This window comes from Mustela erminea, chromosome 10 (genome assembly GCF_009829155.1).
Source record: "Mustela erminea isolate mMusErm1 chromosome 10, mMusErm1.Pri, whole genome shotgun sequence".
Taxonomy (NCBI): domain Eukaryota; kingdom Metazoa; phylum Chordata; class Mammalia; order Carnivora; family Mustelidae; genus Mustela; species Mustela erminea.
In genome coordinates, this window is record NC_045623.1 from 22,385,935 (window position 1) to 22,530,113 (window position 144,179).

The 144,179-nt window shown below is 35.3% G+C and overlaps 1 non-coding gene and 1 pseudogene across 1 annotated transcript; one reads left to right on the forward strand and one right to left on the reverse strand.

The window, feature by feature from the left end:
• Positions 1–44,408: 44,408 nt before the first annotated feature.
• On the reverse strand, positions 44,409–113,211 carry LOC116567471 (annotated as a pseudogene).
• Positions 101,543–101,647, forward strand: LOC116568331. The gene has a single exon (XR_004276555.1). It is a non-coding gene; the product is annotated as a U6 spliceosomal RNA (small nuclear RNA).
• Positions 113,212–144,179: the final 30,968 nt, after the last annotated feature.

Here is a 144,179-nt window from a genome sequence, read left to right on the forward strand (position 1 = left end):
TGGAGAAAGGGGAACCCTCTTATACTGTTGGTAGCAATGCAAGTTGATACAGGAACTTTGGAAAACAGTGTGGAGATTCCTTAAGAAATTAAAAATAGAGATACCCTATGACCCTGCAATTGCTCTACTGGGTATTTACCCCAAAGATACAGATGTAGTGAAAAGAAGGGCCATCTGTACCCCAATGTTCATAGCAGCAATGGCCACATTTGCCAAACTGTAAAAAGAAACAAGATGCCTTTCAATGGACGAATGGATAAAGAAGATATGGTCCATATATCAATGGACTACTATGTCTTCATCAGAAAGGATGAATACCCAACTTTTGTATCAACATGGATGGGACTGGAAGAGATTATGCTGAGTGAAATGAGTCAAGCAGAGAGAGTCACTTATCACATGGTTTCACTTAGTTGTGGAGCATAAAGAATAACACAGAAGACATTGGGAGATGGAGAGGAGAAGTGAGCTGGGGGAAATCAGATGGGAAAACAAACAATGAGAGACTGTGGACTCTGAGACACAAATCAGATGGGAAAACAAACCATGAGAGACTGTGGACTCTGAGAAACAAATTGAGGGTTTGGAGGGGAGGGGTGGGGGTGAGGTGACCCTGGTGGTGGGTATTATGGAGGGCATGTATTGCATGGAGCACTGGGTGTGGTGCATAAACAATGAATTTTGGAACACTGAAAATAAAACAAAATTTGAAAAAATAAACTAATACTGTAAAACTTTTAGAAGAAAACACAGCAGTAAATCTTTGTGACCTTTGGTTTGATAATAATTTCTTACATAGGGAAAAAAAAAATCACAAAATCTGGGGCCCCTGGGTGCCTTAGTTGGTTAAGTGTCTGCCTTTAGCTCAGGCCATGATCCCTGGGTCCTGGGATGCAACACTGAGTTGGGTTCCCAACTAAGCAGGGAGTCTGCCTCTCTCTCTGTCTCTGCCCCTCCACCTTGCTAGTGTGTGCATGTGCATGTGTGTTCTTTCTCTCTCAAAATGGATGAATAAACTCTTTAAAAAAATTTAAAAACCACAAAATCTAAAACTTTTGGCTTCAAAAGACACCATCAAGAAAGTAAGAAGACAACCAGCAGAAAGGAAGGAAATATTTGCAAATTATTTCCTGATAAGGGACTTTCATTTGGAATGTGTGAAGAACTCATACACTCAACAACAAAAGACAACCCAATTAAACAATGGGAAAAGAAAGTAAATAGACATTTTTCCAAAGAAAAAAGTACAAATGGTTAATAAGCACATGACAAGAGTTGGTTAACATCAGATCATATCAATAGGGAGGGATCACTTCACACCCAGGAAGATGGCTATGATGAAGAAGATAACAAGGGTTGGTGGGAACTTGGAGAATCTGTAACCCTCATTCATTACTGGTGGAAATGTAAGATGGTGAGACCACTTTGGAAAAGTCTGGCAGTTTCTCTAAAAGTTAAGCACACAGTTACTACTGATCCAGCAATTCCACTCCTAGGAATACACACAAAATGAAAAAGAGGTCCACACTAAAAATTTACACACAAATGTTTATAGCACCACCATTCATCAGAGCCAAAAAATAGAAACAACCCATGTGGCATGGTCCTACTACGGAATATTACTTAGTTATAAAAAAGAACGAAGAATGGACACATTCTACAACATGGATGAACACACTGTGCAAAGTTAAAGAAGCCAGGCATGGAAGACCACACATTGTAGGATTCCATTTATGTGAAACATCCAGAACAGGCAAATCCCAAGGAAGATTAAGTAGACTAGTCATTGCTGGGGACATGGGGAGGGGGGATGGGGTGAGAGTGGGAAGGAAGGAATGTGACTGGTAATGGGTACGAGGTTTGTTTCTGGAATTAGACAGTTGTGGTGATTGCACAACTCTGATCTGTAGGAGTGCTTGGGTGGCTCGGTCCTTATGTGTCTGCCTTGGCTCAGGTTATGATCCCAGGGTCCTGGGATTGAGCCCCACATTGGGCTCTCTGCTTGGCGGAAAGCCTGTTTCTCCCTCTCCCACTTCCCCCACTTGTGTTCCCTCTCTCGCTGTCTGTCAAATAAATAAACAAAATATTTTTAAAATAATTTAAAAAGTAAAAATAAAATAAAAATAATTAATTAAAAAAAACTCTTCAAAGGTTTATAAAAATACCAAAAGTTGGCAGTCACTTAGAAACAATTTATTAACTAGATTAATCTGTTAAGAAAATGCACTGAATATACTCAAGGTTAAAATGAAAGGGAGACACAGGTACGAAGTCTTGACAAATCAACAGTCCTTGGTAAAACTCCCAATACCGAAGAGAAATTTAAAAACAAATGCCCTTCGAATTCCAGTTTTCTGCCTGTAAATAGGTCTCAGCTGATCCTCAGATGGTAAGGCTAACAATGACATCACTGTAACTGGCGGGGGAGGGGGTGTTGAAATAGCCCTGTAATTACAAAGGCATGGGAAGTAATCCCTTAACAGTACCAAAAATATGTATTCTTACAATAAAATAAGCACTGATTTGAAAAAAAAAAAAAATTCTTACTATTTTGCAATTACATCTCACCAATAGGTGTCCCTATTGGTGAGTTTAGTACAAATTCAAATTACTTGCTATTTAATCATACAAAATAATATTAAGAAATGGTATCAAGAAGCCAGGCATGGAAGAAATAGATAATTTTTCAAGAAATAAAATAAAAATCATTGCAGAGTATATCTTTTTAACTAGGAATCATTAGGTAATCACAAATAAAGAAGTATAAGCATGAATATTATGGTTGTTGTGGTACAATATACCCACAGAGTGCTTAATGGAATTTAATTTTACCCTTAATATCAGTGAAATAAGGAAAAAATGGGCTTTCTTATCATCTGTAATCATTGTCTTCTGGAATAAACATACCATGGAGTGAAATGCAGGGTTCATACTCCTACATTTAAAATGATCAATCAATATTTAGAATGATCAATTAGTAATGTACATGCACATGTGCACACGTAGGTCGTGTGTTTGTGTTTGTGTGCGTGTGTGTAAGAGAGAGAGAGAGAGATTTATTGCATTATTTCTCAGAATCTTCCCTAACTACTAATTGTCTTTAAGAATAATTGACTTTTTTTTTCTTTTGATGGCTCGTACACCAAAACTAGGGTATTCTGCAGATCTACACCTTTGCTTCTATCAATAGTGCAGATGTTTCCTAAAGTCTCATCAAAAACCACAAATCATTTTTAAAGGAAGCCATCTTGCCCAGCTTCCCTTGAGTGTGATTTCTGGCCTTTAGGCCAGCCACATCTGCCTATCTCTATCCAGCACCAGCCATCCCCTTCAAGAAAGGCAGAAACATCAAAGAGCCCAAATGCCCCAAGATAAGCAGAAGAAAGGTGATTATTAAATCTCTGAATAGCACTAACTCACTTCCCTAACAAAACTCCACTATTAACTTCCGTAGAGTCTTACTTAACTTGAAAATTATACCTACTTGAGGAAGAAAAAAGAATGATTGCTCAGTTTACTAGAGTCATCTTCTTTTTACCTAAGAATACTTTATAATATTTTTTCTTGAATGTGAAAGGACGATCTAGAATAAAAGCAAACAGAAACAACTCCAATATTCTGCTTAGTCTTCTTGTTCAGATAGTAGAAAACCTGTTGCATGAGGCTGGAAAATGATGGTTGGCTAACTTGGAAGGCTGCAGTATATTTTTATTAATTTATGTTTATAATTAACTATTCCCCACCAACTGGAAGTTATTATATAATTATACTTTTATCAAATTATGTTCTAATTTTTTGCTTTTATTGAGACTGTGCTTCCCAACATACATTTTTCTTTCAGGTATTCAACTGTTGTTACATTCCAGAAGTCTGAAAGAAATTCCTGACCATTTTATGGTTCTGTATAATACACAGAATTTACCCTTAAATGGTTGGTGATGTGCATGTAACATAATAAAATTTTAAACTGATCTGGATTGTTTGATGCATGTGAAAATCACTATGTAATGATGAAAATGTTTATCAATTAGACAAAGTACTTCATTACCACTCAGTGCTATTCTTCATGATACCAAATGGGAAACGTTGGGCTAACTGCCATCTCTTGATAACTGCTGTCCTCTGAATCAATTTCCTACCCCTTCCTTTCTGTCTCGGTTTCTTCCTTCAGAGGTAAGTGGTTAACAGCTTGACTCTGGAGTCTTATTAACTTGGCTTTAAAGTCAAGCATTGCCACTTTCCAGTTATGCACTCTTTGATTAATTTTTTAACTTCCCTAAGCTTCATTTTTCTCTGCTAAGTAAAGTAAGAAGAATGGCAACCTCTTCGTTGCTATGAAGGTTAAATAAGGCATTTGAGGCACGTAGCATAGCATGTGGCTTCTAATATGTGGTCAAAAAATGAACAATTATTAAATTAATCAAGGAGTGTTACATTCCCTTCCTAATTATTTCTTCACTCTGATACTTTGTCTCTCAGTCTCTCTGTATTAAAACCTAATTAGTTCAGGCTCTTACTAGCTCTCTTATATTATTCTAGTAATCTCATAACTAGTCTCCTTTTCCTTCTCTTTAAACCTTCCAAAGCATCATTCCTAAGCAAATATCTGATTTTATAACCTTTTAATTTTGTATGACTCTATACCTTCTACTACCATCTTCTTCACCGACCATCAAAATATTTACATATATTTATTTATAAACCATATACATGACCTACTATGTTGTAGGAATTACAAAATATAAACAAAAACATGAAATAAGGTGAGATAAATATAATCAGAAAGGAATACTTATCTACAGACATTCCAGTGAATTATCTTGCATAATCTCATAAGGAGGTGCATTCAAACTTCGAGCTTCCTGCTAGTGATTCAAAGCTTCTTAGCAAGCATTTATAAGTTTTTATAATATTTTCTTTGTCTTTCACCACCTTTCCCTTAAATGTTATGCTCAAGCAATATAGACAAACATCAATTGTCTGCCTGTACAAACCCTGCTGTTTTTAGTCTGGGTGACTTTCCTCTTTACTTTTTTTCTTTTTTTTAGATTTTATTTATTTATTTGACAGACAGAGATCACAAGTAGGCAGAGAGGCAGGCAGAGAAAGAGGAGGGAAGCAGGCTCCCTGCTGAGCAGAGAGTCCGATGCAGGACTCGATCCCAGTACCCTGGGATTATGACCTGAGCTGAAGGCAGAGGCTTTAACCCACTGAGCCACCCAGGTGTCCCCTGGGTGACTTTCCTATTCACACTCCTGGAATACTCTCCAGACTATGAGGAAGATCTATACTCACCTTTCATTAATTTTCTCCTACTTTTTTCTGATGCAGATGTTACTGTTCTTTTTTCAATATTCCTTTTAATACCATGCATAGTCCTCGGTTATAATTTTTCCATATTATTTTTAATTATCTGGTTACTTTTATTAAGCTTTTAGATTGGATTTCTTACAGCAAAGAACTGTTATTTTTCTTTGTATTACCTGATAATAACAATTCCATAAATATTCATGGAATTAAATTATTCAACATATATGTGTTGAACTAAGTGAACCAGTTTGTGAGATTTCTTGGACTTCTTTGCATGTTTTATACTAGACTGTGTGTTCAACTCCTATTCACTTTTTAATACTCAGAGCAAGTATTTCCTCTGTGATATCATCTTTGGGTTTGTTTGTTTGTTTGTTTTGTTTTCTTTTTTCTTTTTAATTTTTTATTTTTTATAAACATATATTTTTATCCCCTGGGGTACAGGTATTTGAATCACCAGGTTTACACACTTCACAGCACTCACCATAGCACATACCCTCCCAAATGTCCATAACCCCACCCCCTTCTCCCAACCCCCCTCCCCCCAGCAACCCTCAGTTTGTTTGTTTTCAGGGCAGAGTTGATTTTCTTTTCTTGGAATTATTCGTTTACCTGGTACTTACATATACTAGAGCTTATCTCCCAGATTGAAATTTTTGCCAAGAAAACTTGATTTTATACAGGTCAAGAATAATGTGTCTATTTCTAGCTTGTTACAATATTATTTCTTGACTGAGTCAATAAACAAATAACCAAAGGAATGAATGAGAAAGTCATCAAATGATAACTGAATAATTCAAGATTCACTGTTTTAAGTGGTCTTCTTTTTCTACTATAAATCTTAAGAGTGTTTGAAATGTTTTACAGTGTTTAATTAGAAAAAGAAAATATTTTATTTTTTCATCTGCAGTCAGTAAGACCTAAATTCTTTAAATCCTGGAATTGTAATATTTGTACCTACCAAGCTTTCAACATTTATTTTAATGACATATGAATAGAACTTAGAATTATATATTTAAGTTAAAAAATTGGGCTAAAATAAAAAAATAAAATCATGGTATTTTTTCCCCAAGTGTCCCCATATTTGCTTCAAATTAAATCATAATAATAAATATTGTCATCCTGATTATTATTCCTGATATAAATTATCATTCACTTAATCTAAATATGTTTGTTGTGAATACATCAGGCTTATTGCTCTTAACAGTTTAAAGGCATATGCAAAGATGAAATTAATTTATAATCAAATCAGAGCTATATTACAACATAATACTTTTTACTCTTTTTTTTTTCCTTTGAGTAGCTATAAAAATGGCCACTGTGGCTAAATGCCATGTTTCTTAACACGCTATTGGCCATGTCTCATATAATATTATTGTTCCTGGTGGGCCCTTTAAACTTAATTAAAACGTGCAGTTTTGCTACAACTTAGAAAATAAATCTGACATGCTATAATTCAAATGTAAGTGCCCTCCTGGTGCCTATCAATAATTGGTGAAGCAGAGAGAAAGGTTTTTTTTTTTTTTTTTTTTCTTCCAACTGTGTCTTATGAAGGGCTGTTATGTGGTAAAATCCCATGTATTACTAAATCAGCCTCTTGTGATTTTATCCGTACTGTAAAAATTTTCTTAACTGATACTCTAATAACAGAACATAAGCCAATATATCAGGTTACTATCTTAAGATACATCAAGTTTAAATCCATTTTATGAATAGCATATAATTAACCATGTAACTAATTAATTAATTATTCATTGAGTGGTTTTACAGTAGCATGATTCAGTTAATAGGTGGACAACTTTAGACAAATTATTTAACTTCTTAGTGTCTCCCTTTGCTCATCTGTAAAAGAGGATACTAGCAAAACCTGGTCTCATAGATTGTTGCAAGAAATAAATGAAAAGGACATATTTCTTATTTGCTGCATTTTGGCCACACTGCAATTCACCATGTTTGTCTTGCATTAAGTAAGTATGAGTAGGAGAACACATAATTTGGGGTTGCTTATCTCAGATAAAGTTTTAAATCGTGTTTGCCCACTAATGAACAGTCACAGAACTTGAATCCCAGGCTTGATTAATAGCTTTTGAAGACTGCAATTAACATAGACAAAATTCTGATGGATGGGCCTACATTTATTTTTTTCTGGATTCATTTCTTGTTAGATGCTTGAGGGTGCTGGCCTCCTGGGCTTTGTTATCCAGAGTGATAGGGTGGTATGTGAGATTTGAACAGAGGCCTGCTTTCTTAGGGAGGAAGATCAGAGAGACTCAAGAGGGAAGGCATCATGTTTAGGCTTTCAGCTTCTGTAGCAGGAAGGAGTAGACATTGAAACAGAAGGTAGGAAGACAGACGGGAAGAAACAACTGAATATTGGAGCAGAAAGTTTAATTTGCCATGAATTGCCATCAAACTTGGTGAATAACATGCACATTTTTCTTGAAAACCAGTAAAGAACAACAAAACAAAACACTGGATTTAGAGATGTGGATCATGAATATGGCCAGGGGTATGGTAATCTGATTACCACATAAAATATAATCACATGCCTCAGATGTCAGAGGTGGAGGCGTACAGCCCCATTTCATCTCCTAATAGGGAACAATCTTCTCTTCAAAGGAATGCTGGAGCCAAAGTAATCAGGAAGGATGTCTGGCAGGCCAAACAACAGATGCCACTCCATGATTTATCTTCCCGCTACTAAAGCAATACTATGCATACATTAGCGCCCGTTCACTTTGTCTATTATCGGTGAGGCCAATGCTATGATCTGAATGTTGGTGTATTCCCAAATATCATATGTTGCAGTCTGAACCCTTCAAGGTGATGGTATCGCTAGGGGGTGGGGTCTTTGGGAGGTGTTTAATCATGAAACCCTCATTAGAAGATAGTGTCTTATAAAAGAAGCTCTAAGGAGATGTCTGGTGCCATCCATCATGTCATGATACAAGAACTCTGCTACCCAGAAAAGCACACTCACCTGACATGCTCACTCTGATTCAGCGTCCACACTGTGAGAAATAAATTTTTTTTTTGAAAGCCATTCAGCTGTGGTATTTTGGAATAGCAGCCGAAGAGATGGACAAATTTAATATAATACTGATGAAATCTGCCATATAAGCCTTTAGGATGACATGGAAGTTCCAGTAGTCACTTTTCTAGATAGATTTGTCTTCCAATACATTTCTAAGCATCACTCTGCATGTTCTATCAACGTTTTACCTTCACACCCTAATCTGTTTCTACTACCATAAAACAAATATTTATTAATATTTTGAATTTATTGCTACTATTATCACAATTACAAATTCTAATGCAATTGAATTTTTAAATTACCCAACTTATTTTAAATATCATCATTTAGGGGTGCCTGGGTGGTTCCATGGGTTTGTCCTCTGCCTTCAGCTCGGGTCATGATCTCAGGGTCCTGGGACCGAGCCCCGCATCTTGCTCTCTGCTCAGCAGGAAGCCTGTTTCCCCCTCTATCTCTGCCTGCTGCTCTGACCTCTTTCACTGTGTCAAATAAATAAATAAAACCTTTAAAAAAATTTTAAAATATCATCATTTATTTGGTAACTATATAAACAGATTTCTTTTTTCACAAGTAAGAGAAATTTTATTTATTCTTCAATCCTAAAAACCTGGCTTAGTGCCTGTCATAGAAGAATTATTCAATAAACATTGGTTGAATGAATGAACAAGCCAATTTTAAGCAATTATACAGATAATTTTTTTTATTTCCACAGGATCAATTTTAGTTCAGATATTTCCTATATAGTTTAGTTCCGTATTTTATATATATTTTGGTTCTATATATGTATTTCATATATATCTTAGTTTCATATATATTTCATATGTATTTTTAGTTTCATAAATTTTGATATATATATATATGACTTCATATATATTTTGTTTCATACATATTTCATATATATTTTGACAATGGAAATTGCCTCATTCTGCCATCTTGCTGAGTGTAACCTACTTCCAGTTTTTACTGAAGTATTGTTTCTTATAGAAATTCTGATAAGACATCCATTAGAATATCAAATTTATTCCAGAAATGTAACTTCACTTTAGTTTTCCTAAACCATATCCCTTCCTCCCCCTTTTTATTTCAGCTATCTCTTCAAGCATCTAGCATCTATCCAAGCATCTAGTATTTGGCTATCTCTCAAGCATCTGGACTCATGTGTTGAATAAAATCCATGTTCTATCTGCTCCAATCTTGTCAAAAGTACACTTTATACTGACAAGCTTTCTTTGGAACATGACATAGTTTAAAAAATTATTTTCCAAATTAATAATTTCATTAAAAATGTTTAATTTTGCCATTTAGAAAGCTCTTGCTAGTAAAAGGGTTGATGAACAACTGCTAGCCCTGTAAAAATATGTGGTTTACATTAAAATGGAAATTTGCCTATGTACACATCATAATATTACTCACTCTGTGTCGTAATTATAAGCTCTGCTCAAAGGAACATTTATTTTCATCTCCAGATCTTCCTTTTCTATGGAGGGAACTTAATTAACATAATATGTTAGTCTCTCTCTTCCCTTTCTCTCTCTCTGCCCTAAGTTGAGTGACTTATCCAGTTGGTGAATCTCAAGAGAATAGGGGAAGAATGCCTCTGTTCCATCATCTTTTTGCTTGGGAGCAAATGGTTTCATTTATTTCAGAGAAGTGTAAATTGCAGAGAAATGAGCCTAAGCATGTGTGTCCAATTTCCCTCATGTCACTGCTGGTACCTAACCTTGTATGTGAGGACAAGATTTCAATAAATCCAACATACCACAGAGTTTGGAGGCAAAGAAACTGAAAATCTATTTGTAAATCATTTTGGATTGGTGAGACAGAAGTTAAACTTCAGAGCCAGCCATATTAGATGAACCTTAATAAATACACTGGGCTTAAAGCTGAAATCTCAGAATGATTATGAAGTCACCTGAAACGTGGTGACTATACTGTAGGAAAAAGAGCTGTGCAAATCTGAAATTGGCCAGTCCTAACATAGCCTAAAACCAAGCCTCCTCAGGAAAAGGTGATCTGCCCACATATTCCACCAGGTGCCAGCATTACCACGAAAGCTTTCAGAAGGAATGTATCATTCAGCATCTGCCTTTATTGACCCACCGTCTCTGAAACCAAACAAAATTTACAAAGGAGGCTGAAAAATGTGAATATATGACCCAAAAAAGAGAAATAATTGAAACTTGAAGTAAGAGAAAAAAGCAGAACGATTTTAAGTAGTGAGACAGTACAATCAGTAGTGCTTCTGGTGATTGTAAATGTCAAGAAAGGGGTTGACTTGGAAGCTAGATTGCAAACTTGGGAGAAAAGAGGAAGAGGAGATTGAGTTAGAAGGGGAATAAAACAATTTCAGTCACACAACGTGTGAGATATTTGTGAGGCATCACAGTAAATACATTTCAGAAGTGACAGGAGGGGATGCGTCCTTGAAGTTCGGTTCAGAGATACAGGTTAGGGTGGGATATATAGTTTTGAAATCACTGACATAAAATACTAGTGAAAATTATACAAGTGGACAAGGCTGCCAAGACACAAATTATTGAAGTTGGTGAGGGGGCCTTAGGGAGGAGCCTTGGAACACTGTGGCAAAGGCAAGAGAAAGAAGAACCAGAAAAGAGAACACAGGACATAGTGGCTGAGGGTTACATGGGAGAGAGTGAAGCCATCACAGAATCTACAGGTTTGCACAAACACTCGGGGCTTCATCAGATATATGCAACTCTATTCCAGATCAATGATTATATTATCCAATGGTAACTCATAATCCTAGATATATTCATTCACATCTCCGTGGTTTCATTTCTGAATTCATTCAGAATTTAGAAAGGATGTATTATTTTTTAAAAATTGGCCTTTCCGAAGCTTGGCTAAGAATACTTTTATCTATCCTAAATAATGCTTGGAAAAAATTTTTCAATAACCCAAAGACCTTCCCACCTAGCATGTGAAGTCTGTTATTTGAAAACAGACTCATAGGATGAGCGACCTACAGGAATAATTTCCTTAAAGTGTGAATTTTTTTTTTTCTTGTCACATAATTTTAAAATTCATTTACCATATACTAGGGAGTGTTGCAGGTATGTTGGGGACATTTTGTGTATGTAAGTTATTTAAGAGGAAGAATTTAAATGTGTCTACGTTTTGTATCTACCACAGTCAACTACTAAGCAACTCATTTGGATTTAAGAGCACAAACTCCTAAATTGAGTTTATATCATGTGGTGACCTTCATACTCTATTTGTTTCCATTTTGGGAAATGCTTCATGGAAGAGTTTTTGTGAATTATTTTCCTCTCAAAATCAAGCTATAGTAGTAACAACATTAGACTTATAGTCAAGAAGCCTGAAATCAAATTTGCACTGTGTTACTCTGACACTATCTCTATTATTGTAGGCAGGCCATTTTCAGTAGTGAGCTGTCTAGTATATGAGTGACCTATATATTTCATATACCATGCCTGTGGGGAAATGAGTATACATGTTTCAAGAACTTCAGTGATGCAAGCATGTTAGATTGTTGAAAGATGTGCTATATTGTTTAAATATGCATAGAGAGGAACACCTTCAAAAGCTATGTAATATAATGGGGAAGAAAGCTCATATATTTAGTTGGTTGATAGTTTTAGGCAGTTCAAATGGAGAATTGTGTCCATTATTCATATAATTAATGCAAAATATAGACTTGCCACAATTCTAGTGAAGTCTTTAATCCTAATTCTGCATATTGTATTATACTCTCTAAAGATAAATATATTTTGATATTTTGTTGTTATGACTTTGCCTGTTAATAAGTACATACAAAGGTACATATTGTTCACATCTTTAAATAATTTGTTTTACAAGAGTAGCCTGTTTATGAAGATTCTGGGTATGCCAGAGATCTAAGAGCATCTTGGCCATAAAATAGAACATGGGGGTATGACTGTCACTTTTACCTTGGTGTGTTATAATTATGAGAAATATCTGCTGCTAATTTGTCAGTTCTCAAGTATAGGTTTTGCACACTATACTTGTAGTTGACATACCAAACAATAAATCTCAAGTAACTCTTATATAAGCAAATTGTCTTTGTTGAACAAGAATAGACTTTGCTATTTCTCTTTGACTTTTCTAAGCATACCAGCTATCCTGATGAAATATAGGCACTAGAAACAATTTCTTGGGGTATTCAAATCATGGAAAGAGGCAAAGTATATGGAAATTAATCTGAATTATTAAAGGTACAGTAATAGGTTTTGTATTTTTCCAAGTTTACTTCTGCTTTTAGTCACAGTGACAGACTTTTAGTTATCACCCTAAACATCAATAATTATTATTTGTTTAAAACCTTAAGAATTGAACTCAGATATCTACTTTTCTAAAAGTGAGGACTTATATCAGTTTCAACATATTTTTAAATGTTCTTTGTATTCACTTAGCTCTATTCTGTGAAAATCCCATTTTGTTAGTATAATAATTTTTACACAATAAGATGGCACATAACCCAGAATAAAAATTGCCTTAACAAGAAATGGAAAACTTTACACCAAATATATCAGCACTTACCCTTGGGAAGGCAAATGGAAATTTGAGAGGAGTTTTTCACTTTACAGTTGATAGCCCTTGAATCTGGTTTCAGCAAATCAAGTTTAGTATTATAAGGTATTGTATTAATTCTAATCCACAGTGGCAAAACATCAGAGTTAATGATATAGAAATGTAGCGAAACAAATTTTTATAAACTATAGTATTTGTCAATCTCTTTTTTGTCATGAAGATACATGAAGGATGCAAAAAATATCAAACAGAAAATATCTAATGATATTCACAAATACCTAGGAAATTCATTCAACCTAAGAAGTATACTCGTTAATTCAGGTCTTGGAAACAGATATCAAAAAACCGAAACCAATACTCTTGATATATGTTGTCAAAAGGTGTGCATTGGGCATGGAACACTTTCCAGAGTGTAGGATAAAAGCTTAACGATCAGACTAGAGAAAAATGGCTCACTGACAGCTGGGAAATCATTCAGCTTGACAGTTTTTCATAGATAAAAGAGATAAAAAAACTCTTAGTGAATCTTGTTGGGTAGACAGTTCAATATCTATCAATCTATAAAAAAGAGTTACAGAAGGAAACACTATAATAAAAGTAAATCAATCAATCAATCAATCAATCAATTGCAGAGGAGGAAACATTTTCCAGTTTATACTTATAAGGCCTGTATTATCTTAATACCAATATCTGATACAGTAATAGTAAGAGAAAATTGCAGACCAATAGTCCTCATGAACATAAAACAGAGCACTTTAATGAAATATCAGCAGGTTAATTATAGACATGCGTTAAAAAAAAACACTACCTCATAACCAAGTAAAATGTATCTGAGTTATCTGGAAGTTGGTTCAATGTCCAAAAGCCAATTAAAGTAACCCACCGTATTTAAAGACTGAAAAGGGAAAAAAAAAAAGACTGAAAAGGAAATCCATATAATTATCAGAATAGAGAAAAAAAATCAACAAAAATCCATTCCAGATCAAAATTTTCACTAAACTAGAAATAAATGAAAACTTCTTCAAACTGATAAAGTGAATATTGGAAATTAGGATGTAATATTATTCTTCATGGTAAAATACAAGACTTTCCTCCTAAAATCAGAAACATTCCAAGGATGAACATGTCACTACTTCTTTTCAACTTTCACTAGAAATGTAATATGACAAAGAGAAAATACAGCAGATGGCACAGAGAATGAAAAGGAGGAAGATGCATAATTCTATAGAAAAACAAAAAGAACTAATCAGAGAAGCTGCTAAAATGAATATATAAGTTGAGCTAGGTTGCAGAGTGAAGGGTCATATATTAAAATTAAATGTATTATTATATACTAGCAATAGACAGCTAGAAATTTAAATGAAAATAGAATATCATTTCCAATGTACCAAAGACATTATATCACAAAGGCAAATCTAACAAAGCATGTGCAAGATTTGTGTGCTTCAAATTATGACATCAATGAGAGAAATTAAAGACATCCTAAGTAAATGGAGAGATAGACTGTCGCCAAAAGGATTGGAAAAAAGTATTGTTAGGATATCAAATCTCTTCAAATTGATCCATGCATATAATTAACAGTAAAAATTTCAGCAAACTTTTTTGTAGATTCAAGCTGGTTCCAAAATTTATAAGAAGAAGCAAAGGATCTAGAATAGCCAGAACAATTTTGGAAAAGAGGAGCACATTTAGAGAATTCACACTCCCTGATTTCAAGACTTATTATACAGTTAAATTAATCCCATGTGGCACTGGTATAAAAATTAACACAGAGATCAATGGAACTGAAATGGAGAGTTGAGAAGTAGAATCATCCATTGTGTGCACTGTGGTGCAATCCACGAAATGGCACATCCATACAATGAAATACTCTTCAGCAACATAAAGAGTATATGCTGTTTCCATTTATATATGGTCAATTGATACCCAACTAAGTTGTGAAAGTAGTTCTACAGTAAAAGGATAGTCTTTTTAACAAATGGTGCTGAAAAATTGGGTGTTTTTATGCAAACAGTGAAATACACTGTAACTCAGACTTGTTTCATATGCAAACATGCAAACCGTTATCTGAAAGCTCTCTTAAATGTAAAGATCTGCAACTACAAAATTTCTCTGAAACAGGAGGAAATCTGTGTGACATTGGGTTAGAGAAACATTCTTAAGACAGGACAAAAAAGCACATATCAGAAAAGGAAAAAAAAATGATCACTTGGATTTCATCATAATAAAAAAGTCTGCTCTTCAAAATATCTCTAAAGAAAATTAACAGATAAGCCACAGACTGGAGCAAAAAGTATTTACACAACATAGATTTGAGAAGGTTCTTGCAGGCAGAATATATAAAAAAAACTCCTGGAACTCCATAATAAGAAGAAAGCCAATAAAAAAAGTAGAAAAATATTTGCACAGACACTTCATCAAAAAAAGATATAAAAGGCAAATAGACATCTTTAAAAATGTTTAGTATCACTAGCCATTAAGATAATGCAAATTAAAACCATAATGGGATACAATCACAGACCTCTAGGATGGCTTAAATTAAAACAGTAACAAGCAAAAACAGGCGGCTGGAACTGCTGCTGTTGGTCAGAATGTAGAAAGGGTATAGCTATTCAGGAAAACAGTTTTGCAGTTTCTTATAAAATTAAATGTTCACTTGTACACTTGAAAATTAACTAAACTACCCTACTCCAGATATTTGCTTAAGTGAAATGGTAACATACAACTACACCAGTACTTGTTCATGTATATTTATAGAAGTTCTGTTCATAATGTTGGAACAATATTGGAAACAAACTAGATGTCTGTCAAACTGTAAGCAGATAAATAAATGGTAGTGTATCCATATGGTGGAAAACTATTCATCAATGAAAAATATTGGATTACTGATCCATGCAACAATATAAGTGAACATCAGCAGCATTGTGCTATGTGGTTGAAGAAAAGAGTAGATACTGCTTATTTCCATTTGGATCAGATTCTGGAAAAGACAATACTACTGTAAGAACAAAGCTCAGATCAGTGGATGACAAGAACCAGTAGTAGGGAAGGGTTTCACTACAAGTAGCAGGAAGAACATTGTGGAGGTGATGGAACTGTTTTTTTCTTCATTGTATCCTGGAGTCCTAATCACATCCATTTGTCAAGACTCATTGAGTTGTATATCTCAATTTACATCTAAATGTGGTGTATGTTAACTCATGTAAATTATTCCTTGACCACTTGTGACTTAGGAAGAAGAAATTATTTGTCTTAAATGTTAAAAAAAATTTTTTAAAAACTGAGCAATTCTGTATATTGATTGGGAAAATCCTGTAAGGTATGGTATAATTATTTTTACTATGCTCGTCCATTGATAACATAATCTGTTACAGAGTTCTAGTTCTAGTTATATGTTCTAGTTCTAGTTCTAGGTCATTTCCTTTCCATTTATATGCTGCTTAAGTATTTTCTTATGTCTTCTGGGAACTCATAGTCCTCTAGGATGGTGTTTGTAACGCAGAGGGGAAGGGAGGGTAGGTGGTGAACTGTAGGCTATACCGCAGTTGGGTCTTCTACATCGAGTTTAGGAGCTTATACGTTGAGGGAAACTTCCTTCTCGGATGCTGCTTTTTCCTAAGAACTATGATGCGTGTTTATAATCACCAAGTACCGAGGCTGTGGATGGAGAGCTGGGGGGGGGATCTGTTGTCACATCTGTTTATTATCTGACCCCTGTTCCAGCTGATTATTAGTGCCTCCTGCTGCTGAGGCTGAGCAGTGATGCTTCCACCCCCTCCCCGCCCCCTTTTAGTGTTTACTGGCAGGGCAACGACCCACTGATGGTAGGGCAGGAAAGAAATATGAAAGTGAATTAAAAAATTATCTTCCAAATTATACCAGTCTCCCTGTGGCATCTGCCAGATTTTATTGTGGAAGGTTACTAGCAGACATAGTATTTCACTGCTCTTAACAAGAAAAGAAAATATATAAACACTCCAATTGAAAACACACAGTGGAAATTAGGTTAAACCCTGACTGTAGAAAAGTTAGCTCTCACTATAACAAAATAGTTGAAGCATTGCATATTGATGCGACAAGGTAGATATTCTCCAATAAATTCATTTACCCCTCTTAAATATTTAAGGTTCCTTATATTCCTTTCTGTCACATCAGAATATTTCAGAAGCATTTAATGGAAGTGAACAAATTTGAAGCAAGAAGAACCAAACTATATTGCAAAGATACTATTAATAGAATTTTGTGACCGATTTGACATATACGCAGAGAAGATCAGAATTCAAGAAACAAGTCTGAGCATTTGTATTCTAAGGTCTAGAGTCTTCTTATATAAGATAGTTATTAATTAATTAATTTTAAAAGCTACTAACACCAACTTAATTTCCTCTAAACTGAGTCTCTTAGCCAAGCAAATTTTGTCATTCGCTGGACTAACTGTCTGGTATTAAAATACACTTTTGTACTAATACAGCCGCACCTTTTTTACAGAATATAAAACACCACTCTCAATAGTTTAACAAATTCCAACTAATTTTTTTTCCGTTTAAGGCTTTCATATATTAGAATAAGATTTGCTAAAATATCTTAACCTTTCCTCTCTAAGTATATTTAAATAAGCTCATGCCAACTTTCTTATAAAAGTAAAAATCTTCTCTGTCTCAATCCTGTAACACTGAAATCATACCATAAATAGCCTCAATTTTCTTTCTTCTTATTATTAATAAATGAATGCAGCATGTTGAAATACAATCTTCATTTACCAATTAAATGTTTTGAGATTTAATTTTTCAAAACTCAAGAGCATTGTTTGGAAACTGGCTTCTTTACACATTAATCATGAATATTGTTCCTTTTTTTTTCAATCTGCAATATAGGAAGTTTCTTCATATACCTATGATTGGAATCACATAACCTTTTATTTTTAGGACAAAAGGTAAGATCACATATGTCCTATAGATTCTAGACCATGATTAAATTAGTTCTGCCAGCTTAAATTATCCTGCAGATTAAAATGTGACTTTTAGAATGTGAAAATTAGGCAATGAGGAAATAGTAGTTAGAATTTTTAAGTCTCTAAAATATTAATGATTTTTATTTTTTTCAAGTTCCAACAAATTACCTGCTAACAAAGATGATGCTCTCTAATGTCATGCCTCGTGGTTAAAAACTTCATTGTCAATGGTACTATAAAAAAGTGATGAGAAGAACTGTAAAATAAGTTCAACTAAATATAATTCTAATAAAATAAATACAACAGAAAACAGTAACTACGTATTCATGGTTACTGGGATAGAGATAGGGAATTAATTTCATGTTATATTTTTGTGTTTTCCAAGGACAAGCCTCTGTTTGGGCTGGCAGGGTGCAAGAGATTTAGATCAGAGGAAACTAACCTCCTCTAGTACCAGAAAATTCCAAGGTTGAGATTCTAAGTTTGTCTTCCTGACCAGCCCTTGGCTCATCCACCCCAGGGCTACAGAAGAATCCCTTAGCTCCAACACATTGAGCCACTCTTAGAAGACTAAATTGGAGCCAACAAATTAAAACTCTGAAATGATTCGTATATTTTCTTTAACAAAAAATAAACTACTCTTATTTTAGGCTATTGTTTTAGAAATTATGTTTGAATTTTTATATAATATTGTAACTCTTAGTATTTCTTACACATAGTAGAGTTAATAAAATTTCAAGCTAAAAATTTAAATGCAATATGTAATTCATGTTTTCTAAAATTTATAATAATTCATGTAATATACGAATTAGAGGAAGGCAGTTACATGTTTTCTAATAATTAAAAAAAATTGATAGCATACAAGCAATTTGCCAAACTACACATAGATTATTAAAATCTTTCTAGATCTTACAGGCTAGTCTGAAGTTTAGAATGATATTGAGTTACACATGTATACATGTATAGATAATAAATATATATATGTGTGTATATATATATATAATATACATGTAAACTACAATTATTTAATCTTCAAAAATTCCTATTTTGTTGATGAGGCCATTTGATCCCTACAAATGTTGAATAATTTACTTATATTTCATGATTAGTTAGTGAAAGAATAAGAGTTTAAAATCAGCTCAGTCTAATTCTAAAACACTTCCTGTTAAATATTTTTAATATTGCATTCCTTTGCGTCCTAGATAATTTATACAAATGTGAGCTTAGATTTAAGATCTGGCATAGATTTTAATTCAGTAAGTACTAAAAGACAAGAATAGAGAAATCTTAGTCAAAGAGATCAAGTTTATAACAAGCTGGTAGTGGAGCCAAAACACAGACTCAAACTCCATCTTTTCCACTCAATCTTCTTACTTCGTTTACCTCAACTATGTAATGGAGATAATACCAGTATTTTCCTCATGCTAATGCTAAAACCTATGAGACAACACATGTTTATGTGTATGTATGTGTGTGTGTATACATATGTGTACATACACACATCTATATGAGTATGTGTACACTACATATACACATGTGCATGTGTGTATACGTGTAACTGTGCTGGAAACATAACCAATATTAAATAAAGGTTAATGTTGTGTTTGTAATTTTATGAGGGTCTGATTTACACATTGACTTTCTATTAAACAGCTTTGATTCACAAGTATCCCCAAAAGTGTTATTTTTTATGTTAATGTTTTGTTAGTGAAGTATGGTTTGCAATGTGTATAATAAGCCAGAGATGCGAGGCAAATGACATCTTCTGATTAGCAAACCAAGGGACACTTAGCAGCATCCACAACAGAATGAGAGCCATCCAAAGGAAAATAGAAGCATTTCCGAGCCCCTGTCCCAGGCAAACCAGGAAAGTTGGACACTCTAGCAGTGATGACTAAAAATCAATGCAGAAGATACAAACTGTTGATCAAATATAAACACTGAAAAACACTTTCTCCTAATATATAGATTACTTACTCATTTTTATGGGTGTCTTTGAAGATAGTAAGTTTTTAATAATTGATAATCATTCATCATTTTTTTAAAAGTTATGTTCAGTGTTGGTCTCAGAAATCTTTGCTAAACCAATATGACAACAATTTAACATTTTTTTTTTTAGGTGACATGTAGTTTGAGCTTTTTGTTTAAGTCTATCATCCCTTTCAAAATGACTTTTGTGCATGGGGTAAGGTAAGCTTTGAGGTTAATTTTTCTCTTATGGATATCAAGTTTTCCAGTCATTGAAGGTAACTACTATCATTTCAAATTTAAATTCTTATGCGTTGTCTAACACACATCATTTTTTTGACTGTTCAGTTTATTCCGTTGGTTTGTACATTGGTTTATATGTCTCCTTATCCATACAGTGGATACTACACTGTATGGATTATAATAACTCCAAATTAAGTCTTGAAATAACACTAAAAATTGTTTTGGCTGGTCTGTATCTCTTACATTTCCTAACGATTTTAAAATCAACTTATTAATTTCTGCCAAAAAAAAAAAAAAGCCCATGGGGGTTTCAATGAACTAATGTTGAATGTCTAAATCAAGTTAGAGAAATAATAATAATAATAACATATTATTTATTATTATTAAATAATAATAATAATAACAGAAATAATAATCCCTGTGTGAGTAGTGCCTCAATTGTTAACTTTCCAATTTCTGGGGATTTTTCCAAATACCTTATTGTTATTGATTTAAAATTAAATTCCATTTCGGTAAGAAATATATAGAATATATGATGCCAATCCTTTTAAATTCATGGAGACTTGTTTTATGGCCCACCTTCATAAATGTTCCATGTTCACTTGAAAAGAATGTATATTGTGTCATTGTTGGGTGCAGTGTTATATAAATGTCAATTAGGTTAACTTGGTTGAGTGTGATGTTCCATTCTTCTCTATCTGTATTGATTTTCTGTCTACCTGTGCTTTCAGTTTCTGAGAGAAAAAATGTTAAAATCTCAAGATGTAATTTTGAATTGTTCATTTATCTCTTTATACCTATCATTTTTTGTTTTATAGTCTACTCTGATATTAATATAGCCACCTTTCTTATCATTTGTATTTACATAATACAATTTTCTCTTTTTACTTTTAACTTATCTGTCCCTTTTTATTTAAAGATCAGATATTACAGGCAGCATTGGTTTGTGTCTTATTCTTTTATCTATTCTGACAATCTCTGCCTTTTAATTGGAGTAACCATGCATATGTAATGTAATTATTAGTATATTTGAGTTTACAACTATAAAGATGTGACATATAATAATCACTACAGATTTTTCTTTTGGCAGATGCCAATCCTTAGTTCTAGATTATCCCCATATTTAAATGATTCCCATTTCTTCATGGTACCACAATCTGTCCAATACTAGAATTATTCATATATATTTGCCAGGAAGCATCCCCAACTTCCAACTATTCACAGTGTTTTCTAACCTCTTCCTCACTATCTTTTTGCCTGGGGAATTTCTACCTAATTTGCAAGATTCAGCTCATAGGGAAATTTCCTACAAGAAGCCTATCTTGATCTGTCAGGTCTGACTTCTCTTTTACCATGTTTCTATTTGTGTGCTATATTTTCATTTCCTTCACTAGCACTTATCACATTTTTATTTTTTAATTCACTGTTGTCTGTTCAGGCATCTGTAACAGAGTACCACAGACTGGGTGACTAAATGACAGCAAATTTTTTTCTCATGTTTTGGAGATTAGAAGTTCAAGGTCAAGGTGCCAGCAGGGTTAGTTTCTGGTGAGACATTTCTTTCTAGCTTGCAGGGAGATGCCTTATAGCTGTGTCCTCATCTGGCCTTTCTTCTGTGCACATGAACTCTTGGTGTCTCTTTTTTTTATAAGGCCATCAGTGCTACTGGAATGGTGTCCCACTCTTATGACGTTCTTTAACCTGAAAGGCTTTATTGTTAAATATAGATACAGTGAGGGTTTGGGCTTCAGTGTATGAATTTGGGGAAGACATAATTCAGCTTGTAGAATTCTTACCCTGCTCCCCTTGCCAATTCATGTTCTTCTTGTGTGCAAAATACAAACACCCCATCCCAACAGCCTCAAAATTCTTAACCTTTTCCAGCATCAACTCCAAATCCAAAGTCTCATCCAAATATCATCTAAGTTAGGTATGGGTGAGACTCGAAGTATGATTCATCTTGAGGCAAAAATCCTCTCCAGCTGTAACGGATGTAAGGAAGGAAAGGGTGAAAGCTTCCAAGCAAACTCCAAACCTAGCAAGACAAATTCCATTAGATCTTATGGCTTGAAAATAATCCTCATTGGTTAGATGTTCTGCCTTCCAAATCCACATGGTAATGGCTCTGCCCTCCTTGACCATGGTGCAGCCTTGTCCTGAATTTCTCAGTGGAGGAGCCATGTCCTATTGAAAATGAAGAGGAGACCCCACTTCCTGAAAGCAAGAGGGGCCCAGCTTTGTCCCAAGGAGGTCAGGGAGGCAATGGCAGCCTTGTTTGCATCTATGGGGATCATTCTTTTTTCTTGAAGGTTAACACTTATTTGCTCTCAACAGCTCTATTGTCCTATCCAGCAAATTCCCCAAACTCCAAAAGCTTTCTGTTGTAGTCTGTCTTTTTCTCCTTTAATCCAAACTGACTGTGGTATAACCCCATCTCTAATTCTGATCACGTAGAGTGTGGCTGGCAATTGATTCATTGGGCAGCAAAGGAGACAAAGGAGTCAGATTAGTACTACTCCATTATAGCCACTGGAAATTCTCCTGAATAATCAATGGCTATAATTAAACAGTATTGGAACATTTGGCAAATAGAGTCTACAACAGTATCTAAGGCAGGAATAACAGTATGGAACTCAGATGGCAACTGTGAAAACATTAAAAGCAGAGTCTCAGTAGTTAGAAAGTAAGGCTCAGAGAACATCAGGCAGAAGAAGGGATTGGTGATATTCTTGGGACACCTCCATAATTAATGTTGCTGGGGTGTTGGGCCAGAGGGTACAGGATATTTTTCTTTTGTTCCTCTAGGTTCATTCTTCACCCTTCCCCATTGTACTCTTGATCCCAATAGCCTTATATGTACGGACACTGTTAAAAGAATCTATTGCCCACTGCTTGTTGGTTAAATCCTTAAAATGGGACACCCAGAAGAAAATATCAGGGAAGAGGAGAGGAAGTTTGAATTATTTATTTTTCTGAATCCTTCCTTCTGGTGTCTCCTTGGATGACTGCATCATTCATCCCAAGGGCATCTTTCCCTTTAGGATTCCCTTTCCACTTGAGTTCCTTTATTCTAGGTTTTGGTGACCTTGGCCCTCCATTGCCACTTCTGGCCCGAGGATAACTATGGCCAATTTTCTCCTTACTAGATTGAACTTATTGCACTATCTTTCTTGGCTTTACTATATATAACCCATACAGAAATAATACTTCTGTTAAATATTCCTCAAATTACCCATTTTGTGTATATTAATCATTTTCTGCTTCAACCCTGTTGAATACAGAAGGGGGCAACAGTGATGTTATTGTACTGGAATACCAACTCATCTCCTTTCACTGCAGGTCAAGTCAAGCTCACTGGGAAATAGAACAGCTGAGTTCCCAAGGGGGATCTTAGACTCAAAGGGGACAAATAAAATAGTCCAAATGAGAAGGACTGGGTAAATGTGATTCTCAGGAGACCTGAATTCCCCATGGCATGCGTGATAGAGGTTTCTGATCCTAGATTTGCGGACTTAATCAATGATATTTTTACTTAAAATTCTGGGGTGCCTGGCTGGTTCAGTAGGTTAAGCAGCTGTCTATGGCTCAGTTCTTGATTCCAGGGTCCTGGGGTCGAGTCCCACATCAGGGGTCCCTGCTTCACAGGGATTCTGCTTCTCCCTCAGCTTGCTGCTCTCCCTGCTGTGCACTCTCTGTCTCTGTCTCTCTCTCAAATAAATAAATAAAAACTTAAAATAAAATACTTTGACAGCTGCAACAGTATATCATGTTATGTCATCTCATTTAGAACAAGACTGGAGATTAGAAGAACTGAAATGAAGAACTTAACCTCGTTCAAAGTAATGATTGTGGTTTATTAAGTCACATCTGTTTTCTTTTGTACCTTTACATTAATTATATTTTTAAATTTCAGTGAAAGACAATGGTAACTTCAGAAATAACAGAGCCCTGGCATTTTCCTTGTTCTTAATGGTAACTTCTATTTCTCTTCCAGCAGGCAAAATTATGCTCCCCTCTTGGTACTTTTTTACTTGATTTCATAAACTCACAAAATAGAGATTTTGTAACAAATTTCTTTCAAAGAGAAGGCATATGTGTCCCTTTATCATATATGTCTCTAAAGAATGCATGGAGTCTGGGGATAGAGTATTATGCCTCCATCAGAAAGGATGAATACCCAACTTTTGTAGCAACATGGACGGGACTGGAAGAGATTATGCTGAGTGAAATAAGTCAAGCAGAGAGAGTCAATTATCATATGGTTTCACTTATTTGTGGAGCATAACAAATAGCATGGAGGACATGGGGACTTAGAGTGGAGAAGGGAGTTGGGGGAAATTGGAAGGGGAGGTGAACCATGAGAGACTATGGACTCTGAAAAACAATCTGAGGGTTTTGAAGGGACGGGGGGTGGGAGGTTGGGGTACCAGGTGGTGGGTATTATAGAGGGCACGGATTACATGGAGCACGGGGTGTGGTGCAAAAATAATGAATACTGTTATGCTGGAAATAAAAAAAAAAAATTAAAAAAAAAAAAAAAAAAAAAGAATGCATGGAGTCTATTGGTCCAGGTCTATTTTTATCTCCTAACTGATCAGGTTTCTAAAAAGCAATGCAAACTAGGAACTCCGTATCTGTGGTGAGCTTATCAAATATTATCTATTTGTTTACTTATTCATTTATTATTTACTGTTTCTTACTCATATATTTTACCATTAAATAAGAGCTACTCTTAATTGTTTCTTTCCCAACAAACAGTTTGAAATGGCTTTTCCCAAATTTTGTATTGTAGGGCATGTGCACACATTTCCAAACTGACTCTATTCTCACTGCATAAGGAAATACAAGGAAACTGCAAACACTGGGAACATAACATTATGAACGACAAATTGGTTGATAAGTTTTAGAACATACTGACTTATTACAACAAATAGATGAAATGAAAGGCATCTTACAACAACACTTATGGTTATCTGCGGCCATCTGAGAAAGATCTATTATCTATTCAAAATGATAAATGAGAAAAATGCTATGGAGATGCAGTGATCAGCAGCTATCAAGATGCTGTAGTTTGAAGGGTGCTGAGACTGACAAACTGAAGTGAATATTCTTCATAGAAATTGACATTCCCACTATTAGCTTTTTTTTTGCACTTAACATATTACTTATACAGGATACCAATATATGTAAACTGGGACAATTAATGTAATTGCCCATTAGCACTAATAAACTAGAAACTGGAGTTGAGAGTTGTGGTTGATAATCACTAAAACAACAATAACGGCAAGACCAGGCAAGAAAGAAGAAAAGTAAACTTAAAGGGGTTATCCAAGGAAATACAGGCAAATATTGCCAAATTCAGTATTATTTAATGCTGGTTTTGATAGTGCTGAGAAATTCAAGTCCCATACCATTCATTTCCAATCAAAGGCCATGCTAAGTAGGAAGAGTGTAATACCATATAATTACATTCATCTGATCATTTCAACCATATTACTTTTAAAATTGTATTATTCCCCACACCTCTTTGCCTTTGCTTTCTTGTGTTGATCCCCATAGTAATACAGAAAAAAAAAAAAAAAATTCTGTCTCCAGAATTTTAAAATGCAGTATGATAAAAATCCCTTAATTTATAGAAAACTTACTGATTTATTTTTGCAGAAGTTTTTAGATGATGTTACAATAAGTGAGGTTCTTAAAATAATGACTGACTTAGCAAGGTATATATTTCAATGTTTTTTCACTTAGCTACCACAAGTCATATGTCATCATTCAATTAAAGGCTGAAATTAAGTGTTACAGGAAAAATATAGTTGAGATCCTTGAAAAGCAATTCACTTTCATCATTTGAGAAACTTTCAGTAAGATCTTAACCTGTAAGCATCGAACTGTTGTTCATTTTGTTGCTCCTAAATGTTATCAAAGACTCACAGACTTAAGGCCAAGGTTAGCCATTCAGTTCAGAGGGCACATTTTCGTTTAGTTTTTTAGCCAATGCGCTTTTCATTTTCTCATGAAGAATGCTAAATGTGTGGGAAGAAATGGGTAGAAATAGTATCAGTCAATTATTTTAACTGAGAAAGATTAGAATTGAAAGTCGTATCTTTTATTCAAGTTCCCCCAAGAAATGTCCTATTGAAAACAAACGAGAAAGCTAATGCTAATGTTGCTGCTGCTGCTGCTGATAGTGAACATTTAAAAATACTTAATGTGCCAACAAATTTGCACATATTACTTCTTTTAATTCTCATAACAACCCCCTGAGGCATGATGTGGAAGTTAATTAGATTACCTGGGAGACAGTACTCAAATTCAGGCTGCTTTACTTCAGAGACCACTGATTGTCTTTGTTGTTTTTTGTTTATTTTTTTGTTTTGTTTTGTTTTTTAGTTCCAAGTTTTTATTTAAATTTTCGTTGGTTAACATATAGTGTAATTTTGGTTTTAGGAGTAGAATTTAGTGATTCGTCACTTATTTATAACACCAGGCTCATCACAAGTGCCCTCCTTAAAACCCCTCACCCATTGAGACCATTGTTTTATTATTTTTTTCACTTTTTTTCTTTTCAGTGTTTCAGCATTCATCGTTTATGCACTACACCCAGTGCTCCATGCAATACGTGCCCTCCATAATACCTACCACCGGGCTCACCCATTGTTTTAGTCACTAGGCTGTATTTCAGATAATGTTGTTCTTGGACGTTTCCTTAAAGAGGAAATCTTGCATCATATTTCTGAAGTAACTGACTTTTCTTCATGTAACTGTCCTTCTGGTTTTCTGTTTTTATTTTCTTTAGTCTTTAGCCTAGTAGCTAATACAACTGTATGTCTCAGAGTTTCATTTAGTATCCATTTTATGTGCTCAGAATTCTGACTCCTAGACATTCTTGTCTCTTACAGCTGCAAATCTTTCACTGCAACCTTGCATTCTCCACTCTAAACACCTTTTCAGTTGAAAATTTAGCTCACTGAATTCATCTGAAGGAGATCTTTCTCCAACCAAGTTGTAAATGTCCTTGTGCCAACGAGCAAGCTGTGTGTCAACAGTCCCCAGAGTATGGTAGTTTCTAATATTTCCATGCCAAAAGCTTCAAAAATAGATTTTATTTCTACTTTTCTCCCCACCATGCAAGATTATGGTATGCATTTATACCTACATAAATAGAAAGACTGATAAATACATATATGTACATACACATACATTTCTCAAAAATGCATACTTTTCAAGAGACAGTGTTTGAAATGTCTCCATCATATAGTGCAAAAGCAATAAACATTGTTTTTAGTGAGTGATATTTGTCATTCTAAGACTAATTATGGATTTTTTAATGATGATCAAAAATATGATAAATGAATTTCCAGAATCCTTTCAAGAAATGTGCAAAGAAAACACAAAGCCTTAGGATCATATACTGTTAAAACACAGTAGGCAACCTGCTTATTCATTGTAAAACAAACTCTTAATAAATTCTACTTCTCTTCTATATAACTTTTTATATACCTTATTTCTATCCTGATTGTTGAAGTAACAACACCCTTGTGAAAAAGAATGATAATATATATTTTTTATTATTAATATTGATTATATTTTTATGGATATTCTTGTTTAATGAATAATAATTATTCCAACGAGATTAAGATTCCAAAGGAGAGACCAAATCTGGATGAATTATTCAAAGTTTCATAAAGTGGTAGTAATCTAAGAAGTAGCTCCAGTCTACCGGTTACTTATTGTTAACACTTTCCTAAATTCACCTGTGTAAAATGATTTATGATAATTTTTTGGCCATTTTACATTGTTAGTTTGTAGCTTTGTCACCCATGCAATGTGTGATACTGGAAAAGTCTCTTAATATTTTATTCTTAGGCAGCTTCAAATATAAATAATTATTAATTGTAGTTCTTTCAATTGCAAGAAAAAAAACACACTTGCTTTATTAGTGTTCATAGACTTTAAATATTGCCATAAATTTTTCAGTGCTGTGTACTACAACATTTTTGTGTTCCATCATTAAAGACTTAACTTCTCAAGAAGTTGTCCCTGCCCCTCTTAAGATAGAGATTCCTAACCCTAGATCAATCAGTTATGCACACTTGGACAGAAAATTTGCACAGCTTGACCTCGGGGAAAATCTTATGAGCAGAAATCCATTCCAGTCTGTATGTATGGCAGATGAAGTGATATTTAAGGTAATTTTCAACTCTGATAAAACATTCTATTCACCAAAATAGGTTAAAGGATAAAAAGACTGTTATATAATTTCTGTAACTTGATAGGTCATGTGCTACCATTAATGTCTTGCCCTCTTACTTTAACTTCAGCTCTAGATTCTTTCCAGTTTAAGTCAATTACAGTGGAATAACCCATGAGACCTAAAATTCATCTGAATTTGTTATACATCCAACATTGCAAATCAGGCTATTATCTCTATTTCCAAAACGTTTTCACAACGTACTCCTGCCTCTTAACTCTTAGCTTTTCTCTTGGTCTAACACTTATTTTGTTGTCATATGATTACTTAACCATTCCTTTCAGTAAGGCATACCCAAACCTATTAAAAAGATACCTACTCTTTTTATATAAAATAAAGAAAAATGGTTTCTACTTCTACTCATCATTTCACTTCTGCAACTATCTAATCCCTTCTCCTCTTGGATATTGCTATTTCATCTGTCCTCCTTCTTTTTAATTTATATTCTTATTCTCTTCATGAACTCTAACTTCTTTCATACATCTAGTCATGCATTTTTTAACTCTGGGGATACACATAAAGAGTTTCCCCTTCTGACAGTACTCATTTTCTTGCTGGAAAATACAATTATACAATGTTCAAGTTTTTTAACCTAACACAAATAAGTAAAAGCCTTATCTTCACTGCCAACTTCTCAAAAACATGGATGATTATCTTTATTTCATACTGCAGAAAGCACTTTTTAAAATTTTCCAGTGTTTTCAAAATTCTTATGCATAAGTCAAATGGTGAAATGTGATTCTAATACTAGGTTTAAAATATTTCTTATTTTTCGAGGTCCGCTCCATGAATCCTTTCCTTAAGTCTGATAATTGATTGGGATTTTTCTTCTTTTAGTTCTTTAAAAGTTGAAAGTTTCTGGGGCACCTGGGTGGCTCGGTGGGTTAAGCCTCTGCCTTTAGCTCAGGTCATGATCTCAGGGTCCTGGAATGGAGCCCCACATTGGGCTTTCTGCTCGGCAGGGAGACTGCTTCTCCCTCTTTCTCTCTGCCTGCCTTTCTGCCTACTTGTGATCTCTGTCTGTCAAATAAATAAATAAAATCTTAAAAAAAAAAAAAGTTGAAAGTTTCTAGTTTGAAGTGCTTTTATGGTATATATATTTTTGGACCCCCAAATTTAGGTAAGACATCATAATGTGATTTTATAGCTATGACTGAATGCTATCATACAAATCATACTTTTAATATAAGAGGTTTCAAACAAATGAAACAATGATTAACAGTTTAAAAATTATCCTTTTTTTCTGTGGTTTAGCTCTCTTAAATATTTATATTTTATATAAAATTTACAAATATATATTTTTCTAAATATAAATGTGTCTTTAGAATAAACAACATCCAAGTTGCTGACATCACTATTCTGCTATTTCCTTATTTCTGATACTTACAGTGGCTTCTAAATTTTCTTCAGTGTCCAGGTTATCTCACATTACTACACTAGATATATTTTGCCTCACTAGATTTTTTTCCTATAATACCATTTAAAAAAAATACCATTTTTCAACCTATTACTTCCCCCGTAGTAAACGGTTTCTCACTGCATAAGTTAAGGTTAAATTTCTCCAGGGTTGCATTCAAAACTCTTCCCATTTACATTCACCTCAGTTCAGTTCATCATTCTAAGTATGTTTCCCACTCTTCTCTCAATGAAGAATTTCTAACACAAAATAATGGTTTTTGCATATAATATCATTTTTATGTCATTCTTATAACTACTTCTGTGTTTTATATGCTGTGGTCCTCAAATGAATCTATTTTTCCCAACTCATTCTTTGCACATCTATACTTATATAATTTCATTTTCTTTTCACAGACATATGCTTTGTATCACATACTGGATTTACTATATTTCCAATATTCATAAATTAATAAAATTACTTCTTCAAAGATCTCATAGTCTTACTAGGGAAGTCATAAACAAATAATTGCCATGTAAACAAATAATTGCAATGCAATTGATAGTTCGAATGCAAAGGGTAGTGAAAACTCAAAGAAAAGAAAGTTTAAATCTCCATCAGAATGTGGAAAAGTCAGAGAAATTTTTTGAAACTGAAGACTCTTGACACTGTCCTAAGGCATCCTAATGTCTTAGTTCTAGGATAGGCACATAAAATTCTTATAAGACACCTCAAGAAAGATTCCTGTTTTCTAAAGTTCATCCTGTAATGGGAATCGTATGAAGAGTCTACGTAGATAAGACTTGTTTTAGCAATATGTAATGACACTTTTGCAAGGAATAAGACGATAAATTATTCCTGAATGATGAATTTTATTTTAAAAAGGACTAAAAAAATAGTGTTCTTTGTGCCAGGGTGTTAGTTATTCAGAGAAATTTTTAAAGTTCTCAAAGTCTAAAGAGTGTGCTTGAAATTTTTGCTTCTCACTTTAATATGCTAGATTTAGAATGTCACTCTGTATCTTACAGAGGATCATAGCACTACATTTTAGGATGGCTTCCAAGCAGGGATAAAACTTAATGACTAACTGGCAAAACTCCAATAGATTTTAGATAAAAATCTCTAATTAAATCTCTCTAGTATAAACATAATTTATTGCAGATTTTCCTAAAATTCCCTATAGATTTTTACAGTCCTTGGAAATACTTTCTGAATTGAGAATTGATTCAGTAATTTTCAAGTCAGGTAATAACAATGTATCCATTGCTATAAATAATCAAGGCTTTCTATGTTTTATCAATTTATTGAAATTACATTTTTAATTGATGATTTATCTATTTGTTTCACTCTTTCTCCCTAACATATGTTATTTATATGTGGCAAAAAGGTATCTGGAAATATTTTGGAGAAATAACCATGATGGTACATTCATAGAAATCATTTAACTCTACTTTTTGCACTACTATCTCTACAATAGCAATCAAATGGCTAGCATTCTGTAATGAAGAAAGACAAGCAAGAATATTATTTTCAATTTCTCCATTTTTGTCAAAAACATATAATACCTTTATTTCTCTATTTAAGGAGATAGTTAAGTAATTTTGTGATAAGAATAATAACTTGGTTGTATGGATAGGGATAACTGGTATCATGTTTCAAAATATTTAAAATCTTTTACAAATATCTTACTGTAATTGTGCATCCATCTTGGCAAAATATTTTCTTTTTGTAAGATCCACTTTTTAAATTAATGATACATACATGGTTTGGGAAAATTGGACAGCCACATGCAGAAGAATGAAACTAAGCCACCTTCTTACACCATACACAAAAATAGACTCAAATTGGATGAAAGACCTAAATTCAAGACAGGAATCCATCAAAATCCTGGAGGAGAACACAGGCAGCAATCTCTTTGACCTTGGCCACATCAGCTTTCTACCAGACACGTCTCCAAAGACAGGGGAAACAAAGGCAAAAATGAACTATTGGGACTTCATCAAGATAAAAAGCTTTTGCACAGCAAAGGAAACAGTGGACAAAACCAAAAGGCAACTGACCGAATGGGAGAAGATGTTTACAAATGTCTTATCAGATAAAGGGCTAGTATCCAAAATCCATAGAACTTATCAAACTCAACACCCAAAGAACAAATAATCCAAACAATAAGTGGACAGAAGACATATGAACAGACATTCTTCCAAAGAAAACATACAAATGGCTAACACACACATGAAAAAATGCTCCACATCACTTGGCATCAGGGAAATACAAATCAAAACCACAAAGAGATACCACCTCAAACTGGTCAGATTGGCTAAAATTAAGTCAGGAAACAACAGAGGAAAGGGGCCCCCTCTTATACTGTTGGTGGGAATGCAAGCTGGTGCAGCCACTCTGGAAAACAGTATGGAGGTTCCTCAAAAAGTTGAAAATAGAGCTAACCTATGACCCAGCAATTGTATTACTAGGTATCACCCCAAAGATACAAATGTAGTGATCCAAAGGGGCTCCTGCACCCCTATGTCTATAACAGCAAAGTCCACAATAGCCAAACTATGGGAAAAGCCCAGAAGTCCATCAACAGAGGAATGGGTAAAGAAGATGTGAGACACACACACACACACACACACACACACACACACACACACAATGGAATATTATTCAGCAATCAAAAAATGAAATCTTGTCATTTGCAAGATATGGATGGAACTAAAGGGTATTATGGTAAGCAAAATAAGTCATTTGGAGAAAGGCAATTATCTTGTGATTTTACTCATATGTGGAATTTAAGAAACAAAACATGAAAATAGGGGAAGCAAAGGAAAAATGAAATGAGACAAAAATCAAGAGGGAGACAAACCATAAAAGACTCTTAGCCATAGGAAACAAACGGAGGGTTGCAGGAGGGGAGAAGGATGGGGGATGGGGTAACCGGGTGATGACCATTAGGGAGGGCATATGATGTAATGAGCACTGGTTGTTATAGAAGACTGATGAATCACTGAACTCTACCTCTGAAACTAGTAATACACTATGTGTTAATTAATTGCATTTAATTTTTTAAAAAGTAATAGAAAAAAGATACATACATGGAGTTTCAGGGTCACAAACTCAGATAAATATGATCAGTGATAGGTGAAAAAGTTCAGCTCATGGCCCATCTACTAAAAGGAAATGTGGTATCACCTGGCCTTGCTTGTATGTAGCTACAGCAATGGGGTCATCTCAATGAGAAGGTCTGTTAGAAAGTAAGGTTCCTCTTCCCTACATATGCAGAAGGACCATTACCTATGTACTGCTTAGAAATAAAGACAGCATCTAAATTAATGCATCCATGGGGTCATTCATTCCTAAATTTCAGAGTTGCCTTTTTCAAAGCTGTTCATTGATGTGCCCTCTCAGAGAGGAAAATCTGCCTTCTACATGTCTCAGGTCTCTGGCTGGGCAGAAAAATTAAACTGTCATAAGAAAGATTAACAGAAGAAAAGCATATAAATATTATTTAATATTTTTACATGCACATAGAAGTCTTCAAAAGGAAAATGAAAATCAGAAGAAGCTGATAGGTCCCAAAGCTAATATACTGTTTTCAACAAAATGGCAAGTTATGGGGGTGTGACAGGACAAGGGGGCTGGGACTAGGGGCAGTAAATTGGGGACCAGTAACTAGGAAATACATGGGTGAAACTAACAGAAGACAAGGGTTATTTTAGTAGTTTTGTTTACAGAATATAGTTGTTTACAGTTGGTTAGTAGTACGGATCCATTTTGATGTCAACATCCAATTTCTGGTGATAAGAATGTTCCACCTCTTCCTGCTAAAGAGAAACACCTTTCTCATGAGAGATTTTATGACATGCTTTTAAGGAGAAAGGCAGACTCAGAAAGCACCTTCCTGCATGTGCTATTTTTAAAGTGCCATCAGTCAAGAATAGCCAATATGCCAAAGCAGTATATTTTGCACTTGATCTTAGCCAAAAGGCCAAGAACCGATCAAAGTAGCATATTTTGGAGTAGCTTGTTCTGCACCCCTTCTCACCCCCTAGGTACATTGAATTTGCTTACTTATTACATTGTTTATTCTAATTTTTTTCATATCCTCTCTTCACTATGGAAATAAAATCAAGTTATATACATAATCATAATCCACCTCTCTTTCATTTTTTTATTTTATTGTCTCTGTGATATATATTCCTAAATAAATATCACCTTCTCATTTTTCCTCATATACACAATTGTAGTATAAAATCTTTCTTCCATAAAATGTAGAAATATTTTCATGTTCAGTGTTTCAAATACTTGGAGACTTACTAAAGTTTGATATTGTAGAAGATAGGTATTATAACTGTTCTTACTCCTAATTACCTAGAGATGAGTTTTGAGAGATAATCAGGATAGAATGTAAATCTTTGTCTGGCTTGATAGGAAGATTGAACTTCGCTTATAAATACTGGAAATCATTGAATAGTTTTAATGGAAAAAGCAGAATATGACACAATCAGATTAATAATTATCCAATTTGACCAGATATCTATGACCTAATTTGGATAAAAACAAACACTGATTTAGAGAGGACATGAGTGGAAAGAAGAAAAAAAAATGGATTCTAGCTCTTATCATTTGAGGCAATTCAATTACTTAAACTGTTTATTCTCATAACTGTAAACCCAAATTTTTAAAAAAAGCAAAAGCATTTATTTATTAACAAAATGTAATTAGCTATTGTACATTTAACTGACAATTTTACAAAGTAGGTTTGTATGGTGCTCCTAGAGTTGTGTGGATATTTCATGGTGTTGTATTTATAGATCCATGCATTTGCGTCATTCATTACTATTGTAATTATAACTCACTTCTTAAAGAACCTGGACATGGTTTTAATTTCTTTTTTTTTTTTTCAGGTTTTAATGGTATAGATAAAAATTTAATCACTTTGTACCAGCTAACCTCAAACTTATTTTTTCTTTTCAATAATAATTATTTCTCCTTGGCCAAGGTTATGCTCCTCACCATTCTCTTAGACTAGAATGAGTTTCCATCATTAACATTATTTAGTCATTCCTACCTAATAGGGCACACACAGGCTTTCCCTAGCAATTCTCAACACTTTTCCAAGTGGACAAGAGGCAGCTAGCTCTCTATCAATTATTTTTCTGCTCCTTCCGTGGAGCAGAATTATGGCTTGACCATAGCTTCCCAGTCTGTAAGTACATTTCCCATCCTCCTTTGTTTCTGGGTAGAGCCAGTGGTATATGGGCAGAAGTTATGATTATCACTTCCAAGCTTAATAAACCTTCAGATCTGTCATTCACTCACTTTATCTTTCCCATTTGTTGGCTAGATATTGATCCCAAGGGTGAGCTTAGAAACAACAGATTGAATATGGCAGAGTCTCCATTAGTCTGAGTCATGAATGGCTGCACAGACCAGAGCTCCCCATTATTCCTGTTGACTTTACCTGGATGGGAAATAAATTTCCATTTTCTTTAACTATGGAGAGCTCACTGTTGATTGGTTATAGCAGCTATGTAGTGTTACCTTAAATTAGTAATACAACAGGGAATTCTGAACCACAAGCTGTAGGTAACTTATGTCCTTTGGTGGACTCTCCTGTAAAAATATCTTCAGAGCCAGCCATTGATAAAACTCCAGTCTAACTTTGTTTGCAAATCAGGTTTCTTTAGCACCACTGGCTCCTTCAAAGGAATATGGAAAGAAAAGGAAAGTAGCATTGTTGGAAGCACACTATGCAGTTAGTTCTTAAAAGGTCACCTCACTTATTTCTCATAGAAATTCTGAACTATTCCTATGTGAATAAAATCAAATAAGTCATTTTAAAGTTAAAAAAAAAAACCCTCAAGATCAGAGAGATTAAGTGACTTGCTGAAGGTCACAGAGCTATTGTTGGAATTGGAGTTTATACCTAGAATTATATAACCCATGCATGTTCTTTAAATGACATCACACTGTTTGCCAACAGATACGGCTCTGAAGATTTCTCTCTGAAAAACTCTACTACTTCTTTTTTTTTTTTTTTAATTTATTTTATTTATTTATTTTTTTCACTTTAAATTTTTTTTTTTTTCCAGCATAACAGTATTCATTATTTTTGCACCACACCCCGTGCTCCATGCAATCCGTGCCCTCTATAATACCCACCACCTGGTACCCCAACCTCCCACCCCCCGTCCCTTCAAAACCCTCAGATTGTTTTTCAGAGTCCATAGTCTCTCATGGTTCACCTCCCCTTCCAATTTCCCCCAACTCCCTTCTCCACTCTAAGTCCCCATGTCCTCCATGCTATTTGTTATGCTCCACAAATAAGTGAAACCATATGATAATTGACTCTCTCTGCTTGACTTATTTCACTCAGCATAATCTCTTCCAGTCCCGTCCATGTTGCTACAAAAGTTGGGTATTCATCCTTTCTGATGGAGGCATAATACTCTATCCCCAGGGGTACAGGTCTGTGAATCACCAGGTTTACACACTTCACAGCACTCACCAAAGCACATACCCTCCCCAATGTCCATAATCCCACCCCCTTCTCCCAAACCCCCTCCCCCCAGCAACCCTCAGTTTGTTTTGTGAGATTAAAAGTCACTTATGGTTTGTCTCCCTCCCAATCCTGCAACATGGGGGCTTAAGTGGGTAGGAGAAGAATAAATGAAACTCTACTACTTCTTAAAGAGACAAATAAAACTAATTTTAAAAATTCATTCCTCAACAAATATAAGCTCCAAGCAAACATTTCAATATAGAAATAATGACTATGCAGGGGAACTCTAACCCGCAACAACCACCATATAAAACAGTGTCATTTATTTGAAAGATATATGTTTCTTTCTTTTTTATCGAAAGATGAAAGATGTGTGTTTCAGTAAGGTGCAGCCATGCCTGCAATTTTGTTATTATGTATATTCATTGGCTACAACTTTCAAAGGATTAGGAAAGAGCAATCCCATTTGTAATACTATCCACGCACATATCAATAAAAAGACTCCCTGAAGGTAATATAAAAGCCAGTGAAGATTGAAAAACCCTCTCAGAAATACAGATAGAGTCATATGGGGTCACCTGCATTGTCAGAGAGAATATAAATTTATTTGAATGCACTGAATCTGAGAACACTTATAAAATAAATGGTGGGAATATAAATTCAGCACCAAATAGCTGTTGTACTGATGAGATAGATAATCTAGACTTGCTTTCTGTTGTAACCCTTTTGTGGTCTTATATTAGATGAGGATAAGAAAAGCAAGCTTACTGGGTATTGGAGATAGTTAATGAAGCACATTTTCCTTCACAAGAAAAGTAGACGCAGACCCTAAAAAAATCATGTATCTGCAACTCATCGATTCAACAACCATACTTGGTGCAAGAGAAGAAAAGGATGAAGAGGATAAGGGAAAAAACTAACTAAGGCATATAATTTTTAAAATAAGTCTAAGATAGCTGCCCTCCCCCCCTCCAAAGTCACACCATTTTATCATCAAATCTCTTGTAGTTTACCAGTAGTAAACAGAATTCCTTAAGTTTATCTTCCATAAGATCACTTACAGTTTTATTTCCGGTTTCCAAATCTACAGAGAAGTATATTAGAACAGGATGAAGCTGCAATGACGATCGTGAGACATGCCAGCATGACAGCAAAGGTAAAAAAGAAAAACAAAACAAAACAAAACAAAACAAAACAAACAAACTATGAAAACAACACTTGGCATGCCCCAAATTGGAGGTTTTGGGCACCAATAAAGAAAGGCATAAGCGGATTTTATAGCCTGAGAGCATCATTATATCATGAAATACATTGTTTCCATGCATGCAACTTAGCCTTCAAGGAAAGTTAAAAATGTTTCAGTGTTTTTTTGAAGGAGATACAATTATATACCTTAATATACTTGAAAAGATCTATGTCCCTTCATTGATTCAACCAACATATATTTAGCATTTTCTATTACAGACAGTGTAATGTTGGGACTCTAATATCAAAAAGAAAGAGAGAGATAAACCAAGAAACTTAACTACAGAGAACAAACTGATGGTTCCCAGAGGGGAGCTGGGCAGGGGACATGGGCGAAATAGGTGATGGGGATTAAGGAAGGTACTGGAATCATGAGCACTGGGAGCTGTACAGATGTGTTGAATCACTATATTGTACACCTGAAACTAATATTGCATGTATGGTAACTAACTGGAATTTGAATAGAAAATTTTAAAACATAAGACATATAGATCCTGATCTCTAATGGATAATGATCTAATGGATAATGAGAGTCAGAAAATTATAATCCTGTTTTATAAATACTGCTATCATGATACACATAATACAGAGCAGGGAAATTAGTATCTCAGGACCCCTTCAGCCAAATGAGAAAAAGACCTTTCTTCTTCCTCAAACATAATGGAACCTTATGGAGCATAGCTTGGTGAGTGGATTACAGGGCGAATTTCAATCTTTCTTTACTGGGTTCCCTTGTGTGGGAATGGCCTGCCCTAACATATGTGATTACATGGTACTGGGATTGATGAGAGCATTTAATTCAGTCTGGAAGTTGTAGATGAGAGCTTGACAATTGATAACATCTGAGGGAAAGAAGAATAAAAAATGAGAATTATTATAATACAGGGAATGAAGCATTATGATCAAAGTATATACAGGGGGTATATACATCAGAAAACATCTTTCCCATATTGGGGAAACTTCACCTTGAGATATCTGTGATGAGGAATAAAATACATTCTAAATAGAAAAGACATTTCTCTTTAATGTCTTGTACTTTAAAGAGTAATATGATCATTTTTTAAAATATTACAGCTTCCCATTAGCATTGTAGTCCTTATAAATATTATAATTATTACTTACTTTGCCAAAATATACCAGAATCTATGCCAAAGACTGGATATAATCAATACAGTAATATTTAACTTTGAATGTAACTGGAAAGGGAACTAAGGAAATCTAGTTTTATATTTTGGTGGTTTGACTTATCAGTGAGACCCAAAAGAAGAAAGACTGATTCTGCCTGGCTATCTGCTTCAATGCCTGTTTTTATTTTAAAATATGTAAGAAACTCTTGCAAAAGCAAAAATTGTCTTGGGTAAAGTTAAACAAACAAGGAAGATTTTAGTCAAGGTTATTGCAATAGAGAAGAGAGACCAGAATGCATTCTAAATTCAACCCCATTGAAATTAAAGGTGTGATGGTTTTTAAGTGCTAGGGTGACCTAGTGAAAAAGTACTGGAATACAGTGTTGGGGGGGAATGATAAATGGCATGTGTGGGCCATATCTGAATTTTTGTATGTTTTTTTCTGTGGTTAAACAGTCTTTTCTGCTTGATGTGATAGAACAAACAGGGTGTGGAGGAATGGAATGAGTGGACAGTGTGATAGGACAGTTGAACAGAAAATCGGCATACAGGATTCAGCATTTGGTTAACTTCCTGATACTTGCTCAAAATCATGAGTGAGTCAAAGTTCAGGGACCTGGGAAAAAGATACCTGATTAAAGTTTGGTCATTCACATTTAGAGGATGTTTTATTCATTTGGGTTGGTGGGGACAAGCAAATGTCTAGACTTGTCATAGATAAATCAGAAGTCATCTGTGAGTCTTAGCTAAATCAAGTAGGGAAGGGTGGTGCTTTGTAATATACCTTTTCCTAGAACACAAAATTGTGGCAGGATTTTTCAACCATCAATATTTCCCAGGAACATAGGCTCAGAAAAATTTCACCATTCTCATACCAGGCATAAGGATATTACTTTATCATTTGACATTTGAATCCATAGATTTGAATTATAAATAAAAGTAATTGAACCAAAATGAATTAATCTCACTTCCATACCTTTTAAAAGCAAATAAACCAAAAAATGTAATTCTTATTCTGGGATTACAACTTCAAAGAAGTTGGAGAAATTCAAGTTAAGCCTCCTTCAGTGACCAGGTCCTGTATAGTGCACTTAAAAATGTCTGAGCCCTCATTGTAGCTTGGAATATTTGGAGGTGGAAAGCTTCACCGAGAGCCCAAGATCCAAACTTAATTTTCAAATTTTCCTCTACCGGAGCAACAGTTACTGGGGGCCAAGGGGGCCAACAAAGTGAATCATGATGCTAGTGAAGCCATTAAGAGCATCTCCAGTAATACTTATATAAAATGTTTAAATTTTGATACAACATTCTTTCTGTTCATGCCCCTTACAACATCTAGCACTCTACAGAATTCTCCTCTTTCTCTTAGCCCAGGGTAAATGGTCTTTATTAAAAATCATAGGACCGAGGAAATTCTAGCTCACTACTTACATAAGGACTGTTTATAACTTGTATTGGTGTTCTTAAATATATTTAATTGTTGGAAATTTATATCTCTTTTTTATATATTTGTATAATACTTTGTCTGTTAGACTAGAAATTCCTTGAATATAAGACTTAACTTCTGAAATCTTTTTCAAAGACCAATATAGTGATTTGTAAATGATAAACTAAGATGTCATTTATTGTCTAGACACTGAAGTTTATTTAATTCTAGTCACTTATTTTATTGGGGAGGAAAGAGAGATATATGGAAAGATTATGTTTTTTGCCTTAGTAACTAGTTGGGTGGCATGTAATAATCAATTTTGATGGCTACTTAATTTAAGTAATAATACATTTCTTCATGTATTATGACCACCCCCAATCCTTGAATGATTAGAAGTACTAAGTACTTCTTAGTACTTCTGACCTAGATGATTTCTAAGGGCTTTGACACTTCTCCCATGATTTAAGTACCATTTTGTTCTGTATACGAACTCATGCAAATGAGAAGATGAGATAACTATTTAAGTAACTCAAATTGTAATTGTTCAGATAACTCAGTTTGAAGTGTCAAAGTATCTGGAAAAATTGCATCAATTCCTTAATTTATAATTAAATCTACCTTTGATGAAGCATTGTTGAATAATAAATGCTTTTACCCAGACCAAAAGGCTTTACAATTACAAGACATGAATGATTGTTGGCAAGATTAAGTCCTTCAGGCCATAGATAACCCCCTGCAATCTCGGTCACAGGAGATGCCAGACAAATGCTTCTGCATCAGTAGGAGTCAGAAATAATTTGAGGACTCATGCAAGCAAAGAAAGGCTTATTTCCTTCCAGAAGAATGAGGAGACATAATTAGATATGCGTATGTAGCATTTAACCCTTAAGTGGGCTTTCTAGCTAGTTATTTAAAATTATTGAACTGCTATCTCATCATGGACTAAAAATAAATACAGGTGTATACAGTTCATACATTAAAGAAATCGTTCTTTGGAATAGACAGGAAGCTATTATAGAAATGCAAAATTCATGGACATGAATATGGCACAAAATTAAATGATAACTTGCAAGATTTAACATTATGTTGCCTCTATCCAGAGGCCTTCCTTGCTTATCATCATGAAATCATTTGAGAAACAAAATAAAACAAGCAAACAGCAAAATAGATCTGGTTATCTATTATCTATTGATGACAAAATGGGATAATATGAATTGATGATTTTTTAAGTGTTAGATTGTGTGTGTGGGTAAATCATACACACAATCTACATATGTATGTGGGTAAATCATACTCACACACACAAGACAATATTTTGCACACATTTTGCAGTATTCTTTATTAATTCCAATTAGGATTAAGTTAATAAGCATTGAATTGACCTGGATAAAACACTTAAATTCTCTGAGGATTAGTTCCATTTCCTATAAACGTTATGCTAGATTAAAGAAGACTAATTTAGAATGCAGGGGGAAAAAATCTACTTTCTTTTGGTGCTTTAATAATGGATTTCCTTGTGATCTTCATTCTTGAAGAAAAACATTCTAATAAGGCTTCAGTACGGGGTTAAAAGAAGATTGTTTTTAATTTCACCCTTTGAAACTGAGTCACAGTTATGACATTTTCATCTGTCTGTGAAATACAAAGTTGAAAATGTTCAGTCTTTGTCTTCAAAGAGCTTACAATTGAATGTTAGAATCAACAATGTGAATAATTATATTACTGGATAAAATGAAATTATATAAGAAATACAGGCATATGGAATCATAAAAGAAAAACTGAATTAACTCCACTAGAGAACATGAAATAATTACTAACAAATGTGGTAAGAATCTCGCTACTAAAATATATTTACAATATATAGTAGAGTGAAAAGGCTAGTTAGGGAATGGCATGGACACAGGACACAAAATTTGTAAAGAATTACTGTATGTCTGAGTACTTTAAAAAAACAAACATGTTAGACTCCAAAGCAAAATGCTCAGTATGGCTATCTCTGCACGATGTGGGGAAAAAAAAAAAAAAAATTCTGACCCTCATTAAAATGATAAAGAAACCTTTTTTCAAGACTGTTTTAATGGGCAGAAGTGTCAAGAGTATTGCGTTTGGAGAGAGATCAAGCTTGACTCTACATACAAAGAAAACAGGGGGATTTATCGCCAGGGAGCAGGTTGGGGGAGATCAGCTGGCAGAAAGTTACTAAGAGGAGATATCAGGGGAGGAGGAATTCTTGCTAAAACTGACCTAATAGGATTCTCATTGAAGGCAGGCCAGGATGACCAGATATCACCGGTAGGAAGATTTTCTCTACACTGATTTAGAGGATTCTTGATAAAATTGGGCTCTCAAAGAACATGGAAACCTCAGGTCAAGGCTTAGTCAAGAAAAGGGTCAGAGGAGTCTGACTAAAGTCTGGTCAAAGAGAGTCTTCGTCACTGTCAAGTGCTGGGGTGACAGGAAGGGTTGAGTACAAAGGAGCAGGAGGGACTGCTTGGGAGTGATAGAAATGTTCTGAATCTGGATTGTGAGAGTGCTTACACAATTTCATGTATTTGTTAATATTTGTAGAACTGCACATTAAAATGGGTATATTGTCATGTAATTTATATACCTCAATAAAAAATATAAAACCAAAAAATCAAATGTATAAAATGTAGGATAAATAAATGCATGCCCCCAAAATATCATACACACATACTACTGAGGATGGCTTTGCTGCCAAGCAGGAGGATGACATATTTATAATTCCAGATAGCAGAAATGTATAGGAAAGCCTAAAAGGAAAACAAAGGCAAGTTGTGGCTCAATTTTAAAAATGCTGATAATTAAAGTATTACTACCGAGTATAACTGGTGGTTCAATGCACTGTATCACAATTATTGTAGGAGAGGATTTGAACATACAATTGGTAATTGTACTGGATAACCTAAGTCTCTTCTACATCCAAGTTCCTATAATTCTATGATTTAAAAATCTTTCTATCAAAGTAAAGAAAAGGGTAAGTGCTGCTGGTTTGTCAAGCCCTCTCCATTAGGAATCAGAAAGGCAGCCATAGAACATAAACAGAGAACATAGAATAAAAATAAGCTTTGAGCATTCCAAAAGACCTTTCCAGTTCTATTCATTGAAAAACACTATGTGGGGTGCCTGGGTGGCTCAGTGGGTTAAGCCTCTGCCTTCAGCTCAGGTCATGATCTCAGGGTCCTGGGATCGAGCCCCATATCGGGTTCTCTGCTCAGTGGGGAGCCAGCTTCCTCCTCTCTCTCTCTGCCTACTTCTGATCTCTGTCTGTTAAATAAATAAATAAAATCTTTAAAAAAAAAAAAAAGAAAAACACTATGTAACTCGGAGGTAAAAAATGGAAAGCACGAGTTGTTTGTTTTCTGTTTTGTATTTTACTGTTTTCTTTTATGTTATCATGGACAAAGAAGCTAGGTATACATGGTAATTACATCATTCAAATGATTACAGTAACCAAGATAGATTTGACATTTTTATGCTCAATGACTTAACCCATTATCTGAGTAATAAATATTCATAAATGAATGTGGTTATAAATTATGATTTTAAAATATTTACCAGTTGACTGCAAACAAAATAATTCAGCAGACCATTATCAGAAGCTTTACTCTCATGATTCCTAAACACAAAGATGAATTATTGCTTATTATCTAATCTTTGATATTTTTTGTATATTACCAACACTCTTTAATGCAAACAGGGATTGATATGATCTTCCTTCTTAATTACTTTCCATTATTAGAGGCCTGACACAATTCCTGATGACTAAGCCTTTCTATCTGTTTTTCATGTAATCATTGGCATAGTTGGAAATTTTTCTTTCAGAAAATCTATGTTGATTTCCCCTATCTTTTCATTATGGTTCCCTGAATTGTATTCTCTGTATATTTCTCTTTTCAATTTTCAATATTACATGGATGCATAAACACACACGCATTTTAAGGAAAGAACACAGCTGAGTTCTTTATGGTCAATCAGAATGCATGTAATATATCCAGAATAACACAAAGCATAGAAGAAAATATAATTTAATAATGACATTTTGATCTTCATACTCACATACACACACATTTATGTGTTCATATATATATGAAATATATATGTGTATATATATATATATAAAAAACTATATCATAGTTCATAGAAAGAAAGTATTGTCGTCAAAGGGAACCACAGGAGCTTTTTTATTCTTAAGAAGTTAGAACCCTAATTCAATCCATATATTTATGCCCAACTTTTGGGCAGAGAAGAGAAGGCGGAAAATTCTTATATCCGTGAATTCTCAATTACATTCAGATCAAAATAAAACTCATGACAAATGACATATTAAGGGATTTGGAGGTGCTCCACAGTTATCAGAGACCCAAATCCCATCCATATATCTGCCCTGAATTTCCACTACAAGGTCATGCCATGGTCCAAGATGGCTGTCAGAGCATCAATCAGATCTGTTACAGGCTACAGGAAGAAGGGGAGGGGGCAAATGGCACATTCCAGCTAGCTATATCCCTTTAGAAGAAGCAGGACTTGAAGTTCCACCCAACAATTTCTATTCATATCTGAAAAAGAAGTTAATCGTGTGGCTATGTACACATAGATGGAAAGGACGTTGGAAAAGCAGTCCTTTACCTGGGTGTTTTTGTACTCTGCGTGAATATGAGGATCATTTACTAAAAAGGAAGGAAGATAAGCAGTTCTATTGCATCATTTCTATTTGCTCTTCCAATCTACTTCACATCATCATCTGCTCTGTTTTTTTCCACCCCAGGAGGCTAACTAACACAAATTGCCTCATCAGAACACTCTTGCCCTCTGTCTGCAAGTTAGAGTTAGCCAATAGGACAAACAGGAAAGCTGAAGGACAGGAGTAGTCAGTGTTGTGGATGTTTAGTCTCCATGCTTTGTTCCTGCCAGCCTGCAATTTTTGGGCAGCTGCACCCAACTTCTTGAGACCATAACTTCTACAAGGGAATCTTTTTCTATAGTTACAGCTGCACTTGGAACTAGAGGTGGGGATAGTTCTTTGATTTGTTAGTCTGGAAGTACTCCACCTTTCCTATCTCTGCCCGCACATTCATGAATAAATCTGTGGTTTGCTCAGGCTGCCGTAACAAGTATCAAAGACTGAATGCTTGACCAACAGAAATCTATTTCCCTCACAGTTCCAAAGGCTAGAACTGTGAGATCAAGGTGTTGGCAGGATTTCTGTATTCTGATGTCTTTCTCTTTGGTTTGTAGATGGGCGTCTTCTTCCTATATCTTCACAAGGTCTTCCCTCTCTACCCATCAATGGCCTTATTCCCTCTTCCTATAAGGACACCAGTCATATTGGACAGGGGCCCACTCTTATGACATCATGTTAACTTTATTACCTCTTTAAAGACCCAATTTCTAAATACAGACACATTCTGAGGTACTTGGGGCTTTAACATAGGAATTTCTGGGCAGACAGAGGTACATAATAACAGCCCATAACAAGTCACTTCAATAACATTTCTTCAGTTACTCCCTAAGAGTCCATTTGTCCTTGCTGGAGGCTCACAATCTCTGTCTTAGTTTCCATAGCACTTGTGGCAGTGTTTCTCAAACTTTAATGTACATGCACATTACTTGGATGTCCTGAAAAAAAGCATTTGGATTCAGCAAGGAGGAAGAGTATTGCTATCCTGCATGCTTCCAAATGATGTCACCGTAATGTACCACATCTTGAGTTGCAGAGCCCTCTCCCTCTCACAATATTTAAAAAATTTTTAAATTGAAAAATTTTTAGAGAAATTCTTTAAATTTCCCAGTTGCTGGGATTTTTTTTTTTTTTTTTTCCAAATTTCCCAGTTGCTGGCATGAATAATCATTCTACTCAGCTGGTCCTGTCTCACCTTGGACTTACTGAGGCTAAATGAAGTTCTGTTCTGTTTTCTTTTTTTCCTGGGTTCCCACTAAACATCTTGATATAAGGACTCATACATCTTCACTTAATAGAACAATGTGCTCTAACTTACTGGAAGTGTGACTTCTGGTTTTCAGTGCAGTTCAATATAACATAGATAATGTTTATTGTAACTTGTTTATAAATGTCTCCCCAGAGTAACATGTTAATGAACTTTCACTTTAATTCCTCAAAGTTGTTTGAGCTAAAATGCATTCTAAGTGACATTATAAAATAAAGATTAAACATAAAATAAAACATCATAAAATCTTTATAAATTAAATACATTGACATTTCCTGGGTTGTTCTTCTTTTACAATAGCTCATTAGCACAAAAATAAAATTATTTTAATTTGGACTTAGGAATTACTATCAGTCACTCCTCTCAGAGTTAGGCATTACTGGTTTTCTCAGGAAGTTTACATTTTTTAATCCTAAATAATAATGTGAAAAAGGGATGCTGCTGCCAGTGTTACATTATATGCATAATGGCAGGTAACCATTACCTTAAAACTAATAAATATTAACATTCTAATTGAATAAATAGATGAATAAATAAGGGACTAATTGGTGGAATAAGTGAACATGATATATTTACCAAGTATCTAAAAATAAAGGTGAAGAAGTATTGGTGAGACATCTAGTTGCATTGACAAAGGTATTAAGAGTCTTCTGGGGAGTTTATATTTGATAGTGTAGGAAATGAGTCATTAAGGTTTTTGGTTTTAGACTCATACTTTCTGATGGGGCTTCTTTCCTCAAGTCATATGAGCTTATACTGCAAATACGGACAACAAAACAGTAGAAATAGAGTAAATCTAGCTTCAGCTAGACCAGCGGGAGGCCTGGACTGCAGCCCTGCACTTCCTTGAAAGAAGCCCATGTACGCCTGCTCCTGAGAGTCAGCAGCAGAACATCTGCCGATCCCCTCCATTATTTGTTTACTTTAGACTCCCGAGAGCAACTGCTGCTACTTGTCACAAGCTTGATACGTTCCAGATCAACATCGTCCCAAATTTGTACTGTCACCATTTTGAAGTGAAGGAAGAGCACCATTACCAAACAAGTCGGAGATGCCTTAGGCTCCCAGTGAATGCAGGTGCTTAACGATGTAAGAAAAGCCAGAGGGAAAAAAGAGGAAGCAGCAGGTAAGATCACTATTCATATATACACTGCCACGTTCTTCACACCAGCCAGAGGTAAGTCACAAATTACATTACCCAAAAGGAAATGAAGCAAAATCAGCTATATTAATCAGATTATATTCAGCCATAAAACTTGCCATTTAGTCTATATAGGAATATTTCTCAGGGACCTGAAAACGACTGAGAAAAACCTACCCCTGCGAGTTTCCCTGAATATGGTACCATGGAATGTGGTGAATAGCATTTTTGTCTGTTCCATAGACCGTATTCAAGGAATAAGTATTGATTTATATAACTGATTTGCTAAAACACTTATAACATACTTGTTATAGTTCTTCAGCGTAGGCTAGATAGATATATCCAGATTTTAAATCTTTAATGATCTGACTTACCTGAAGTTTAAAATTTAGAAGATCTAGAGAAATAGATGTGTGGTATTTCTTTCAGTAAAATGTGTTTACTCTCTCTTTACAGTGGGCTGAGGATATGGTTTCACACTTGCTGAAAATCTTCCGAATCACTGGTCTTAGATGATAAGATGTATTGCAAAAACAAGGTAGTAGAGTTCTCCAATTGTGGTAAGAAAGATCCATCCCGTCAGTTTTGGATTTATTTTGTGATTACATTACTTGCACACCACTGTAATTCAGGATTCACGTACTATGAAAGAAAACATCTTAAATACTGAAGGTGAATACAAATATCAATGGGCTATAACTATAGCTCAAAATAAGGCAAAAATTTAATAGACATGATGAACAATTTGTTTGTGTAAAATCAAAAGTTTATTTCAAAATAGGTTACATGAAGTCTATAAAATTATTATATACACATTAAGAACTGTACTCACTCCTCTAAGTAGTTTATTTTCAAAGAGAGAAAGTGAGCACTGCCACTCCAGGAAATAGTTTTCTAATAATTTCAGTAACCCAAAAGGAAGCTATTCATGCAACAAATAATAGATGGTCAGTTGATCTACAGAATTAAGTTTAAACAGCCTATGAAAAACACTTGAATTCCTGCACATTTCAATAATACAATTAGGAAGAGAAACATCCTTCAATTCACTTTTACATGTAATGTCCTGATACTTGCCATATGTTCAGTTACTTTTTTTAAGAACTTAAATATTTCTATGTTCCACTAGAAAGTTCAGAGAGCCCTAGGGTATCTATGAGTGAAAACATTTGAAGTCGGAGCACTGAGATAGCTTTAAGAAGATGTAAACATTACTTACTAACGATTTCTCTCAAGAAATGTAGACCTTTAATTTATATTTACAAACTAATATTGGTTAAGAAAATGGACAATGTCTAATATGGGACACATGCTCTAAAACAATCCTACTGATGTCCATTTAATTAATTTTGGTATTCAAATGTAAAGCTGATTTCCTAACTACTTCTTATCCCTAGCGAATTATGGTGGAGGGTTTTGCTAAAGGTTAGAGCACTAAACACAAAGCTAATCCCAGTACTTACTAGAAAAGGCACTAAATCATAGTGAAACAATTATAACAGGTGGTATACAAGTAATGCATTCATAAAATAAATCCAAAGAAAAATCTGTTTACAAATGAATATGAAATTATGGAAATCAGTGACATTATGAGAAAGTTAATAAGAAAAATTAAGGCCTTTCTTTAAAAAAGGATTATATTGAAATAAAATAACTGAAATGTCATTAAGAACTCTCCATTTTAAGTGTTTGCCTTCATGGGGTGAGACTATCTTTAGTTGAATACCAGGCCCTCTCAAAAGATAATAAAAAGATAAGTATACTCCAGAGACTAGTCATACAATTTCAATGAATCAGTTACAAAGAATTTTGAAAATCAATCCTTTGTTTAAAAAAAAAAAAAAGATCAACATTTTTTATAAAAAAAACAAAAGTTGTTTCTAAGAGACATTTTTATTTCAGATTTTTTTAACTTATTCAAATTTATTTAACAGGAGTGGGACTGAAATTAAAAAAATGTAATTGAGTCCTCATCATCATGGAAATGGCTTTAAGAGAAAAATTGATCAGATGGATATTACTCTCCTTCCCATTTGGAACCAGTAAAGAGTTGGCCACTGATAAATAGCCAAAAATATTCTAGGTATGGGAGCGCCTGGGTGGCTCAGTGGGTTAAGCCTCTGCCTTCTGCTCAGGTCATGATCTCAAGGTCCTGGGATTGAGTCCCACATCAGGCTCTCTGCTCCACAGGGAGCCTGCTTCCCCCTCTCTCTCTGCCTGCCTCTCTGCCTACTTGGGATCTCTCTGTCAAATAAATAAATAAAATCTTCAAAAAAAAAAAATCCCTAGGTATGTTATATAATACAAATCTGTTCACAGGGGAAAAAAAAATAGGAATTAACTTACCTGAACAAGTTGATTTCATCATAACAGAAGCACAAAAGAACCACCCATGCCTCTGGGGACATTGATTGCACCATGCACCCTTGAAAAAAGCTTTGGCTCCTTCATCTCGAGCAATCTTCCTCCAGCAGTCAAGTGTGCCTGTGTACATGATGTCAGTTCCTTTTCTCTTGGACTGCATCATCATACTGACACAAGCAGTGTCAGATGGATAGGAAGTCAACGCAGCAAGTGCTGTGATAGATTATGCGAGCATCCACCTGATGAAGACGTGAGTATTCTTGGGATCTGGAAGTATTCCCTTTGCAGTGTCATAGATTCCAAAGCAGGCAGCTGGGTAGATGATAATATCTTACACAGACACAATAAAGCCTGGTATAGGTCCTTCACCTTTGTGGATCTTAACCAGGCAGTCACCAAGGTCTGCGAATTTCTGTTCAGCTCCAGCTCTGCCCATACCAGCTGCTAGATGGGTAAGGGCAAAATCAAGAGGATACACAAAAACACAAGAATGTGGCCCCAATGGTACCACATAGTGCCAGATTCCCTGAAAAGTAGTGCCAAAACTGGGTTCTCTTATCCACACAACCCAGGAAGGAGTTATACTTGTCCTTGAAAACACAGTTGAGAGCCTGGGTGGGGAAGTATCTGATTACACACCAGAAGGACAAGACTCCCTGCTCCTTGGGGATATGAAGCATACAGTCTATAATGCCCTCCCTACTGCTTATCCACTGTGATTTGTCTCTGGCTTGCTGCACTTGCAGCATCAGCTTGAGCCACTTGATGGGCACTACCATGGTCTTGGAGATGGCCTTGGCCACTCCACCTGCCAGGTAGTCTTACGGCAAATGAAGGATGCAGCACCATCTATCATGTTGAAAAGAACAAGAAGGTGGGAGACTGTGGGGTTGCGGGAGGAACTGGCTGGGACTTTAGGAAGTATATATATATATATATTTTTTTTTTTAAGATTTTTTATTTATTTATTTGACAGACGGAGATCACAAGTAGGCAGAGAGGCAGGCAGAGAGAGAGAGGAAAAGAAGCAGGCTCCCTGCTGAGCAGAGAGCCCGATGCGGGGCTCGATCCCAGGACCCTGCGATCATGACCTGAGCTGAAGGCAGAGGCTTTAACCCACTGAGCCACCCAGGCACCCCTAGGAAGTATATTTTAATCTTTAAGGAGTCATTGTCAATTCCTCAAAGCAAATTAATATGCTTTGTTAGCTTGCAATTTTTATAAAAAGCTTTTAAAAGCATTATTGTTAAACAAATATTGACATAAAACAAACTGCCCATATTCAAAACTCTAGAAATCTTTTTTACAATTCTTTTGATTATCTTTATAGACAGTCATATCTTTTGTTAATAATATTATAATTAATTATAAATTAATATTAATATTAATTTCACTGACTTATATGGCATTTGGGAGCATCTAATCCAGGTAAACAAATGGCTGTGCCCTGTTTCTCCCTGCCTGAGCTTCTTTTTCTCCAGATATTGAGTGAGTTCTTTTCTTTCTCACTCTAGTTCTCTCTTGAGTTAAAAAAAAAAATCTCATTTGCAATCTGTTCCACTTTTTTCTCTTGTTGTAAGGGTGACAATGCCATGCTAGGTCTCTGTATGTCTGAGCTAAACCCACAAGTCTGTGTAATGAAATTTGGTTACTAAATTTACAAATGATGTTTTTCTGAGATATCTAATTTACTGTCTGCATTCATATACTGTCCAAAGAGGTTGAAGTAATAGAGAATAATTTTTTTTTATTGTATTCCTAGACCTTAGAGAAGTGGCTAGGAAAATCCAACAAACATTTACTGAATAAATGTCTTATGAATAAATAAGATAAATATATCTTGATTTTGTTATTTAGAAAGTTATTTCTCACTTGCCTACATATCAAATTTACCTAAATAGGCAAATATATTGTTACTATTGTTGGCAGTGTATTGTTATTCCCTAACATACCATGATCAATTGCCTTCCTTTTCCATTTTGAAAAAGCACCCGTAAGTTCAACGCAATAGTGGTATAAGTGTTAAAATTATGTTATTTTCTTAACTATAACACTTGAATTACATATTTAGCCCAATTTAATTTAAAATAAATTGCATCAGCAAGCGACAGAAAATACCACAGCATTATTTTTCTACTTTGATATCCTGATCTTATTTTGGATCTGGAGTCTTATGGAGGTGGTTTGAGTACATACTCCATACACAATTTGTAATCTGAACGTCTTGCTAAAGAGCAAAAATTTGGAAATCAACAGAAAATTTGATGAGCCAGGAGAACAGTCCTTAACTATTCCTCTGTAGTTGAAAGTTAAATAGAAATAATCCTTCTCCAGCTCACATGAATGCTTCCTTCAAGATTTACTCCTGTTATTTGAAAAGTAAACTCAATTGCATTACATAATTTCTGAGGTGAATATATAAAAAATAGTAAAAAATAAGCTGGTTGGTGCAGTAAAAGTGACTAATAATAAAGTAAAATGTAAAGTCTCATATCACATTAAAACTTTCGAAGAGTTGCATTAGACCAATTATCAAATTACCCCTATTATATTTTCTATTATGTATAGTGTGTATGCCCTAGAAAAATTCAAGAAATGCACAAGAATACAAAAGACAAGTTAAAAGAGTCACTCATTAACATCAGCATAGAATAATTTCTTTTGTCTGAGTGGAAGACATTTAAACATGACCATATCAGTATACAAAAAAGATTTAGAAGATAAAATTTGAAAGGAGTGGTGAGAGAAGAGATCATTACTGGAGCAAGTGCCCCAAGACAACAAGAAGTGGTATGATATACATTTTAGGCATTGGAATTAGCCTCAGATGGGAGGGAGACCACTACTTCCTCACTAAATTAGGATTAAGAGAGGAGAAGGAAAGAAAGTTAAGGAGGGAAGATGGAAGATTGGTTAGCTATAGATGACAATCACTTTTCAGGAGATGGCAGAGAGAAAGACAGGGTCCCTACCATCCTACCGTGATTTTCCTGTGAAATAGGAGCCACAGTCATCTAAAGTCAGAAGGTGTAGAGTAATAGGAAGTTGGCCGATGAATTTGGTCTAGGAGAATAGCAAGAAGGAGAAAAAGACATAAGAAATGGTTGACTTGCCTCATGTAGGAAGGAACGTAAGCAGCACTGAAGGAGTGGTGGAAAGATTGGGAACTATCAAATTGTAATAGTTTTGTAAAAATTAAAATGTTCACTAATCAGAGTGCAAAAAATAAGAACTCAGGTTATTGGTTTGAATTGAGTGGGATTCAACTGGTTTGAGTTAGAAGGGAACCACTGGAAAGACAGTGGTAATAAAGGTAATAAAGGCAAAATAATATTCCTAAATGCAAGGCAAATGCAAAACCTGTGTTGATACTTCTAATATATGCTACAAAAATAAATAGGCTAATATTCTGGTTGCCTTTTGCTGTGTAACAAACCATCTAAAATCGAGTGGTATAAAACAATAACTTTATTATGTTTGCAAATTCTGTGAGTCAGGGATGTAGATGGGGCAGGAGAAAGTAGATATTCTTTGGCTCATGTCTGAAGCTTCTGCTGGGAAGACTGGAACATCAGGGAGGTGCACTGAACATCAGTCTCTTGTTCTGTGTAGTGTCTGGGCATCTTTACATGGGCTTTCTGTGGGACTTCTCCAGCATAGCATGCTCAGTTTCAGGGAGCTCCAAGAGTGAGTGCTCCCATAAAGAAAGCAGAGGCTGCATGGTCACTTACAACCTCATTTAGGATATCACATAGTGTCATTTCAGAAATACTCTATTGACTGAAGCAGTCACAAGCCCACCTAGATCCAAGGGGAATGGAGCTTAAGCACACCGCTCAGTGAGGGGCATCGAACAATAGTCATATTTTAAAGCTGTGCCAGCTGGACAAATATTGTTACTACTTAATAAAATACCTAGTATGTGCCAGGCCCTGTTGTGAGCATTTTTCATATATTAATTTATCTAATCCTCCCAACACCTTATGAGGCTGATATTATCATGACTTCCAAATTGCTGTATGGAGTTTAGGTAATTTATCCATAATCACTGATGGGGAAGCAGCCATTGCATGACCTGTTGCTTTTCTCTGGACTTGCTCACTCAGTTCCCTGGGTCTGGAACCTTCCCCAATAAGGAAGCCAGGTCCTGAGCTAGTGTTGGCTAGATTCTTATTATTAGGAGAAAACATTCTGTTCTTGATACTCAGTGAACTTCCTTCTATTTCTTAAGACTGTCATATGTCACCTGGCCAGTGACACCAGTGTATCTGTCCCTAGATGGAAAGGAACAGAGTCTTCCCCTGCAGCATGAGAGGGGCATGTCCATTGGGAAAGACCTAGTAGTCATGGCAGATCAGTGCACACTGACAAACACTGATCTTAATCTGTGTTGTGTCTCTTCCTTTCCCTTTCTGTGAGTAAAATGTTTCAACCAGTATTTTGTATGTTGAGTCCTCCTCAGTGCTCTGAACAAGTAGAATATGAAGTGGGCCAGTCTGCAAGCTCCTACTTGTGGTGGCTGGCAGTGTTAAGATCCTTGCTGTCTCCATGAGGTGGGAATCCTCACCTGAGATTGGTAGCTGGATATTCACGCTTGACAATCACATAATCAGCAACATCTCCAGGATTAACCTAGCCAGGCAGGCTAGTCTCAGTTTTGGGCCTGAATCATTATAATAGGTTTCCTTTAAAACAGATGGAAAAGAATAATAATAATAATTTGAAAATAAGTCCTCATACAGTCATATATCTCAATAGAACAGGTGGTCTTTTGTTGATCTAAACACCTCTTGAGGTGATTTTCTCAGGAGCCCCTGTCAATTCTCTATGAACAATTCTTGTTCACTAAGTTGCTAGACAGAAACTATAGCTCCATGATGTACATAATGTTATAGATGAATAATAAAACGATAGCATTTCTAAATGAAATAAAATGTGGTCATAAGCCAATCTGTGTATTTGTCTAGCTAAAACTTTTACATCAGTTAATACTTGAAATTAAATATGAAAGCTATGGGCCAGTAATCTGAATGACAAAGAGAGCAGACTATGAAATGTGGTTAGAAATTAGAGCACCAAGGATGCTTGGGTGGCTCAGCTGCTTAAGCATCCAACTCTTGGAGAATGGCTCAGGTCATGATCTCAGGGTCATGAGATGGAGCCCCAGGATCAAGATCGCTGCTCAGCATTGTGTTCAGCAGTGAGTCTGCTTGACATTCTCTCTCTCCCTCTCCCTCTGCTCCTCCCTCCACTCACTGTCATTCTAAATAAATAAATAAATAAATAAATACAGTCTTTAAAAAAATAAATTAGAATACCAAGAGGAAACCTGGTGAGGTCAGGGCAACAGGACATAAACTTTGGTTTATAAGAGCATAAGCAGTTCTGAGTTTGAATTCTGACTCAGATATTCAATGAACTGAGCGATTTGGAGTTAATTACTTAACACCCAAGGCCAAGTTTCCCCATCTGCAAAAGGATAGTATACATATCCAGCTGGGTATTTTGAAGGAATACTATAGAGTATATGTAAAAATACCAGCAATAAACACTTAACTTCATGGATTAGACATCAAATAATTTACAGTAACAAGACTTTCAAAGGTTGACAGGTAAATCATCCAGAAAGAAAGAGACATTATGATACATTATCAATAGAAAACATCAGATCAGTACAATGGGAAAACACACAGTGGTTCAAACTGAGTTTACAGATTACTGCAATGTCTTATTACAGTCCAAGAGAAAAAGGTCTGGGACATTATAACAGTAAAACCTTGTAAATTCTTGTGAGTGAGAGATTAGCAATTTAAACCATGACTGCATGTGTATAAATATAACTGTAGATAAACTAGAATCATATGTCGCTTTGAATATTAATTAGTAACAATAATAGTTAATATCTGTATATTACTGTGTACCCCCATGTTTTTTAAGAAATTTACTTATACTAACTCATTTAAACTCCTCTCTCCTAAATATAAATCAGTGAGGTAAAGATAAATACAATCTCTATTTTATGGACAAACAACATAAGGCACAGAACAGTGACTTGCTCAAGGTCAAATAATAATAAATGATTGAGAACACCGGGTGGCTCAGTCATTTAAGCCCCTGACTCTTGATTTTGGCTCAGGTCATGAGCTCAGGGTCATGAGATTGAACCCCTTGTCAGGCTCTGCACTCAGCAGCGAGGTTGCTTAAGATTGTTTCTCTCGGGGACCCTGGGTGGTTCAGTCCTTAAGCGTCTGCCTTCCTCTCAGGTCATGATCCCAGGGTCCTGGGATCCAGCCCCACGTCAGGCTCCCTGCTCAGTGGGAAGCCTGCTTCTCTCCCACTCTCTTTACTTGTATTCCCTCTCTCTCTTTGTCTCTCTCGGTCAAATGAATAGCTAAAATCTTAAAAAAAAAAAAAAAAAAGAAAGAAAGAAAAAGAGATTGTCCCTCTCCCTCACCCTCTGCTCCTCATTCATCCCTCTCTAAAAATAACAACAATAATAATAATAAATGATTGACCTGGTATTTGAAACCAGGGACTAAATTTTTTTGGCTTTCTTAATCACATCATTTCATTTCCTAAAAAATTTGTAGTTATGGATATTTCTAAACTTGGTTTGTATCAACTTCATTCTCATGTAATTGCAATGATTTACCATTAATAGCCAATCGCCTTCCTTAGCACTGGTAGAAACATCTTAATAAATTAATTATATTCATACTTCCTTTTTCAATCATTCTTAGCAGTGAGCAAAAATCTCTGTCATTACATCAACCATCATTGATTCTCTTTAAAATATCTACTCTTCCTAACATGCATTAGTTAAATTTTAAAAAGTAGTCTTTCTAATTATTTTTTGAGTAGCATCGTAGAATTCCACTTCAATGATACAATATAAGAAAATCCTAAAAAAGGATTAATTTTATTTATTTGTATAATTTTTAGTTTTTTAATGAGAGTGACACTTTCTATGCTCTTGTTCAAATTCAAAGACAATCCCTTTAATGATTAAGTAATTCTATTCATTAATGAATTGAATAATATTTATTTGAACTTTGACTATATGGTCCATTTTGACTTTTCTAGAACTTCTGTCTTTTATATTTATAAACTTATTTAACATTTTCATGTTTTCTTACAAAGACTCTAAACTCTTTAAGGGAAAATATTGCATTTTATCTAATTTTATCTACCACAGTGCTATTCATGAAGTTGATAACCAAAATGGTTTTTTTTTTTTAATTAATTTTTTATTTTTTATAGACATATATTTTTATCCCCAGGGGTACAGGTCTGTGAATCACCAGGTTTACACACTTCACAGCACTTACCAAAGCACATACCCTCCCCAATGTCCATAATCCCACCCCCTTCTCCCAAACCCCCTCCCCCCAGCAACCCTCAGTTTGTTTTGTGAGATTAAGAGTCACTTATGGTTTGTCTCCCTCCCAATCCCATCTTGTTTCATTTATTCTTCTCCTACCCACTTAAGCCCCCATGTTGCATCACCACTTCCTCATATCAGGGAGATCATATGATAGTTGTCTTTCTCTGCTTGACTTATTTCGCTAAGCATGATATGCTCTAGTTCCATCCATGTTGTCGCAAATGGCAAAATGGTTTTAAATAAGCAGCTAACATAGTTTGAAAATACTCAGAGTGACAAGAACAGATTCCCATATTATATTACCTGAATCCTCAACTTACTTACCTCTTTTGACATTTTCCTTAAATATTCTCACTTCGTATTCATCCTGAAATCTTCTTCCTTCCTCTGTGGTTTTGTGTTAATAGTGGGAGCAGGACAGTGAGTTCCCATTAAAACCATCCTTATGTAGAAATACTTAAGGAAAGTTGAATGCCCCCAGAGTTAAAGTATTCCTATGTAGGTGTGTGAAAATGACTGAAATTCATATTTTTTATCCACTCATGCCTTAGAGGATATACTAAAAACTAGGTTAAAAAGCAAATTCATTAATTAGAAAAGTAATACACATTTAATCATTTTCAACTTACAAATTTAATCATTTTCAACTATTAGTGTTTTATTATGAATTGGGATATGTAATTAGCAGGCCAGTAACCTAATGAGGTTTTGAAAATATAAAACAAATTAGTCATGACATTTAGCAGTGAGAAATCAGCAGGGCAAGGTGCAGAGTATCAGCTTCATTTGAAATGCAGAGGGTTCAGACTTCTGTAAGAGAATGATGGAAAACAGGGAATATGGGGTTTCTGGTTGTCTTGGATTAAAGTTTCTCTAACTGGTCCACAGTAGAACCACCTGGGAACCTTTAAACAATATAGAGATATGCCCTTCTTCCAAACAAGATATTGATTGAATCCGTCTCTTGGGCCAAACTGCCTATGTGATCACATCTTTCCCAGTAGGCTGTAATGTGTAGGCAGAGCTGGAGATCCCTTCCTTAGCTGGAGATTTGCTATAAAGGGTCATAAAATGTTTAAATAAGACACCCTTACTTTATAATTTTCATGTAGGATCTGCCCTAGATGGGGAAGCTCACTACAATCTCTTTCTCTTGAAGTGTCTTGTGATATTCTTTTTGCATCTCCTTGGCTGGGACAAAACAGTATGATATTCTCCAGTAGTTAAAACTGGTTAATTTGGTAAGTTTTATTTAGGCCAAATAATTGTTTTTTAAAACCTGTAATTCATAACTTATAGGTAGTCATTCTGCTAATAACAATAATAATAATTATTAATTTAACAATTAATAATTAATAATGTAAGAGTAAGGCATATTTCCCTAGTTTACAGTCTTTAATAAGTATTTAGACATTATGTTAGATTGGATATGGTATTGTACTCAGGCAGTTAAAGTACAATAAATGCTTTGGGAAGTATCTTTAGAAATATGTATTATCTGGGGCGCCTGGGTGGCTCAGTGGGTTAGGCCACTGCCTTTGGCTCAGGTCATGATCTCAGTGTCCTGGGATCGAGTCCCGCATCAAGCTCTCTGCTCAGCGGGGAGCCTGCTTCCCCCTCTCTCTCTGCTTGCCTTTCTGTCTACTTGTGATCTCTCTCTGTCAAATAAATAAATAAAATCTTAAAAAAAAAAAGTTCACCTTAGAAATATGTATTATCTAGAATTTTGTTTTATTATTTATTTTTTATTTTTAAGTGAGAAACCAAAATATGACAAAGATGACATATAAAAAATGCCACTTAGAGTCATCACAATGAATTAATATGACTACCATCATTCTGCCACAAGTAAACAAAAAATGCCATATGTATTATACGTCTTAAGTCTGGATATGAAAATATATGGTATATATATATGACTCGAAAATTAGAAAAGGAAATTTCCTATGTCATAAATTCTCATTACACCCACATATATAAACAGATATGGGAAAAGAGACTGGAAATAAGGAATGTGTGAAAAGTAAAGATAACAGAGGTTGCTATTCATCTGTTCCTCATAGATATTTTATTTCTTGGCATCCTTTAAAGGTAGAATATTAATGAATTCTAGAATCAGTTTATCCAGATCATTTGGACATAAAGATCACTTATTTATCTTAGAAGCTCAGTTTTCCAAATAAGTTTTGGCCTCAAGTAAACATAAGCAGTATTTCAGCACAGGGAAGAATTCCACAGCCCAGAAATGTGGCTTTATTTGAACTCCAGAAGTGATGGGCACATTTCCCCAATACACAGGGGAAATGTGTCCATCACTTTTATTTTATCACAAATAACACTATCAATAGCTCCCTTAAGCCTAATCTTAAGGTAGTTTTCACACAGTGGATGTCATTTAGAAGATAACAGAATTAATTTAATATATCTTTTACGAAATCTCCTCCATTTTTCTTTGAAACTTAACTGGCCCTAGCTATATGAATTTCAAACACTCTATCCCAGTCCTGTTCAATATAAATGTAATGTGAACCACAGGCAGACTCCTAAATTTCCTAGTAGTCAAAACAAGTAAAAAGAAACAAATAAAATTACTTTTAATATTATCTATTTTACCCATTTAACCAAGATACTATCATTTCAGTATGTAATTAATATAAAAAAATGATTCATGGCATATGTTAGGGTCTATTTTCCCATACTAAGTATAAAATCCAGTGTACATTTTATACTTATATCCTGTTACAAATCATACTAGCTAATTTCAGTGCTGAATAGCTACATGTGACTAGTAGCTTCCTTATTGTTCAGTGCTGCTCTAACGTTCTTAGTAGTCCATAATATAAACTGAACACAGACTTTCATAAAAGTGAGTTTGCAAATCTTATTACTTATATAGTAATGATTTCATCCTATTTTCTTCAGAACACTCAATTAAAAATTTTATGTGTGATCTCTTTAGATTAATATAATTTTTGCTATCTTGAAATACCTGGGCATAGATAGCTTAAACAAAAAAATAAAAATAGAGAGACATGGAAATATAGATAAATAAATTACCATTAGATATCTATCAACCAACAGATGATTTAAAATGTACATATGCAAACAACCTATAAGACTCCGTTTAATCTGATTTGTACAATGCCCAGAACAATAACGTGAGATATATGTACCCTAACGATGATGAAGATGATAATTATGGTGACTGGTTATAATTCACTGGTTAAAAACAGTAAAATAATGTGTCCTCTATGAGAGATACGGCATCGTCATAGATCACAGAGAGGATATCCTAACACTTCTCCCTCACTCTTCAGTAATATGAAAGTTTCTCCCGCTGACCTAAATGCATTGCAGAATGAATGAACTCAAATCATGGGATTAAAACTACTTCTAGGAGCTGTTACATTCTGAGTCTCTGTATTTCATAATAAGTAGTTCTGCCTAACACATGTGAGCATCTAGTCAAATACTATTGTGTATTGTAACTATTTTAAGATTTAATGGTTATACCACTAATGAGAACATTTCTCATTTTCATGTGTATTCCCTCACCCAAGGAATACTATTCACACCTAAAGGACTGGGATAATGTCTTTCACAATGCTATATCTGTAGAATATTGAACAACTAGGACCCATAGTATACCTATAATTTTTCCCTAAGGGTATTTATTTCATTATATTCCATTTCCCTCTTAGTCTGCACACAGAACCGAATCATTGACAGAATGGTGAGATCCTCTCTCAGGGGGGCAAAAATAATTTACAGTTCAGCCGTAGGCCTACAGAATAAAATCAGATATCCCAGACAAAAGCTGTAACCAAGGGCAATGCTGTAACAACAATTTAAATATGTTTTGTTCTAATACTCCCAGAGAAGCTATAAGCATATTTTGTTGAAAGCAAATTTGTTGAGATCCCAAAAGTAATATAATTTTTGAAGACATATCTGGGAAAAAATGACTAATCATTGAAAGATAATTCATTGAATCATTGAAATCATTTCACTGAATCATTGAAAGATAATTCACTCAGAGATGGGAAATTATTCTTTCACTTTGTGTGTGAACTCTTGCACTCTGAATCATTTTTATTAAAATCCCTCCATATAGATATAAAAATCCATATGTTCAGTTGTGACTTAAAGCTTTCAGAATTATAGTTCTCCTATATGTAATAGTAAAAATATTATTAAAGCACATAAACCAGAATTTTCTAATTAATATGAAAAAGTATGCTCTTATTGATAATAATTGTGACTAGCACTTTTAACTTTAAATTACAGCCCTAGTCAGGGTCATATTTGTTGAATCTGGATGCACATTGTCTCCTACTAAATGCCAAGTGGTGTGCTTGGAGTTGCAATAAAATAAATAGCAGGATAAAATTTATGCCCTCTGGAATTTAAGAGACAAATATATGCAAAGATCATTATAATAAAATTCATAAAAACAACTACCATTTTTGATCCCTTACTGTCTCATAGACACTAAGTATTGTACAGATGATATATGTTAAACTCTCTAAGAATACCATAGCCTTGGTGATTAATTAACTTAGGTCCCTTTTAGGAAATGCTGATATGAAAAATGAAAAATGAGTTGAATCTTTTTTTTTGAAAAATGAGTTGAATCTTAAGTGATGATATTTCCTGGAAGGCAGGAGGGATTGGTCACTCCAAAAATCTTTGCCTAAAGATACAGAAGCTTGTGTAGGATTGAGAATGTGTCTAATGTGACTAATGAATGTGGGGTACAAGAACACAATTTTGATGACAATAATGGATGGACCAGGACAGTAGGATAAAAAGCTATTGCTATCGTTCAGATGGGAAGAAATTACCATACATTAGACTAAGTCAGTGTTGATGGGAATAGAGAGAAAGAGAACATGTAAGAGAAGAGCAAGAATAGGTATGTGGATGATAAAAGGAGTTTACATGTGTGGTTGCTTCAAGATATCTCCATGAAGATGTACAGAGGCTATCTGGAAATAAAGGTTTGCATATTATGGGGAGATGGGATTTGCTGATTTGATTTGGGGGTCATCAGCACACTGGGCTGATGAAATGACTCAGAGATATAATGGGGAGCACTACAAGATGCCTCAATTATTATTCACAAGTTGATAACTAGGTTACGGAAAAGGTCCGTGTGTCTTGTATGCTTTGACTTCCAGAGCTGAAGGTACATTAGAAAATGAGCTATAAATAAATATATAGGATTAAGATTCAATATAAGGTAAAGGTATGATCATTACCAACTTATAAAGTAAAGTTTATGTAAATTGTAATATCTTCTGGGATATCTAAAGTAAGTTTTAAGTGACAAAATGCCCAATTGTTTCATATGCAAATTTTAAGAAATACACTTATTACATAGACAAGGCACACCCCAAATCTAAGAAATATGTCTTTATAAAGTATATAATCTTCCAATTATTGCTACAGAAAACAAAACAATAACAATGCGGTCTTCCAGATACTTTTTCTGTAACGACAGAAATGTAGGCCTCTCCCAACCTGCTTTCCTAGTAGTAAATTATAATTGGGTATTTTCTGAAAACACACTTGTGCAATACAGCCTTAATGTTTGCCATAAGTCTAATAATATACTGTAGGGGAGGGAAGAAGGAAAATTTTTTCTTTCTTGCCTTCTATGTTCTTTGGCTGGTCTATTAATTAAACTGACATAAGACATTAACAGGAGAAAAACAAATTTAATTTCCTATGTACAGGAGCCCATAAAAATATGAGACTGGAAAAAATGACCAAAGCAGCCAGCTTTTATATCTTTTGGACAAAGAAACAATAAATTTGTGAAGGATTAACAAGATAAAGAAGTGTGGGTTTGGGGCAGTAAATTAGTGAGAAAGTAACAAGCTTTGTTTATACAATCTTCCAGGCCCTAAATTCCCTCTCTCTGAGGGTAAGTATGCCTTCTAGCTTTCTGGTACAGGGAGGTTACCTTTCCCATGAGAGATTGGTTTCCTGTGTTCAGAGGGACATACTGGGGGTCAGAGTGTTCTCCTTGCACTGGCAGTTTCTTAAGAAACTTTAATTCAAAATAATCAATATGTCAAAGTGGTATATTTTGCTCCCCTTCAATACATAATCCCAGCAGGTGCTAATTTCTATAGAGTTATAAAGTTATATTTGCTTATCTTTTGTTTTGTTTTGTTTTGTTTTCTCTAAGGTAAACTCTTCATTTTGGAACTTAGAACATGGTTTATCATAAAGTCAGGAGAAAGTTTAAAATTAATTATTGTATCTACTCACCTCCCAACCAATTGTAAATAAAGGCATTTTACTAAAGGTCTATTGCTGCTTTCTTTTGACTTGATGGAAATATGATTTACAATCCAGAATACCGAGCTTATTTATAAGAAAAAGGTGTGGTATTGTGATTTATAATGAGAAATATATACAGTCTTCCATTCTTTCTGGCACAAAGCTCCTAAAACCCTTGGAATTTTCTATGGTAAGAGCTGAGAGTCCTTTTTGTGTTAATGAGGGATTTTTGGGAAGCCCCTAGGTACCTAATAATGGGGGCTGGTTGCCCTTGAAATCAATCCCGTGATTAGAGGCTTGGAAATTTCAGTACTCCCTTAATCTCCTGGTAGGGGAGAAGGGCTGGAGGTTGACTCAGTCATCAGTGGTCAATAATTTAATCAGTCACGCGTATGAATTGACGTTTCCATAAAACCCCAAAAGGACAAGGTTTGGAGAGCCTCCAGGCTGGTGAACACATATAGATCCAGGTAGATCAGTGTTCCTGGAGAGGGGATGGGTGCTCTGCACCTTTTCCCCATGCCTTACCCTACATATCTCTAACATCTTGCTTCCCCTGAGTTATATCCTTTTATAATAAACCGGCAATCTAGTAAGTAAAACATTTCTCTAAGTTCTGTGAACTGCTCTAGCAAATTAGTGGAACCGGAAGAGGGGGTCCTGAGAACCTTTGATTCACAGCCAGTTTGTCAGAAGTGCAGGAAAAAAACCTGGATTGTGACCACTGTCTGAAGTTGGGCTAGAGGTGGTGGGGGATTTGTAGGACAACCCATTTAACCTGTGGAATCTGATGCTTTCTCAGGATAGATAGTGTCAGAATTTGAGTTAAATCAGACCCCACTGGGGTCTGAAAACTGCTTGTCAGTGTGGGAAACCACCTTCTCCCCACCACATACTGGAATTGGTAACAAGACCTATTTAAAAGGCCCTCTGCATTTAATTTCTTTTGAAGAATTGTTCAATTTTCTTTTGAAAATTGTTAATTTTCTTTTGAAGAATTGTTCTTAACTGTAATTATACCTGTAATTATTATGCAACTGAATATGTATCTAATGGAAACTGGGAAATCAGAAATCACAACTTCATAAACCACATATACATAGAAAATTTAAAGCAGTCTAAAGATATGAGAAGGTTTGGGTGAAAAAAACATACTTACAATGAACAGTTCTATGTTTTACTTCTTTTGTACTTACTTAGACTTTTGCCCATTACAATTGACATTCTAAACATTGTAGTACATGTGGAAATTCTGATGTTCATCAGAAATTTTTCCCAGATTTTTCTTATTACACATTTTATATCTGGAAAAAATGTAAAAACTAAATCTGCATAAGTAATAGAAATATGCTAAAGAAAATATTTCCTATTATACTTTCAACATGAAGAAATAGATACTTCAATCTTGAAAATATTACTTAAAAACAAATTTTGATATTAACTTTATGCTAAAATAAATATGACAAACATTATTGAATGTTTTCTATATGGAAGTTAAAATCAAATGATAAATATTAATTTTCTTGTTGAAAATCACAGTAAATATAATAGAAAATTAAGAATAGCAAGCTATACTTTTAGATACTTATTTCTTACAACTTGTGTCGTGACTTTATTTTTGGCACAACCAGCATGATTTAATGCAAATTGCCTTATTATTTTAGAGAAACGCAGAAACACATCATAAAATGTGGGAAATTTTCCACTATATAAAAGATAAAATATGCTTTGCTTTATTTTTTTTCTCTCTGTTTTTTTTTGCCTTGGCTTTCTCCTCCGGGGGATCTTGGAGCCTGGAGAAGACTCAGAGACGTCTACATATTTGAGCCCTTTACCAGGGTTTGAACATGTTAAAAAACAACCCCAAAACTCAAAAACAAAACAAAACAAAAATAAAGAAAAGTTTCCTATTGTATCTTTTTTTAAAATTTATTTTTTATTTATTTTCAGCATAACAGTATTCATTATTTTTGCACCACACCCAGTTGTCCATGCAATCCGTGCTCTCTATAATACCCACCACCTGGTACCCCAACCTCCCACGCACCCCCCCGCCACTTCAAACCCCTGATTGTTTTTCAGAGTCCATAGTCTTTCATGGTTCAATTCCCCTTCCACTTTCCCCCCAACTCCCTTCTCCTCTCTAACTCCCCATGTCCTCCATGCTATTTGTTATGCTCCACAAATAAATGAAACCATTACTGGCATAAAAACAGACATATAGACCAGTGGAATAGAGTAGAGAGCCCAGATATGGACCCTCAACTATATGGGCAAATAATCTTTGACAAAACAGGAAAAAATATACAGTGGAAAAAGGACAGTCTCTTCAATAAATGGTGCTGGGAAAACTGGGCAGCTATATGTAGAAGAATGAAACTCAACCATTCTCTTACACCATACACAAAGATAAACTCAAAATGGATAAAAGACCTCAACGTGAGACAGGAATCCATCAGAATCCTATAGGAGAACATAGGCAGTAATCTCTTTGATATCAGCCACAGCAACTTCTTTCAAGATATGTCTCCAAAGGCAAAGGAAACAAAAGTGAAAATAAACCTTTGGGACTTCATCAAAATCAAAAGCTTCTGCACAGCAAAGGAAACAGTCAAGAAAACAAAGAGGCAACCCACGGAATGGGAGAAGATATTTGCAAATGATAGTACAGACAAAAGGTTGATATCCAGGATCTATAAAGAACTTCTCAAACTCAACACACACAAAACAGACAATCATATCAAAAAATGGGCAGAAGATATGAACAGACACTTCTCCAATGAAGACATACAAATGGCTATCAGACACATGAAAAAATGTTTGTCATCACTAGCCCTCAGGGAGATTCAAATTAAAACCACATTGAGATATCACCTTACACCAGTTAGAATGGCCAAAATTAGCAAGACAGGAAACAACGTGTGTTGGAGAGGATGTGGAGAAAGGGGAACCCTCTTGCACTGTTGGTGGGAATGCAACCTCTTTGGAGAACAGTGTGGAGATTCCTCAAGAAATTAAAAATAGAACTTCCCTATGACCCTGCCATTACACTTCTGGGTATTTACCCCAAAGATACAGATGCAGTGAAAAGAAGGGCCATCTGTACCCCAATGTTTATAGTAGCAATGGCCACAGTCGCCAAACTGTGGAAAGAACCAAGATGCCCTTCAACGGACGAATGGATAAGGAAGATGTAGTCCATATACACTATGGAGTATTATGCCCCATCAGAAAGGATGAATACCCAACTTTTGTAGCAACATGGAGGGGACTGGAAGAGATTATGCTGAGTGAAATAAGTCAAGCAGAGAGAGTCAATTATCATATGGTTCACTTATTTGTGGAGCATAACAAATATTGGATCTTTTTTAATGCTTTTATTCTATGGGAATATTATAACATCACCAATCATTACTTTTTGAATAACAGAAAGACATAAATGTTCCTAATAAGAACATTCATTGGTGGTTCCTTTCAAGAAACAACTCTCCTTCTCCATGAAAAATAAATTCACCCCAACCGATGCCCCCCAAAGTGTCCTATCATTATAGAATCCAGCTCAGATCTTCCCAATCAAATCAAATATAATTGATGATATCTCACAATTTTGTAGGTCAGGAATTTAGACAGAGTATAACTAGGTGTTTTGTTCTCCTCCATCTGGTTTGCACGGAGATCAGTTGATAGAATTAAACATTTAGATGGGCCAATTTAGAGGGTCTAAAGCAGGTTCAGTCACTTATTTGAACCCTTGGTAGTAATAGTGGAAACCCTGGGCTCAGTTGGAACTGCTGAGTGATAGGCATACTTGCGACCTATCCAGCATGGTGGTCTCAAGGAACTCAGAATTATTATATGTCAGGGCACCTGGGTGGCTCAGTCGTTAAGCATCTGCTTTTGGCTCAGGTAATGATCCAGGGTCCTGGGATTGAGCCCTGGGTCGAGACTCCATTGGTTTCTTTCTCAGCGGGAGCCTGCTTCCCCCTCTCCCTCTGCCAGCTGCTCCCCTTGCTTGTATTCTCTCTCTGTGTCAAATAAATAAATAAAATCTTTAAAAAAATTATTATGTGCCAGTCCATAACTCCCAAAGAGAGATTCCAAAAGATAGGAAGTGGTCCCGAAACTTGGACAGCACTGCTCTATTATGTTCTGTTGACAAAAACAGAGTCCATACAAGGTTCAAAATGAGTGGCAAATAATTTTATGAACATTTTTCATCAGCCACAACATTCATATAAAAAAAAAGATATGGCTTCAGTTAAGTATTCAAAAGAGTCTTGACTATTGTCATTAAATAGGAAGATGACGGCTTCAGGTTCTTCGAGAATTGAAGCAATAGGTTAACTAGAGAGGCATTTTGATGTAGCTGTTACAGTTTCCTTTGGAGCGAGGTACGTCTGGGGTTACATTCTGGCTTTCCCATTTGCTAATTCTTTGATTTAGAAAAGTTACTTAACATTTCGCTCTGTTTTGTCATCTACAAAATGATGATGGTAAAACCCATTTTACAAGAGTAAGCATTAGTTAGAGTAGTCTGTGTTAAGACATGGCACCATACTCCGACATAGCAAACATTCCATGTTTTGCGATTATTATAACTGAACTATCAGTAGATGGCTAGTGAAAGTCCAGGTGATTCCGAGCAGAAGAGCAGCGTGAGAAGAAAGCACTGGCAAGAATGACAAAATTTATTTTATCTTGTAATTGATAATGTTAACAATCAAGTCTACCCTTGTTGTTTATAGTAAACAGTAGGCTAGAATACATTATTCAGTGTAAAATACTCCATAACTGATAAGTTTAAGAGCGAGTAATATGAAATTTTGAGGCTGTTAAAAATTAAGGTGATTATACAAAATAAGTGTAGAATTTAAGAAACAAAACAAATGATCCTAAGGGGAGGGAAAAGAGAGAAAGAGGCAAACCAAGAAACATATTTATTTTTTAAAGACTTATTTGAGAGAGGGAGAGCAGTGGGGGGGCAGAGAGAATCTCAAGCAGACTCCCCACTGAGCCAGGAGCCTGCCACAGGCCTGAAGCAGGACTCGATCTCACAACCTCAGCCAAAAATCAGGAGTTGGGCAGTTAACCAACTGAGCCACCCCAGCTTCCAGAAATGTGCTCTTTTAACTACAAAGAACAAACTGAGGGTTACTGAGGGGTGCTGAGTGGGGGATGGATGAAATAGGCGAGGGGGATTAGGAAGAGCACTTGTGATGAGCACTGGTGTTATATGGAAGTGTGGAATCACTATATTGTACATCTGAAACTCACATCACTAGAATTTAAATAAATATCTAATTGAAAAAGAGAAAAAAAATTAAGCTGATTATAGAAGCGACTGCCTGGTGATAAAATAATACTTTAAAATTAGTTTGAATAGATATAGATCATAAAATGCATTTGTGAAAGTGGGACTAGTTCAGAGATATCATTTCCTATAAGGTGGATACTGGAGAAAAGTCTTTTAAGCCTTCCCTTACCTACCTAGACCAACAATATTTAGGAATCTTCCCGAATACATATATAGCATTCTTTAAATAACACACGTAAAAAACAGATCAATAGAATCCTTTTAGGTATTAGTCTCTAATGTTAAACTTTTTCAGAAGTTTTAAAACTACTTTCGAAACCTAATTTATATAGAAACATTTTAAAATCCTATTTAACCCTAACCTAATGTTAATGCATTCCCTCAAGAGTAAACTTGGTGCAGCTCAAAATAATTGTCGTGAAAAGCCACTTACTCTGATTAAACTAAGTGTTTTCATAGAAACCTACTTTATTGGAAAACAATATTCCAAGAAATGGCCTAAATGTTCCTTTTGCTAATGCCACTTGAATGCTGTTGGTCCTGAAGGAAAAACTTAAAGAGATATAAAAAGTTAATTAGATATGCCACATGCAAACGATTATGATTACTTAATTAGCAGTATCCCTTAAATTGGCACAATATGTAACCTAATATGTAGCTTAATGGCTTTGTTATTAATCAATTCTTAATGTAAACAGTTTGAAGCTCTTGTTGTTTTGTAATGTTCATTATAAATAGTCCCTGTGGGAATCACAACTTCATTTCATTAAAACTCCTGCCTGCTGCTAATTGCTGCTAGGAAAACATGCACGAATTAATTGTGTTTTAGAAGCCAATGATGTAAATTTATAAGCTTCTGCATTGATTGCTGGGGACTGCGGGGTTGTAGATCATTCTTTCCTACTGTGATAGATAGCATGCTATAGTTGGCAACACTGACCTGCTCTAAATCAATAACTCTTGGTTAGTAAGTCTTACCACTATAGAGGTTAAAAAAAGGTTTGAAAATTCTGTTTCTCATGCCAGCTGGGACATAATATGCATTTAGGTTATGGGCAATTAATTTGTAAGTTTTAATGACTTCTTGTGCAAAACAAACATTAGTCTTTAGCAAAGATGACTGACGAACATTAAATCAGTATTTTTAAAGAAATGCTGATTTTTTTCAAAAATATTGCTCAAATATAAATATAGTCCTGCTTGTTGACAATTCCCCCCTAATCTTTTATTGTTACAAATGGCTTGTCCAGCATCGACCACATGAGATGAATTTAAAACCCCAAATATCACAATGCTGGACTGAAGGGAAACAATCCACATTGGCTTGCAAGTGCAGATTGAGACCAATGAGAAGAAACCTGTTTATATTCTCAGCTGACTACTGATGTCTTAGCTTGTTGTTTCCACAATATTTCAGAATAATAAGACCATCTGTCAACAGGGAAAAAGAATAGTAACAATCTAGGCAGAAATGTCTTCGTTCATGATAAAATAGAATTTGCCTAATGGGTTTTTTTGGTCTTGATATTATAAAGATTATTTTTTTTTGTTTTTTTAATCAATTATTTAAGAATGAAATAAAATAATACCTTTTACACAAATTGTTTTCCTGTACTAATCCTTACAATATATTTTTTTGGAAATTGGCCTTATACATTACCTGATCTCTGCTAAAAAAAACAAAACAAAACAAAAAACAAAACTCTTACAACCTATGAAAAGCCAAAACAGACACGTAAATTAGATTCATAGCACCCACAGCTTAGTTAAATGAGGAAAGTGAGCAAATCTTTAAGAATCATCAAACACACTGGGCGCCCGTGTACCTGAGTTGGGTAAGCGACTGCCTTGGCTCAGGTCATGATCCCAGAGTCCCAGAATCAAGTCCCGTTCTGCATCAGGCTCACTGCTCAGAGGGGAGCCTCCTTCTCCCTCTGACCCTCCCCGCCTCATGGTCTCTCTCTCTCTCTCCTCTCTCGCTCTCAAATAAATAAATAAAATCTTTAAAAAAAAAAAAGGATGGTCAAACACATTATGTAAATACTTTACCAAAATAAGATGTGAGATGAAATGCAAATGACTTTGTCCACCAGTAAAATTAATTAATATGGATAATTAAAAATGGTGATTTTAACAATTAGTTTACAATTTTAAATTACTATACTTAATTTTTAAAATGCTTCAACATATATAGGGCTCAAAAAATGAAATGCATAAAAAAATTACACTGTGAAAGTATTCTTTTTTCATCTTCTAGTATTTTCTTTTCATCTAAGGCAGGGATACTGTACACACTGTAATATGTTTTCTTTTATTCATGTCAATGTATATTTTGGAGAGCTTTCCAATTTAGCATGAGGGTTTCCTGATTTTCTTTAAATATTTTATAGATGTATCAAAACTTAGATAACCAGTGCTCTATTGATGAGTTCTAATTTCCTATATTGTGTCATAATTTTGGTAATGATAACTAATGCCTAAAAACAATCTTACATATATTGTCCCTGCACATATGTCTTACATATATTGTCCTGAGTATATTGCCAGGAGAAAGCCCCTGAAGTAGAATTTCTACTTTGAAGGTATCTACATTTTTATTTTTGATAGATATACTCAAAGTACTAGAAGAACCACATACCAATTACACTCTCACTAACAAAGTATGAGATTATCTACCCACAGTCGTCTGAGACAAAATATCTCTAATTTAAGATTTTTGACAATTTGGGGTGCCTGGGTGGCTCAGTGGGTTAAGCCACTGCCTTCAGCTCAGGTCATGATCTCAGGGTCCTGGGATCGAGTCCCGCATCAGGCTCTCTGCTCAGTGGGGAGTCTGCTTCCCCCCCCCTCTATCTCTCTGCCTACTAGTGACCTCTCTCTGTCAAATAAATAAATAAAATCTTAAAAAAAAAAAAAGAAACCTTAAAAAAAAAAAGATTTTTGACAATTTGATAAATTAAACAGTGTCATCTCCAGATACTTTAAACATACATTTCTAATTATCAGTGAGGATGAATAATTTGTAAATGTTTAAAAGCCAAGTCTAATCCCACCCGATCACACACTTTTTTCTTTCTCTTTTTCTCTTTCTTTTCCCTTTCTTTGTTTCTTTCTTTGAATCGTTTCTTCATTTTCTTTGACTATTTCTCATTTTCCTTGTTACACTTTTTCTTTACAACCTCTAGTGGAACCTTATGCATTAGAAAGATCAGCATTTTTGAGAGGAGTTGCAAACATTTTTCCAATTTGTGTATCTATATTTTGCTTTCGTTTATTTTGCTATTCTAAAGGGTTGGGTTTTTTCCCTTGACCAACTATATCAAGATATACTTAAATCCAGTTTTAGTTGAATAAATTTTTATAAAATACATAGCAGAACATTTCATTCACTCCAGAAAGTTCTTTTTTTGCCCTTTTCAGAGATACACTTATATCTTACTCTGGACAATCATTTCTCTGTCATTATAGACTAGTTTTGCCCATTCTAGAATATCACAACAATGGAATCATTCTGTATGTATTCTTTTATGTTTGACTCCCTTTGACCTACATACCTCTAAGATTCATTCATCTTGTTGTATGTATCAGTAGGCTTTTGTTTTCTGTTTTGTTTTTGTTGTCAGCTCTTGTTGCTCAGTAGTATTCCATTATATGGATAGAAAACAAAATATGTTTATTGGTTCACTTACTGATAGACATTTAGTTTCTTTCCAGATTGTAATTGTTAAGAATAAATGTTCCATGAACATTAATGTTGAAGTTCTATTGTATCTGTATGTTTTTATTTATTTTAGATAAATATCTAGGAGTGTAATTCTTATGTCATACAGTAAGTATATTTTAACTTTCTAAGACAATAGCAAGTGGTTGAACCATATTACATTCTCAGGAGCAATGTATGAGGGTTCCATACATTGGTATTTCAAGTTTTTTAATGTAGCTATTTTAGTGTGTATACAATGATAGCTGATATTTTTTTAAAAATTTGCATATACCTGATGACTTTGATGTTGACCATCTATCATGTACTTATTGGCTATTCATATGTCCTTTTTAAAAAGATTTTATTTATTTATTTGAAAGGGAGAGAGAGTGTGGGAGAGATCACAAGCAAGGAGGAAGGGTAGAGGGAGGAGACTCCCTCTGAGCTGGGAGCCTGATGTGGGGCTCAATCCCATGACCCTGGGATCATGAGCTAAGCCAAAGGCAGATGCTTAAACTACTGAGCCACCCAGGCATCCCTATATGTCTTCTTTTGTGACATCTCTGTTCAAGTCTTTTGTCATTTTTTAAATTAATTACTTGTTTTTTATTGAAATATAATAGCTCATTGTTTATTCAGTATGTAAGTCCTATATCACATGTATGTATTTTCAATAAATTGGCTTATTTTTTATTTTCTTATCAGTTTTTTCAGAAAGTAGAAATTTCAATTTTGATGAAGCCTAATGTATTATTTTATGTTTGTTATGGCATTGTTAAGATTTCTTTGCTTATCTCAAAATCATGAACAAATTTTTCCTATGTTTACTTCTTTATATTGTTGCTTTGTAGGTATAGGTTTTCATGCTATAAAAATAGTGTTATTTAATACTTTATTCTAGTCTTACTATTTCCACTAAATAATCTAATTTTGGTGGCTATTCATAATACCATGTATATGTCAAACCTGTTGCTTCTGTTTAATATTTTATGATATTATATATATATACATATGCACTATATATATATATATAGTGTCTCCACTATATATTACTATTGATGTCAGGGTGGCCCTTTATGCAAATTAGACTACCTCTTTCTAGACCTCAAACCTCTAATTCTAATGAACTAACTAGAGCCTTACATATTCTCGTCACAGTTTTACATTGGAAGTGAACTTCCCAGGCACCTATTTGCCTCTATCTCTAATGCTCGGAACTGTACTAATGCCATCTCCCTCCAAACTGGCACAGTTTTATTATCTCTTTCATTCCTAATTCTGTCATGCACCAGAAGAAGATCCACATTCCTAGGATACTATCTTTTATCCTGCATTCTAATTTTCTCTAATTTCCTCCTTATTCTTTTCATCCTTTATTCTGTGCCCCTCATGTCTTTTCAAGTAGTTAAGACAACAGTAGAAAGCCTTATATCCTTGTGCACTTCTGTGTACGTTTTCCTTACTTTCTTCAACAAGACCAACTCTGATCTTTTCTTGACAGCATTAATTCCGCTGTAACCTTTTCTTTTTTTTCCCCTGTAACCTTTTTAAATTGTGGTCATTTTTTTTTCTCCTTTAACATGAGCTTTGAGATGAGTTAGGAGACTTTCTTGCTTCACATTTCCACTTCCAAACTCTTCTTCTTCCCTCTTCTACAAACACTCCCAGGGCTGAGAGTTTGCTGCTGCCTATCTTTTTAGTTGTCTACATAGACCTCACATCATCTCTCTCATTTATTCAAGGTTCTAACTCCTATCTCATTATCACATTCTTCACCACTACTCCTGCTTCAGTGCCTAATGATTCTTGTATCCACAATTAGCATCACACTAACGTCCTGGTGTCATATTTCTGTGAACTTCTTTTCTCTAGTGTTCTTTTCCTGTTTCTTTTCTTCACATCTACCTCAGCCAGTCACTCACTGAATATGCTCCTAGAACTTTGCCATTACCAAGTCTATAACCCTTCCATACACTCAGTATCCCCTTCTCTGACTGCCATATCCTTTCTTATAAGCTAACAGCTTCTGGCACACGATTCTGATAATCCTTCAACCCCACACAGACTGCCAATCTGTGAATCCCACCAAGATTTCCTGTGCCTTTGGCCTTATTAAGCCCCTCTTACCAAGGTAAGTTCCACAGGATATCACAAATATACTCATCATTCCCCTTTACTTGTCTTCAGTTCTTCTGCACTTTCCTTGGTTTCTTGTAACTCCAACATGGTTAAATCCCATTGTCCCCTTAATCTGTTCCTACATGGTCTGCTGAGATCCTTTCAATGGAATGCACTTTCCCCAGACATCTCTAAGGGTTACTACTTTCCTTCTACAAGACTTGATAAAAATGTTATTTCTTTAAGGGCAACTCTTTCCCCTTTTTAAATATTGTAGTACCCCTCCCTCACCCTTGGGCTTCCTGGTCTCCTTGTCTTTATGCTCTTCTGGAATTTCCTCTAAAACAGCTGTTAATTTCTAAAACTCCAGGATTTTATTTATTTTATTTATCTACTGTTCTCTCTTCCCTACCCTCTCACACACAAGATAGCTCCAGGTACCACTTTCCATAATTTTTTTAACTGAGGTATTCTCAGTTCCAAGGATAATGCTTAGTCCATGGAAGTAACTTACTAAATAAGAAAAAAGATCTTCAAGAGATGAATGGGCAGGGAGACTAGGTGTCTCATTTGGTTAAGCATCCAACTCTTGATTTCAGCTCTGGTCATGATCTCATGGTTGTGAGATCTAACCTACATTGGACTCTGGAGGCCACTCAGGATTTCTCTCTCTGCTCCTCCCCCCACCCTCTCTAGAAAGAAAGAAAGAAAATAGAAAAGAAAAAAAAGAAAGAAAAGAAAAGAATGAGCAAATGGAGGCCACTCAGGATTTCTCTCTCTGCTCCTCCCCCCACCCTCTCTAGAAAGAAAGAAAGAAAATAGAAAAGAAAAAAAAGAAAGAAAAGAAAAGAATGAGCAAATGTAAGTTGTCTCCAAAAACTGGTACTTGCAGCACAGATAGTCTTGACATGAGCATCTAGATATTTTTGAGGATTTTCAAGTGTTTTCCCAAAGTTGAAACAACTTGTCAATGAAGAAGTCAGTACTGAAACCTCAAAGCTATAATTCTTTCCACTGCACCATCTAGCCTCAGGGTAAATTTAATTTCATTAGATGCTTAAGTGTGAAAATATCTGTCCTCTGGTATTTGTGGTATGCTCTACTTTTATTAAAATATTATCACCACCTACTTATATATTATAAATATGGTAGGGAGACTGAACAAGAAAAAACTTGAGACTCCAGATATCAAATTTTCTATAGTAGAGAATGGATAATGGGACAAAATTATTTCAATTCATTCTCAAGCTACTTTCAAAGAGGAGAGATAACATTGTGAAATAAAATGTATGTATGTTCTTTTCTGCATAAAATGATTTTCTATAATTGCCCTGTTGGGATTTTAATAAGCTCTTGGAGGCCAAGGAAGTTTGTTTTTTAAATTAAAAAGAGGGCATTGTTTGTCTATCTTCCATACCAAACCACAGCAATTTACTTTGTTACACAATGTTCAACACAATACAAACCATTATTACAGATATAATACCTAGATTATACAAGCCTCAGTACTTCAAGAAGCTTAACTTTCTTGAGCCTATGCATGTAGATTTTCTCCTTTACATAGCCACATATTGTGGGGTATTAAATAGCTAATAGAAATTTGATTTACATTTAACATAACTTTATATTCATTTTGTAAATTTCTTTCCAGATTATGAATTAAAACACCAATGGCTCCCCTTAAAGGTATTAAATCAACAAGGTGTGCTCAACTATCTTTCTACAAATTGGAAATATTCAATTGTGCTAACCTTGATTCAGCCAACACCTTATTTATTTTTTATCAGTCTTAAACATCTTGACACAATGTGCAGCAAAACACATCTATTTCCTAAAACCTTTGCAGATGTGAATCTTTCTATCAGGACTTCTTTCTGCACAAATTGAAAACAGTATTTAATTTTAAAAAGAAAAATAAGAAGACTCCTAAATAATACCCTCTCACATAGAAAGGACGGAACGTAGGTAATGTTTTCTCCAGTATATTTTACCGCTTGGTTAATGAAAGTAGCTACGATGCCTAATTGCTTTCTAACAGGTAGAAAAATTATTAATAAGGTCTTTTTTTTTTTCCTTTCCCAAAGATGGACCCGTTCAAGTCACCAGCACTTTAAGACATTAACTGTAGGATACATAAGGAAGTGGTAGTTGAAATGAATGGACCTTTAAAAAATACATAAATCAGCATTGAGTTTGATCATCTCAGACTAATTAGATTGCCACTGTTATGAGAATTGAAGGACTGACTCAAGCTTAATATACTATTGGGTTTATCCTTAGCTAATGATTCTTAACCTAAAATTTCTTGAACAGTGTGGAGGTTGGACAATGCCCCCAAAGGTATGGAGATCCTAGTCCCTGCAACCCAGAATGTCACCTTACATGAAAAAAGGAGAGTGCAGATGCGATTAAGTTAAGGATCTCCAGAATGCCAGGTTATCCTGTACTATCTCTCTGGGCACTAAAGGTGATCGTAAGTGTCCTTATTAGGAGGGAAGAGAGAGATTTGGCGCAGAAAAGAAGACTGTGTGAGCAAAGTAAATGGAAGAAGAGGGTGGCAGAAGGAAGCAGAGACAGAGAGAGAAGATATTTGGCCTGCCTTGATGTTGGAGGTTCTTCCATCAAGGTTCTTCCATCCTTGAAGCTTCCATCCCTTGAAGCTGCAAGTGATGCAGCTTCAAAAGCCTGAATGGACAAGGAAGTGAATTGTCCCCTGGAACCTCTGAAGGGAGTGTGGCCCTGCTGGCACCTTAATTCTGACCCAGCGAAACTGAGTTTAGGCTTCCCACCTGCAGATTTTAAGAGGAGACATTTGTGCTGTTTTAAGTAATTTGCTACAGAAGCCATACGTAATGAAACAATGACATACACTAATGAAAAAAAAACACTAATACATTAACAAAAATCATCTACAACACCACGAATATTGATGTGTAATCAATTGGAAGATCATAAAACTCAATGTAGTATGCAACTCATAACTAACATATATAAATATATATATATATACATTCTGAGGATAAACATGTGATTTTGATGAAAAATTATTTGTTAGGTTGTCATGAAATAAAATATAAATATATGACTTTATACTTTAAATTGTATAATTGTTTATGTACCTGTAAACTGATTTCTAAGAAGAAAAATAAAGATAGCTACTTTGTCTCATGCAATTCTGTTTCAACTCTATATTCTTACTGCCTGTTAAGAACACCTTAATTTTCTTTGTAGCTTTCCCCCCAAAGCAGATAAATATGATCACGTAAGAGTAGATAGATTTTAGTGATGCCAGCAGAAAAAGAAATTTACTCTTATCGTGTTACCATACAAGCAGGTATTTTGTGTTAAGCTATACATTCATTTTTAATACTTCTGGAAAAATGAGGAGCTAGGCATTACTGCAATGTCTGTTTTAAGCCCTACTGTCCTTTTCCCATGCTATCCTTTTCCTACCATACTATTTTACATAGCTTGGGCATCTGTAAATGATAGGCATTTCTAAAATTTGCAATTTTCTTTTTTCCTTCTGGGTGGACTTGCAAAGAGAGTTACCATATTCTTATGGCACAAATACTAAAAGTACTTTTGAAAATTTCTTATGCAGTTCATATGATTAATATTCCTCTATTCCTTGCATGCCTGCATCACAACATCTAGCTGTTGTCTTCCATAAAATGTTGCTGATGTTTTCTACTCTGGTAGGGAGAGACATGGAAGACTATATTCACCTATACCTAGACCACACCTAAAACCTGATCTTACTACAGAAACCATTTATAATAATTTTAATTCTGGTCTGAAGACTTCTCTGGAATTTTTATAGTTCTGAATATCTGAGTGTGATGAGGTTTAGGAAAATATATCCCAAAATAATGTATGGCACCATAGAGTACATTTTAAGCTAAGGAGTTTGAGAAAAGGTCCTTGACCTTCCCCAACCTCACTTTTCTTTCCAGAAAGAGGTCATAAAACCCTTCGGTGAGAGACGCCCTGCCCCTCATACCCAAAGAAAAGGAGCATCCCTATCTTCAAAGATAAATGAATGCCAAGAAGAATCCTAACAAACTAGGCTCTTTAAAGTTTCCCCCCAGTATATTACAATTACTTCATATTCCTTAACCTATCATATGCCTCCATGTCTATCCTTCATCAAACTTAGAGTGAGAACCCACAGGCCCAACTGTTCCTTCAGTGTTTATTTCCTTATGAAGTCTCTCAAGTCATGTAAACTTTACATTAAATAAATCTATATGCTTTTCTCCCGTTAACCTATCTTTGTCCGTTAAATTTTCAGACCCAGCCAGGGACCCTAAAAGGGTCAAGGAAAAGTTCTTCCTCGCCTCGCCTACAAGAGTAAATCATGAGAAATATATGTAGAATCCTCACACTGGAGATATATATATATATATATATAATCTCCTTTTGATCAGTTATTGAAAGAGGAATATTGAAGTCTTCAATTATGATGGTGAGTATTTCTTTAATTTTTCCTTTTTATTCTATCAGATTTGCTTCATATATTTTGAAGCTCAGCTTTTGTGTGCCAGTGCATTCAGGATTTTTAAATCATCTTAGAGAACTGACTACTTTTTCGTAATGCAATGTCCCTCTTAATTCTTGATAATATTCTTTTTCTGAAGTCTGCTTCATCTTATATTAACAAAGGCTTTTCAGCTTTCTTTTAATTAGTATGCACATGACATATTTATGGGGCCTTTGAGGGATTTGGGGGCTGATCAAGGAAAAAGCTATGACCATGAGGTGTCAACTTTATTGGGTGACACTCTGGCAGGTTTGTATTGTATAGAGGTGGACCACTGTACAACAGTAGTCTGCTCAGGGAGGCTCATGCGGGATTGCTACTCAGAAAGGGAGGAGGAAAGGGGAACTCTCAGGAGAGAGGGGGCTTATGTGTCTAGGTGATAGCATGTCAGAGCCCAGCAGAATGACAGCAGTGGCTTGGGGTCCTTATGGCCCAGGCTTTATCCTATCTATTCCTAGCAGATGTTGGTGAGGTTTCATGAGTATGCAAAGATAGCAGGCTCCAAGTGGCTAAAAATCTGTTTCTTTGGGTTGTTTCAAAAGCAACCAGATATGTAAATATTTTAGTTTGGCACCCGATGGCTTTTGAGCTAATGGGTTGCAGCCTGCAGTAAGAAATAAACAACCCAGGGGCCAAGATACATACAGAAACCATCTTTTTGCCTTATTTATATAACAATCCAGCCCTGGTCTCAAGTTGTTTTATAATCTAAAGTGTATATTGTTTTGTAGCACCTGAATGTGAAGCCAGTGATAATGCATTTCCAATACCCAGAATCCAAGAAGAGCACAAAGGGGGATATCAAAACTCAGCTATAGCCAGTCTGCCCTTTTGGTGGGGAGAGCCAGGAGCATAGGTAAGAAAAGGAAAGGATTTGGATCAGTTCCAACTGTTTAGCTGTCAGAGCGTTATGGTGGCCCCGTTGGCCCCCCACCCTGGCCACCTGTGTAGCCTGGGGTTTGTTATCTACCCACATGGAGCAAGAAGTGTCAGCGGTGCACAGACTCCTTTCTCATGTGACTCTTGGACTAGATCCTGAAAGACAGATTGGACCTCAGGGTGAGAGAGAAGACACGTGTTTCCTCTTCCAAGGGAGAACCGGCCTCGCCTTCCTGGCTTTTTTTTTCCCTTTTCTGTTTTTGTTACTTCGTGTGGGGTCACCAGCAGAGAAGGTAAATGACCCCAGTCCTCGGTGACACCATCTTCTTCTCCAAGGTCATCCTTCTTGTCTCCTTTCACAGGTTCCCTCCTTCCACCTCAGCTGGCCCAGGAGTCTGGACTCCATTCTCCTCTCTGGGAGGTGCCCCTCCTGCTACGAGCAGGGTATAACTCACATCTCCTGGTTTGGTGCACCCCTTTCAGCAGGAGAATCGTCACCTTAGGAGTCTGAGAAGGGCCAGAAATATAAGCACTTCCACATTTAGTCACTTTAAATAATGCTTTCTCTGCCCAGAGGAGCACATCCAAGAAAGATGGGAGCAAAACCAAGTTAGCTGTTTACCCAGGCACCTCTCCTAATTGTGCTTAGGTCAGTCTTGGCCTGGTGTCTCTTCCTCCTGGGCTCTCTCATCTGCTATTGGGGTCTCTATGGACAGGATGTCCTCATCTCAGAGAACCTTAAATTACCAGCCTGATTACAAAGAACTCCTCTTGCTGTAGCCTGTTACAAGGTCAGGGGCAACCCACCGTTGGTCCGGATGCATGCACATCTCTCCTTTTTCAAGTCAGTTCCTAAGTCTTAGAATTACCAGTGGCTGCCTGGTGCAGGTTGGGTGCATGCGCCAAAGTACACCATACAGTTTGAATCACAAAAGACAAAACTAGGAATACTCGAGAAAAGTTTAAATATTAATGAAATTTGGATCAATGTATGAAATAACATTCTAGTAATAGTAGTGATTTAAAAAATGTGATAAGCTCTCTTCGAAGGAACTTTGTCAAGAAGTTGTAGATAGGATCATTTTTTACTAGTAAGCTTAATCAGAGTTACCTGAAAAAAAAAAAAATCTTTACAATACTAACACTAATAATTTGCATATAATTTATATCAGACTTTAAGTTATGTCAAATTATGCAAGTGTAAACAGTACAATTATAAATAACACACTCACACTGAAGAAGAACAACAGATCATTCCTCAACACTGATTCTTCTTAATGTTGGTTTTACAGTGTCTTTTCTTTTGCTCTTTTTTCTGATCTTTATTTTCTTATATTTACTACCTAATGGTTTTTAATTAACATTTCTTTTATAATAAAATCTAAAAAGATGCCAGCTGAGAGGCCATATATAATGTACTATATATAATAAATATAAATAAATACATTTATTCTATTTGTTTTGAGTACTATGCTAAAAGAATGCACTTACCTATAAAGGTTCAGTGAAATAAATTATATATTTTATAAATTCTCTTAAAATTAAAAAATCCTTTTGGAAATCTGAGTCTTCAACCAAAATAACTAATACTTGTATCATACTAAGTAGCAGGATCCATTCTGAGTATTTAATCTTCACAGCCACCCTGTGATATGGGTGTTAATTTTTTATCTGGTACACAGAAGAAGAAACTGAGGCACAGAAAATGAGAATACCTTGCTCAAGGTCACACAGCTATAGTGAGGGACTATCTTGGGAATCAGTTTTGAGAACTTGTGATTTTAAGCACTCCTCTGAATTATCTTCCTATAACAAACATAATGATTACAAAAAATTGTATCATTATCAACAGGCTTATGTATTAATTTCATATAAATGATCTCTTAATTCTAAACCATTACATTACTTTCTTTAAAATCAAAATGCAGTTTTGAGTGCTTGTTCTTACTGCACGAGGTGCTGTTACCTGAGATTATTAAAACCTACTAGTGATACCTACATATTCTTGCAAAGCTTTAAGATATTTACAATGCTGTAAATCACATTCAAAATATTCTGAAGCCAAAAAGTCTTTTCCTTACTTTGCAGATAAGAAGCCTGAGTCTCAGAGAGCTTAGGAAACTCTTCTAAAAGCATGCAGCTACTAAGTGGCCTTGCTGACACATGAGCTCAATATTGAGAACTGGTTTCAGTTTTTCTACTACATGACAAAATGTTCCAGGTTTTTATCTTTTATTTTTTATTTTTATTTTTTTTAAGATTTTATTTTTTATTTGACGGAGATAGACACAGCAAGAGAAGGAACACAAGCAGGGGTAGTGGGAGAGGGAGAAGCAGGCTTCCCACAGAGCAGGGAGCCTGAGCTGAGAGCCCTACATGGGGCTAGATCCCAAGACCCTGGGATCATGACCCCAGCGAGGAAAAGGTGGACGCTTGAGGACTGAACCACTGAGGTGCCCCCAGGTTTCTATCCTTAAAAAAACAAACAAACAAGCAAATAAAACACTCTACTGAGATTGTCTTTCAACCACAACCTGAACTTGTTCAGGGGAAAACATGACTGCTATCATCAGATGTAAATTCCAAGAATAATCACCTCCTTTTTAGTATCTTCTCCCTTTCCTCAACTTGAAGTTGTAGTACAGAAAATATGATGTACATATATCAAAAAAATTTTTTAATACCTCCGTATTCCTCTGTCTTATTCCATTTGCTTTTTAAGTTAATGCTGATGTGTTCTCCAGGTGTAGAAGTTATGATATTACATCTTTCTTCTGATAGTTAGTAGTAAACACTAATCTATCCTTGAAGGCAAATCCTTGAGAAGTTGTCAGTAATTTGTGTTTTTTAATATTGTCACATTTATACTAAGTATTTGGATCTTGAAGATTTTAGGATTCACTTGCAACTTCATGGTTTCATTTATGTATTTTTTAAAAAATTATTTGCCACTCAGAGCATGTGAAAGGATGATTAAACATCAATTTGAACCAGTTCTAGCAAGCGGTTCGTTCTCTCAATGCGGTGTGCAGCCATGAGTGACTATGACTTCTGGTTTAGAGCTCCCAGAGAACGTTGGATGATTGAATTTGTGCTTATCAGATTGAAGTTTGAAAAATGTAGTGCCATTAGATTAATTTTTTTTTTCAAAAATATATGTATATATATTATTCACTAAGTTGAAACCCTTAAAATTTAGCTCTAAAGTGAAAACTCACTGTTTCTAGTTATGAAGTTTCTGGTATTAAAAAATGAATTAAATAATTGCTTTGACATATATGAAATTTTTATAAATAGAATATGTATAATGTGCTAATTTTCTTAAGAATATAAAAGTTCCTGTGTTGCTTCACCTTGCATATATATATATGCAATTATAGATAGATTTATAAATATATAAAACAAAATCAAGAAAAATTTTTCTGAGTTGGATCTTTGTAGATAAGCAAAAAATAGATTCCAGATTACATTCTAATACAACCTAACCTAGTTTTAAGAATATGAATTCAGAAGATAAACCACCCAATGCTAAGCCCTACTTAGCCCCTTATTAGCTATGTAACTTGTATAATATTCTCTGTGCCATGTTTCTTTCTTCTTAAAATCGGACTAATAAAAGTATCTACCTTATATGTTTCTTTTTTCAATAAAAATTAATTCAAAATTAATTTTCAATTAATGAAAATTTATGCAAAATGTGTAGAACACTTCCTGGCATATAATTAACACTATATAATTATATGCTTTTTTAACTCTCTTCTGATATGTGTTTTGAAGCCATAATTTCTAACCTAAATTTTAATGCTTCGCCTCTAAGTATACTAGAAACAAAGAAAAACATATGTGATTTTTTATAATCAAGAACAAGTCAACAATACACACTACCACTGCTGCTGCTGTTTCTTTCTTTTTTTTTTTAAGATTTTATTTATTTGAAAGAGAGAGCATGAGCAGAGGTGAGGGGCAGAGAAAAAGGGAGAAGCACACTCCTTGCTGAGCAGGGAGCCGGATGCAGGATTCGATCCAAGGGCCCTGAGATCATGACCTGAGCCAAAGGCAGATGTTTAATTGACTGGGCCACCCAGGCTCTCACTACCATTGCTTCTATTCAACATTGTACAATAGGTACTATCCAGTGGAGTAAGAAAAATAAAAAATATATAAGAATTGGAAAAAAAAAAACCGTGTTCACAGGTAATATGGATTTAAAGTCAATATTATATATTCAACTTTATTTGTATATACCAGCATAAACAGAAATGTAAATATATTTTAAAACTATCATTTGTAATATATCAGAAAAGCTAAAGTATCCAGAAATAAATCTAACATATTTCCAAGACTGGAATGCACACAATTAAAAAATTATTGGAAGACTTTTATGAAAACCAAAATATTCATGGATATCAAGATGTCAATTCTCTTCAAATGTAGAGTAGGGTGAAGGTACCTCCAATGGAAATCCAAAAGGATTTTGCGAGGAACTTTCAAGTTGATTTTAATGATTATATATTGTAGAAAAGGCCTCAAAATAGCCAACACATTCCAGAAGGAGAAGGATTTCATAGTGGTACCTGCACTACTAAAACTCAACTTATTTTAAGATTTTACTAATTACTAAGAGGATCAAGAGTAGGTTTGTTTTTAAGTGGGGAAGAATAGGAGTATAAATCACTTTTTGGCTCTGGGACTATATTCAGTTCTCATTGGTACACTCCAGGAATGGCATTATGTTACTCAAACCTGGGGAAACAGAAGGTGGTAGGTAACTCAGATGTCTATAAGTGTGCCAAAAGACTAGATGCTTGAAACTTTAAGCGCTATGGGGGGCATGTAGTAGAAATAAAGTGGCCATGAACTGTACTCCCTCTCATTAAAAAACTCTGTTCCTTTAGATTTTGGAGGCAACATACCGGTCCAATGTACTTATCACGTGACCAAGATGTCTCAAGTGGGATGCACAGAAAAAGAAATGTTGCAGTAGGTTCAGGCTGCAGTGTAAGATGCCTCCATCGTGCCATATGTCCTAGGAAACCAATATGTTAGAGATGTCACATTTGCATAAGGTTGCTGTGTGGTCTTTGGTAAACCCAAGAGCGGATGTCTAGGAAGTTTACAGGGAAATGCAACGCCATTTGTGACAAAACAAACAAACATCAACAACAACAACAAAACCCACCACATTCTCTTTTTGTAAAATAACTCCCAGGGTGTGGAGTCCCTCTCCATGGGACCTGCATTCTCCATTTTGAGTTGCGTATTATCAAGTCTACTGAACATAAAGCTGCAAGAGCAAAGAAACTAGTATAGTTTTTCTAAATGTAAAAGTTGTATTTTCTAAATGACTTATTCTTTGTGAGGTACATACCCAGGAATTTCCCTGGTCCAAAATGACAAAATGATACCAACATATAGGAACAAAAAGATCTCTTAATAGCCTAAGTTAATATGATAACATGCAAGTAGAGCGAATATATTTTACTAGATGAGAATTCATCATATGTCATAAGTCTAATGAGTTTCTGTATTTTCTAGCTTTCTTACCCAGATATTCTGAGTAAATTAGGAATAGACTGAAGAAGTCACATTGACAAGATAGCAAGCACATGGGGAAAAGCAGGCACAGTGAGGAGAAAGAAGACGGGGCAGACAGCAAAAAGATCAAGGAATTAAAAAGCATGCAAAACAGGTGACAATTATATGGTTTTCAGTATTTCCGCAGTTATATAATGAAAGGCTAAAGGTTAGCTAAACCTCAGTTCTTTCTGAAGAGTCTATCTTGTGGCAACACACAGTTTTACCAAATTGTAAAATCCTAAACTTCAACTCCTTAACATCTCAGTTTAATAATCAAACTGCATAATGTTCTTCAAAATCTACTTCAGAGTGAAATGATTACATATTTATTCTGCAATACTAAGTAAATGTAAAAACAAATTTTTATTCATAATTTGCACACACAAAAATAAACATGACCTTAATGCATAACTTTTTAATGTCCAATTTGACATTCTAAAACACGAGAAAGTGGAAAGGAATCTAATTTATTCAGCATCATGGTAGAATTACATTTTCCATAATTTTCCAGATAACATATTTTATTCATTTCGAGTGCAAAATAATCTTAATATACCCATTTTAATATTTAATTTTTCTCATGTATTTCAATACCTAATTTTAAATGTATGCTAAACATAGTTTAGGATTTTCTATTGTTTTCTTTTGGAACATTTTTCTATAACCTTCATTTTCATTGCCATCCTTTAATTCAGAACTAAATGATGTATATCATGTACAATTTTCCACATTCATTTTCCTGTGTCTGCCTTCCTAATACTCCCCCATTCTGAGAGTCATATAGCATATGCGGCACTTTAAATTTTGTATTTGACTCAATGATATTTTATATTGCTTATAGTATTTTATGAATATTAATTTTGACTCTCTGATATAGAACTACACCATGTACTCCTTAAGGCAAAGGTAAGGCTTTCATTATTTAATCAGCACTTTATCTTTTTAAATCCTAGAACAATATTAAATATATAATGCCTTCTGAATAAATAACTATTTTTATGTTTTAAATGCAATTACAGTCATTTGAAAAATGATATCTTACACTAGCTTCATGTAAGTAGTTTCAAATTTTCTAAAGGCACAAAACTCTGATAGAATGAGACTTATATTTAAACTAGAAAAATATGAGCATAACAACTTTCATTGAAATGATTTGGGGGTAGCAGAGCTCACAAATTTTTCTTGCTTTCAAACACATGACCTCTGATGTATGTAAGTCTGAAAATGTCTTTTTTATAATATTTAGTCTTGCTAAATTCTAGTATTGATGGATCAATTATTTCAGAATATAAAAATGTCAAAAACATAAAAATACTTTCCTATGATTAGTATTTATAATAATTCGCCACTCTTGTAAGCTTTGTGTTCCAACTATATTCAAAAGTGTGTTTTGGGTTTTGAGTAGTTTGGGGTATCAGAAGTAACAGAGTCATCCATCCAATGCACACTTGGTGAGCACTGTCTATAGTGCTCTTAGGTGTCTTGCATTTTGATGGGGAAGACAAATACAAAGCACACATAATGTCAGGTGTAGTTAGGACTTATGAAGAAAAAAATGAAGAAAGGTAAGCTTGTTACAGATTTAGTGAAGGCATGTATATATATATCTATTTATTTATTAATTTATTTAGAACTTTGATGCTTTTAAGATTCTCAGTTCTAGTCTGATGTCCAAGTTCAAGAGGAAGAATACTCAGCACTCAGGAGTTTCCAATCGTCTTGCTTTGGAAAGTTAGGACAAAGCTATTTGTATCTAAAACACGATGGTTCTTACACAGAAGGGACTCAAACTTGAAGCTCAAGGATTGAAATTTAGCATATTTAACCATTTGTTCATAGAATTTCAAAATTGCGTAGTGAAATAATATTAACTATGTGTGATACGTATATATCAAAACTTCTTTTTTTTCAACATTTTGAGGAACCTCCAATGTGCTTTGGTGAGTGCTGTGAAGTGTGTAAACCTGGTGATTCACAGACCTGTACCCCTGGGGATAAAAATATATGTTTATAAAAGCATTATTCCTGCTGGAAAAAAAAAAAAAAGGCAAAAAAAAAAAAAAACAAAAAACTTTTTTTTTTGTTATTAGAGTAAGAACTTAAGTGGTTTTTATATGTAGGGGATGCAGTTTTGAAAAAGTTGAGCGCTACCAGTTTGACATCTGTTTGACATACTAAAAGTAGATTATATTTGTATAAATAAAAGTAGATTATATTTGTATAAATAATTATTCTCTAAGCAACTCAAAGCCTTTCAGAAATCTTCTTCATTAATCCATACAACTTTAAGGAAAATTTAAGAGACTGCCACCACTGTTTTTTCTCCAGGGGACTAAAAGTAAGGCACAGTCAGATTAAGCTGCCTTGCCCCAGGTCAGTCAAGCTTTTAACAGAAATAAGAATAGAACCGAGCCTACTGACTTTTTCCAAGGAGCTAGTTTCAGAACCTTGCCTCACAGTCAGAAGAGTGTGCTTTTTGCCATAACCAGAGGCAGAAAGGTAAAAATAAAAAATTGCCTATGTCAAAATCATGCCACCTTTGGAAAGGTTAGCTTTCTCATGGTTCACAAAGTAGGCTTTTTGCCTTTTATTTATTTATTTTTTTAAATACAGGAATCCAGAAACTATAATAAAGTTTTGGGAGACCATTGAATGTGATTCTTCTTTCTGTTGCTAATATATCAATGTCAATATTTTCTATACAGTATACACATTACACTGGACACTGTTAATAAACCGAACAAACACACACTTGCTAATCCAGTCTGTAAAGTAGCCATTAGTTTATTTTCACAAATGTTTTTGAGACCTGCTTAGTAGGAGTGGGACACGTATCAGGAGTGATAATGATATTTATAAAAGATTTTGTCCTCTGTTCTACTTGGAAGGAACTTCTAGCATAATCAGGGCAGTAACTCCATCTATAAAGCACATGAAAATGTCATTTAATATTATATATAAAGTGCTGTCCTACTTCACCATAATGAACAACAGGAATCAGTTGGGTTTCACAAAGGTTTCCTAAATGCCATTGAAACTCGGATTTTGGTGGCCAGATATTCGGACAGTGGGAACTTCAAGAGAAAGAGCATATTGTGTGGTCACCCCCCGTCCCCAGATTTGGGCTGAACCCTAACCATGTGTTCCATGAGCAAGATTTTAGGTGACGACTACAGTTACTGGATGTCTTTCTTCCCTAGCTTTGGTCTGTTAACCAGCTCTGCTGCTTCCTAGAGAGCCTGCCCTCCCAACTGCTGTTCTTTGGTTGGAGTGCTCCTTGAGCTGTGCAGCTGCCTGCTAGCAAGCTTGCCCTTTGACCTGACCTCCCCTGTGCTGCTTTGTGCCACAGCTCCCAAAGCTAGAAAACCTCTGTTACAAATTTAACTGACCAAAGTCAGAAATTTTAAGAATTGTCATGTAGGGACAGGGATACGGGCTTGGGCCCTTCTTAAACTGGTCACAAGTTGTATCTACTCGAGCCTCTGTGTTTCAGATTGAACTGTGTGAGTCAATTTCAGTAAGAGGAATGACTGACACTAGGCTTAAGGGAATGACTCTGATCCTGTAACCAGTGATTTTGAACGTCCCGTGTAGGCATTGGAACTGTACAGGAGAACACTCAGGAGAAAGAATGGGACACTATGCAATATATGAGCTCATCAGGGGGTCACTTGTATAGAGGAAGAGTAGTTACTATGCACTCTGAGACCCATACTCCTCAAAGCAGATGGCTCACAAGGAGTCTGAAAAATGTCTTTGCTGCTGCTGCTACCTACACCTCTGTTGCCAGAAGAAAGCACAAATTGTACAAAATGCTTGGGATTTTTCCAGAAATACAGATAGCCCAAGGATGACTGAAATGTAGGAATTCATATGAAAATGGAGTGAGCAATAAAAGTAATAGTAACAATGAGAGGAATGGCAGTAGAAATTACTATCAGTGGTACACAATGTGCTAGGTACCCAAAAAAATCAGTATAAAATCATTGGTGGTCTGCAAATACCTTCAGGTTTAAGGTATTGCTAGGAAATATTAAACTACTGAAGTTTACAGAGCAGAGCTGAGCTTTAGAAACATTACTCTGGTTGTGGGATAATACTTTCACAGGTTTTATAATCAATTATGTTGAATTAGATTTGTCTTCTTGATAAATCAGACACCAACCAAGTTTTAGAGTTACTGTTTTAGGCCACTTACTATTGTAGTTATAGAGACATGTCAGTCACTTTACAAGAACTAAAATTCACGCTCTGCTATTCACTATTGTGTGAGCCTGGGAAAGTTAATTTTCTCTATGCACTCAGGTATTAAAATCTTTAACATGAAGATAGTACTCAGATCTATTTCATGGGCTTTGGTGAGAATTGATTGAGTTAATACATTTAAAGATATTTACAACAGTGTCTTACAGACAGTAAACACTGATATAAAGGTTGTCATTTAAAAAAATACTTATTGGGCGCCTGGGTGGCTCAGTGGGTTAATCCTCTGCCTTCAGCTCAGGTCAGGATCTCAGAGTCCTGGGATCGAGTCCCGCATCGGGCTCTCTGCTCAGCAGGGATCCTGCTTCCTTCTCTCTCTCCGCCTGCCTCTCTACCTACTTGTGATCTCTGTCTGTCAAATAAATAAATAATCTTTAAAAAAAATGTTATAAAAAATAATTATTAAGGGGTGCCTGGGTGGCTCAATCATTTAATCGGCCAGCTCTTGATTTCGACTGAGGTCACTAACTCAGGGTTGTGACTTCACCATCATGAGATCGAGCCCCAACCTGCGTTGGGTTCCATGATTCACACACAGTCTACTTATCCCTCTCCCTCCCTCTGCTTACATGTGTACCCTTTCTATCTCTCAAATAAAAAAGAAATACTTATTAAGTAATATCCATTCTACAAATATTTATTGAGTATTTATATTCCAGGTACTGTTTTCATGTCTAGCAATATGGCAGGGAATAAGCAGATGAAGCAAACAAATTGTCCTCATTTATTGCAATAAAATACACAAAATTGTCCTCACATATTGCAAAACAAAACAAAACTGTCCTATATCTTGTAATAAAACAGCTGTATCTTGGGTGTTTGGGAATTTGAGGAAACAGAGGAGGATTTTAAAATAGAGCTTATCACAGACTTTTGTTGATATATTGAATGGTTGAACATCTGACCTCATTCTTGTTTCAGGAGGAATGCTTGCAGTGTGTGTGTCTGTGTGTTGGTGGAAGGCAAGTTCCCAGCTCATACTAGGAAATTTAAGATTTCTGTACTTTCTTCTTTCTGCTGTCTGGCAGTTGAAGCACTAGACGGTGACTGAGATTCTCCCAGGGAACAGTCAAGCAGTTAGAGCTAAGGATTATTTCACTCGGTGCACAGTGAAATTAAGGGCCCAGTGGTGCTAACAGCTGTGGGAGTTCAATGGGGCTGGGCCAGTGGCAGCACTGTGTGAATGACAAGGACGTGACACAAGTTATTTTATTTGCTACTTGTAGCTCCCTTTCATGGTCTTTGGACTTCCCAGCTATCCTTTCATTATGATTTTTACTATAGTCATAGTTGGTTTCTTTGTTTCCAACTGAGCATGTTCCCTGGTATACCTTTGATGACAGTCAAATCACTATCATTATAGCTACAAGAGTGAAGTCATGAGGAGACTTGAATTCATTCAACCAAAATATATGAGAAGCTTCTCTGAGTTAATCACCATAATTGAGCAAAAACAAGTATCATCTTTGCCCTCTTTAATCAAATATTGCACATATAAATTTGAAATTGCAGCTATAATAAATCTTTTGAAGGAGAGGTACATTATACATGATTATTTAAAGCAAGAGGATTTGACCTGATCAAGGACGTCAACATAGGCTTTCTTGAGGCATTGACAACAGATTTGAAATTAATGGTTGAATGGTTAACCAAAAAAAAGCCAGTGGTGTGGGCAGGGGGGACAACAGTATTTCATGACTGGGCATTGCTTATTCACATTCCTTAAGTGGGAAGAAGGATAGGAAAGGTCATTTAAGAATTGGGAAAAAATGTCCAGTTGTTAGATTATAGTGAATTGTAGAGTGAATCTAGAGAAATAGGGTACAAAATAACTAGGAGCCATTGGTTTTGGTGCAGGATTTTTTATCTCAAGTAATCACTTTTGTTTAATAGTAAGTAAGAGCCTAAAAGCAGAAGGAAAACCAATGAAATATTTAAATCGTGTGTGTGAGTAGCTTAGGGGTTTTTAAAGTTGTATTTTAAAAATCTAACTTTGTGTCCAATGTGAATAATTAATTAGTGGGGAGTAAAATAAATTTAGATACTACACTTTAGATATATATTAAAATCTAACAGAAACCCCTTCAGTGGTGTAAATGTTATATATCTAGGATGTTCATTTGAAATGTGGCTGAATTTTAAGTTTTAAATTTTAATTTAAATAGCTCTGTGTGGCTAGTAGCTACCATATTGGAAAATGCAGAAAAGCTATTGCAACAATTCAAGCAAGAGATGATAGCAGGTCAGATTATACTCAAGACAATGGGGATTGAAAGAAACAGAAAGATTAGAGAAATTGATAAGATAATGTTAGATATGAAGATGAAGGAGAGGAAGGAATCAGGATGACTTGGTTTCTGGCTTACATAGTTGGATTCATATTGATTGTAAGGTTTTACAGGCAAGATAAACATGACACCAGGCGAGGTAGGTGCAAGGCAAGATTTGTTAAAGGCGCCCTTGGGCGAGGTTCCACGACTCTGGAGAGGGGAGTCAGGGAAGTCTCGCTGGGAGTGGGTTGGGGAGTCTTTTATCGGGCTATGGAAGGGCATGGGTTCACCTCCATACATGGTAAGGTATTTGGTGATCAGAGGGTATGAGGAAGTCCTGATGGTCCTGTTTCCTGCATAGGTATCGGGTTACTTATGGTCATGTGTCCTCAGCATACGTCCATTCGGTGGGAGAGTCATGGGTTAAGGAAGGGGGATGACCTGGAAGATGGTGGCCTGGTGGCCACTTTTATTGTTCCTCCTACATTCCCGGAGCCGCCGACCCAACATGGATGTCATTCACTGAAGAGAGAAACATGGAAAATACCACTTTGTGGTCAGGAGGATCATGATTTCAATAATGGGCTTTTTATGTTTCAGGTATAAGGTATCAAATAAGCAGTGGTATATGTTTTTTAATTTTATTTTTTTATTTCTTTTCAGCGTAACAGAATTCATTGTTTTTGCACCACACCCAGTGCTCCATACAATACGTGCCCTCCTCAATACCCACCACCTTGTTCCCCCAACCTCCTACCCCCCACCCCTTCAGAACTGTCAGATTGTTTTCCAGAGTCCACAGGCTCTCATGGTTCACCTCTCCCTCCAATTTCCCTCAACTCCCTTCTTCTCTCCATCTCCCTATGTCCTCTACGTTATTTGTTATGCTCCACAAATAAGTGAAACCATATGATAATTGACTCTCTCTGCTTGACTTATTTCACTCAGCATAATCTCTTCCAGTCCCATCCATGTTGCTACAAAAATTGGGTATTCATCCTTTCTGATGGAGGCATAATACTCCATAGTGTATATGGACCACATCTTCCTTATCCATTCGTCTGTTGAAGGCATCTTGGTTCTTTCCACAGTTTGGCGACCATTGCTGCTATATACATTGCTGCTATAAACATTGGGGTACAGATGGCCCTTCTTTTCACTACATCTGTATCTTTGGGGTAAATATCCAGTAATATAATTGCAGGGTCATAGGGAAGCTCTATTTTTAATTTCCTGAGAAATCTCCACACTGTTCTCCAAAGTGGCTGCACCAACTTGCATTCCCACCAAGAGTGCAAGAGGGTTCCCCTATCTCCACATCCTCTCCAACACACATTGTTTCCTGTCTTGCTAATTTTGGCCATTCTAACTGGTGTAAGGTGGTATCTCAATGTGATTTTAATTTGAATCTCCCTAATGGCTAGTGATGATGAACATTTTTTCATGTGTCTGATAGCTAGCAGTGGTATTTATTAATCTGGAGTCAGAAGAGAGCTCTAGGTTAAAGACCTAACTTTATGAAAATAATTTTATGAATTGTAGAAGCATGAGACATCTGAGGGAAAAAGTTTGCATAGAAAGGATAAAATGCACTTGAAGAAACTCTAACTATTAATAAGTGAGTACACAGGAATGAATTACCCCACCATGAAGACTAGGACAACATCACGCCATTATTTTTCTCTCTGTGACTCAAATTTGTTTATAAAATAAATGGCTTGAAGATATTTGGTAAGACTCAATCATCATTTAATCACTAAGAAAAAAATGCTCTTCTTTTTTATCTCAGATATTGGTGGTTCTATAAAAGATTAAATTTTTATGTTTCTGCATGGTTAGGGCTTTGTGAATACATTTTATTGGAACTTGGGTTAATAAAAAAAGGCTTGGAAAATAAAAGATACTCAATAGGTTTTGTCCCCATGAGGTATATGTTTACATTGAAGAGGGGATAAAACCAAGAACCATGAAAATGCTACAAAGTGTGTAAATGCATAGACACTTGCCTTATCTCCCCCTTTATTTATTTTTCTTTCAATGACTAAGAACCCAGGATTCTTTCCCTTATATTTTCAAGGAGAATTTGTTTATAATATGGAGCTATCTCCCTCTCTCAGGAGGGCAGAGGTTCAGCATATACAAGCTGCCATATTCATATTTTGAGCTTCATCTCCTGTGATGCAGACATTGTTGTATGCATAGAAATGTCCATCTGGCTGTCACTGGGTAGACCCAGAGGAAGGAAAGATTAGGGCAAGGGTGACCATTGCAGTTATTCTTATAGGACATAATAATTTTCCTTGATCAGAAATGTCATGTTTACTTTTAGGAAAATATTAATATTTAATAAAATTAATTTGAATGCGTATTAAAGGTTAGCCATTTCTCTAATATTTGTTACTCTTTTGGCCATTCTTCAATATAGGTAGGTACTTCCAGTTTGGAAATAAGTAGAGATAGTAATGATCTTTATGAAGACAATATGTTTAAAAAAAAAAAAACTCTAAAAAACAAAAACCTTAAAACTTTCTATCTATATTATCTTACACAACTTTGAGCTACAAGCATACGTTCTTCATATTTAATGGTGCTTAACTTATTTTCCTTAATATTATTCTCATTTGCCCATTTGTAAAAGTCCTATTAAAATCATAAGCTAATTGAAGAGTAGGGTTATATCACATTTATTTGTGCTTTTACATGTGTATTGTTTTGCATCCATGAATGTTTGTATAGCCTAAATTGAATTGGCCAGATTTGATGTGGTTTGAAAACCTATACATGTAGCCCTGAGGTTCATAGAGAAAGACTCACCTCACTCTCCCTCACTCAATTTCCCCATAGCTCTATATTACCTGTATGAATCTATTCAAATCATTACTTTGGGAAAAGTTATTATATTATATTATATTTTATTTTATTTTATTTTGAGAGAGCGAGAATGAGCACAGGGTGGGGGAGGGGCAAAGGGATAGAGAGGGTGAGAGAGAATGTTAAATAGGCTCCACACCCCAGGCACAGAACCCATCTTGCTCATCTCAGGGCCCCATCTCACATCTCTGAAGTCATTACCTGAGCCAAAATCAAGAGTCGGGCTCTTAACTGACTGAGCCACCCAGATGCCTCTCCTTTTAGAATATTTAACAGATAATTCTATTCCTTATGTGAATAGAGCTTGGATTTGTTGAATAAATTTACCATTTGGACAAAGATCATCACCAAAATAAAAGAAGACTCTAAATTATTACATTAGTCATATACATCATTCCATGAATATTTAAGAGTTCTGAGAAACAGTTTTATTGTGTCTTTCCCAAAAGATAAGTAACTTGCTTTTAAAAGGGAACAACTTTCTATAGAAAAGAGGAAAGAGTATTCATAGTTTTTCTTTTTCTTTTTCTTTTTCTTTTTTTCCTTCTGAGAGTCTTGTTTAATGCTTTCCATGATACCTTATTTGGAGAGATATAGGTGTGTTCATTGTAAGAAACTGTTTCTTTTGGTTTATAATTTCCTTTGGTAGATATTTTCACTAACGACTTTCCCAGAGAAATTCTATCTATATAAAATTGAACCTAGATATCAGCTGTTCCACTGAATTCTTGAGGTACCATCAAGGAAACCTTGTAGTTACAAGTATGTCTGAAATTTGCTGGGATTGCCTCTCATATATTATGTGGTTAAATGATAGTATCAATAAGAGGAAACTGTGGCTGGCTTTCTTTCTTTCTTTCTTTCTTTCTTTCTTTCTAAGACATTCATTTTATTTGAGAAAAAGAGACAGAGAGATATGAGCAGGAAGGGCAGAAAGAATCTTAAGCAGACTCTGCACTGAGTGCAGAGTCCTACCCAGGGCTCAAACTCAAGACCCTGAGATCAGGACTTGAGCTGAAACCAAGAGTCCAGTACTTAACCCCTTAACCAACTGTGCCACCTAGGCATCCCACTGTGGCTTTCTTAGGCCTAGAGTTAAATGACAAGGGCTATGAAAGAAGAAGTGAGTTAATGGCTCCAATAAAGATACCAAGAATAGGAATAAGAGACAGTGTTAGACTTTAGTAATAGAAATACTTGCTCTATTCTTTTCTATCCTTCTGATTATTTTAGGAATCCTAACTCTTTGCTTCTTTGATTGAAAGAAGAGATAGTTCCCCAATTTCTTTTAAGCCTAACAGGTAACTGATAACATGTATTTCCCAATCTAAATTAAGTGTACCTCTACTACCAATATTAAATATTTGCATACTGAGAAAAATGGTTCAAACTTTGGCCTAATCTTGGATTTTAATGTCTTTTCAGAAAAGAGTAAATAGACATAAAATATATATCCGCCTTCTTTCTGCATACATTCTGCATCTATAGGACAGTTTAGGACTACATAAGCATTTACTGAATAAGTTATACAAAAAAATCTTCCAAAAAAACTTTAAACATTATTTGAAGATACATAATGCATAAATTCAGTAAATATCAATATATTCTATATGCCAGACTCTGAGTTACCTTTTAAAGGGTGGAAAATATAACAAAGAAAGAAATATATAGTATGTAAGGGTTAATATATCATGGAGAAAAATAAAGCAAAGAAGGATGGGGGATAGGTTATTTGTGGGAGAGTGTATCGTTTTAGTACAGACAGAAAAAACCTCATTGACAAGGTTCCGTTTTCTAAGCAACTTATCTGGACTAAGAGAATAGAAATATTGGAGGAACAATGAGTAAAAAGCAGTGCTCATTGAATGTGATTGATTTATTCCAGAAATAGCATGTGAGGACCAAGAAAGGGATGAGAGAGATCAGGTCAAAGATATATACAACCTGTGCCTAATGACACAGAACATTTGTGGCTATGTTAAATATTTAGGATTTACCAGTGTGAAATCGGGGTCTACTGGAGGGGTTTGAAGTGAGGAAAAATACCTTATTACATTTTATTTTTTTTTTATTTTTTTTTTGAATTTTTATTTTATTTTATTTTATTTTTTTTATTTCCAGCATAACAGTATTCATTATTTTTGCACCACACCCCGTGCTCCATGCAATCCGTGCCCTCTATAATACCCACCACCTGGTACCCCAACCTCCCACCCCCCGTCCCTTCAAAACCCTCAGATTGTTTTTCAGAGTCCATAGTCTCTCATGGTTCACCTCCCCTTCCAATTTCCCCCAACTCCCTTCTCCACTCTAAGTCCCCATGTCCTCCATGCTATTTGTTATGCTCCACAAATAAGTGAAACCATATGATAATTGACTCTCTCTGCTTGACTTATTTCACTCAGCATAATCTCTTCCAGTCCCATCCATGTTGCTACAAAAGTTGGGTATTCATCCTTTCTGATGGAGGCATAATACTCTATCCCCAGGGGTACAGGTCTGTGAATCACCAGGTTTACACACTTCACAGCACTCACCAAAGCACATACCCTCCCCAATGTCCATAATCCCACCCCCTTCTCCCAAACACCCTCCCCCCAGCAACCCTCAGTTTGTTTTGTGAGATTAAAAGTCACTTATGGTTTGTCTCCCTCCCAATCCTTACTCAGCTTTATGGAGAACAAGTATAAGTGAAGGACTTCTCCATGGAAGAGAGGATAATGGTTTGGAGAAGATGGTAGCAACAAGGTGGTGAGAGACAGTTAAACTTGGGTTTTATTTTAAAAGAAGACAATTACGCACAGATTAGACACAGGATTTAAAAGGAAGAATGGTGCCTTAAATTACATAGAAAAAGAAGAATATAGAAAGTAAAGATTTGGGGGAAATAGATCATTCAGTCTGAGGACACATTAAATTTAAGGGTATCTAGACTTCACAAAGGGGATGTAATGTGGACAGCCAGATAGTCAAGTACAGACCTCACATAAAAGATCAGAGATGGAAATAAAATTTGGTGGTCATAATTTGTAGTGAATACATAAATGTAAAGTGATATCATCTGGAGAGTAAAAATAGAGGAAAAAGAGGACCAAAAGACAGAGCCCTGGGTCTCTCCAATATTCAGAAGCCAGAAAGTTGTTAAATAACCAGCAAAAGAAGATTGATAAAGAGTATCTGGTGATGAAAGAATAACTTTCAGGAACTTATTAACTCTGCCAAATGCTTCTGGAAATTCAACTAAGAAAAAGAATACCTTTGACCATAAGTTGTAACAGTGTATGGGATATTAAAGGAGGCATTCTTCCATGTATATAGATCTGAAGTTAATTGCATATTTTGTAGCTGTGGTATAGTACCATTGTAATATCTGGAGCAGCAGTTCACAGGGAGATTTTAGACAATTAAATCCTGAAGTAAAGACAAATAATTCTGTCTTGCTCATAAGTAGTCATAACCCACCAAACAGTACAAATGGTACAATCCTGTACCAAAGCTGAATGTGTGGAGAAAACTGGAAAGAAACGCATTGTTCTACATAAGAACACAGAAAGAGTTTGCTTATAGAAAATATTTATCTCCATTTTTTGAATTTGTGTGTTTAATTTATACCTACAGAGAGGCGTGATGGAAAAAAGGAGGGGGAAGAAGATTATGGACACATGGAGGATGACAGAAGGACACAGAGTGTCTGAATAAAATCTTTTATATCAAAGATAGTTAATATTGAATTTCATATTTGTAACTGGCAAACCCCTTTATCATACCAATCATTCAGTAACATCTACTCCATCTACAAAGAGCTTGGGTGAGTATTTTGTTTTTCTTTGACTTGAAGGAATGGAGCTGAATTGCAAATTGGTATCAATTTCTACACATAGAAAACACAGCAAATAGAAGATACAGGGTTCAGGGCAGAGAGTAAAATTCAGTGAGAAACCATATGAATAACAGCATGCGAAAAACGGCAGAGTCGCAGGAATAAATAAAGCAACATCACTAGACCGACCATGAATGTGATGTGGAGCTTCAAAGCAAAGTTATCTCAGTGTGTTGAAGACCTTGTGACCCAAGCTGTCTCAGGGATAATATAAGATGTGAATGCAAATAGATGCACCTTTCAAGGAGAAAATCAATATGCCACTTTCATCAATAGATTTTGCTTGGTTAATTATTAAGTTTCCCCAAAGAGTGAATTATTTTTAGAAGTATGAATAATGATATGAAATAAAAGAGGGGAAAAATCATTCAGGCTCACCTTAAATAGGCCATCGTTATTTAAGGTAGGATTAAGCCAGGTAGACCAGAGACATAAGATCAAGTTTTTTTTTTTTTTAAACATGCATGTTTCTATGTTCCTAGTACCATCTATTTTATTAACTGTACATGCAAAGTGGAGCTTGAACTTAGAACTCTGAGATCAAGAATCACATGCTCTTTGGGGAGCCCAAGTGGCTCAGTTGGTGAAGACTCAGACTCTTCACTTTGGTTCAGGTCATGATCCCAGGGTCGAGAGATCCATTCCCTTCTTTGGACTCCACTCCAGATGGAGATTTTCTCTCTCCTTCTGCCTCTGCCCTTCCTCCTGCTCTCTCTCTCTCTATCAAATAAATAAACAAATCTTTAAAGAAAAAAAGAAAAAAAGAGAGAGAGAGTCAAATGCTCTACTGACTAAGCCAGCCAGGTGCCCCTAGGGTTAAGATTTAAAAGTATAAATGATGAATAAAGTCATCTCTGTTAAATTTGACACTTCCTACCTTTACAATCCAGTATCTTTAGGTTTGCAAATGCACTCTAAAAAATTTCTGGATTTTGTCAGACAACACACAGCATTGGGAAATGCCTTATAAATGCTACAAGTTTGGGCAGGATGAGGTTTTGGGAAGGTTTGGTTTTTAGGGGTTTGGAATAATGAGTTCTTAAGAATTTTCTATTTAAAACACAAACATTCCTTCCTGCTTCCAGATCCAGTGTTATGGAAATGTGAATTATTGTCCACAATAGGGGCTCAATTAGGGCCTTAAATCAGTTACTGCTTCATATTCCTTTCCCTTAAAGTTTCCAATGGTATTGCTGGTATCTGTATATTTAAAATGTTTTTTATCCCTACCTGGCCATTGTATACAAGACACCATGGTTATTTTCTTTCCTGACTGGCTTCAGTGGCTCTAAACTTCCCAACAAAATGAAGGCTATGCAGTTCTACAAGCAAAGACACTCAATAAATATTTGCTTAAAGATTGATAATTTGCATACAAACATTAAATTTTTAAAATAAATTTTATTTTGGGGTGCTCTGGATGGCTTAGTTGGGTTAAGCGCCCAACTCAATTTCAATTCAGGTCATGATCTCAGGGTCATGGGATTGAGCACCTCATCATCAGGCTCCATGCTGGACATCGAGCCTGCTTGAGATTCTCTCTCTCCCTCTATTCCTGCTCCCCTCTGTCCCTTCCTCTCTGAAAAATAAATAAATAAATAAATAAATTTAAGATTAGTTTTAGAATTATAGGATAATTGCAGATAGTATTGAAATCCCCATACACTGGGCACTGTTCTCTATTAACATTTTACGTTAGTATGGTCCATCTGTCATAATTAATGAACAAGTACTGACATATTTTTTAAAGTCCACACTTTATACAAATTTCCTTACTTTTTTCCCTAATATCTTTTTTTATATTTCAAGATATCATTCAGGATACTGCATTAATTTTAGTTGTAATGTCACTTCAGACTCCCCTTGGCTAAGGCAGTTTCTCAGACTTTTCTTGTTGTTGATAACCATGATCTTTTTCTAAAGGACTTATCAGGTATTTCTTGGAATGCCTTTCAACTGGGATTTATCTGATGTACCCTCAGAATTAGGGTAAGTTATGTGTTTTTGGCAGAAAGACCCTGAAGGTGAAAGGCCATTTTCATCATATCCTACCAAGGTTATATCCATTCACGTGACTTAGTGCTGTTGATTTTGATTCTGAGCACCAGGTTGAGGTAGTGTTTGTGAGGTGTCTCCAGTAAAATTAGTCTTTCTCCACTTTCCATACTGTACTCTTCAGAAGAGGTTACTATGTGCAGTGCCCACTTAAGGGTGGAGAGTAACACACTACCTACTTGAGGAAGATGAGAGAATATTTACATACATTATTTGGAATTCTTTTTCATAGGGTATTTGTCTATTCTGGCCCCACTTATTTGTTTATTCAATAATTTATTTATACCAGTATGGACTTAATTTATACTTGTTTTATATTCTGAGTTATATAATCCAATATCACCTTTCATTGCTCAAATTGTTGGAATTTTGGCCATTAGGGGTTCTTTGAGTTGGCTCCTATGTCCTCTTGATCTACCCCAATGAACGTGTTTTGGTTTGGTTTGGTTTTGAGTACTTCCTTACTTTTTGTAACTAAAAGAAGCTCTAGGTTCATCTTGTGTAATTGATGCCCTAGTTCCAGAATCATCCATCTTTCTAGGGAAGCCTCGTTTCTTTTCTTGGAGAATGGTATCAGAAATCAAGAGCTGGGCTGAAGTGTGCTTTATGCTACTGGAGTGTCATTGCTTGTAGGCCATCTTGAGCTCACGGAATTAGCAGATATATGTGTGTATATTAACCCATATATAGACACAAACTTGTAAATATTTCTGTATGAAAACATATGTATATATACTAAGCTAAATACAAGTTCATACTAATATCTCCAATTGTAATTCATCACCACATAGATCATTGTACACTTCTCCCTTGCTCGTCTATAACCTTGTATGCCAACCGTGAGAAACCTGGCTCCCACCATCTGCCATCTCCTTATTTAATGGGTCAATTTCCTGTCTATAAGTATAATGGTATCAACATGGTTAACCCTGTACTCGCTTCAGCAGCACATATGCTAAAATTGGAATGATACAGAGATTAGCATGGCCCCTGCACAAGGATGCTAATGGAGCTTCATGAAGCATTCCATATTTTTCCACCAGGGGATGGGTATTAAAGAGGACACCTGTTGGGATGAGTACTGGGTGTTATACACAACTAATGAATCATTGACCACTACAATAAGAATTTAGGATGTGCTCTGTGTTGGCTAACTAAACATAATGAAAAATTAAAAACAAAAAGCAAAAAACACAACCAAAATGCTTAATCCTGAGCCACTGGTGGAAAATAATTTTATCAACTCATGCTTATGTAAGCTCTTTTTGCCTTGAGTCTTATGGATCCCAGTAATTCCTAAGGTTAATTAGGTCAATGCCCTTCCTCTCATATTCATCCGGGCAGTTGTTTCCTACATTCATAATAAAGTTAGATTGTTTTGTCTCATTCTACATCCTGAGGTCTACTGACCTTCTAATGGATTTTCAAAATTTGCAAGTTAAGGTTTTCTGTTAGTGATGTATAGTTGTGTGAGTTTTGGCAAATGCTTGATGTCATGTATCAATAATGACAGTGTGAAACAGAATAGCTTTGTTAACCTAAAAAAATTTTCTGTGCTTCACCTAATCAACTCTCTGCCTCATTCCTGAATTCCTGGCAATCCCTGGTCTTTTCACCATAATTATAGTTTTGTTTTTGTTTTTGTTTTTTTTCCAAAATGTTGTACAAGTAGAATAACATATCATGTAGCTACTTCAGGCTGGCTTCTTTCACTTAGCAGTACCCATTTAAGAGTCATCCATATCTTCTCATGCCTCAATAGGTATTTACTTTTTATTACTGAATAATATCCTATTGTTTGTATGTATCATAATTTGTTTTCCCATTCAGCTGTTGAAGGACATCTTGGTTGCTTCAACTTCCAGTGATTATAAATAAATTTACTATAAATATTCAGGTTTTTGTGTAGACATAACTTTTCAGATAAATTGAGTAAGTAACCAGGAGCATGAATTTTGGATCCTATAGTAAGGCTATGCTTAGCTTTCTAAGAAACTACTAATTTCTATTCCAAAGTGTTTGTACATTTTAAATTCCCACCAGCAAAGAATGAGAGTTCTAGTTGCTCCCCTACTTTAGTGGTATTGTCAGTTTAAAAATAAAGATAATGTTATCCATTCTAATATGTGCATTGTTGTATCTTATTATTGTTTTAGTTTATAAAGAACTTTTGACTGAGCCTATTCACAATCCTTGTTTTTGTTAGCCAGCATTTGATGTAATATTTTATTATCTTTCTTCACTATAGCCAGTTTAATAATTGTTAAACTTTTCTTCTCAGAGAGACCAAAATTTTACCCTATAGTAATGGTTAAAAAACAAATTAATTAAAATACATAAAAAGCCTCACCAGCACATTTAAGCATATTATAATATTATAAGCAAAGGAAGCAGCTGCAGCAGGAACTGGGCACATTATAGATTTATTAAGAATGAAAATACAAACAAAACTATGCGGTATCAATATGCTAAATGTCCTACTATGGTTGGCTAGTACTGATAGAATGCCATCCAAATCATAAATTAAGTCAGAATTTTTAATGCCACTTTGTGTTCCTTTTCAGTTCATTTATGTCACTGATGCAGAGTCCAGTGGGGAGAAAAATAATGTGCATTATGATTGTCAGTTTTGGTGGTGATATTTGGAAAGAAAAGAAATGGGAAAAGGAACAACTGATGTAAGTGATATTTGGCATTGCTTTCAACACAGCTTTCAGAAAGGATGTCTTCAAGTATTGCCAAATCCTATCTGTACAATAGCCCTTAAATGGACAATTTTGCATGAAGCTCAGGTGATTTAACGGTTGTGAACCCTTCTATGAAGTCATTTTGCACATCTCTTTGCTTAGTTAATAGAATCATGCCAGATGGGAAGTTAGAAGTGGTCTAAACTCCTTATCTTTCAAATAAGAAAATTGACGATCTGAAAAACCTTACTAATTTTTAAAAAATTACAAAAACAGTCTACCAAATACGGGGCAAGAAGCCCAGTCTCTGGATTCATTCTGTTTTGTTCCCCCAATAGAAGAGCAGAGGAGTTGACCATATATGTAATTCATATGCAGACTTTAAGATAGGTAGAGGGGTTGACTCTGGAAAGGGCCCAGGAAATTGGATGCTCAGGGAGATACCAGACTCAAGTATACCTGACCCTCATTTGTTTGTTTAAGTAATGGGCTTTCCTGATTAAGTAAACAAGCAAAATTAGTTCTAAACCTTGGCTTCTCATTTCAGTTCTGACAGAAATACTGACTATTCTGTTATCTGTTATCTGTTGAGCACCTGCTAGCTAGTCACAGCTATCAACAATGATATATCCTTTTGTTTGTTATTCTATTCCTGCTTTACTTCTTCACTAACCTTCACTTTAATCCCTGAGAACATTTTCACAGATAAGTTACTCACACACAAGCCTTTGTCTCAGGTACTACTAGTGGGAGTAAGAAAAGATAATAAATAAATAAATAAATATATATATATATATATTTATACATATATGTATAATACATATATAATATATGTATATATTTAAATGCACAATTTTCAGTCTTGATAGTTGCAAAAGTTTGAGCTTTTTTTAACCTCCTTTTTTGATAATTATTTTCATTTTTATAATAATATTCTTATAATTTTTTCTTTGACTCATTCACTTAAAGGAAATGAAAACTTAGCTCATTTGCATAGTCAACTCCAATTCCTCCTCCTCATCTTCTTAAAGTATCAAATTCACTATATTTTTTTTAAAGATTTTATTTATTTATTTGACAGACAGAGACCACAGGTAGGCAATGAGGCAGGCAGAGAGAGGAAGGGAAGCAGGCTCCTTGCCCAACAGAGAGCCCAATGTGGGGCTCGATCCCAGGACTCTGGGATCATGACCTGAGCTGAAGGCAGAGGCTTTAATCCACTGAGCCACCTAGGCATCCCACTATTTTTAGTTAAGATAGAAATCTCCATTTTCAGCCTTATGATGATTTAATACTGTTCACTCCAAAGCTGTATTCTATTTTACTCCCTTTCTTGAAAAGGTTGCTTTACCCCCTTGAGTTAATTTATCTTTTTTTTCATTTGCATAATTTTGTACATATCTATCCATAATTCTTATTTCATGTTCTATAACTTCAATTCATATATCTTTTCTAATATATCACTTTTTTCCTGAAAATCAGTATAAGATTTTCTGGACTCCTGCTGCCATTTTTTTTTTTTCTTTTCTAAAAAGATTTTATTTATTTATTTGACAGAGAGAAAGTAAGGACAAGCAAGGGGAGAAGCAGGCAGAAGTAGAGGGAGAAACAGTTTCCCTGCAGAGCAAGGAGCCCGATTCGGGTCTCAACCCCAGGACCCTGGGATGATGACCTGAGTCAAAGTCAGATGCTTAACTGACTAAGCCACCCAGACACACCTCCTGCTGCCATCTGGATGCTTACATATTGTAAAAACTCCTCTTTGCCTCTTTCTATTTCTGGAATACTCTTTCCCATGCTTCCTGTTTTTGGAAGCATTGCCTCCAAATAAAGAAGACATGGAAAGTAAAATTCATGAGTCCTCTCCATTCTGAAATAGGTGTTTAAAAATGATTTTATCATCATTTTCTACTTATTAATAGTTTGGCTGGGTATAGAATACTGGGTTAAAAATATTTTCCCGTGGAGGCATAATTTATTTTAATACTTTAATGGAGCACAAATATAATACTATTTTTCAATCTATAGTCTATATTCCTATTTCTTCTAATATCCTTCAATACAAGATTTTTTCCTTTCTTCCTCGGTTTCTTATTTATTTCTTTCTCTTTTTTGGTTGGGTAAGTGGGATCCAGTCTTTAGTTTCTTTCATTCTAGAACACTTCTCATGTTCTTTTCCTAGCAAGATTATTTTTAAAAGCCAAATGCCAGTTGTTTTACAGACTGTCCCTTAATTTGTAGGTGATGATTTTCCCATAATTAAATTGAAATTAAATGGTTTTGGCAGATGGTATTGAATCTCTTAATGCATCACAAGAGGAAACATAACCTTAGTTTATCTTATTAGTGAACTATAAGGTAGAGTTTGATAAAAAGTACTTATACACTGAACTGTAGGTTCACAGTGTTCATTAAAGAACAGTTCAACAGTGTTATTCATATGTGAAGGCATTGATGTTATGTATTTGGGTACAGAAAATTATATCACATTCAATTTAAAAATGTGGAATATACCTTCCCTAAATATTCAAGGCTCAAATGGCAAAATGATATCAAATAAAGCAACTATAAATATATAAAGCAAGTATAGAATTTACCTAAACTGATAAAAAGCACATTATATGCACTGATTAAAGGATCTGAAATTATAACATTGATGGATTGTACAACTTCTCTGGAGAGACCCTACATAATGTGAAGACTCAGAAAGGACTATGTAGAGCTTGGGTTTCCTTCTTTCTGTTCTCTCAAAATGCCATAGAAGGTTATGTGAGAATAGCCATTCTAAAACTGCTAATATTAAGAACAGTCATTTCCTTCTTATTAATTCAAATCCTCTGTAATACACTTGATATTTCCATGTTCTCCATCTAGGTAAAATACTAATATCCCCTTTTTTATTATGACATATTTTGAAGCTCAGACCAAATATATTCACTCTTAAATGAGAGTAAAAAGATCTTTCTGTGAAAAAGGCATAAGATATATGTGAAGGTGGAATTCAAAACTGACCCCTGTACACAGAGGGCAAGAAGAGACCAAAGAAGGAGGCAGGCCACTCTGGATTCGTAGGTAGAAGGTTTAAGCAAAGGAATTTACATACAAGTTCTGTCTTGAGGGGCTGCAACAGAAATACAGCTCTGCCTCCAGGAATTCCATAAAAAGTTTGCATAGAGGCCTTAACTAAATTTAGTCACATATACAATCTATATAGTCTCAGGGGAGGGGTTGAGAAGTTTGAGGAAATCTTGCTTTGCTCCAGCTCTCCTCAACCAGAGGTCACGTCCTCTTAATGACATCCTCTAATACTTTGTGAGTTCAAAACCTGGCTTCACCATTTACTAGTTTCGCTGAATTCAGGCCAGTGAGTCAATCTCTCTCCCTCATGTTCCTCATCCAAAAAACGACAATGCTAGCGTCAATTAGAGAAGATTATTATAAGGATTGAATTAGTTCATACGTACGAAATACTTCAAACATAGTAAGTACTCAATTGTTTAATGTTATTACCAATCTTATGGTATGGATGCCCTTTTCTGTCTTTCTTTCTTTCTTTCTTTTTTTTTTTTAAAGATTTTATTTATTTATTTGACAGACAGAGATCACAAGTAGGTGGAGAGGCAGGCAGAGAGAGAGGAGGAAGCAGGCTCTCTGCTGAGCAGAGAGCCTGATGCGGGGCTCGATCCCAGGACCCTGGGATCATGACCTGAGCTGAAGGCCGAGGCTTTAACCCACTGAGCCACCCAGGTGCCCCCTTTTCTGTCTTTCTTGTTGAAAACTGTCAGGGATGATTTTTCTCAATTTCTTTTGTACGTTTCCTAGGACCATCTTAAATGCTAACTTCTCAGAACACACAGTAACTGTCACATGTCTACCCTTTGGTAATGAAAGAGTTTATATACAATTCCATGTAAAGTGGCTATTTATTCTTTTTTACTTTTATAGTATTCCTTATTCAGAAGAGTTTCCTCCTCCCCCATCCCTTCAGTTTGAGTTGTGTTACAATACTCCATGTTACCATCATCCCTTTCTCTTACTACTTGTTATCTTCTCTATGGCATGACATTGTTGCTCATTTTTTAGTCATTGAACCGAGACCTCATCAACATGAGGGCAATAGCCAGGGATATTCTTCAAAGAGATCTGTTTTTTACAGTTTTATGCAAGACTATGTATATAGAATCATATGTGTGGTTTTTTTTTTTTTTCCCTGAGAAAGGGAATGTACCCATCAGAACCTCAAAGGTTATATGTACCCAGGTAAAGAACCACTAGTCTTTATGCGGAGTAAAATAAAAAATGCAATTATGCTTGGTTTATTTTCAGTATCTTCCTCATCGTTCTCTCTCACCTCATCACTATGTATATATGCCATTCTAATTAAACTGATTTAATTGAACTGATTATGAAATTAATTCAAAGGAAAAATAGTGGAGCCTCACCTCATTATTAATAAATTAAGAACAAAGAGATGAAAGATGGACATTTCAAAGAAAAGAGAGAAAAAAGAACACAATGCAAAAGGAATAATTATATTGTGATGGAGTGTTCAGCTAAACCTAAGCTGTGTCTATGACTTAAGGAAAGGTGATTGAACTTGTGCTTCAAAGAAACAAAAACCTGAGCATTTACAAACAGAGATGAACGGATACTGTCAAATAGTCAGAAAAGGATGGAATGCTTATAAGTGCAAGTTTTCAAGGAGAGACTGAAAGAAATGGATTACAGTAAAGCATCAGATGAGATATTGAATTTAAAAGAAATAAATAGCATTGTGTTAGATATTCATCTACTTGGAAAGTACAACAATATAAAAAAAAAAGTTAGTGACCAAAGAGTTTTGAAAAGAAAAAAAAAAAAAAAAGAAGGAAGAAAAATGGATAGAAATGAAAAGAGGGAGAATAAATGAGGCAAGTAGCATTCAGGCACAAATGGATGTGCTGAGAACCTTGTCTCCGAGCACTAAATCATTCCACACTAACAATCTACATCGGAAATTCCAACTTTTTGTTTTTGCTACACCTAGGCTTTCTTGCATAGTAATGTCTTTCAAGATTTCATTGTTCTCTCAAGAAAATCTGCCAAGCTCCCAATGACCTATTTAGACAGAAGGAACAAGATGAGTCTCAGCCAGTAACAGTTAATTGCTTTTTTAACAGGAAAGTAGACAACGAATATCCCTGACACTTTGCCAGGGATCAGATATATTTCTTGGGCCTTTTACACATTACCTTATGTCACCCTCAAAAGAGTTCTCTGAGTCATATATATCTATACATTTCAGCAGCTACATACTTTGCCTTGATATATAATTTTTATGTGACTTTTCTCATGAAACAACTCCAAACACTCCAAACTATTAAAGTATATGCCTACATTTTTTCTCTCCTCCAAGTATGGGCATTTGTATGTGTTTATAGTTAATTAAAAATAACTTACGGGTAATAATCCAAAGAACTACTGTCACATGTTTTCTATTTTAGTACACAAATGACCAAAAAAAAATAAATAAATAAATTTAATAAGAGCAATTGTACTTTTTTCCAAACATTCAATTTTAAGTAAATTATCTGGAACTTCATAATCCCAAGGAAAATCCTCTACACTTTTACATAAATAATTTCAGACAATTTGAATAGAAAATTTTGTTCTGATTTTATAGATAAATAATTTAATGTTGGGAGAAATTAAATGGCTTTTCCCACATGATTCCCTTAGGATTTCAATGTATAGGCAAAATTTATAATTATATTTTTCTGAATATTCTGTGTTTTCTTAGTATTTTTTTTCTATTTTGCATGGGGGAATATTTGGGATAGAGTAGAATATTCACACATAAACATCAATTGTTTAATTGAATGATGCCATCAGTATTTATCCCTCATTGTATTATTTTTCTGTTAACAGATATGAGAAATTCTATACTTGATCTTAGCCAAAAGTCCAAGAAGCAATCACAGATATAAGAAATTCCATAACATTATTTGGAAAAATATGTATAATAAAGTTTTATTGTAGAACTTGATTATATGATGGGGTTATAAAACAAGCTTTTGATCTTAGATCATATGTTTGAACTCAGATTACACAGTAGCAAGTTTTCAAAAATTGCCTATTTGTTTATTTATATTGCCCAAGCAATATCTTTTTTAAAATTTTTTATTTTTTATAAACATATAATATATTTTTATCCCCAGGGGTACAAGTCTGTGAATCGCCAGGTTTACACACTTCACAGCACTCACCAAAGCACATACCCTCCCAATGTCCATAACCTTAGCCCCCTTCTCTCAATCCCTCTCCCCCCAGCAACCTTCAGTTTGTTTTGTGAGATTAAGAGTCACTTATGGTTTGTCTCCCTCCCAATCCCATCTTGTTTCATTTATTCTTCTCCTACCCCCTTAAGCCCCCATGTTGCATCACCACTTCCTCATATCAGGGAGATCATATGATAGCTGTCTTTCTCCGCCAAGCAATATCTTTTATATATTTATATCTTTGTCCTAAAATGAAGAAAACCAATATTTATAAACTGGAATCTAATTGATGAGATTAAATCATCCCCTCAGCTCTGAAACTTACTTATCTTTTTTCCAGGTAATACTTTATCTTAACTGTGTAAAAAGTACATTTGTATTATGATTTTTATTGCTGTCACCATATTCTGTTGATCAAAATAACTATAACTGGTTTAACCAATTTCTTATCTTCATTCACTTAGATTGTTAAATTATTTGCTGCTATAAAAAATCCTGCAGTACACATGTATTATAAATATTCCAGTCCCAAATTCATAACATAAATGTAATTAAGAGGCCATATCAGACAAATCCAATCTAAAGAATATTCTGTAAAATGACTGAACTTCATTATTCAAAAATGTCAATATAAGCCAGGGTAAAAACAGGTTTGGGATCCTTCTGTAGTTCAGGAGATTAAAGAGACATGATGATTATTTGTGAAACATAATCTTAGACTATATTCTGGAGTGAGAAGTTATAGTTAGAAATGTATTATGGGGCTGTGCATTAGCTATCCATTGTGACATAACAATTTAGCAGCTCAAAATTCCCAGCTTAAAAGAGCAAACTTTTATTCTCTTACCATTTCTCTGGGTCAGGAATTTGAAAGAAATCTGACTAGATAGTTCTGTCTCAAGGTCTCTTATGTCTTTGTAGTTATTACTTCAGTGCCATTGTTTTTATATCTTCTAAGAAGACAGGTAGAATATATTTATGAATTCCAACCAATATATAAACATCTACCTATAATTATTTCTGAATCTACTCATTAGTATATATATTAAGCTACACTTAAGTTCATACAGATGTCTAACTCGAAATCAGTTATAATGGTATTACGTCAGTTGACTCCCTCCAATGCAATTATATTATTCATTTGTAATGTTATTGCATTACATAGTGTTGAGTCTTAGCTTCCCCAAAAATGCTGGTTGTATTTTTTTTTTTAATTTTCACACATTTAAGTTCACTCTGTGTATGTATTTTTCCATGGGTTTTAACCACCTCAGTCTCATACAGAACAGATCTACCATACTACGTTCCTTGGTAGATCTCCATTTTAGTCAACTACACTGCCATCTACCAATGCTTTGAGAGCTCTGATCCTGTTTTCTACCACTATAGTTTGGCCTTTTACAGAATTTCACATAAACAGCATCATATAATATGTCTCCTTTAGTCTTTTATTTTTCACTTGGTAAAATCCACTTACGATTAACACATGGTATTTAATGAATCAATAGGTTGTTCCTTTATATCATCAAATAATATTTGGACTGTATGGTATAGATCGACCACAGTTTGTTTAGCCACTTTTCCCAGTAGAACAGTATTTTGGTTGTGGGAGTCATTTTGTGTTTATGTAGTGAATTTAGGTTGACCCCATGCAGTAAACTTAGATTGACCCCACCCCTCCCAGAGGAACTTACTTGTAAAGCCTAGATACAAGGGCGGATCAGGACAGGTGAAGACATCCAATCAGTAGGGCACGCGTATATCTACTAGGGTAAATTGAAATTCAATTGGCCACCCGTGTGTTACCTAGCAGTTTTTTTCTGTGTGTGGCAGACTTAGCATGACCGTGCAGTGTTCTCTGGGTATTGCAATCTCATTGACCACCTGTGTATAGCCTGGCTAAACCACCTCTATAAAAGTTAGTCTGTGAGGCTGGGAGGGGTTACCTCTTTGCAAGAGACGGTCCTGATCAGTCAGTATGATTCTCAATGCTTGGCATGAAATAAAGCTTTGCTTGACCTTCGCTTTGTATCAGTCTCGCTCCTTTGATTATGGACCCTAACATTGGAGGGGGCACCCAGATCAAACGATGAGAACTGAGCCAGCATCGGAATTTTTGGGAAAAGCCTCTGGAGGTAAGATCACGGGATCCTATCTGTCTGTCTGTTTGGAGCTCCAGGGTATGGCCCACCGGGGAGAAGCTGGACGCAGCCATGCTCCCCAGGGCAGGAGTGGATGTGGGGATGCTCCATCCCTCTGTTGGTAGATCTATGGGGATTCGAGTCCCCCTGGGCAGTCGGGGAGTTCGAGTCCCCCTAGGCGGTTGCCGGGGGGTTCGAGTCCCTCTGGGTGGTCAGGGGCCTGCCAGGGGGGTCAAGTCCCTCTAGATGATCAGGGGGTTCAAGTCCACCTGGGTGATTGAGGGGCTTCGAGTCTCCCCAGATGGTTGGGGGGTTTGAGTCCCTCTAGATGGTCAGGGGGGTTGAGTCCACCTAGGTGGTTGGGGGATAAAGAAAGCCCTCACCAGTGGCAGGTTCTGGGTAAGAATCGTTGGGCCTGCAGTTGTCTTTCCCTGGTCCTTTTGTTGTCTGTTATGTTGTTTGTTATGATTGAAGGAATGGGGCAAGTGGAGAGTAAGGGGACTCTGACTTTCATCTCTCTGTTCTTCGTAATTAGATGTGAGGCTTCTCGCTCACTCATTTCGTGTGTTAAGGGCCATGACTGGAGCTAACCTGGGTTAGTCTAATGCCGGGTTAAGGTACCCAGTGCTGATGTTCATTGGAGCCGGGCGTGGAATATGAGTGCCTAGTGGGCCACTTTTGGTAAGCAGACCTGGCACTGTGGGAGGAACCGACCTTGAGACAGAGACTTTAAGGAATATTCCCAATCAGCTTTGGAAACTCCCTTTGTTTCGGGGAATTTCTTGCCTTCTCTGGCCCAACATGGACTGCCTAGCCCCTCCCCCTTGCTGGCGGGAGAGCATGGCATCTGAAGTGGAGATGGTTATTTGTCTGTCTCAAGGTTTTAATGGGTAATTGTTAAAGTGGCTTCCAAAGTCTTTGGTAACCTGAAACTGTGAAGGGTTGCTTGTTTGACAAATGGAATTAAGTTTGTTGGACATGTAGGTCTTAACTAAATGGGATAAAATGCTAGAGTGTTGGCTGCTGGAACTGGGTTTGTGCTGGTATACACAGTTCTTCTGGGGCCCAGGAGGGAGAGTCAGTATAGGGGTTAGGCACCTTTGGGTGGATATCTTCAACCCATTTATTAACTTCCCGCAAGTCCTCCCCAGTCTCGGCCTTTTTGACCGGCAGCAAAGGTGTGTCCCATGGAGATTTGGAAGGAACTAGGATTCCATTTCCTTGGAGGCAGTTAATGTGTTTTCTGATCCCTTCCTTTGCTTCCCAGGGAAGGGGGTACTGCTGAACGCGAACAGCCGTAGCTGTCGCCTGTAACTATACCACCACTGGAGGTTGTTCCTTGGCCAAGCCATGGGGCTTCCCTTCTGCCCAGGCTTCGGGAAACTCGTCCTGTAGGATTTGGAGAAGGCTCCCCAACTTTGTCTCCTCTGGTTTTGAGACTGGTTCATAAAGGAGGTATTCATCTACTGCTGCCATAAGCACTTGTACAGTGGGTTGTCTCAAGGTTACAGTCATGCCTCCTTCCGAGAACTGAATCTCCTCTTGACCACCTATGCTATTGAGGGCCTTCTCTGGACTCCACCCGACTGATGGATGATGAACACCCGAGTGACAGGGTATCAGGCCCTCCTCCTCAACGAACCAAGAGTGACCTTCCAGTCCCTGGTGGTGCTAAATCCAGCCAGACTGCTGCCAGAGGAGCTGGCTGACTGTCCACATGACTGTGGGGAGGTCCTAATCCAAGTCACAGGAATAAGGCCGGATCTCAGAGACATTCCCCTCCCAGATGCCAAGATGACTCTGTTCACAGATGGGAGTAGCTACATGGTCAATGGAAAGAGGTATGCGGGGACTGTGGTGGTTTCTCCTGAGCAGGAACTCTGGACAGCAGCACTATCACATGGAACTTCGGCACAAAAAGCGGAACTGATTGCACTCGCTAAGGCACTACAGATTGCCAAAGGTAAAACCACCAACATCTATATGGACAACAGGTATGCCTTTGCTATTCTCCATATACGTGGGGCTATTCATAAAGAAAGGGGCCTATTAACAGCAGAAGGGAAAGGAATTAAAACAGAGGAGAAATATTGGCTCTCCTCCAGGCTATTTGGGACCCAAAAGAGGTGGCTGTAATGCATTGCTCAGGACACCAAAAGGGGACTGATCTGATTTCAAAAGGAAACCAATCAGCAGATTGAGCCGCAAAGCAAGCAGCCCAAGAAACAGTGCAAGAGCTGGTTACACTCCCGGTTCTAGCCCTACCAGAAAAATCAGACTATTCAGAGGAATATTTAAAGTATTTTCAGAAATGGGCTAAATTAGACTACGAAAGGGACTGGGCTAAGACTAAAAGAGGAAAGTTAATTCTTCCTTGAAGACTAGGTAAGAAGTTAGTAGACCAGATACATCAGGGTACTTATTTGGGGATACACAAACTCAGGGACCTTATAGGCAAGCAATTCCAGGTTTCTAAATTAGGGCATATTGTTCAGGGTATAGTTGATAGATGTGCTTAATGCCAGGAAGTTAATGTGGGAGGAACTAGTATGAGAAGAGGGAAAAGAGAAAGAGGTAAGGAACCAGGAATTTATTGGGAAATAGATTTTACAGAAATGAAACTCGAAAAATATGGGCACAAGTATATGTTAGTTTTTGTAGATACCTTTTCAGGCTGGGTAGAGGCTTTTTCTGCCAAACATGAAACAGCAGGAGTGGTAGCCAAAAAGCTACTAGAAGAAATAATTCCTAGGTTTGGGCTGCCTCTCATGATCGGGTCAGACAATGGCCCTGCATTTGTGAGCTCAGTCTCACAGGCATTGATTGGCTAAGGCCGTGGGCACAGATTGGAAACTACATTGTGCCTACTGGCCCCAGAGTTCCGGGCAAGTAGAGAGAATGAACCGGACTCTTAAAGAGACCTTGACAAAACTAATTCTGGAGACTGGCAGTGGATGGGTGGATCTCCTTCCTTTCACCCTTCTCAGGGCATGATGTACACCCTATTTAAACAAGGTGACCCCATTTGAAATAATGTTTCATCATATGTTTCAATTATTCATTATTAGCATCTAATGGTCACTATCAAGTGGGGAACTTGGAGCCTCACTGGAAGGGATGTTTACTGTTATCCTGACCACCCCCAGAGTAGTAATAGTAGAAGGCATCAGGGTCTGGATTCACGCAGGTCACGTCAAATGAGCAGAGGATGAAGACGCCCCCCTGAGGTGGAAGCCTCAGTCAATGGACCCCGCTGACCAGGGACTAAAGCTAAGACTCAAAAGACTATGAGTTCATTGTTGCTCCTATTGTTACCTGTTTATGTAAAGTATAGGTAGGAAATTAGATGAAGGAAATTAGGAAAAAATGGAAAAGGTTCTATGAAGCGGTAAATGGCTAACTTATCAACCGACTGTGCACTCGTGTCATTTGTACAAAAGAAAATTAGAGCAATAAAAATGTTACATACTCAATATAACCCCTTACAACCAGAGAACATAGAACTGGCTGAAAAGTCAAGGATTTGACTAATCTCCAAAGAAAAGGGGGGAATATAAGGGCCTGGTTGGCCAGAGAGAGTCATTTTGTGTTTATGTAGTGAACTTAGATTGACCCTATGCAGCAAACTTAGATTGACCTCACCCCTCCCAGAGGAACTTACTTGTAAAGCCTAGATACAAGGGTGGGTCAGGACAGGTGAAGACATCCAATCAGTGGGACATGCATATATCTATTATGGTAAATTGAAATTCAAATGGCCACCCGTGTGTTACCTAGCAGTTTTTTTCTGTGTGTGGCAGACTTAGCATGACTGTGCAGTGTTCTCTGTGTATTGCAATCTCATTGGCCACCTGTGTATAGCCCGGCTAAACTACCTCTATAAAAGTTAGTCTGTGAAGCTGAGAGGGACCGCCTCTTTGCAAGAGACGGCCCTGACCAGTCAGTATGATTCTCAATGCTTGGCGCAAAATAAAGCTTTGCTTGACCTTCGCTTTGTATCAGTCTCGCTCCTTTGATTATGGACACTAACAGGTTGCATCCAGCTTTTTGCAATTATGAATAGGGTGCTATAAACATTCCTCTATAGTTTTTTGTGTGAACGTAAGTGTTCAATTCACTTGAATAATTTCCTAGGAGAGATATTGCTGGGACATATGTTAAGTCTATGTTTAATTTATAACAAACTGCCAAACTGTCTTTCATGGTGGCTGCACCATCGGTATTCCTACCTGTAATGAATTCCTGTTGTTCCACATCATTGCCAGCATTTGTTACTGTCAATTTTTAAAATTTTTGACATTTGAATAGTCATCCAGTGGAATGTCATTGCCATTTTAATTTGCTTTTCCCTAATGACAAATGATGTTAAGCCTCATTTCATGAGTTTATTTAATATCCATATGTCTCCTTCGGTAAAGTGTCTATTCAGACCTTTATTTTTAAAATTTTTGTCTGTTTTCCAATTATCATATGCTCTTCCTGATATGAGGAATTTGAGGGGGTAGGGAATGAAAAAATGAAACAAGATGGGGTCAGGAGGGAGACAAACCATAAGAGACTCTTAATCTCACAAAACAAACTGAGGGTTGCTCAGGAGGGGGGGTTAGGGAGAGGGTGGTTGGGTTATGGACATTGGGGAGGATACGTGCTGGTGAGTGCTGTGAAGTGTGTAAGCCTGATGATTTACAAACCTGTACTCCTAGGGCTAATAATATATTATATGTTAATAATATATATATATAGTTTTTGTCTGTTTACATCACATCTTCACAAGATGATTATATATTATGCATGTAAGTCTTTTATCAAATATGTGATTTGCAAATATTTTCTCTCTTGCTTTTCAAAAGGCAGAATGTTTTAATTTTGATAAAGTTCAATTTATCAGCTTTTTCTTTAATAGTTTATGCTTTAGGTTTGTATCTAAAAACTCACCATCAAACCCAATGTCATTCATGCATTCTGCTATATTTTCCTCTTAATGCTTTATAAGTTTATGTTTTAACTCCATGACTTTAAGTTAATGATTTCAGTCTATGATCCATTCTGAATTAATTTTGTGTAGCATGTGAGTTATGTTTCTCAGGTCTATTTTTTAAACTTATGGCTGTCCAATGATCCAGCACAATTTCTGGAAAAAACAACAACAACAATCCTTTCTCAGATGATTTGCTAAAGTTATGTTTTTAGTAAATTATAAAAAATCTTTGGAAGCAGAAAAAAAATCTAATATTTGATGAGATATGTATTACTTTTCCAAAGCTTCCAAAGCAATTTACTACAAATTGGGTGTTCAAACAACAGAAATTTATTATCTCATAGCTCTGTAGGCCAGAAGTTAAAAAATCAAGGTATTAAGTAGGGTTGGTTCATTCTACAGCCTGTGAGGGAGAATCTGCTCCATGCTTCTTTCCTAGCTTCTGGTGGCTGCCAGCAATCTTTGATATTTCTTGGCTTATGGATGTATCACTTCAGTTTCTTTTCTGTCTTCATATTGCCTTGTCTTCTGTGATCTCTCCTTTTCTTCTCTTATAAGGACACTAGTCTTTGGAGTTAGGGTTCAATCTAATACAGGATGATCTCATTTTGAAATTAGTAACAATTATATCTGTAATGACCCTTTTTCAAATAATGTCATAGAAACAAGTTCCTGGTGGTAAAAACCTTTTTTTTTTTCTTTTTTGGTGGGGGAAGGGGGAGATGCTGCTCAACACACTATAATTCATATCAGGAATATTAATGATGGAATCAAGATTAAGTCTTACATAATTAAAATACTCAGAGAAGAGACTGATTTATTTCATTAGACTGGAAGTGACTTTTTAGTGCTATTTTGAAAATTTGTGATTCTGCTTTGAAATTTTTATTTTGGAATACTATTACTTGCTTACCTATTTTGCAGCCCAAACAAATGCATGTCTTTCTGATTATTCAAACACACAAGTACCCAGTGTCTTGAATATAAAATGAAAATATTTTGTATTTTGTGACCATAAGTTAAAATGAGTTAGTAAAGATATTTATTTAATGAGAAAATAATAAACATTTTGGGAAGATGATCACAGCAGTGGATAGGTTTTATAGCCCAAATTTGTGGATAAAAACAAAATCCTAACATAAAAATTAAAAATTCCCTACAGTACAACCAAATAAAATAAATGACAGTCAATTTCATGAACTCCAAAATCTGAGCAAGTGGACAAAGCCACCTTATTCTACCAACCATCAAGAAGCAAACCTGTGTGTGGCAAAGACAACAGGGCTTCTGATAGTTTTAATAAGAGAAACCATATTCCCAAAAGGAACTCACTGGAAATATAGAAATGTTTATATGATAATAGTGGCTAAAATTAAGAGTATTATACAAATTTATGGAGAACAAAAATCACCTATAGAACAAATGGTATCAGGACAAGATGAACCCCATGAACTGAAATTAGCACTTGAAGCTTCTTTCATATTGTTTCAATCTCTGTATTAAAACTACCTTCTCTTTATCTATAATCATCACATCTCAAGTGATGTGTAAGTACATCAGAGGCAAACATAACCTCAAGATTCCTTACTCAAAGAATTTTACATTGCTGCTGGTTTACCAAGAATAATGAATTTTGTTTCAGGCATAATATAGAGTAAGAACCTAGTCTTAGTTTTTCTTGAAATAGATTCAAGACAAAAAAAAAAAAAGGTTGAACAAGTAGGAAAACTCTGTATATGATCACTGGCAAATGTTTAGTCATATGGCTCAAACTCTTCCTCTTATCCATTCCTGGATATCTTAGAATGCATAAATGACATTTTGTGTTCTCATCCCACCTGTCTTTCCAAAATTAGCTTCTGCTATCCTCCTACAAGCATCTTAGCTTTCAATCTTTTAAACTATCTAACATTCTCTGATTTCACTGTGCTCTTTTGGTACGCACATAATTAATCTGTAAAATCCTTAAATGGTACTGAGCATGGCCATAAGGCAAAGAGAAGAGTCCATAGAGAAGGCATATTGAATATGAAGCAGGAAGAAGAATAATTAATAGGGAATAATCATAGAAGTGATAGGAGATTTTGACATTAATAATATGCTGGAGGTTTTAGTTTCATGAACATTCTAGATGGTGGTCTTCTTGAAGGCTGAGGTTTGTCTCACTCATCTATATCCCAAGGGCTTGGCATAGTGTCTTGCTTATCACATGCATTCCAGGATGTTAAGAATGAGAATGTACTTGAACTTAGATAAATTTGGAAGGGAAAAAGGAAGACAGTTAAGTATTTCATGCCCTATTTAGCTTCTGACACTCTAAAAAGAAGGCAAAAATGAATGGAATGGTAGGGTGGATGGAAACAGAGAACTGTCGGGGAATGAACTACAAAATATTGAAAAGAAATGTGAAATAAAACTGACAGTGCAGGTGAAGCTAATTAATGTGAATGTTTAGGAATAAAGCAAAAAACAATCATAATGTTCAATTAAAAGCAATATTATTCCCTGGTCATTTTTATAGTTATTTATTACGTGGCTTTGTGTTTAACAGAAGATGATTTTGATCACTTAAATCAAGAGAATTTTGTTTTTCCAAAATAACCACTATGAATAAGACTTCCTTATTCTAAGAATCAAATAAATTTCTAGAAAGACTGAAAGAAAAGAAAGGGGGAGGGGAGGGGGTGGCTCAGTTGATCAAGCATCTGACTTCAGCTCAGGTTGTGATCTCAGCTCAAGCCTGTGATCAGGGTCCTGGGATACAGCCCTTCATGGGAGTCTGCTTGTCCCTCTCTCTTCCTCTCTGCACTGCCCCACTGCTCATGCACTCTCTCTCTCTCTCTCTTTCAAAAAAGTAATTAAGTAAATCTTGAAAGAAAGGAAGAAAGAAAGAAAGAAGGAAACGGAAAGAAAAAAGAAAAGAAAGGAAAAGAAGAATAAAGAAAAGAAAAGAAAAAGAAATGAAAAGAAAAGAAAAGAAAAGGAAAGGAGAAATAACCTCCTGAGACCTTCTATGGTAGACAATTTCAGCAGCAAAAATAAATTTCCAGGCAGGTTCTGTCGCTAATGTGAGCTACTTCATAATATTTCTGGACAGTCATAGAGAAAGAAATATTAGAAGAAATAAAGTAATGATATAAAGACATGCCTATACAGGAGACCTTAAAGGCAAGGCCATAAAGAACAACTAGCAAAAGTGTTCCACTGAAATGAAGCAAGAAATAGAGCATAACTTTCTACCTTTAGGGTAGAGTGTGCATAATGACCTCCTTCCAACGAGTAAAGTGTGAAGCCGGGGCGGTGAGGGGGGAGTCATTTTACATTAAAGAAACTTAGAAAACACTACCTCAACCTGGGTGGTCAAGGTCAACATCAATAGTAATAAGTAATAGTAGTAGTATGTAGCCTTGATGTGATGTGGTGATAATGGCACTTTACCTCTGCAGTCTTCTTCCCCATGATCCCCGTGTAATCATGAGAAGAACATGAAATAAATAAAAATTAAGGGACAGTCTACAAAATACTCCTCAAAACTGTCAAGGTCATCAAATGCAAAGGAAGTCACAGTTAAGAGGAGCCTAAGGAGACTTCCTGAATCAGAGCAACATGGTGTCCTGGATGAGATCTGAGAACAGAAAAGAAACATTAGGCAGAAATTAAGAAAATGTAAATGAAGTATGAACTTTAGTTAATACAGTGTATCAATATTGATTCATTAATTGTGACAAATGTGACATACTATTGTAAGATACTGGGGAATCCGGGTATGGAGTATGTGAGAACTCTATTATTAGTTGAATTTTTCTATAAATCTAAACTGTTGACTTCTTTTAAAGTTTATTTTAGAGGGCATCTGGGTGGATCAGTTAAGTGTCTGCCTTTGGCTCAAGTCATGAACCCAGGGTTCAAGGGATCCAGCCTGACATCTGGCTCTCTACTCAGCAGGGATCCTGCTTTTCCCTCTCCCTCTGGCACTCCCCCTCCATGAGCTTTCTCTCTCTCTCTTTCTCTGTCAAGTAAATAAATAAAATCTTTTAAATAATAAAATTATATTTAAAAAATTAAAATGTTTATTCTAAAAAGACAAATGTGAATTGCGTGTGCTTCCTTATTTTATTTCCAATTTTTCAGTTCTCAATTTAAATAAATTCTGGAGGTTTTCTAAGATCAGTTTTGGAAAAGTTCTACTTTTTGAGGCAGTTTTAGGTTCACAGTAAGACTGATCAGAAAGTACAGAGATTTCCTATATATTCCACATTTTATTTTATTTTATTTTTTGTGAGATATTTTTTCTTCTTAGTTGTTTTTATTTAAACTCCAGTTAGTTAACATAGAGGGTAATAAAAGATTCATATGTAAGATTTAATGATTCATCACTTACATACAACACCCAGTGCTCATCACAAGTTCCCTCCTTACCCCCATCACCCATTTAACCCATCACCTCTGACGACCCTTCCTTTGTTCTCCATAGTTAAGAGTCAGGGTTTGCCAGAGATTTCCCATATATTCCCTTCCCCCACCCATGCATAGTCTCTCCTATTACCTATAACTTTACCAGACTGGTACATTTGTTGCATTTGATGAACCTACACTGATACATGATTATCATCCAAAGTCTAGAGTTTACATTAGAGTTCACTGGTGGTGTACATTCTATGAGTTTGAACAAATTTATGATGACATATGGCCACCATTATGGTATCATACATAATAGTTTTTCTACATTGTATTTCTGTTTTTTTTAAATAACATTATGTTGATGATAACATTCATTTTTCTCAAAATTATGCATGTGTATAGTTATAAAATAAATGAAATGCAAGACTTAACACAACTCTTTTCTTATAGAGCTTGTTTTCACACATGAACAAACATATCAAGGAATTTGTCAACCCCCACCAACTTGAAGAATTCCGTCATAGTGTCTCTGTTCTTCTCTGATCTGGACATATTGTGCTTTAGGCTGCCATGTCTTTCACTCTGTAATGCTTTTCAGTATTATCCTGGGATGCCTTTTGATTTCTGTCCTCTGTAGGATTATATTATTGTTTTCTCAATTCTGTGCCCTCCTCTTTGTTGGCTTACTCCTAGGATTTCTTTTCCAATTTATTTCTGAAGAAGAATACCTGAGAGGTAAATTTGGAGATATTGCTTCTCTGAAAATGACTGTTTTATCCTCATACTTGTTTGAAAACTTGACCGATTGAAGAACAAATTGTTATAGATCACTTTTTCCTCAGGAAACATTATGACATTATTTAAATTTTTTTCAGCTTCTATTATTGTTTTTGCAAAGTCTAGTTCCTTTTCTGTTTCTGATCCCATTATATTATCTATTGTTTTTCCCTTTGGAAAGTTTTTAATAGCTTTTCTTTACCTCTAATATTTAAAAACTTTCCCATGGCATGCCTTGATGTTTTTATTGCTTTTGTTTTATTTTACTTTATTGATTTGGGCTGTTTCATGCTTTCAAAATGGAGTTTCTCTATATTATTATTAATTATCATCCTCATCATTATTGTTTTACAATTTCTTTTTTCTTTGTTTTCTCTTTCTTGAATTCCTAATGTAAAACTTCCTCCTAATTTTTGGTTTATTCTTGAAAAATCCTGACAAGTCACTGGTGGAAAGAGAGAGTGAGGGACAGGGAAAAACCAATAGAAGAATTTGCTAAATGCTTGTTAAAAGAATTAGTCCCCTCAGTTTCCCATCTCTCTCTGATGCATGCTCTTAATTATTCCTTTCTCATAATATTAGGAGGTGGAGAAATGGAACCAGAGCATACTTAGGTTTTTTACATCAGGTCTATTGAAGAGAGGGGAGAGTAAGAGAAATTTTACATTCTCAAGAATGGAACTTCAGGTTCTTGTTCCTCATTAGCTCCTATAATGCTAGACAGGATTCTACAATCCAGCTTCCTTTCCTTTTCAACATCTCCTTCTGTGGCTTCCGTTATACATTTTCTTTTTGTTGTGCTTTGCCTCATGCAGTTTTTATGCCATTTTTTAAAATTCTTTTAATTTTAATGTGATTTCAAGAGACATGTTCATAAAGGTTAAATTTACAATAGATAGTTATATATTTTAAGCCAGCAAAAGTCAAACACAAGGGCTTACATCATCGATATAACATTTATTTATCTTACATCATAGACACATTTTTTTTAAAGATTTTATTTATTTATTTAACAGACAGAGATCACAAGTAGGCAGAGAAGCAGGCAGAGACAGAAAGAGGGGGAAGCAGGCTCCCCACTGAGCAGAAAGCCCAATGTGGGACTCAATCCCAGGATGCTGATATCATGACCTGAGCCAAAGGCAGAGGCTTTAAACCCACTGAGCCACCCACGTGCCTCCATAGACACATTTAAAGTGGAAAAACTGAGGAATAGAGCTTTAAAGAAAATCACAGGGAATATATGGGAAAAGAGCAGGAGGTCCTAAATCAAGTACCTTTGTCCGAATTTTGCTGCAATCTCTTTTGGAGTATTTTTCCTTCTTACTATTTTGTGTTTTGTTTTGATTTTTGTTTTTTTCCCCCCTCCACTTTCTTCAGTTCTCCTTTATCTTATTTCTCTAATTTTCACAAACTGATATTTCTGGGCCTACAAGAGGATGTTTGAGGAGTATATTGAACTCCCTCTGTGATAAACACTAAACATCTTCTAGGAGCATAGATTTTAGTGCAGTAGAGTAGGAAAGGAAGAACACCACTTAAATAAAATAAATATATATAATAAAATTAAAAACTTACTTTTGTTTTCTAAAGAAATACAAAACCTTCAAAGGATGTTTGTGATTGTCCTTGTTCTAAGAATCTCCAGACACATGAACTCTTATTTCTCTGCCCTCAGGCACTTGAAGAGAGAGTTTTGAGAAACTCTGCTAGAGGAACTAAAATGGTTGTTAGAACTGGGCCTTCCCAGAGTCACAAAATCTTTCACTGCAAATAATAATCTCAGAGGAAATTCACCTTTCAGAACATTCATTGTTTACATGAGAAAAGCAGAATTCAGCAACTGGTTTGAATACAATGTTTCTCTGAAACACATTACAAAGAATCTCTAGGGCAGTCTCTAAGGCAGACAGTTATTCCTCAGAGTTTTAATCAGTCAATCAATTAAATCAGTCTGAGTCTCATGAATAAGAACCACTGTGCTTTGTGAAAATTCTCTAAAATATATGTATTAAATTTTTTGGAGTCCTCGAACAAAATCAGTGGTTTACATATTAAAAACTGCAAGGCATTTATATGCTAACTTTTCATTTCAATCAGATGTTATTCTCTATTTTCTATAAAAGGTCATAAAATAACAAGTCTAATACATTAGTTTAGGCTGTGTTATTAGCATGTGAGTGGTCATGTGTAATAAACAACAATACAATAAAAAGTAAGGTAAATCAAACTGCCTTATTTTGCAATTTGAATCTCTGCCTCTTGTTTTCTTTGTACTCACTGCCTCTTATTTTTTGTTTAAATTTAAGCGCATGCAACACAAAGAAATAATAGGATGATCAGAATATAAATAGGAAGCTTTGATGTGAACAACTAAAAAGTTGGAGTTGGATGGGTGTAGGAGAAAAAAGTTTAAATAAAAATGGGTGCTTTGGTAAAATCAGATAGAGCCCTTACACTATCATTATGGGTAGACTGAGAATGTAGACTAGAGCAGGGTGGCCAAGGAAATCAACATAGTATTTGTAGACAAAGAGTGACAAAAGAGGAAACAAATAAGCCATAAGCAATTCAGTAAGGCCCTATGGTGATGTCATTTCTGAGCTGCAGAATAGAAAGGGAGTTGAAAAATTAGTTGACTCTTGATACTATTCTTTTAAGACTCCTGACTTCCATAACAGTATATCTTCTGTTTTTTTCCCCACATCTCTAGCAGCTGCTTCTTCTCCATTACTTTTGCTAGCAATTCCATATTTTTCTGACATATTGAATTCCTGAGCTTTCATCTCATCTCTCTTTATTGTTTTTGCTGTAGGAATTACCTATATATCAAAGACTCACAAATTTTTATCTTCAATAAAAAACTTACTTCTGACCTCTAGACTTGACTACCCAGCTATTTACTTTATACCTTCACTTAGATACCTCACAGGCATCTGAAAATTAAGATGTCCAAAATTAAAATCAATTTTCTATATCAAATGTATACATATCCTAGTTTCCAGTTTCCACCTCATTGAATCACACCATCATCAAACCAGTTTCTCATGCCAGAAAAATGGGATACTTTCTTGAAGAGAAACATTTGTGTTCTTTACTCCATATATAATAATTTTTATTATGCCTCCAAAAAATTAATTTTTTTCTACTTCTCTCCATATATATTTCCTCAGCTGAAACCCATAATTCTCACTTGGGTCATTCTAACGATTTCCTAATTTATTTTCCTGTTTCATTCATGACCTCCTGCAGTCCATAGCTACATAATAGCCATAAAAAACTGTTTCTAAAACTTAAAGTGTATTATATCACTTTTCTTAAGCTTAAAACTTTTAAATGAATTTGAAATACTTTTTTAAAATGTTACTATGACATCATTTACTTCAGAGCCAATATTGATTCGACAAATGTTTTTGGAGAATCTTCTATGAAGCAGGTCAAGTTCTAAGCATTGCTGAGTGAACCAAACATAAAAAAGCAAAACAAACAAACAAAAAACCACTAGTATATTCAAATGTACATTTTAGTGAAAATAGCTACCCTATTTTGAGTGTTTTAAACTATTCAGTAACCCAACGTAAAAGTTAAAACTTTTCACACCTATCTTCAACATGAATGCCTTTGTATCAGCAAGATTTATTTGAAGTGGCTGATACAGTTTTGCAGAATACTTAATTTATTAGATAAATATCTATTGAGAAACTATCATTCAGCAAACATTTGAACAACACTAAGAAGCAAGAATTCCCTTGTCTTCTAAACAATTACACTTTAACCTGTAACTGACAAGTTACAAGATAAATAGATGAAACGTATGTGAGATAGCTATAAATGTTTAGGAAGGATTAGAAGGGAGATGAGGATCTGAGAGATGGAGTTTGTATTTAGGTGGTTGTTGTGACAAAGTGAATGATGTAGAGGCTAGTATACAAGAGAGACAGAACTAAGGGGTCTCAGGTTTTCTAGAGCTGCTGTCAAAACTACCACAGACTTGGTGGCTTAAAACTATAAAAAGTTATTCTCTCATAGTTCAGGAAATGTGAAATCAAGGTATTATCAGGGCCACACTCTCTCCAATCTTCCCCTGCAGCTTTCCTCGTCTCTTACATCTTCTGTCTTTTAACAGCAGTCTGTGGCATCTCTTGCTTTATGCCAGCCATATTCCCAATTTCTGTCTCTACTTTCACATGGCTGTCCTGTCTCTGTGTATTTCACTACATCTCTGTTTTATTTTTTTATAAGGATATACTAGTCATGGATCAGAGCCCACCATAACCCAGTATGACCTTTTGTTAACTATTTTTATCCACAAAGATCCAATCTCCCAATAAATTCACATTCAGAGGTACCAGGGATATTTAACATATATATTTTTAGAGGGGGAGGGGTTGCCATGCAATCTGTAGTAGTTACATTCCAATAGCTCCAGGAGGTCATGAATGTTAGGAATACAATATTCAACTCACAACAGTCTGCTCTCTGACCTCCAATAAGTCACATTTGTAATATGTAAAACATACATTCACTCTATCTCAACACTTCCATATGCCTTAGCTCATTCCAGCATCAAACATCTCATTTGGAACTCATTCAAGGTACTATATGATTGGAAGCTACCAGCAAGACCTGAGGACATGTTTATCCTAAACACTGAATGGAACCCATGTATAGTAATAGAGCAATAGTCCAATGCAGTCAATAAGATTTTCTTTTATGTTGCTTGAAAATACTACCACAACTTAAGCTTCTGAAATGATACATTAGAAATTGATGGTAGAGGGGCGCCTGGGTGGCTCAGTGGGTTAAGCCACTGCCTTCGGCTCAGGTCATGATCTCAGGGTCCTGGGATCGAGTCCCGCATCGGGCTCTCTGCTCAGCAGGGAGCCTGCTTCCTTCTCTCTCTTCTCTGCCTGCCTCTCAGTATACTTGTAATTTCTCTCTGTCAAATAAATAAATAAAATCTTTAAAAAAAAAAAGAAATTGATGGTAGAAAAAGCAATAGAATGATATAACCAGCTTTTTTTGTTTATATTTTATGTTGGGTCCATATAATTTGCAGACACAAAATTAAGGGTTAATTATGCATACTAGAAAACAAATAGTTCTAGTATTCAAACAAACAAAAAAAAAACCTATAGGCTTAGACTCTAATGATAGATTCCTAAGTGCCTCAAATTATGGCTATAACGCAATAAGAAAAATAGTTTTATCTATCTTAGCAATAGAATAAAATGATCTGTAACTAAAATACTCTGCCTAATTGTTACGAGCTGAATTCTGTTACCCACAAATGTATGTGTTGAAATCCTAACCCCCAGGACCTCAGAATGTGACTGAATTTGAAGATAAGGTCTTTTAAGAGGTAATTAACTTAAAAATGAGGCCTTGAGCATGGGTCTCAATCCAGTCTGACTGGTATCCTTATAAGGAGAGGAGATTAGTACACATGAAAAGACTTGGGAGCTGCGTACACAGAATAAACATACATGTAAGGGCACAAAGAGAAGGCAGCCATCCACAAAGCAAGGAGAAGGTTCTCAGAATGAAATCTTAGACTGTCCAAAACAGATTTCTGTTGTTGAAGCTACCCGGTCTGTGGTATTTTGTTATGGCAGCTCCAGAAAACTAATACACTTGTAAAGATTTTCCATATATGTGATCATAAGTTTTCAGGAATTACAAAGTAATAAAATGTGCTTAATGCTGGGGTGCCTGGGTGGCTCAGTGGGTTGAGCCTCTGCCTTCAGCTCAGGTCATGATCTCAGGATCCTGGGATCGAGCCCCACATCGGGCTTTCTCGTTGGTGGGGAGCCTGCTTTCCCCTCTCTCTCTTCCTGCCTCTCTGCCTACTTGTGATCTCTCTCTCTGTCAAATAAATAAATAAAATCTTTTAAAAAATGTGCTTAACAAATATAATTCAATTTGTGATAGTTTAAATAAAAATTTTAGACATTATAAAATCTGAAATTATTATTAGGAGAAATTATTACTGTATTTCAGAAGTAAAAAAAGGTTCTCCAAATCATTCCCCCCTGACAGAATCTGATATACAACAGCTTTTAGATTACACACTTTATTCTTAAATATTGAATCTGAAAAACAGCAATTAAAATGATCACTTTTACATGAGCAGTTTTGCATTAAATTTTAATGAAAAATTTTATTTACTATTAAGTAAAAAAAATGTAGTATAAACTATTGAGAAATTTGATAAAATATATGAATTGAAATATTTTTTCTCCTTATGAAATTATCTTAGAGATAAATTTACATTTGATAACATCATAGTAGGCTTCATATATAATTCTTATTTTCTTCAGTTTTATCTGTGGATAATAGTAGAGACTATGTAAATGCAATTATTAATTTTATATACTTATTAACTTCATATAAAACATTGTGTACAATCACTGGTATATTATAAACTCTTATACCTTGTCCCCTTTCTTTCTCTCTCTCTCTTTTAAAGTATTTCCTTGAGAAGTGCCTCAAGGAATTCCTTGTATGGTTTTAAGAGTCAATGTAATGTCTTACCTTTTTTATTTTTAAGATTTCTTTATTTTATTTTAGGGAGAGAGTGACCCTGAGTGGGAGGGGCAGAGAGAAAGGAAGAGAGAATCTCAAGCAGACTCCATGCTGACCATGGAGCTGGAGGCAGGCTTGATCTCACAACCCTAAGATCATGACCTGAGCCAAAACCAAGAGTGGGATGCTTAACTGACTGCACCACCCAGGTACCCTTACTGTGTTACATTTTTAAACAAATTTTCAAAGTAAAACAATTTTTTTCATATAATTTCCCTTGAGGTTTTTATATTTGATCAAAGCTTGTTATTTTATCTTTTCTGTAAATACCTTCTATCATAAGTGTTATAGCATTTATCACATTCTGAAAATAGGTCTTTACATTGTTAGCTTTCCTTTTCAATATAATTGTCTCAGTTTTAGCTCTGTACATGGTCGCCATAGTAAGACTGTTCTGAATTAAAGACATTCGAAAAGAACAGAAAGTGTGAATTTTAATAAGATAAATATAAAAGTTTTGGGGGAGCCTCGGTGGCTCAGTCAGGCTGAGGTTCCCCACTCAGTGGAGAGTCTGTTTCTTTCTTTCTCTCTCTCAAATAAATAAATCTTAAACAAAATAAAACAAAAACAAATGCTTTTGGTACTGTGCCATGTTTTGACTAACTTATACTAAATATTGATAAAACACAGAGAGAAAAACACAGGTTCCAGATATAATCATGTAAACATACATAGAGGGGAGGCAAACTAGAATAGGGCAGAAGGGATTGGGAAAAGACCTCTGAATGCTGTTTTGTGTGATGAGAAAATAGACCAAAAGAAATACTGTAAAAATGAGTTATCTTCACCACCTAATCACAAGCCAACATCATTTATCATACGTATGTGTGTAAAATATATGTATATGTGTATAAACATATTTAGGCATACATACAGATATGTGTATATACAAATTACATCTATGAAATTTCTAGATAAATGCCTAGGTTTCAAATAAAAGTTTACCTAGACAAGAGTTGGGAAATGCTGCAAAAACTAGAAAAAAAACAGTTGTAAAGGCCCCAAAGTTGCATGTAGATCATATTATGGCTGTTCTCTCTTTAGCTTCAGAGAGAAAGGTAATGTCAGAGAGAGAGTTTGCAAAGCCTTAATTTGCAGTGATTATCAAGATCACAGAGACAATGAGTCAACTTAATAAACCTTTAAGGACTATTCATGTGTGAATTTGAGAATGTAAAGTCTAATTTACTGAAAAGATAATGTAATGGTTAAACAAATGAAAGAAATTGCACAATGATTGGGTGCACAGTGAATCACAGATGAACATATTAATACTGTTAACCTAAGGAGCCTTTTTGTTTTTAAATTTTAAATCAAGCAGAAGGTGGTAAGATCTGCCAAATAAAGTCTATTCTAATTAGATGTGAAGATAAAATTCTGTCTTTCTCTATCTAGTTGATTTCAACTCACTGGTATAAATCCTGGGGCAGAAAAATATTTATGACAGGCATGCATTCTAGTTAAGGGTGGGAACGACTTTGCTAAAAAGTACAGAAGGAATTCAGGTCTCCCCTTTTCCTTTTGTTGCATCTGGACTTTCACATGTGAGAACACCTCTTGTATATTAGTTTCCGTGTAAGTTGCAAGTGGATTGAATGGGAAATGGGCATAAAGGGACCATTCTGCTCATTGCTTCCTGTTTGTATTGCTATGATTTAGTTCCTTCTGAATAGATCTTTCATTATGTCAGATTCAACCCAGTCTAGCCATAAGAATTGTATTTGACTTAGTAATATAGCTCTGAAAGAGGGTAGTAAAGTTCATTCACGTCTAAACTTATCATTATTCCCTCAGTGGAGATAGAGGTACTAAACAACCAGGTAGAGTCATTCAGAAAGGACACATTTCTGACTTCTAATTCTATCATGATATTGTATTTTTTCTAAGACCCTATATTCTTTATTATATCACAGAAGAAATTATTGGACATAATCATGCTTAAATAAGACTATTAAATAGGGCCATGTGGGCACTATAGTCAGTTGAGGGTCTGACTCTTGATTTTGGCTCATGTCATGAGCTCAGGGTCAAGGGATAGAGCCCCACAGTGGACTCTGTGCACAGAGAGGAGTCTGCTTCAGATTCTCTCTCCCTCTCCATCTGACCCTCCCACTCGTGCTCTCTCTCTCTCTCTCTCTCTCTCTAAAATAAATAAATAAATCTTTAAAAAGACTAATAAATTTATTCCAAAAATGAAAACCAGTTTCAAACTCATAGCAATATTTTACAATAATACAGAATAGTTCCTCTTCCATTTTTTAAAAATTATGGTAAAATGTATATAACATAAAATTCACTATCTAAACCATTTTTAAGCATAGAGTTCAATGATATTAAGTGCCATCCATGGTGCTGTGCAACCTTCACCATCTTTCATCTCTAGAAATAGTCTCATCTTACAGAACTGAAACTCTATACCCATAAAAAAATAACTCCTCATCCCATTCTTCCCAAGCCCCTAGCAAAAACTATTTTATTTTCTGCCTTTATGAAATTGACTATTCTAGTTTCCTCATACAAGTGGAATCATAGAGTATTTGTCTTTTCATGTTTGCCTTATTTTAGTTAGTATAATGTCCTCAGGTTTCATCTATGTTGTAGCATCTATTCAAACTTCCTTCCTTCTTAAAGTTGAGTAATAAATGATCTATTGTATGTACATACTGTATTTTGATTATCTATTCAGTTGTCAACGGACATTCATGTTGCTTCTGCCTTTTACCTATTATGAATAATGTTTCTATAAACATGTGTGTACAAATATCTCTTGGAGACTACTCCCGTGTATGTACCCAGATGTGGAATTGCTGGATCATGTGGTAATTACAGTTTTAATTTTTTGAGTAAGTGTCATAATACTTTCAACGGTGGCTGCATCATTTTACATTTCTACCGACAGTGCTAAGTGTTCCAATTTCTCCACATCCTTTTAATATTTGTTACAGTTTTATTTTTAATAGTGGCCATCACAGTGGGTGTTAGGTGATATATCATCTTGATGTGGATTTGCATTTAGGTGATATCTCATTATGATTTTGACTTGCATTTCCTTAATAATTAGTCATATCGAACATGTTTTTTTTTTAAGATTTTATTTATTTATTTGACAGAGATCACAAGCAGGCAGAGAGGCAGGCAGAGAGAGGGAGAAGCAGGCTCCCTGCCGAGTAGAGAGCCTGATGCGCGGCTTGATCCCAGGACCCTGCGATCATGACCTGAGCTGAAGGCAGAGGCTTAACCCTCTGAGCCACCCAGGCACCCCATATTGAACATGTTTTCATGTGTTTTGGCCATTTGTATATATTCTTTGGAGAAATGTCTATTTAAGTCCATTCCCTATTTTTGAATTAAGAATTTTTGTTGTTGGGTTTTAGGAGTTCTCTATATATTCTGGATATTAATCACTTATCAGATATATAATCTGCAAGTATTCTCTCCCATTCTGTGGGTTATTATTTGTTTTCTTCTAAAGATTTTATTTATTTATTTGAGAGAAAGAGTGCACAAGAGTGGGGAGAGTCAGAGTCAGAAACAGAGGGAGAAGCAGACAGCCCGTTGAGCTGGGAGCTCGATGTGGGACTTGATCCTGGGACTCCAGGATCATACCCAAGCCTAAGGCAGTCGCTTAACCAACTGAGCCACCCAGACACCCCAATTTATTATGCTGATAGTGTTTTGATGCACAAAAGTTTTTAAATTTCATGGAGACCAATTTGGTTTTTTTTTCTTTTGTTGTTTGCGTTTTTGGTATCATATCCAAGAAATAATTTCCCATTCCAATGCTGTGAAACTGTTGCCCTATGTTGTCTTCCAAGGGTTTTACAAATTTTAGCTCTTATGTTTACATCTTTGATCCATTTTGAGCTACCTTTTGTATAAGGTGTTAAGTAAGGGGTCAAATTCCCAAATTCATTTTTTATATGGATATCCATTTTTTTCCCAATGTAATTTATTAGAAAAACTGTTCTTTACCTATTGAATGGTCTTGGCACACTTGTTGAAAATCATTTGGCCATGCTATAGTCTCTTTATAAGGCTTAAACTTCACTGTAGCATAAGATGATCTATAATGGGTCAGCTTTAATATAGAGAGATTTTCTTTCTTGATAACCCTTAATGGATTTTTAAAACTTTGGCAGGACACTATGAGAGTATATTAGATGCAGATGCATCTATGACTAAAAATACAATTAAATAATATGGTTTAGTCTCTGATTACAGCCATTTTATAAACCAATGTAATCTATTTTTATACATTTTAAGTTCATTTCTCTTCATTTTCACATATTTCCATATATTTGAGCATATGAGGTGCTAGAATTGATTTCATTAGACACACACATATTCAAAGATAAGACTATTCAAACATCTGTATTTGTCTATTCATTCATTTTTTAAGTTGAAGTATAATTGACATATGATGTCAAATGTACATCATAGTGATTCAATATTTTTATACATTATGGAAAAATCTCCACTACCATCTGTCACTATACTATGTTATTATGATATTATTGACTATGTTCCCTATGCTATATATTGCCTCCCCATGTCTTACCGATTTTATAACTCTAAGTTTGTACATTCATTCATTATGTATTCATATATTCAAGTAGCTATTATTGAGGACCTGTTAAATGACAAAGCATTGTGAGGGGTTCTGGGTCCACAAAAGTAAAGGAAACCAGACATTGTCTCTTAAGGTCACTCTACATAAAAATAAGTAAAGATCTTAAAAGTCATAGGATCTATTATTAAAAAATACAAAGAGAATGTATAGAAGATATCTCTAGCTTAGAGAAAGAATATTAGGGATGCATTAGAGAAATATGGCTTTAGCTATATACAGTATACTGTACTATACACACATACATGCATATAGTACATACTGTACTATATATACATACATTATATATATGGCAATGTAATATATCTATGCACTAATGTACTATACATAATTCTATATCTATGTATAAATATTCAAATGTAAAATAATTTTCTATATTGAAATACTTCTAATATTTATGTGAGGATAGGCAAGGCACATATAAACTGTCCCACTACAATGAACATCCACTATATTGCATAAAATAATTCATGAAATTACTTTTAAAACTTCTCTAAAATTTTTATCTATAGTCTTCTTTCAATAGAGTGGTAAGTTTCAAATTTCAACTCTTTACACTGCAGATTGCTGTTCTCCTTATTAGAGAAAAAAAAGCTCCTGGATCAAAAAAACAGATCTAGCATTCCCATTAAAGATACGTCTTCCTTTGGAATTACTTCAAAGGAGATTGATTCCAAACAAGACTCCGTGTGAGGCAAAGCACCCACATCACACCCTTAATAGATACCTTTTGTTAAAGCTATCATCTTAGAAAACTTTAAAAGCAGTGGCAAAACAATAAATAAATAAATAAATAATAAATAAAGCAGAGCTTTGTGAGCTATAGTCCATTAGAAGAGCTGTAACAAGAACTTCACTTTTCCAGGGTTTGATATTTACTAAAAATTGTGTTGGTTTCTTCTGGCAAATTAAAGCTGCCTTCTTTTTTCTCAAACCACCTAGATAAATACCTTTTTGGACTTCTCAGGTGAAGCAGAGCAAACCTCACATGGTGATCACACATTTTCCCTCTAATCCTCTCCAATCATAAACCGCTATTCTATTTGAACACCTTTCTTAAGACAGATCTAAGTGAATCTTGTCCGTGTGATGTGAGGTGGATATGGATGACTAGGATAAGCTCATTCAGGGTATTCTGAAGGTCATTTGGTGGTGAAAGTAGATATCCCAACTCATCCTTCCACTTTGCCTTTCAGGGGCTCTCCGTTAAGTAGAGACAAAATTTAAGAGAAATTCCCAGCCTGAAGTCAATGAAGGCTATGCATTTTCTTAGCAGAGTATTAGCTGGAATGGAAAGACCATAATGAAACTATTTAGCTTTGTTTCAATTCCGCTTAACCAACTCCGTTAAGAAAATTTGGCATATTTTACAATGTAACGAATATATCCTACAGAAATAATTAAAATAGATTATTGCTTTTTGTATTTATTTCTATAAAGGGATTTAAAATGAAAATGCTGCAATATAGTAAAATTCTAATAAGATTTGCAGACATTAGTAAGTGAATGCTTTCAAAATCTATTGAATTAAGCTTACTCTTCAAAAATTACTGAGCTAAAGTAGATGCTCAAATGGAGCCAGATACAAAAGTACAGCTTGAAGGATGTATGAGAAAATTGAGTAGATAGAAAGAACCCTGTTTAACAATTATACTTTTATGCCACTATTTTTTTTATTTTGAAAAATAGGTTTTTTTAATAAAAATTTTTGATGTAGATTAAAAAGTGTTTGAATTTATTCATTTTAAGTTTGTAATTAGAATTTGGAATTTCTCCCTTTCTTTTTTTTTTTTAAGATTTTATTTACTTATTTTAGAGACAAAGAAAGAACACATGATTGGGGAAAAGAATGGGAGGCTGGCAGGGGAAGGTGGAGGGAGAGAGAATCTGCAGTGTACTCTATGTGAAGCCCAATATGAAGCTTCAGAGGGGAAGCTGGATCTCACAACCTCAAGATCATGACCTCAACCGAAATCAAGAGTAGGCCCCTTAACCAACTGAGCCATTCAGGCACTCCTTAAATTTCTTCTTCTAATTCTAACATGGTAACTATTGCTTATAAAAATTATTATTATTATTTCTGAATATTTTATTTATTTGAGAGAGAGAGATATAGTGAGAGAGAGAGAGCACAAGCAGAAGGGAGATCGAGAAACAGGCTTCCCGTGGAGCAGGGAGCCTGATGTAGGGCTCGCTTCTACGACCCTGAAATCATGACCTGAGCCAAAGGTGGATGCCTAACTGACTGAGCCACCTAGGCACCTTGCTTGTAAAAATTACTGAAGAATAATTATTCTTCATTCCACATGGTTAACACGTCCAAATGGCAGCTCCTCGTCCCCAATCAGTACTTCTTTCTCTTGCTCTGCCTCACTTTTTCCTTTTCAATTTTCTTCCTCTCCACCTCCCTTTCCTTTTCCTTTTCTTTTGGAAATATTAATGAAAAGAATCTTTTCAAACATAAAGCATGTTTGTCCTATCCCAGGGATTGAGTTTCTGTTAATGAACTGGCTGTCCTTAGAAATCAAAGAAAACACTCTTTTTAAAAGACCGAAATACTATTCTTTACTCTCCAATAATGCCTAACAGGACTTGAAAATGCTCCCATATTCAGTCCTTAAGAATAAAGAGTTCAGGGACACCTGGGTGGCTCAGTCAGTTAATATCTGCCTTCAGCACAGATCATGATTCCAGAGTCCTGGGACCGAGCCCCATATCGGGCTGCCTGCTCAGGGAGAAGACTGCTTCTCCCTCTGTCCCTCCCCGGCTCATACTCTCTCTCTCCCTCTTTCTCTGACAAATAAATAAATAAAATACTAAAAAAATATAAAGCATACAAGTCTCTATTCTAAACCCACCATACTAAGACACAGAGACCTAGTTCCTCCCTCCCTCCACATGCTAACCTTATTCAGCATACACATGCCTGTCATGACAGGCAACATCCAAGTTATATTGGAAGATAGAGAGAAATCATCATATATTAACGAATTAAAGCTATAGCTATAGTTCACTTATAAAAACAGAACTATGTGCTGACCTAAAGAGCCCATATTAATCTTCATTATGGAGATGAGTGTATGAAAACCTTGGTTGGATGCTGACCTTCCCTTCCTTCCTTTATACTGACACCAGGCAATGGCATCCCTGTATCAGCAACACTCAAAATTCTAGGTAATATTAAATTACAAAATCCATAACTTCTCAACACGGAAGTGAGCTAGTTTCTAAATCCCATTTTGTAAAATGCCTCCCTAATCATTCCTCTTCTCACCACCACCTAAGACTATCATCATCTCTCCCCTGGTATTACTGTCACCACTTTTTAGTCGACTACACTCCTCTCTATTCTCTTCTTCTTTGAGTCCATTTCCCATACTGACAGAGTTTTGTTTCTAAAAGTAAAGATTAAATTATATAACAACTCAGCTTAAAAACATCCAAAGGCTTTCAGATGTCTGGATCAAGTCCAAATTTCTCAGTGTGATAGCTTAGGCCCTTCATATTTCCATCCAGCTACATTTACCTCTGGCTGTTTAGATCCATTATTTTCAGCACAGCCAAAATAGCAGTGTCTTAATGTATCATGTTCTTGATATCATTGTGCCTTTAGTTATTTCTATTTCCTTTTATTTTTTTCTTGGAATATCCTTCTCTACATATCATCCTAAGGAATACTTGATACTATCATGCTTTGAGACTCCACCAAATATCAACCCTGTGGTGAAGCCCTCTCCCTTCCAACACTCTTTTTCTGACCCACATCCCTTAGAGCATTGAGAACTTTGTACTACAAGTATTTGTTTCTGTGCATGTCCTCCCCACAATGAAGTTTAGATATGCCAAGTCACCATCATCGCATTTATTCTCTGTATGAAGTTTTTCAAGGCCTTGCATTCCTTAGCCCAGAATCCATTGATTAAAAAATAAAATATTGGGATCCCAGAAGGAAGACAAGAGCAGTGGACTTTGTTGGAAGCTGTGTTATCATTAATAAACAATTCACTAACTAAATAATCAATTAAAATAAAATCCAGCCTCAACAGACATTGAATTCTTACAGTGGAAATAGAATCACAGTATAATAAAAAATGAATAATCATTATCCATCTATTTACAAATATGTTTTGAAAAAAAGGATAGGCCTGATATCAGCTAGTTTGAAACCTATCCTCACCGAGAATGGAAATCTTAGGAAATTAAATTTTTATTTCATATAAAAAAATCCCAGCTCATTGATTTCAACAATTAGCATTTTATTTTCATCTCATTAGTTTGGGTATTCAAGCTATATTGTCTCTAATTTGTTTCCCTCTAAATCCAGTCAAGGAATAGAAATAGCAGAGACACTAGAAGGGATGGGGGGAGATGGAGAGAAGATGGGGGAGAAGTGTGAGTGGAGCGTAGAAGGGAGATGATGAGTTAGATAAATGATAATATTGTTCTCCCACTAGGCTCCTTTTCCATACTCCTGAGACCAGATAACTTGGGTCTGGAATCTAAAGAGAGAGAAGCATACTGGAGAACATGAAATATAAGAGGGCTTTTTACAGAGATATCACAAACTTTTTATTTAACAAAAGACTCATGACATGAAGATTTGATGGTATCTTTCTTTTTGACAAAACTAGGAAGGGGGGGTTAAAATGTTCTCTGGGTGTTTAGATGAAATATGTATTTAACACTCAATCACTGTTATTATGAATCTGTTCAGACAAGTTAACAAAAAGGATAGTCAATAAATCTCAAATAAAAATGTAGAAAATTTCAGAGATTCTATAGTAAGAACTGATATTTGTCTTACAGATCTGACAATATTAATGTTAGAAAGGGATTTAGAGATGTAAGTTGAGTACCACTCCTTCATTTTACATAGAAGATATTAGGAAAGTGAGTTCTGGAACCATGAGATACATACTCCAGATTACACAACCAGTTAGCTGTGGAGCCAGTGCTTGAATCCTGATCCCATTTATTATTTGCTTGCATTTTCACACATTGGTCTATTTTCATTAGATAAGTGACATATTCATCATCTTGTTTACCCTCTTGCAAAATATGTTCTCCAAGCCCTTCTCTCTTTTCCCCTAAGACTTGCCTATGGTTTAGCTTGTTGACCAACAAGATTCCCTTCCAAGCTTCCTGAAAGTCAGTTAAAGTTTTGTAGGAACCTCTTCCAGTGCCTTACAAATAAATTTATAAGCAAGTTCATGCTTATATATTCGTGAAGTCCGATGACTTAAATCATGTATACAGACTTTAAAAAAAAATCACATATTTGGACTTTAAAAGCAATTTAGAGAGTATTAATTATTTTTAGTCAAGTTGCAAATATTTGCTTTCAAAAGGAAATAGCTACATATTTCCAAACTTCCTGGCTATTAGATAGTTATTTTGATCATTAGTGCCTTTCAGTTTGAAAAATAGGACCCATGACCTTTTGTGTGCAATAAGAGAGAGAGGAGACCTTGGCCAACAAAAATTGTTCATGAATTGTGAATTAGATTCTCTCCAAAGGATGGTTGCATATTTAGTTAGGTGATGAGTTATCAAAACATTGAAAAGGTTTTCTTTTCAAAAGATACATCTCTGTATCTACAAATTAATACACTAATGATTTTACTGTAACAAACTGCACCCATCACATACTTGAAACTCTTACATTAAAAACTAAAAGATTATGGGGCGCCTGGGTGGCTCAGTGGTTTAAGCCTCTGCCTTCGGCTCGGGTCATGATCTCAGGGTCCTGGGATCGAGTCCCACATCGGGCTCTCTGCTCAGCAGGGAGCCTGCTTCCTCCTCTCTCTCTCTGCCTCTCTGCCTACTGTGATCTCTCTCTGATAAATAAATAAAATCTTTAAAAAAAAAAAACTAAAAGATTATACTTGAAAGAACAAATTTAAAGTTACTTTAAACCATTGTCAGAACTGATGATATTTTATCCTAAAAGCCAAAAATTTTACCTATATCAACTTCATTGATGTATATAAACAGTTCATATTCCCAGTTATAATTTGGCAAATACATGTATTTAGATTGTTGTTAATTAGGCAATTCAAGTATTGAGTTATAGAATTAACTTACATAATCTTTATAAAAGTAGGATTAAAATGTACTTCCATTCATTTTTTGTTTTAATTTCAGAATTGGAGAAAACAAGATTTAGTATGTTACAGATTATTAAATACTCATTGGCTGGCAAAAAACAAAAGGTTGATGCCCATGGGAAGACAATTGTTGCTTAGAGAAGATTTTTATAATATGCTAAAGCAAACAGGAGCATTTGGATTCAAAACATTTAGTAACAGCATTTAATTCAGAAGGGAGATTGTAACATCTTCAAAATAAACACTGAGGAAATACATATAGCTTAAAATTAACAATTTCTTAAGAAAAATATTCTCAAGTTTTCATCCCTCAAAGAATGTAAGATTTTGTTATTTACCATAGCAGCTGAGTAAAAAACAACATGCATTATGGATAAAATAATATTTTAATGGTGAGCTTTTATTAAATGTTTATAGAATTGTAATTTATAGAACCATACATTTATAAGATTAATAATAATATTGCCCTTGAAGCAGTTTGATGTCTTGTCCATATATCAGCCCTAGAAAGTGAATGAATATTTATTTTTTAAGTAATTGGTGCCAATATGTTTACCTGAACTACCTTTCTTGGGAATTTTATACTTTCAGAATTTATAACAAGGGTATATGAGAAATAGACTTTGAAAAATAAATCAATGAATTTCATATTTTAAACCATTTCCTCTATTTCACCAATATTGTTGTTAGAAATGGATTATTAAAAATGTTTTAACTCAGGGGCACCTAAGTGACTTAGTCGTTAAGAGCCTGCCTTCAGCTTAGGTCCCAGCCTCCTAGGATGGAGCCTCATGTAGGGCTCCCTGCTCCCTCCTTGGCGGGGAAGCCTGCTTCTCCCTCTCCCACTTCCCCTGCTTGTGTTCCCTCTCTCAGTGACTCTTTCTCTGTCAAATAAATAAATAAAATCTTTAAAAAAATGTTTTAACCCACACACACCATGCGTGGAGTAGCCCTAGCATAAAGCTTTTTTTCTCAGCATGTTTTCCAGGTTAGCTTTTATCCCAGCTCTGTCATTTATTATTGTGAGCAGTGGTGGTAGTAGCAGCAGTCATAAAATAAGCCAAAAAGAGTTTAGTAAACTTCTAATTGGTACTTGCAGAATTTAATAAGGTCTCGTTTATTGTTGTGTATGACAAATATAGAGAACTATTATCTTCACTTAAATAGGTAGTTGAAATATGATCATCAATAAATGTTTTGGGTTTTTTTTTTTTTTTTTTTTTTTTTTTGCTATCCATTCCAAATTCAAGGTAACTTTCATCATCCTTTTGAGGATAGCATGTAGGCCCTTGATGAAGTCTCCTGGGATTCAAGTAGCTAGAGAAAGCTAACTTTTCTAGGACTCTGGTAAGACAGAGAACTACTCAGTGCTTCACTTCTGCCGCCTCTTGGTTTATTAACCGAATATACCTTATGCCTTGACCAATGAGATGCACTGAGCCACTAGGCTACCAGTCAGCAAAGCTCTGGGAAATAATAGTTTATGTGTATGACAAACATGTAGGGGAAATACAAGCTAGGTAGTTCTGCCATACAGCATATTAATAATGCTTGATATTCATTCTACATGTGTATAATGCAAAATTCCCATGATACTTCCCAAATTATAGCAGTGGTTCAGTTAAGTATAAATAGATTTCTTCATTTCCCCCTCAGTCTTTACTATGTTATAGATTACCAAATTGCATAATAGCTTGATTTCACAAACAATTATTATAATTTACTTTGTGCCAGGCACAAAGATGAAATGAATACAGCCCCAAAGCTAAAATCTCATTGGAGATATCAAACCCTAAAAAATAATTGTAATATAATGCATTGTGTTAACATGGAAATAGACAACTATGTGAGAACTGATAAGGAACGTGGTGATCTGTTTCAAAGAACACATTCTGAATGAAATAACAAGGAATCTAAAGAACGTAGAACATTTAGCTACTCTAAATAATGTCGGAAGGAAAGTTTAAAAGAAACAACATAAGGTATAGCCATCATGCTTCATTATAAGCAATCTGATATTACTGGGAAATATAGTAAGAGTCAAGCAATTTGAGCAATAAAGTTAAAGAAAAAATTAGAAGGCAAATAATGAGTAATCTTCATTTTATATTTTGTTAAAGAAATTAGTTGTTGACCACTGTATATGATGTAGGTATATTGGCACACTGTCATATCTTGATCAAAATAAATCTCAATGACACACAAGATATAGGTTTGGAGGTGGGAAAGTGAATCCATCTCTGGAAGGGAGGGATTGCAAAAATTTGTGTCCATTATTGAGATCAGCCATAAGAAATGAGTGACATGATCAGAATTATATTTTAAGTTGTGGTTGGTAGCCTCAGGTGCACATTAGAATAACTGTATCTCACTCCTCTCCTACTTAATCAGAATCTCTAAAGATAGAATCAAGGTATACCACTTTGAAAAAAGTTATCCAAACATATTTGAAGTGCAGTCTTGGTTGAGAAATACTATCTCAGTATATCACATTGATGGCAATATCAGGAGAATACATTTAAGTCAAGTGTTTTTATTTTTATTTTATTTTATCTATTATATCTGACAGAAATTAACCCATTAGGTCAAGCAAAAGGATACATCAGCCAACTATTAGGGTATCTTATGTGCTCAAAGGATGATGTGAAAAAAACTAGCCCTTGGGAAGTACAGAAATTAAGACATTTGTGAAGAACTCAACTGTGAGTGTTAATGGATATGACTTTCTAATATATTGTCATTAAAATTTTTGAGGTACCCGGTTTCTACATTTAATAATCAAAATGTTGGGAAAAGAAAATCTGATTGGCTAATCTTATCATGTGTCCACTGCCACACCATGGACAGGGCTATTAAGCAGAAGCATGGCTCCTTAGGGTCCAGCCCTGTGGGTGAGGGAGGAAGTTCTCAGAATAATGCAATCTGGCCCACCAACCTAATGTTGTCCATTGCACCAGCACACAAAGAATAGAATTAGAAAAATATTTTAAGGGACGACTGCAATAATTCATTTATAAGATAATTAAGAACTAACCTGTGATATGGTAAAGAGCCATGCAGTCTGGACCCAGATGTAACTTTTAATATCATGGGAAGTTTTTAAAGTATTCTGAAGTACAGAATCCTAACTTACAAAGTCAGTCAATCAGTTGGTATTCATAAACTTTAGGAATCAGAGACCTTATCAAATATATAATATAATGGTATAGTGATCTCAGACATTCCAGGAATGGTCAATTAAAAAATAGAGACACAATCTAGGGGCATCTGGGTGGCTCAGTGGGTTAAGCCTCTGCCTTCAGCTCAGGTCATAATCCCAGGAACCTGGGATCAAGCCCCGCATTGGGCTCTCTGCTCAGTGGGAAGCCTGCTTCCCCCTCTCTCTCTGCCTGCTTCTCTGCCTACTTCTGATCTATCTCTCTGTTAAATAAATAAATAAAATCTTTTAAAAAAAACAGAAACACGATCTAATAAAACTGAAACTGTACCTTTCAAGGTAATTTTATAATTCTTTTTTTTCATTTTTAACTGATTACATAGTAGGCATATAGTTTGTATTTAATAGATATCAAATAATTGAGCAAAATGATATTATGCATTTATATATAAAATATAACCAAATAAGTACAAATTTTCTTGAAGTGCTATTATATTAAGTAGGTTTCTGAGGGAAGAAGGAAGTCTGAAGTGATTCAGATTTAAGAAAAGAGTCTAGGTATTATATATGTACACATACACATATATAAAGCTGCTATATTTATATATATATGCTAACATACATAATCTGCATATATTATCAGCTAACATATAATCTGCTAGCATACAAAAGTACCTTCAATTGTGGTGAATGTTGAAGAAACAAGTTAAAATAAGACCTGAAGAACATTGCTAAGTGAATATATATTAAAGTACTGAAATCACAGTTTAATAATCTCCCAGAGGTCCATATGGAGGCAATAAATTATGAAGTTCCTTGGAAAGGTTGCAAAGCTTAGGACAAGAATATTTTATTTTGACAATTTTTGTATTTGCATATTTGATGACCGCATGTGAGTGAGGGGAAAAAAAGCAGTCGTTGTTGGTATTTCAGAGCCATCCTGAAGAAAGATTTAAAAAGGTCCATAAAAAGAAAAAGGAGAACTATATTGCCTTGATGTACTGACTCTCATTTTGAAAGATCACATAGCTTTTTACAGATTTAACAACCTGACATACAGATATCACTTCAACCTCTACTGAAATACAATCAGCCTAGGGGTGAAACTTACCTGTTATTAAACTGCCTCTAGCAGCACTACAAAATAGTTTAGTACAGAAAATAAAAGAGAAGGTCAAACTTCATTAAAACTTCGAGAAGAAGTTACCACAGACGGGCCTGGTGAATCCTGGGGAAGAATTGGTTGCAACCAGAGTAAAACTGCATTGAGAGAGGAGATAGTACTAAAATCAATCAATCAGTCAATCAATCAATCAATCAGAAATCATCCATTCTCTCAGGAACAAGGAATTAGATACAGAGGAATCAGGCCAGTAAAATGAAAACATCCATACCTTGGGTAAATGCATCTTGACCTTCCTCCTCCTCACTGTCTTAAACATTTGGGGGGGGGGGCGCTGGGGGAGGAGAGTTGTTAAAAGAAACTGTTCTGTCAGGAAATAAGAGTTTAGATTAACTGGGGCCTCGGTGGCTCAGTTGCTTAAGCATTTACCTTTGGCTCAGGTCATAATCTCAGGGTCCTGGGATTTAGTTCCCCATCAAGCTTTCTGCTCAGTGGGGAGCCTGCTTCTTTTTCTCCCTCTGCCATTCCCCCTGCTCATGCTCTCTCTCTCTCTCTCAAGTAAATAAGCAAATGTCTTTTTTTAAAAAGATACTACATTAAAAATTATTTTGCTATTGTTAAGGACATGAATTTGAAAGAGTTTTTCGTCATAAGATTTAATCAGAAGAAAGAAGTCATTGGCTAGATGGCTTTATTTTATTATATTTTTTAACGATTTTATTTATTTA